The sequence below is a fragment of the Equus przewalskii genome, chromosome 15 (assembly GCF_037783145.1).
Source record: "Equus przewalskii isolate Varuska chromosome 15, EquPr2, whole genome shotgun sequence".
In the NCBI taxonomy this organism is placed as follows: Eukaryota; Metazoa; Chordata; class Mammalia; order Perissodactyla; family Equidae; genus Equus; species Equus przewalskii.
The window spans coordinates 78,149,088-78,265,766 of record NC_091845.1 but is presented as its reverse complement, the minus strand read 5'-3'; the positions used below and the strand labels follow the sequence as shown (position 1 = coordinate 78,265,766).

Genomic DNA, 116,679 nt, shown 5'->3' with positions numbered 1-116,679 from the left:
AGATTATTTCATATTCCGGTGTCCCCTGCCCTAAGCAGAGAGGAGAGGGCCCCCGCCCCGCCGCCAGACGTGCCTGTCTGTGGGAGCTTATGTTGGGCACGGTACCCGCCTTTCCAGGCTGCATTTCCTTGACAACTCGTCCGTGATGTAAAAGTGGCATCACACTGCTGATGTCATACATTTATTCGCATGTAATTCGAGTGTAACCAACACTTAACCATTGGAGAAGCACGGTTTTAGGACCTCCTCTACGTCGCAGTCCTTCCAGTGGCTTCTTGTTCGTCTTCACATTTATAAATTTGATTTTAAAAGATGAGTTTTAGGCAGAGGCTAACTGAAGCGCACTAAGTGCTCCTTCCTTGAGGTTTTTTTTTTTCAATCAAGCTTTTATTTAAAGCAGCTTGCACCTTTAAAAGCTGGGGGGGGGGGGGAGGTGGGAGGGACTGGAAATTTTGTCTCCTGAGTAGTTCTTATTGCTTCCCACAACCAACTCTACAAAAATCTAAATTGTGCCCTCAGTGCCCTAGCTTTTTAATACATATATTTACTTCGGAGTATCTTATATTTGTGGGAAATACTTCCTATGCTGTTCACGTTTTGTTCCATCCTTGTCCCTGCCAACACTGACTCCCAAATTGCCTAAATACACCTTTCTCACCAAAGCCCGCTTTAGCTCTTCTCTAAAGGGGCCTCAGGTAGATGATAAGATTGCGCAGCTTTCCAAACATTTTCATGTGTTTACTTCAAAATAGATATCTCTTGAATCATTGTAGTTTTCTCTTTCTTTAGTAGCCCATAAATCGCTCGTATTCTGTAATGCTTAATACAGTTCCAATACAGTTTGTGTATTTGGTGGACTTTCAACATTACTCATTATAAATTTTTGGCCAGTGAACACGGTGGTGCCTATTTGTGTTAGCTTGTGTGTGTGCTTACACGCTCTTTGCAGTCCAGTACAATTTTTACGTAGAGGCAGAACAACTCTAACCCTGGCCCATCCACCAGTTCCGGATGTGTGAGGGTGAAAATTCAGACGGCTCAGAACTATAGAAACCACTTCAATGTGAAGCCTTTTCCAAGCTTCTGGGTTTAGGTGATTCCTTATCCGTAGGACTCCCACAGGGGCTGGATTAATTTCTTAGACTCAGGGGAATTCCAACCGATTTGAATGGATAATCCTAGGAGGCATTCCAAAGTATTGGAGGGCTTTTCCTCCTTCCAAGGAAGCCAGTGTTGCAACTGCACCCTGTTCCTCCGACGTCTTTTGAATCATCTCAGATGCAGAATATTCTCTCTTGCCTCTCTGGTACATTCTTCATCCAGCATAAATTGGGGTATCTTAACATCCCCAATGTGATGTTTCTTTTGCATCTGTGATATGAAGATGAATGATAAGAGTCATGGTGAACAATGGCATGCACGATTCAGAAGCAGCACATGACTCAGAGCAGCTCACCAACTGCAGGTGCAGACGAGAAGAGCCATCACAACTCCAGTTGGAGAAGAGAAAATCCAGATTCGGATCGAGTCCTAGAAGTACAACAGACCGTTTCTATGTCTCCAAACTCTCTACCTCTCCCTCATTATTCTTGGGCCACATTTGCCTACTTCTTTTCCTAAAATACCTGCAAGACTCTTCCTGCCTCAGAGCCTTTGCACTTGTCCCCCTGCTGAACCCTTATCACATAGCTCCTCCTCATCATTCCTATCTCAGTACGAGTATCACTTATTTAGAGAGACCGTCCCTGACCACCCAAACTAAAAATAATCTTCATCGCAGTTCCCAAGTCAGTCTCTATCACATTACCCTGTTTTATTTCTCCTACTGCATTATCACTATCTAAAATTCCTATTTGTTTATCGTCTGTCGCTCTCTACTACAATATAAGATTCATGAGGTCAGGAAACTTTGTATTTTTCTCAACCAAATCTCGAGTGTCTAGCATCATACCTGGATCATACATTCACTCAGTTTATTACAGCACAAACTAAATTTGTAGTAATCATGCATTTGGTCTTTACTAAAATTCTTCATACTAAAGAACCACAGAACCACCTTCAGTCCTCCAAAAATAATCTAATAAAAATTTTTTGTTTTACTAATTAGTTTAGGAATTGTTCTTCTCTAGAAAATAAGCTTACGATAGATTAATTTTCAAGGTTGTATATTTTTCTTTAAATGAAATAAATCCTGACGCATTTGTACATACACAGAATTTTTATTAAATGTGATCTGTGAGAAAAAGAACACTCTAAAGTGCCAAATTTCATGTAAATCACATAATTTAGTAAATATAATGGGGAAAAAATCAAAAGGGGAAACATGATTTAAATAATCTCACAAAAGAGCAAGAACATATCTTAATCTTCATATAAGAAAACAATCGTCAAAATATAAAAGGAAAGAAAATCTCTTTTGTAGAAGAATGTATTTGAAAATTCCACCTGTTGATGATTTCATTTAAAAAATTCTACACATGAACAGTCTCACTCTTACGAATACGTATGTTTTAATACATGGTAGAAAGGAAATTCAGACTACTCATCACACTGAGATAAAGTGACAGCATTTTTGTTGCACGGCAGTATTGCTCACTGGCACTAACAGCGGAGGATAGAGGAAATAGATTCCTGAATTCAGTTACTAGAATTAGTTTACTGCTAAAAATTCAGACAAAATTAGGTCTGAAGCTTAGCTATGCCCAAGTAACACAAGCATTAACCAAACATTGCCAATTTGTAGAAGGCTGTGGGAAAAACGTGAAATTATGCTGAATATTAGCTTTGTGTTACTTTCTACTAAAGATATTCAGTGGGCATAGTCTAAATTATTTAGGGCTTCAGTATAGATCAAAATTAACATGTGTAATATAAAGCTAACAGTATAGTGTCAACATGTTTTGAGATGCTCTAACCAATGTTTGACTATAAATATTTGGAAGAAGTCAGTTGAAAAATAACTATATGCACATCCAAAATGAGTATGTCTGAAAGGAATCTTTATGGACCAGATATTTACAAACTGAAAAGTGTTATACACATAATGGGGGCACAGTAAATACTTAATGGTTGGCTGACTGACCAATTATACATATCATTTAAGGAAACCTGAGTAGTGCAGGTGCAAAATATATATACACACACAGATATCTCTTTATTAATATCCTAGCAACATATATGCACTGCATGTCATAGTTAAAACTGTATTGCCAAAGTAGCATATGGAAAGTATCAATGCAGTCAAAATTAAGTTTTAAGTAAAAAGCTCCTGCTACTTTTACAAGAGAATGACTAGGGGATTTATTAAGAGTTAGCTGTCATATATAAAAAAATTTAATGTTACTGAATACCTGTCACTTAAAAATTGTAGACAATATAGAAATTTACAGAAAAAGTTTTAGACCACTTCACATAGTCGAAGGGAAAAAACAAAAAGATTAAAGTAGATTATGACTTTGAATACATTTATGATCAAAATTAACACACACAAAAAAATTTAAACACATTTCACAGCAGCACTTTCAAAAATTTTTTTGTATTGATTTTTTTTAACCATGAAGAATGAATTAGTCTTGTTTTAATGAGACTTTCAGAAAACAAAAATAATTTAATCATGAAATATCAGCTTGATAATGAACATATTCTATTAGTATCCACTGGTAAATTAGTTCTGTTATCCAAAAAGGTCGACAAATTCTAACTAGTAGGGACAGGATATTGAATTCATTAATGAATTATATAGCTATTTTGAGCATACAAATAATCTCTGGTTTTATACCCACTACATTTCAGAATTCTGTAAACTGTGAGGCATTCAATGTGTTTAATGTGGCAGAAAATCATATTAAATGTTTCATTATTTTAATCTGTTCAGTCCTTTTCCCATTAAGCACGCAAACACGGTCATAACCATCTTTGGTTTCACTTCCACGAGGTCATCAGGTAAGGCATATATCCGGGCACCGATCTTCCGAGCAACTGAAATGGCGTATCTTGAAAAGACAAGAGAAATATCTCGGTATTTGTTATCCACTGTGTCTTCACTTAATAAATTTTAACAAAAGAATGAAATATTTTGATAAGATCAAATTTGCAAGAAGGTTAAGTTTGTGAGTACCTTTCCCATAGAAGTGGTGCTTAAAAATGTGAATTTTAAGGACATAGTAACCTTACCTGTAAGGATTTAAGAAAATTAAAGAGCCATTATGTTCCATTATAAACCATAAAGGCTTACTTAGCATTGTTCATCTTGTCCTCATCAGAAAGGGTTTCTCTCTTGACCATTTCTTGACGAACTGCATTTGGTGCAATGGCATCTATTAAATCTAGGACAGGTAAACTAGTGCTAATAGATTTGTCCTGGAAAATCAAGAATAGATGAACATTCATAAACACCTTACGTTTAATTTCCATAAATGTCAGACTCTTCTGGTCATAACCATATAACTGAAAGCAATTTATAAATTTTCTTTATACTTAATATTCAGCTTCTCTGCAACCAGCACACATCACAAACCATTTAAAATACACTTTTCCTTCCATCTTTATAGAGCTTACAGTGTAGAGTTCTCACCATATCTGAACAAGGTTTGTGGACGTGACGATCCCTAAAGTATGCTAACTGCAGCATCCATTCTGTACGAAATAAACACTTTTGGAAGGGAACAGGAGATGAATTTTAAAATAATAGTTTTACAAGTTCTAGTAATATTGTATTTCTTAGACCATGGATTCCTAAGCCTTCACTTAATATTTTTCACAAAGAAAAATGAAAATAATAATGGAAAGGAACTAACATTTACAAAGGCATTATTCTTGTTGCTTTGCATGTTCAGCTTGTTTAATCCTCGTAATAGCCTGGTAATAAAGAAATTTTTAATCTCTCTTTTAAAGATGAAGAACATGAAGCTATGTCATAGAGCTCAAGCGACTTGTTCACACATCCAGTGAGTAGAGACTAGTATGGAACCCATGACTCTAATTCCCAAGGTTCTCTTCATTTTTGAAGTTACCTCCAAGGCGAACTAAAAATGAACAATTTCTAGTGGATAGAGCATTGCAGTTGAAGTCAGAAATCCTGGTCTGAACTGATTTTACCACTTATCAGTACTTGAACAAATTATTCGTTCCGTCTCTCAGCTTGAAGAGTGGGCACTGTTGCTGGCCTACCCAGAATCCACTCACTCCTTACTACTTTCTCCATCTAACAGAACCCCCACTTTTGCTCTCTATCCATACTTCCCCTCACAAGGACATGTGCTCAGGGAAAGCTGACCCCATCCACAGCTCCAGGAGTGACCCTGAATTAGTCTAGGCCAGGAATTCTCAATGGCTGGTGGGGTAATAAACTTATTCTTTTATGTATGAAGTATACGGTGCATAAGACATACAGTAATATCTATGGCATTAAAATTTCATGGGGGAGAAGCATTTAGGAAGAAAATGTTTAAAAAGACTCCCTAGGGGAACAATAATGAGGGAAAGGTTGAAAAACACTAGTCTAAACCAAATAGAGGAATCACATGTGATTACTACTATGATTTAATTTGGGCTCAATTTAATTTAATGTGAGGCCCTCACTATTCAGGAAGAGCTATGGGAAGCCAGCAACCCCTCCCTCCTGGATGTGAATGAGAAGATAAAATCTCTGGTCCAACCAGCAGCTGTCCTATGACCAAGAGGAGAAACCAGCTTTAGGGTGAAGTTGGCACTTTGGATGGCAAAGCAGAGATGGACAGAAACCTGAGTCCTGAATGACCTTCAATTACTGGCTCAACCAGCCCTGGAGCCTACCCTGCTCTGGATTTCTGTTATTGCCCTGGATCTTTCCTTTTGGTTTAAATCACTTTAAATTGGGTTTCTGTTACCTGAAGTCAAAATCACCCTTTGCTAATCACTACAGTGGGAATGTTACAGGATTCTTGAGAATACTGAGATAAAATAGGCCAAAACATCTAGTACAGTTCTTAGCCAAATGTGTTTCTTAATAAATGTTTGATAAAACAATTGGAAGCCATGTGAAGAAGTGTAACAGGCTGCCTTTTTGGGCCATTGATCTATGAAATACTACATTTATTAATTTTTGAAAATTTACATTCTTCATTTTCAGGAATGTTCATTTTATGAAACAAAGTTTTTGAGGGGAGTAAGATTGAGCGCTCTCACTGCTGCAGCCCAGGTTCATCTCCTGGTCAGGGAACCACACTACCAGTGTGTCAGTCATCACATTGTGGCAGCTGCAGCTGTGAGGCTGAAAGCTATGCCACTGGGATTTCAAATACCAGCAGGGTCACCCATGGTGGACAGGTGTCAGCAGAGCTTCCAGACTAGGACAGACGAGGAGGAAGGACCTGGCCACCCACTTCTAAAGAAACTGGGCATGAAAACCCTATGTATAGCAGTGGTGCGCCATCTGGTACAGTGCCAGAGGACGAGAGGATGGCACAAAGACCATGGGGGTTCTGCTGTGCTGTGCACAGGGTCGCTGGGAGTCGGAATCAACTCCAGGGCACTAATGACAAAGAAGGAGAGGAGTAAACGTAATTAGGGTCTTTCAGTCTATCTGGTGCTAGTAATCCGGATCTGGTTTTTGGTATCCTCTGTATTCCTGGAAAATTCTCAAACCTGTTTTCTCAGTATGTAGTCTGCAGACCACCTGCATGAATAATCCCCTGAGGTGCTTGTTAAAAGCACAGATTTATCCCTCCACTCAAATTAATGAGTCAGGTTATCTGTGGATGGGGCTAGGAATCTACATTTTTAATACGCTTTCTAGATGACACTAATGTACACCATTATACTTTCTAAAATTAAACTGAACATTTGTCATTCTATAACAAATTTCAAATTTCTATGTACTTACTTTTCACATATTTCTTTTTTTTATTTCTTTTTTTTTTTAAAGATTGGCACCTGAGCTAACATCTGTTGCCAATCTTCTTTTTTTTTTTTTTTCCTCTTCTTCTCCCCAAAGCCCCCCAGTACATAGTTGTATATTCTAGTTGTGACTGTCTCTGATTGTGCTATGTAGGATGCTGCCTCAGCATGGCCTGATAAGCGGTGCCATGTCCACGCCCAAGATCCAAACCCACGAAACCCTGGGCCACGAAAGTGGAGCGCACAAACTTAACCACTCAGCCACTGGGCCGCCCTGTCATATAATATTTCTATGATGATTCAAAACCAGACAAGTGGCTTAATTGTGCTATAGAGAGTTTTTTTTAAGTTTGGGAAAAATTGTTCATTCTTGTCCCAGCTTTATTGAGGTATAGTTGACAAATAAAATACTAAGATATTTAAAGTGTACATCTTGATGATTTGATATACCTACACATTGTGAAAGGATTCTTCTCATCTAGTTAATTAACGCATTCATCACCTCACATATTTATATATATATATACATATTTTATTTTTGGTGAAAACATTTAAGTTCTACTCTCTTAGCAAATTTCAATTATACACTATAAAGTTAACTATGGTCACCATGTTAACATTAGATCCTCAGACCTTATTCATCTTATAGCTGAAAGTTTATACTCTTGTGTGGTATTAAATATTTCTTGACTTAGATTTAGGAAACAAGGATTTTTCCACCTATTTCCTTGTGATTCACCTTGGGCAAAACTTTTACTGAGTTGAATGAAAAATTAAGTTTCTAAAGATTACATCAGATCCCTTATCTTCCTATTTCCAAGAAAATTAGCCTATCATTCAACTCCTTTTACTGTCAGTGAAAGACATTTTACTTTTGTAAAGGGGGCAGGGGGTATAGTAAAACCCTTATTTAGTATATAAATACATTTCATCATTTTTCCTTTCACTTTCCTTAAGTTAATCATAAAGAAATTACTTAAGCAAAAATAATTTCTAGAATCTTAAATGACAACTAGCTAGAGTTTGGCTTGATTTTCAAGATAATGAATTGTACCATCTCTTTCTCTTAACTTGATACACGTTACTGTTAGAACATTCCATTCCATTGCTCTTCATGTCATTTTTGAAAGTAAAAGTGGAAAAACAGTGATGTGGCCACTAGAGTTCCCTAAAAAGCTCCACAGGAACCTCTCCACATATGATGCCCTTATATTATATATTGGCAGTACCAATAGTGTAGTAAGACCCATTTACTGAGCCCTTAATTTGTGCCAGGTACTACTGAGCTCTTTACATTTGTTAACTTAGTTTGACAGAAGAGAGATATTAATATCTCCATTTTAAATATGGGGAAATAGAGGCATAGATAAGTTAATAACTTGCCCAAGGTCTCACAGATACTAAATGGTGAACCAAGTAAATTCAGTTTTATTCATAAGCGATGTAGCCCAGCTGTTGGTATAAACTGCTAAGGTTTCTGTAAAACACATGCCCTTCTCATGTGCTCCCTACTCCCCTGAGCTTATTTCTGGAGTACTGCTGACACCCCATACTGTGATTACTGTTTTCTTATTACCTCCTTCCCTGAACAGTGAGCTCTTTGAGGGCATCATGTAGCACAGTGACTAGCAAAGCACCCGACACAGGGTAAGCTTTGAACACTAATGGAATGAATGAGCAGTATGTCACACAGCTAATAAGTGGCTGAGCTGAAGTCAAACACAGGGCCATACAACTCCATAGCTGGCTTTCAACCTGCAGGTAGACAGACCTGGATGTGAAATCCAGCTATTCTGCTTAATAACTGTATGACAGTGGACAAGTTATTTAGCTTCTCTAATGCTCACCTTTTTGCTTATAAGAGTTACTGAGATAATTAAAAGAAACAATAATGTGTAAAGTGCTTAGCATAGTGACACACAGGACTCAATAAATCATAATTACTATGATTATTGTTATTGGTTGATATCTTATCTTTTTATCTTCTTGGTGAGGGAAAATACTTTGCAACTAAAAAGGGTATATTTGTCTTTTCTGAAATTTCTGAGTATAGCACTGCCTTGATCATGATTAATAGGTTCTAACTAGTACCACTTACTATAGCTTTCAAATATAATGCCTTCTACAGTTGGAAAAAACCTCCCCACCTCAACTATTTTTTTGGCATTCACTGCCACATTTTTTAACTATTTATAGTCTCTTTAAAGATTTTATTATCAAGTACCTCCTTGATGTCAAGCCCTACTACAGTATACTTCTGCCTCCTCCGTTCTAGGTAAAACCATACTCTCAAGTCTGCTGTTCTCTGCAAGCTCTCTCCCTCACAGGCTTTGTGTCTCCCCTTTTTCCAACTTTCTCTCTGGTTCAACTGATCACCAAGTCTGTATTCCCAGATTTAATATCTCCTTTCCTCCAACTCCCCATTTCCTGAAAATTACCTCAAATTCAACAAGCTCAAAACTGAATTCATTGCCTTCTCTGGAACGCAGCTGCATCTCATGACATCTCCACTTGTGTGTTATCGTTTGTTTTCCAATTCCCCAGGCCCCAAACATCAAGTTTTAACTCTTCTCTCTTCTCCTGTGCTTCTCTAAAGCAAGAAGCCAAATCCTACCTGTTCTTTTGCAATAGCAAGTCACTATCCATTTTTTTCCCCAACTTATTAATCATTTTATTGAGTTCACAGTGGTTTATAACACTGTGTAAATTTCAGGTGTACATTATTATATTTCAGCTTCTGTATAGACTGCATCGTGTCCACCACCAATAGTCTAGTTTTTATCCGTCCCCATACATATAAGGAGAACAGACTGGTGGTTACCAGAGGGGAAGGGGGTGGGGGAGGGTGAAAGGGGTAAAGGGGCACATACGTATAGCAACTATCCATTCTTAACATTCCCAGTGCCCACCCCCAGCTCCGTCCAGATCCTTATCACTTCAAACCTGCGTTCTGCCTCAGCTTCTTATGGACTGTCCTTGCATTTAAACCATTCTTCTTCCAACCCATCCTGCTCACCACGTTCCAAACAGTAGTCCTAAAATAGTCACTTTTCTTACATTACTCCCTTTTATCAATACCCTTTATTACGGCCAGATTCCTCTAGAATTTTGACCCAGCCTCTATCTTGCACTACATCCCTTAGGAACCATCCTCTCTAGCCAAACTTTCTCCTAACCTCCTCAGACTTGCCTTTATTCAAGATGCACCCATTCTAGCTTGTTATCCCCTCTTGTTCTCCACCAGTTCAAACCCCTCCTCCATCTGTGATGCTCAAATCAAATCCAGTTTTCTCCATCCACTCTTCACTGACCATGCATTTGGAAATAATCAATTAGACTTACTCACAATATTAGTTGTATTACTTCTTTGGATTTTATTATTTACTCTGCACTAGTTACCTTCTCAGTTATACAAATTTTGTCTTTCAAATAAACGGTAAATGCTCTGAGGGTCAAATTAGTTTCTGATATTCTATATCTTTCTCTTTACCTCGAAATGTTGCTTAATAGTAAGAACTCAATAAAAACTTATTAATTTGTTTCTAAATATTTTCTTGTATTTGATTTCATTATAGACAGGCTTATTATTTTTCGTAAATTAATGTACAAATGCATATAATTTCAGTGTAACAATTTTAAAGAGTAACTTCCAATTAGATAATTTTATATATCCCCTTTCCTGTTTTACATTTTTAAGTTGTATTCTATGTCTAAAATATATAAAGACAAATCATAGACTAAAAAAACCTTTTTTTTAATAAACAAAAACTCAATGTCATTAGTTCCTTCCAAGATGGAAAAGAAAAAAATACTCTTGAAGTAGGACTCAGGCAGCATCTCTGCCAACATCCAACTGTCCTGTTAAAACTAATTTGGGGCTCAGTGTTTGGTAAAGATGAGAAGACTGAATTTGTCAATTTCTGACATTTCTTCTGCTCTACACTTTAGAGCAAAGGCAAAGAAGAGAATAAAGATGGGTGAATAACTCTTAGGAGAGCTTAGGGTTTCATCTGTTTGCACTCTTATTTTACTGAAAAATTACAAATTGCTGATTTTTCACATATCATAATAAAATCACAAACACAAGGCTCACTGAATGAATGTGTACAAGCAGACATGCTTATTTGTAGCTAACATCAGCTTGCATGCAAAAGCAAAACACAATGGAAATGCATGAAAATTAGTGGGTATGTATGTGCAGATTACATTTTGAGTGCTTTATGAATCATCCACAAATGCTGGAAGTGAGTGTTATGCGCCATTATGAAGCCAGAGGACAAGATATTTTTTTCCTACCAGTTTTCTCAATTCCCACTTGAATCGGTTTGGCTGGCTCTGTTATGCCTTGGAAATGATGTCAATACAATTCTGAGACTGCTGCTACGGAGCACAAAACATTATAGGTCCTATATAAACAAAGGCTTTTTATATTTCTTTTCACTTGACAATTGGATTTTTTGGCTCTACTCTATTTCTTTTTTAAGATTAGCTTACCAGAGTCTGATAATATTAATCTGCATTTATACTCAATAGGACAACCAATAAAAATATAAGAATTCAAACTGAATATTCTTGGTTTATGCATGCCAAATAATTAGTATGCTTAAGCTCATAAATGGTGTATTTCTGAGACATAACATTAATTCTGAACCTAAACCGATGTAATTCCCAATAAAAATTGCTTCCTAAACTTAATATCTTACCAAAAAAATTTTTAAATAGCTTTTGATTACCTTGAAGCTGGAAATAAAAGTATTTTTGTTTGCACTTTTAAGAGTCTCATTGACCCATCTAATAATGATGTCGTCATTTACTTTTTCACCCTCTCCAAGATCTGATAACACATTCAATGTGTACCTGTAACAGAAAAGATGCATATTTGAGACTGAAAGGGATGACATTTGCTCTCACATCATTTATATCAATATTTAAATAAATATCTAAGAAATATTTTCAGTCCTAATAAGTATTTCTAATTTTAGTCTGATATTTGCACTTACTTACATTCCAAAGTTACAATGCTCAGTAACCAGAAACAAAAACTATGATGGTATTAAAAAAATTAAAACAACTTCTAACAAAGCAGTTTTTAAGAGGCATTAATAAGAGTGTGTTTCTAGAAACTGATCCACTTTTAAAATAAAGTATAATTTACAAAAAATATATCAAGTAAATCATTTAAAAATTAATATATTTTGCAGTGTGTATTTCTTCTGTGTTTATCTTTCAAAAATAGCTAAAATTTTAGTTCAAATGATTCGTTGAAGGAAAAGTAAGAATTCAAACTAAATATTTTTTGTTTATGCATGCCAAATAATTAGTAAGCTCATAAGCTGTTTCTGAGATATAACATGAATGTAATTCCGAACCTAAACCAATGTAATTCCCAATAAAAATTCCATCCTAATCTTACTTTATCAGAAAAAATTTTTAAATAGCTTATAAGCATATCAGCCTTTACCTTCTCATCAGCTGCCATAACAATGCCAGGGTAAGTGTTGAATTCCCTTCATTTAGGTCTTGTCCACCAATGCCAACCAAGGAGAATTTGGCCTTATCCTTCCCAAGTTCCACTGCATAGTTACAGTTTTCAATCTGTAGAAAATAAGTAAAAGTTTTGGTATAAAAACAAATTTTTTAAAATATTTCTTTCAATATGCCAGCCTAGTTCAGGCATCTGAAAAATAATTACAATGACACCTTAAATTTATATGACGGAATTTCATAATAACCCAGTGCAATTAAGGAAATAATTATTCCCATTTTATAGTTGAAGATATCAAAGCACTGAGGGGTTAATCTAAATAAAGAACTGGCTAGAAAGTTTTAAGATCCTCTCACCCTAAAAGCCTTGACTGTCCAAAATTACACAGTTTATTAGTGGCAAATCCGTGACTAAAAAACTAGGTTTCCTGCATTCCATGACTAGAGGTAATAAACATTGTCTTTTCTAAATTCAAAATTAAAGAATAGAGAAGAAATTGTTTCCTTAAGAATCTAACTTCATCTCCCATATCCTTTATCCAGATCTCACTCATCCTCTAAAATTCAGCTTCTAGCTCACTTTCTTCAATAAAGACTTAAGCTTAACAGTACCCGCTGATAATGACCGATCCCTTGTTGAACTCCCAATAATGCTTATTGGGTAATGCTTATGCACCGTCTTCTACTTACACTTTCTTTTGCCAACCATAGCATGAGCTCCTTTTAAAGGGCAAAAACTATAAAGTGTACAAATCTGTATCACACTCTCCCACCCCTGGCCCAGGACCTGTCAGTGCCCTGCCTACAGTAAGAATCTGATGAAAGAACACCAACCAAATTACTTACCTACCTACCTACTTCTTTTTAGTGGTGTAAGTCCAGTTAAGTCCTTTCTCTGGTAAATTTGTTTGTCTACTCTGGCCTCTATAGAGGTTTATTATCTCCAGTCAGCTAATACTGTACTTCGAATTTCAGGGTGTAAATACATATATAAATTCTTATGTATGTAAGTCTTTTTTTCTCTAGTGAAATTGTAAGCTTTCACAATCTTGTAATATCACCAGTAGTAAGAAGTGCTTACTAGATACTTTTTGGAATAAAGTAAACATTTAGTTAAGAAAAACAGTATAACTAGTTTCTCTTGATTTTCTTTCCCAAGTTAGTTAAGGCTTCATTACAAAACAATGTAACTGAGATACACAGATATATTTTTTCCTAAGAGTAAGAAAATATTTCCAGGAAAGGTGAGAAAGGGATCACACAATAACAAAATTTACACAAATAAAGGGATATTGTTCTTTAAAGAATCCAAATTCCCAAAGGTCAGTTTGTTACAAATAAAAATGCAAGATCATCCTTTGAACCTGCTGTAACATCTGCCTGGTTCTCTTAATAAGTTAAATACAATCTTTGATATGTATTCATTTTTTAAAAACACAAGGAGACAATATTCCAAAATTCTTTTTCCTAGTAGTCATATTATATTATAGATTTCGTCTGCCTAATAGAAATATCTGCTATAGAAATGCACAGAGCGGAAAAAATGGAATAGAGTCCTAATTTTTGGAAAACAGCATCCGAACTCTGATTATGTAACAGTGTTAACAGGAGAGATCAAAACCAGCATATTTTCCACTGACGCTCATTTCAACAGGAGCATTTTCTAGCAAACTGTAATAATCACTTATGCGTAAAATTTGTTTCAATGTGTAAAATTGTTCCATCTGTTTATAATTAGACCAAAATTCCTGAGGGGAATAATGATGAGAAAGGAGCTCAGAGCAGTCTAGAGGCCTAAGATGTTGATATGACCAGCAAGGAAAAGGAAACTGGAAATGGATGCTAGCATAAGGGAAAAGACGTGTTCTATTTTTTGGCAACAGTTGGTTCCAAATTTGTCAAAACACTTCTAAGATCTGGAGAAGTACCAAACTAGAGAAAGAATGAGAAATTAGGTTCCTAGAGGTAAGCCATGTTTATAGTAGTACTTAACATTCTAAAACTGGATCTGCGCCCTGAGGACGTAAATATAGAAAGTTAAGAGAGTTGGGCCAAGAACTGAGCCTAGGGAATTCCTAGAGTTGTTGGGCTAGAAGATGAAGAGCCTATGAAAGTTAAGAATGAGCACACAGAAAGCAAGAACAAAACTGGAGAGTGCCGTCTCACAGAGGTAATGGAAGAAATGATTACCAGGCACTTCAAACGCTTTGGACAAAAGCGAAGCTTAGGTCATTTGGAAAATGAGAAAAATTACATAATAGGATACGGGGCTCCGGATGAAAAGAAATACCGAAGAAATAATGAAGACAAGACTCTAAGTGGTGCAGCTTTACGAACTTTACAAATGAAGCAGTGATGTCTGCTGACGAATGCCCAACGTCCAGAAACTAAGTCCCTGAGATACTGTGTCATGAAGGTCCTGCTTCTTCATTTTTTAAACAACTTGAATTTATTTCAGGCCTTATGTTTCATTCTATAAACAGCTAGTATTTGTTGAAAGGAAGCATTCTACGTATGATTCATTTGTGACATCTTATAATTAACATTAAAAATTCCAGGTATAATGAGTGATTCAATTTCTGTTTTCCTGTTAGATTGTGCATCTGAAGTTTTGATTTTAAAAAGTTACATGAAATTAGTTAACAAAATTTTCAGAATTCTACTTGCATGAGAAGAATTATAGGCAAATCAAATAAAATCTAAAATGTACCTAGTCCAATTGCTAGAAATACTGACAAATATAAATATAAATCTCTTGCAATTACACGACCCATTTAACTACTTTTAATATTATGATGTATTTCCTTTTTGTCTTTCTTTTGAAAAATTATAAAGCCTATAAATACATATTCATTCTAGAGGTCTGGAGGAAGAACAAAAGTCTTTCTTGAATGCATGTCTGTGTGTGTGTGTATTTTAAACAAATTAGACTCATATGTATACATGCAATTTTGTATCCTGCTCATTTCTATGTCACTATTACTAAAACACTAAAAATGCTATTTCTTAATGGTACATTTTATTTCATCTTATGGACGTATCATATGTGAAAGCTTTATTGAACAACTAAGTTGTTTTCTCTTTTTTTGCTCTACAAACATTACTATGATGAGCATTTTTGTATACAAGTTCATGTCTTTCTGACTATTCCATCAGGATACATAAGAAGTGAAATTATTAAGTCAAAAGACTTTTGAAGATTACTAATATGTATTACCAAACTGATTCCACAAAGTTTACACAAACGAACACTACTTCTAACACTGGATGCAGTACAATTCCGTTGTTTCCTATTTTAAATTGTTTTTCTTTATTGTGGGTGAAAAATTTTTCATATGTGTATTATCTACCGTTATTTCTTTTTCTGTGAATTGTTCACTTTCGCATTTTGCTATTACAATTTTAGCAATAGCAATCGAGTTTTAGTAATTGATTTGTATGAACTATTTATATGTTAAGCGTATTAACCATTTGTCATATTCATTGCAAATATGTTTCCAAGTTTATTATTTTTATTGTTTGCTTTTTAATTTTATGGTGTTTATTTTTTCATACAGAAGTTTTAAATTTATATGCAATCTACTATATCAATTTTTTCCTTTGTAATTTCGTTATCATTCTAAGAGTAATCAATCATTCACTTCTATTTTCTTAAAGTTTTATTTATTACATTTAACCCTTCAAGTCTTTACCTTTAATCTGTTTGGAATTTATTTTAGTGGATGATATATAGTGAAGATCACTTTTTTCCCTAACAAAATAGTTAATCAGTGAGCCAGCCCTGACGGCCTGGTGGTTAAAGTTTGGCACACACTGCTTCAGCCGCCTGGGTTTGGTTCCCAGGCCCAGAGCCACACCACTCGTCCGTCAGTAGCCATGCTGTGGGTCAGCTCACATAGAAGAACTGGAAGGACTCACAAGTAGAATATACAACTATGTACTGGGGCTTCGGGGAGGACAAAAAAAAAAAGAGAGGAAGACTGGCAACGGATGTTAGCTCAGGGTGAATCTTTCCCAGGGGGAAAAAAAAAAACTTAATCAGTTGTTCTAACATCATTTTTTGGATGATCCTTCCTTTTCCTGCCAATTAGCAAGCACCTTCTCATATATTAAGTTCTTCTATTTTAGGATAGGTTTCTAGGTTACTCTATTCATTCCATGCTTAGTTATGTATTAAACCATTTCAATTACTTTAGCTTTATAATAAATTTTTATATATTTTCTAACAGTTCCTCCCTCAATAGTCTTGGAAAACGTTCTTATTGAATTAGGCCTGTTTGTTCCTCCAATGGAAGTTTAGAATCACTTTATAAATCTCCTTTCCCAACACACTCATACATATGCCCACATATACACAAAAGGAGAGTTATTGGAACGCTAACTGGAATTATTTTCCACCTCTTAATTTGTGAAACTTAATATCATTATAATATTTAGTCTTTCTATCCAGGAGTGTGGTCCTATTTGCATTTATTCAACTAGAGATAGTTTTTAAATGATGAAAATGCAGGTCAATTTCATAACACCATACTGATAAGTTAAGGCAATTTGAGTCCATTAATTTATATACATTTTTAAACTATTCACATCATTTTAAATGAAAGAATAAAGTTAAATGAAAGTATAAAAATTTAAAAGTCCAACACACTTTCCCTGTAGAAAGCAAATAATCCTGATACAGAAGGCAGAAAAGCAAAGCAAAACACAGAGCAAAACTTGAATATTCAAGTGGCAATTCAGCAGAACAAACATGAACACCAAGGACAGCACAGGTCCCCTGTTTGAGGAAGGAGAAGATGGAGACAAATACTTCTCTTTACCATTCTTTTTTTTTTTTAAGATTGGCACCTGAGCTAATATCTGTCACCAATCTTCTTTTTTTTCCCCTTCCCTTCTTCTTCTCCCCAAAGCCCCCCAGTACATAGTTGTATATTCTGGTTGTAAGTGCCTCTGGTTGTGCTATGTGGGATGTCACCTCAGCATGGCCTGATGAGCAGTGCCATGTCCGAGCCCAGGATCCGAACTGGCAAAACCTCAGGCCACTGAAGCGGAGCTCGCCAACTGAACCACTTGGCCACGGGGCCGGCTCCTCTTTACCATTCTTCTGCCAGATATTCTCCCACCAACTGTAATCAAGTCACTGCCCTGCTCACAAACATTTAATGGCTTCCCACTGCGTAAAGTTTAAAACCCAAACAATTTAATCTGACATTCAAGGCTCTCAACATCTGGCTCCAATCCAAATTTTTAGTGTTCACATTCACTTCTTACCTATCAGAATCCTCTGCTATAGCCAAACTATTCTCCCCCATTCCCAGAAACACATTTTATACCTTCCCATCACTATCCCTTTTCCTGACCCTCAGCCCCCTCTCCAGCCCCCTTCTGATAAAATCCTATCCACTTCTCAAACGCTAACTCGAATACCACCTCCTGCATGAAGCTTCTCAAGATAAGTGCAGCCTGTGGCCTTTTCTTCTGTCTAACTCATAACATTCACCTTTGCAGGCGCTGTACTGTATTGCAGATGTTGGCACACATCTTGGCCCTCTCATTTCTTTCGGGCATCCTGAAGACCAACTCCATGCCATGAACTATTTTATATCCTGCACTGCACTGTACAGCTAGTGGCTAATCAATAAGTATCTGTTGAAAAATATTAATGAATAACCAGTGAAGATTTGGCAAGTTCTGGTGGTTATGAAATAGGAATGCATTTATGACGCATCTCAAGAACACTAAGTACTACAACTTGAGAAAGACAAAAGCAGTTATAGAAAGGGTCTGACTGGGGAGACTGCCTTCATCTTTCCAAACACTTATTCAAGCACACTTGTAAACAGGCTATTAAGCTTAACACATTTTGGTTTCAATCAGAACTGTCGGGAGAGATCACACTTTACTAAGCTTTAGGGAACTCTAAATCCTCTGTTTTCTATCAGAACAGAAATAACATATCCATGGTCATTATTTCATTCACCTTCTTCATGTTTCCTCCAAGAGCAGGATAAGGAGGTTTGTTGACTTGGCTCCAGTTGACTGGCACGCGGATCATTTCATAGAGCTGAAAGATCACTAATGCATCTGTAAGGTCACTAAAACAGAGAGAAAAGAAGATGAAGGACCCATTTGACCCAGACCTCCTAATCTAGGAATCTAGCCAAAATTTTTTCATAAATGTTTACAAAGATATATGTACAGACATTCATTGCCACAGTATTTATAAATTTGGAGACAACTTCAATGCCTGGCAGTAGGGGCTGTTTTTAAACTATCCGCACCGTGGACTCCCAGGCCACCATGAGGTGGATCTCGATGTACTGACATAAAAAGCTTTACCAGACATATTAAGTTTAAATAAGCAAGTGGTAGAACACTGCATACATTTATTACTATTAAATTTATTTTGAAAAATAAGAGTATTGTGTGCTATGGACTGTAAATAGCGATTACCTCTGGGCAGGAAAACAAGGAATATGGGAGGGGTAAAGGAGGAATTATCATGTTTAATTTTACTCTACATACTTACAGACTTTCTGAAACTTATACAGTGAGAATGAGTTCATGTATTACTTATGTATGATTTTTAAAACTTTAAAAAAATAGTTACATAAAAATCTCAATAGCTGCTCAGTAGGCAGCTGTTCATGTTAAACAATGAGTGTTAAGAGGCAGGAATTTATGAGCAAGCAGGATGATGGAAGTAATACCACTACTTTGGAAGGCAGCTATGCTCACCACTACACCACCAACGCACACTACTACTACTCTGGATTCAGAAATACATTCTTCTGAGATGATGAAAGTATGTCTATTGAGTCTGTTTCCAATTCTTTACTCTAAGGACATAAAGTAACAGCAATTGATTTTAAAATTGCTAGCTCTGTGCTGTATTGCGTGGCTTTTCTCCCTCAACAGCTCGTTTGCTGAGTTATGTTTTGCTAAGGTTCATATTCAAGTTACTGTGCATCTGCGCACACACCACATGGCAGTGGAGGGGCTGGGCCCTGTGCTGAGTGATGAAAGAAAACATCTATTATGAAGGTAATTAAGAGCAGATGAGGTCATCTATAAGCACATGGGGAATTTTATATTAAAAAACAACTAAAGTATTGGATAGCTTCTGGAATCTCATCTGTTGCATGAAATTTTCTTTTTTACTTTAAATGAATTCACTATTATTTCTATGGATTATGGTATTACTCATGTTTTGTGAATAGGGAAACTGAGGCCCAGAGAGTTTAAATGATTTCCAGAGAATTCAAGATGTGATCCAGAACAAACCTGTCATAGAAAAATTCTAGAATAGTTTTTAAAATATATTTAATAACTTGTTTAAAGGACAGAATTTTCGGTTAAAATCAACCTAAAGATTGATAATGCTTTGTTTTGGTATATATATGGTTTGGTAGGTGAGGAGAAACCACTTAGGGGCGGGTTTAGGAATATGATCCAGACGCACATTCACAGACACATGGTTCTGGTACCAACTAGACCTCTGGCTATTGATTTTTTTCTATATCTGATGGTTCTCGTTAAGGTTATGTTACTTTTGAGGATTTTCTGAATCCCCTTTCCCAAGAAAACATGACATAAGCGTAGAAGCCCTGTGCTAGCATTTCTAGATCTACAGAACTAGAAATAATCTTTAACTGAAACACTGGGTCAATTCTCCACCGTCAACCATAGAAAACTCTAGTGTTCTTGACATTTATGAAGAAGTTACTATGAGTCTCCACAAATCTTAATCCTCTAGTGTTAAATTTACTTTTTAACGAAAAAAGAAATACATGCACATTATAAAAAACCCCAAAAAACTCTAAGTTACTAGAATTAAAAATAAAACTCTCCTCATTACCCTCCACTCCTACTTCCCAGGCTGCATACAGTTTTGGTATTCGTCCCTCCAGATGTTTTTTAAAAAATCATATACCAGTATGTATACATTCAATTTTAAAATAAAAATGGGATCCTACTATATCTATGATTATTTTCTCTCAATTTATATTATAGACATTCTTTCAAATTAGTCCATAAAGATCTAACCCCTTCCTCACCTCCAGCATTTGAGTCTTTTACTGCCCTGCTGTTATAATAAGAGTTCCAGTCTAGATGATGTGTGTCTCTTGTGATCTAGCTGGAATTTACGCCCTTAAACAATTATCAAACCATAATAAGGCAATCCTGCTTTTAGATTTTTAAGGATATTTTGAATGTACACCAAGAAGCAGAAATTACTGCACCATAAATCCTCAGTTAGCCAGTGAACTTTGTCTTTTGTGGCGTTACTCTTCAGTTCATATTTAAATAATTTAGTTAATGTTCATTAAGGAGTTTCCTTGGTGTGTAACCTACTAATAGATTTAGTTAATTAGACCGTTTTCCTAAAAAATATACAATTAGCTGAAATTGAGCTCTTTTGCATTTTAAACTCAGGCTGGTAGATCCTGGAATACAGAGAGAAGGAAGGTTTTCTCTCATCCACACCTAGAGAGACACATTCTCAGCACTACCAGAGAGAACAGGAAATGATTCAGTAAACTATTAGACACACCAATGTTAACAATGTGTTGTCATTTTTTTTTGGTGAGGAAGATGGGCCCTTAGCTAACATCTGTTGCCAATCTTCCTCTTTTGCTTAAGGAAGATTGCCCTTGAGCTAACATCTGTGCCCATCTTCCTCTATTTTTCGTATGTGGGACACTACCACAGCACAGCTGGACAAGTGGGGTGTGGGTCCGTGCCTGGGATCCAAACCTACGAACCCCAGGCCTCCAAAGTGGAGTGTGCAAACTTAACCATTATACCACCGGGCTGGCCCTGAGTTGTCATTTTTAAACATGAAAGAATAAGATAAATTATGACAATTACTCAGGGAAAGCAAGTTATTTCTATAAATTAGAAAAAATATACACAACAAATTATGGGATAATTGAGGTTTTGGGCAAAAATATATTAAAGAATGTGAATTATAATGAAAAATATTGATATAAGAACAATTTAAAAATATTACTGTTCTAATCTGTTAAAGTTGAAATAATTTATTTTCCTGATCAATAATTTTAAAAGAGTAAGATGGATTATCTCTACCGAAGTGTTCATATTATCAAAAATTATAAGTAATTTTATCATATTCCTATCCTTTTAAATAATTCTTTACTTTTCTTTTAAAATCCATTATTGCCAATCCCCAGCATTCTGAAACTTTAAAGCTTGGCTAAGATTCTTGTGCTTTTCAGAAAATATTCTCATGTAAACATACTTACAGTTTGAAACTTGAAAAGTTGGACCCTGGCCATAAAGCTAAAACACAAGAAAATATTTACCTGTATAAATGATTAATGTATGGGTTGACCCCCAAGGAATTCATCCAGTTCCGAAAGGTCCTCTCTTCCTTGCTCTCTCCTAGAGGAGACACAAGCTCACACTGATGACTCAAGACACATGGAATCAAGAACTATATTTTAAGCCATTCTGGCAGGTACAAACAGGCCATACATACTTTGCCATGGTTCCTGTGATACTGCAATCCTTTTAGGGGGAAAAATTCTAATTGCCAAAGTCCCTTTTTTCCCTCTGTTTAGAAAGCCTCCATTTGCTCTAAATTTCTCCACCTAAGAGTCCTTTATTGGATGTCTATGAACTACTGAGCCATGGGTTTCTCCGTCCAGAAGAGTAACAGATAAACTTATGTGGTCATATCTTTAGTTATGATTACACACAAAAGGGGTACGCTAAAATTAATAAAACAAAATCTTCAGCAGTCAGGGTAGTATTAGCAAGTTAAACAGAAACAGGAAAGCTGCACCTTCCCCAGTGCGGTGTTTCTAAAGCTGCATAGATTATGGTTTTACGCAGAAAAGTTTCTGGGCACACAGACCTACATTTTAATTACACCAAACAGTCATGAAGGGGGGAGGGGATTACAGGTAATATAAAAACAAGCAATGAGGGGATATAACTATTTTATAGACTTCCTGAATTATTTTAGATTGTCACTACTAAAAATACATAAGTGACACAGCTCCCACGCAGGGTGCTAAGGGAAAGACACATTTCCTCATGCTAAGTCCCTAGAGCTCAAAGATCACCTCAAGAAGAAACTCCTGCAGGCACTGTTCTTTAACCTGTGACCTAACCTTCCCGAGCGTTCCCTTCACAGCAGTGCTTACACCATCTAGAAGGAAAACGTGGGCTCCGGTTGCCACAAAGTGGGCAGAGAGAGACGTGAGCGCTCCTTGCCATGTCTGCCTTCTAGTCATCGTCTGGATTGCAAACAGTCCTAAGTGACTCTCTATAATATTATTGTTTGTTTTTCAGTAAAGTTAGGGGATAACAGAATGGCCCAGCCTACATCTCATCACCGGACTCCTGAAAACTGAAACATTTACACCTCTCATCACTTCTAAACCACAGACAAGTTCAAGTCACTCTCTAGACTTTGGTTCATGTGGGATTCCCAGGACAATGTGGCATATAAATCTGTAACCACCTGAGCTTCAGGGGCCCATCCTGCAGAGCCATCCCTGCGGTCATCTTCAGACTAAGTGCCACAGACAGCATAAACCTGCACACCCGGAATAGAAGCTAAAACCTTGAAAAATCTAAAGGATTCTGTTTTTTGTGCCAACTCTTCAGGAAATAATCTGCCCAGCGAATTTTCATGTGGTTTCAATGCCATTATGTAACAGCTTTCCCAGAATCTACTTTAATTCTTGCTCTATTAAATTATATAGCCATATATTTCTTGCCTAAATTTTATTCCCTCTGGTCTGCAGAAAAGGTAACTGATCAGGCTGTTGCATCTGCCACTACCACTTTATAATACATATATAACCTACAGAAGAACCTTTTTCAAAAGAACGAAGTTAAACTAAATATTCCTAGAAACCATGCTTGCCTTGTTTGTAGGAGTTATTAAACAGGAGCAAATTAAATATCTGAACTTTCTCTGAAGTGTAATAAATAAGAGCAGACTACAATCAACAGCTTGATGCATGTGATTTGGATTTAGCTTTTAGTGGTTTCTCTAATGACAATGTTATTTTGCCATATATATAATTTTTTTTCCAGTAGTTAGAGAATTTTTACATTATTTCCATCTACGAAAATCTAACGTTTTAAAATTACAAACACTGAGAGTGTAACAATAGTTTAGTTTTTAATTAAAATAATATCCAAATTCTGCTGAACCTGATAATATAGTGAAAAATATTTTAAAAGACACTAAACTTGTATTTTGATTGAGTTTTGAAACTATTATAAGCTTCAGAGGTTCTTATTTCTTCCTACTGTTCTCAACTAATTATAGCATTATTTTACTTTTTGATGCTTGGAAAGTAAAATAGGTTTTTTTAAGTGAGCATTTATTTATCTAAAACCATTTCAAGTTGTCTTGGTAAATAAATGCTCAAAGCCAGAAGCACTGTGCATTTGTGCAAAAGCCATGGTAAAGCATTAGAAAAACATATGTATTCCAGATTGGAAATGCTGTCTGGATTGCAGACAATTAAAGCAATCTTAGAAGTAAAATCTTAATTGCTGATATAAAAGATAGAAAAAACTATAAGACATTCTTTTCATTTTCAGGGCCAAATTGACATCTGCAATTGATAAAAGTGTCAGAAAAAATAACAAATATATTAAAAGTAGGCTACTAAGAAGAAGAAAAGGAACCAACGTTTAGTGAGTGAGTACATTTAACACTAATGTGCTGATGTACTAAGTGTTTGTCTCTTCCCGACCTGACCATTACTGAGCACATACTGCATGCATACTCTTTCATTCATGAGGTCCTTTTAACTGGCTCTATAATTCTTCCAAATAAGTATTATTAGTCCTGTTTCATATATGGGAAAACCAAGGCTCACAGAAGTCCCTCAGATATTAAATGATGTAACTATGATTTGAAGAAAGTCTAATTCTGTGGCCTATGTATTTTCTATCATCACAAATGAATCTCTCTCTATGGTCTTTCTATATGTAGCCTACATATTTGGCTCAATTTAATATGAAGGTTTAATATTTAATTGGGCTTTTAATTTTAATTCCATACAGATAAAATTCTTTGCTAATGAGGACATACTAATATATGAATATGGGATGTGAGAAGGTCAAGCTTCAAATTTCATAAGGATCTATAAAAACAAATTTACAGAGGAAAAAATTCCAATGACAAAGTCAAACACATTTTTGGCAGATGTATCAGGATATACATATGTTCTAAATGAAGATGATTGATAAATATTTCTCACAGTAACTTCTTATACCTAGTAAATACTCATGGAAATATTTAGCAATCCTAGTCACACTGAAAAATTCCAAAAGCATGCTGAAGACTAGCAAAAGAATTCAAACGTGACAAAGGAGAACAAGCAAGTTGGAAAAGATATCTAGCAAGAATTTGGTGACTATAAAAAGCAGATCATTTTTAATATGCCACTGTAAACAATGTCTTCTACTATAAGACACAGAGGGATTTTGAAATTTTCCAGACTGATAAAAACTTAGAAGTCTTCCATTTTATTTAAGTTTTTTAAAGTTCTAATCTCTCCCCCTAAATTTCTCTGCTGAAAAAGCTACACTTTTATCCATCTTCCCTCTCAGTTACATACCTATGTAGAGAATACCATCCTTATTTGATTTTACTGGACCCCAGGAAGAGTAAACTGAATTAATCATATTCCTCAAAGAACTCATTTGTTAAATCTGAAACTTCTTTCATTAATCAAAAAACTGTAATTATAAAGTGACAAGGACACTACACTCTGGTTGTAGCAAAGAGAAAAAGATCATGAAACTGATTTCTCGTTCTGTCTCACACTGGGGAGGAAGGGAGGACGGTGGGTGATGTGAGAGAACGAACATTGCAGCATCAAATCCCCCCACCAGGAAGCATCTCTGCTTAAGGGCTACTTTCTCCAAACCAGGGCAACTAGCGAGAATATTTTACCATCAGCCCCTACCTCTGACAACCGCCACCACTGCTGCCACTGTTTTTACTTTCTGTCCTGATTCTAAGGTGGGTTTTGGCATGCATGTGAGTGAGAGTGTGAGAATGGGAGAAGATAAGAAGAGAGACTGGGATACAGAGAGAAGGAGAAAGAACTAAATATTGAGAATATTTTTGTCATTATGACGCTTCATCTATCCTAAGCTTCAATAATATCCAGTAAATGTAACATAGCTAAATAATATACAATAATCTGTGTCAGAGAACCTAAATAGACCCTTTCAAAGATTAGCTGCGATAAAAATAAGTTTGTTTATTCACAGGAGAGGGATAAAGGCACTACATCAAATCATGAAATCCAATCATCAAACCTGATTTCTCATGTGTTTATAACTACAATCTCCCATCATTAGGGAAGGCAAATTAGGTGGCGAGTTTACATAATCAAGCCTTGCACTGCTATTCTAATTAAGTTTCATTTGTGTTTCTTGGTTGTCATTCATTCTTCAGGCATATTAAGACAGAAAAAACACAGCATGAACAATGCAAAAAATAAATATCAACTCAGAAAGAACAAATGGTACTGATAAAAAGAACATTCAGAATGAATACATTTATAGAGTATAGAAAAGTACTAAATACAGTACCTACATTAGGAGGGGTCAAATCTGCATTTCACGAAGCAAAACAGGAAAGTATTATAAATTATGAGACAGATAACAATAGCCCACACACAACAAGACAAGTAATGAATATTGTAAATTTTTTCATGTACACTAAAAACATTAAAAAGAGAACAATACTGGAGTCAAACTGCAGCTTTCAATGGAGGAAATAAGCTACAAATAATTATTTTTTCCAATAGATAATTCATTGTCCATATTGGTGGTGGAGTTATGTTATGCAGCTATTTAAGAAAATATTTTAAATGTATGACAGTTTTCACTAACCTCTTATGGAGAAGCGAGACAAGTAAGATTTACCCCAGCATTCTCTTTTAACCAAAACCAATAACCACTTTCTTTAATGTGAACATTTTCACGGATGCACATGCCAACACACAGTAAATTGCATCTCCCACCGCAATCCCCTTCCTCTGACAGTGAAGTAGCATAATAGCACAAGAAGATACATACAGTGAATCAGTTAAAGGCAGAAAGAACATACCTTCCAACAGATTCATATCGATGTCATTATTATCAGGCTTGTGTAGGCATGGGTAGGTGTTAAACAGGTTAGCTACAAAAGCTAAATTAAGTTTAGGATTGCCTGAAACCACATCAGCAGGAGTCACAAACTGTCTGCAGCCCAGTTTATCTGCTTCCTGAAGCATAAATTCAGCACGCTTCATGTCATTTCTCTCCTAACCAATGAAAGAAAATAAAAATAGTCAAGGTTAAACTTTTGATTGGCATGCTTTTTTTATTGATCTACATATTTATAAGCAATTACTTTTTCGGCAATATATCAAACAGTGGCTCAAAATAAGAACAGAATTTGCAAGAATTCCAACTCAATTTCCCATTTAAAAAAATATCAGTAAGAACAAGTTTATGAGTTTTCTTGATGGGATCAGAGTAATATTTCACCCTCATCGCTGAAATACATACTCAACAAAACTCTCAAATATTATATCAGTAAGCTCCTCCCGGTCAAATTGGAGGTAACCTGGTTAAGGACACATATTAGAGTGCCTTCTGGCTAAGAGGCTGAATTGCCTCACTCATTCTACCCTGAATGCTATTTCCAGTAGACTCTTTTCTCAATGAAAAACAAGTTGGGATACATAAAAAAATATTAAAATCAGAAGGAACAGTACTTTCCACAGTTGCAAAACCCTAGAAACAAACCAAATGCTTATCAACAGGAGAGTAGATGAATAAACTGTTATATTCACACAATGACATACAACAATATGAGCGACTCTTATCAATATATCAAAATAAGTACTAGAAGTTTAAATAAGACATGATAAACTTTATATGAAATTAAAAAGTAAAATTAAAAAGTTAATTTTGTAAGGAATGTATTTGGTTGAAAGAAAACTATGTAAAAAGAAAAGCAAAAGAACACTGAACAGGGGCTGGCCCGGTGGCCGAGTGGTTAAGTTTGCGCGCTCCGCTGCAGGCGGCCCAGTGTTTCCTTAGTTCGAATCCTGGGCGCGGACATGGCACTGCTCATCAGACCACGCTGAGGCAGCGTCCCACATGCCACAACTAGAAGAACCCACAACGAAGAATACACAACTATGTACTGGGGGGCTTTGGGGAGGAAAAGGAAAAAATAAAATCTTTAAAAAAAAAAAAAAAAAAAAAAAAAAGAACACTGAACATAAGACTCAAGATGGTTATTATTGGACTAAGGTGAGGCAGAGAGATGAGATGCAGAAGCAGCGCACAGTGAATTAACACCAAGGTCTTAGTAAGACTGAGGGACTAAGGGTCCATACGGGTTTGTTAGTTTCCAAAACAAACAAAGAAACAACTCCAAGCAAGAATAAATAAAAAGAGGGAGATAAATGGACCCGTGATGAGAGTATATCATGATCAAGGATTATGACTTATCTAATTCTGTGTGTCAGAGATGCAAAGAAGTAAAAATGTAAGTGAAATCAGAGAAAGGAATAGGTTCAATGCTATTAAACAACAATAAAAAGTTCCTAAGGTAGACATCAACAAATCACAATATGTGGCCCTTATTTAAATCTTAATTCAAATAAGCTATAAAAAAACGTGACATTTATGAGGCAATTGGCAACGTCAACATTGACTATATATTTTGATGATGTTATGGATTACTGTTAATTTTTCTAGGTATGATAAGGTATTATGGTTATATTTTTAAAGTGTCTTTTAGAAATACATATTGAAATATTTACCACTGAAATGATATGATGTCTAGGATTTGCTTCAAAACAATCTGGGAGAGGAGGGAAATAGGTAGGTGATAAATGAAAAAACATTGACCATGAGCTGATAATTGCTGACCTTTGGGGATGAACAGATGGTAGTTCAGTATACTAAGTCTGCTCACTTTTGCATATGGTTGAAATTTTCCACAAGTTTTTTTAAGTTCCTAATTTTCTAACTCAAAATAATTTGCAAATTTTGCATAGCTTAGCAAAAGTAAGTTTCTTACATTTCTTTTTAATAATGTGAAATATAATTAATTAGCAATGACTCAAGTTGTCTTTAAAACTAAATATTATGGATATTGCACTTTAAGTACTTAAAAGATTTTCATAAACTATAGTCTGACCAGATTTTAATGTTTAGCTACAACCATCCCTGATATTTACAGCTTATGCTAAAAGAAGGGGCTTCCTAGGAAATGTGTGAGATGGGTCAGCATCTGTACCTGTCCTTCCTACACCATCAATACTCAGAATTGCCACCTTTTATTTTGTGTATTTTGAAACGTAAGTTGGAAGAACTGATAACCAATTGCTTCGCCATCTAATAACGGCTTGTTGTTCCCTTCTCTAGTACACAGTGACAGTCACAAAAGCGTCCTGGTGAGTTCCAGTTATGTTGCACCAGGGAAAAGTCCACATACAATTCACTCCACATATACGCAAGGTCAGAATTACGCAATGCCCTTTCTTCAGTCATGACAGCCAGCTGGCTTAGCATGGAGATTTGGAGCCTAAGGCAGGAAAACACTTCTGAAGAGTAAAGGCCAAGCTTTAATGAAGGGCTGAGGACTCCACCAGGGAATGCTGCTTGGAGAGAACTGCTCTCTCAATTCTAAATTTGACTGTGCTCACTCGTTGAATTCAGAGAGACAGAAAGTAGAACTGTGCTTACCAGGTCACGGGAGAGGGGAATGGGAGTTATCGTTTAATAGATAGAGATTTCACTATGGGACGATGAAAAAGTTCTAGCGATGGCTAGAAGTGATGGCTGTAAACAATGCAAATGTACTTAATGCCACTAAACTGTACACTTAAAAATGGTTAAAATGGTAAATTTTGTTATATATATTTTACCAAACAAAAAAAATTTTAAATTAAAAACTGTACTCACATTAAATCCTGAAAGGTCAATGTCAATGGCAGGTTCACCAACCTGGTCACCTTTAGGTGCAATCTGATTAAGCAGATGAAAATAGGCTCTTGAATCCTTCAAGGAAAGAAATGAAATAGAATTTTTAAAATGAATAAAGTCATCATTGGATTAGGAAAAAAGTGCTCAAACTGAAGAAACACCCTCATCTCAAAGAATGAAGTAATAGTTCAGTAACTTCTTACTTATAGCTTCCTGAATGCACGATGCTGTCTCACATGTCAGAGCTTCTAGCAACACTTCCCTACACCTGGAATACTCTTCTTCACCTTTTTCATTTGTTTACACTCCCAAGCACCAGCATCAATTAAGATTAGGGCCAAATATAATCTTTGGAAGCCTACTCTGGTTTCTCCAGATGAATTAAGGGCCCTCCTCTATATTGCACAGCACCCCATGCCCACCTCTATAAATAAGCTGTGAGCACATGGTGTTAAATCATCCAATGAAGTCTTCTTCAGAGATGGCTATCATAATTTTTCCCTGTACATACATGTAGCTCCTCCCAGGGAAAGGCAGAATCTGTTTTCCCTCCCCTTTAACTTAGATGGGCCTTGTGACTTGCTTTGACCAATAGAATGTAGTGAAAGTGATGTTCTGGGGGCTTCCAAGCCCAAGCCCTAAGAGCTTCTGCTTCTTCCCTCTTTAAGTTAGCCTCCACACGAGAAGTCCAATTATCCGAGACTATCATGCTGTGAGGAAGCTCAAGCTAGCCAGGTGGAAAGGCCTCCAGGAGAAGCAATGAGGCACTAGACATGTGAGTGGTGCCCTTGAGCACCTTCCAGACCAGCCCCATTAACAGCTGAAGGCAAATGAGTTAGCGATCCCAACCACAACTATGCAAAGCAAAACCACCCAGCCAGGCTGCCTTAACCCACAGAATCATGAGAAACAATAAATTATTATTTTAGCTAGTAAGTTTTGAGTGGCTTGTTATATAGCAATAGACAACTAAAATATCCATCTACTAGATGTTTATCTCCCTGTGTAACTGGTAAGCTTCTCAAGAGCTAGGTCTTGGGGACCGGCCTCGTAGCCCAGTGGTTAAGTTTGTGTGCTCTGCTTCAGTGGCCTAAGGTTATGCTGGTTCGGATCCTGGGTGCAGACCCAGCACCACTCATTAAGCCATGCTGAGGCAGCGTCATACGTAGCAGAACTAGAAGGACCTGCAACCGGAATATACAAGTATGTACTGGGGGACTTTGGGGAGAAGAGGAGGAAAAAAAAAACCCAAAAATATTGGCAACAGATGTTAGCTCAGGGTCAATTTAAAAAAAAAAAAAAAGAGCTGCATGTTAAAAAAAAAAAAAGAGCTAGGTCTTTGTATCCCCCATGTCCAGCATAATGCCCCATAGGAGGGGTTTAATAAATACTTGATGAACTGAATTTTAAAATAAGAGAGCCTCCCAAAATAAAAATTTAAACTGAGCATATAGACATGAAAGCAGAGAAATACAATGTCACTTCAAAGAGAGAGCCCGTCATCTAGGCCATTATGACAAAAACATAACATGCTGAAGTGTCAATATATATCTAAAGAGAAAATTCGAATTGATGCCAATACTGAATGGTCTGGGGGAAAAAAAAGTATTGAGAAGTAGTCGTCACAGGGACCCAAGCTGGCAATGTCCGTGTAGGCAGTGACCATGAGAGAGCTGTTAGGCAGACTGAATGTTCAGTTGCCTTGACGAGGCTCTCCCAGTAGGGAGGAAGTGTTTCAAGCTACTTCCGTAGAGAGACGTACATGACGATCTCCTTTTGTCTTCTGATTCCCTGTGCCCTCAGATAATCTGGCTTCCTGTTAGCTGGTTATTGGCAAAGTGGGAGAAACAATGTTGGACTGGTCAGGCCCACAAAGATCTCTAGTCCAGCAAACAGATGTATTTCTCAGTTCAAATTAACAGATTGACATCATCGTTATAATTTAGCCTATCTGTGGGAAAGAATGCCTTAACCTGCTAAGGCTAGAATCTCCTTCCTCTCACAGCCAGCTGTATTTCTTATTAAAAGACAAAATAAACCAGCTTTTTTTAAATAGAAGATTTTGTGACTATAATTGAGGGATACACCGCAGAAAGAGAAATGCAAAAATTTCATTCACCGGGTCCTTGTGAATTAAACTTAATTCAAATTTAAGTCAGAACCTCTTTTGTTTTTTTAATATTCTACATCCAGATTTTATGTCACAAATTTGAACATGAAAATATAAACCTTAATGTCTTGGCTGAAGTTGTTGATGGTAGGCCATCCCGCATTGGTCAGATGGTAGTTCACCCATCGCAGCAGTAATTCCTCCGGAGAAAGCTTCATCAGCTCTTCGAGGTCCTCGCCTTCTTTTAGCAATGCAATCAGAGCTGAGAGGAAAACATTTTCGAAATATAAGTTCTTTCCACAGTAAGTATATGTCAATGAAACGTAACTAGTTTTGATCATCTTACCTTCATTCCTGGAAATCTCAATATCAGCAAAAAGACCAACTTTGATGATCTGCCAGAGAAGTCCCAAGACCAAGTGAGGCTTTCCTTCTTTGAGATCCTGCGCACCAATGTTGACCACTGTACAACCAATGGCTGAGGCAGAATTCAGGGCCAGGTTTAAATTTTCCTGAATTGCCACAAAGAAAACTGCATGTCAGGAAGTACTTTCTAAAGTCTTATCAACAAGTTGTGGCCGTAAATAAGAAACAATGAATTGTGAAATTTCAGATTTTTAAACACAAGTACTATTTATACAAGCAAAATACCACTACTCAAAAAAAAATCCCACAGTTTTAACTACCACCTCTATATGCCAATGACTTTGGAACGCCTATCCACAGCCCAACTTCCCCCCAGGCCCCACTCTAGCTCTACACCTATATACTCACTTGGTTATGCCCACTTGGATGTTTCACAAGTACCTCAAACTCAACATGTCCAAACCTGACGCAATTTCTCTGTCATGTTTCCCTGGTCTTCCTCTAATCCCCCTCTTAGAACTGGCTTTTCCCTATTTATTTCCTGTCTTGGTTGAGAGGACCAATCTTAATTCTTGCCTTCTTTCTTCCTAAGTCAGAAATCTGAGCAGAATCTTTGTTTTTCCTTGCCTCCCACATCCAGTCACCAATTTCTGTCGATTCCACCTTCTAAATACCTCTGGAAACTGTCAGTGGCTTTCTTCAAGTTTCTTAACTCCTTCCTAACACCTATCTTCAGACTTACTCTACAATCCACCTTCCATAATACTCTGCTATCAGTGATCTTGGTAAAATATACACATGACGGTGCTCCCTAGCTTTAAAACCCTTCAAATGTTCCCTGACACTCCCACTATGTCCCCTTACTCACTCTGTTCCAGCTACATAGAGCCTTCGAACTGGCTGTTCCCTCTGCTGCAACATGCTTTCCCCCAACACCCACAATTCCTTTAAGACTTCCCAAAGGCACCTAATCTGTGAAGCCGCCTCTGACCACCCTACACAAAATGGCAAGCATTACCATGACCTCTGCTCCCTCATTAGTCCCTATGTGACTCCTCATCCTTCTCTGACACATACTTACATGTTTATTATTAAATCTCCCCCAATTAGACTATGAGCTCTATGACAGAGGTTTTTGATATGTTTGGGGCTGTTTCTCCAGTACTTAGCACATAGTATATACTCAATAAATATTTATTGAATAAGTGGATGAATCAGTCAGAGTTTTTGAAGGCATGGAGGGAAAGCAGAGGGGCAAGTCCAAATCCTTAGTATGGCAATCAAATACCTTTATGATTTGACTCTTACCTTATCTCTCAACATTTCACACATATGGTCTATGCTTCAGCCAAGGTAACAGGGCCTTTACATGTGCTTTTCCCTTGGCCTATAATGTTCCTATTCCTCCAGGTCATATGCTCATTCCTCAAATATCATCTCTTCTATAAAGATTTCCCCAAATCATCTCCCCCAATAAGATTAGTCCCTCCCCTCCCTATACTTTCACAGTGCCTTGCTTACACACAAAAGGAAAAGGGAAAGAGGGAAATTATTAATGTTATCTTTATATAATGTCACATTATACAAATATGTTTTAATGACATATTCTTATAGAAATTTCAGTACTACCGGTTGATTAGTGTTGGGCTACTGTTTTTTTTTATTTCTATAATGCTCCTATTTGGAAGCACTTCTGTAGAATACAATGTGCAATTAGGTTTTAATTCCAGATAATTTTTAAACTAACTATTAAAATGGAAGCAGTTCATTAAAGGCTTTCAGGCATCAAAGGACAGTATCAAAAGAATGATAAGGCATCCACTGAATGGGAGAAAATATTTGCAAACCATATACCCAATAACGGACTGATATCTAGGATATATACAGAACTCCTACAACTCAACAAAAGACCAAACAACCTGATTAAAATATGGGCCAAGGAGATGAATAGATATTTCTCTAAAGAAGATAAATAAATGGACAATAAGCACATGAAAAGATGCCCAACATAACTAATTATTAAGGAAATGTCAATTAAACAAATAATGAGATACCACTTCAAAGCCATTAGGATGTCTATTATTAAAAAGAAAGAAAGAAGTGGTGGAGGATGTGGAGAAAGTGGAACCCTTGTGCATTGCTAGTAGGAATGTAAAATGGTTCAGTTTCTATGGAAAAAGGTATGGTAATTCCTCAAAAAATTAAACATAGAATTACCTTATAATCTTGCAATTCCACTTCCAGGTATATACTCAAAAGAAGTATAAGCTGGGACTCAAACAGATATTTGTACACCCATGTTCATAGCAGCATTATTTCACAATAGCCAAAAAGCAGAAACAACCCAAGCATCCATCCACAAAGATGAATGGATACACAAAATGTGGTATAAACATACAATAGAATATTACACAGCCTTGAAAAGTAAGGGAATTCTGACACATGCTACAACATGATGAACCTTGAAGACATCATGCTAAGAAAAATAAGCCGATCACAAAAAAACAATTATCGTAGATTCCACTTATTTGAGGTATCTAGAGTAGCCAAATTCATCGAGACAGAAAGTACAATGGTGACAGGCAGGGGATGGCGGGAAGAAGGAAATGAGGAGTTACTGTTCAATGGGTATAGAGTTTCAGTTCAGGAAAATGAGAAGCGTTCTGGAGATGAGCGGTGCTGATGAATGCACAGCAATGTGAAAGTACTTAATGCCACAGAACTGTACATTTAAAAATGGTTAAAATGGTAAATTTTATGTTATGCATATTTTACCACAATTTTAAAAAAAGGTAAAAAAAAGACCCAGCCAACTTGAAGTAGCTCTCTATGGCCAAATATGGGACAATTTGAACACCAAAATAATTAAGCACGGTAATGAGTTAAGCCACAGAAAAGGTAGGAATTCCTGAGTCCGTATCAGTAACAGAGAGAGAGGTGAGGGGCGAGAGGGACAAGGGGAAGAGAAGAGGTCTCTTGGTTACAGGAGAATGCCAAGGAAATGACTGGTAAATGTGGAGGGTGTGCTAGAGTTGAAAAGACATCAGTTTTCAACCATCACAGTAAGGACTAGATTATGAAAGAACTATAAATGCATATTAAATCCAGGGAGAAATTCTGTTAAGGAGTAGGATATTTGCATCGTCTTCAAGTGTCTCCCCACAGACTGTTTATTAGTTGTGAGGGAGAAAAAGAAAACAGTAATTACACAGTAGAAAAACTGGATAATATTTTGACCTGATAATAAAAATTAACATCAACTAGGAGGGACAAATAGATACCTTGTGCCTCTAAGTATATAAATTTATAAACTTGATAACTATACAGTGGTAATAGAATATTCCTGTTCTTGGTAAATATATGCTAAGGAATTCATGGGTAAAGGGTCATAGGTATGTAACTTATTCTCAAATGGTTTAGAAAAAAAGTGTACATGCAGGCACACACACATGCACACGCGAGAGAGAATGTGCGTGCATCCATACAAATGTGGATAAACGATCAACAGTAGGTGAATCTAGGTAAAGGGTAGATGAGTATTTTTGTACAGTTTTTAGTTTTGCAACTTTTTGTAAGTTTGAAATTATTTTCAAATAAAATAAGGGTAACTCAAATTTTTTTTTACCCAAATATGCCATTAATTTTAATCTAAGGGCTTAGCTGAAGGCAAAATTTCTTTAAAAATACCAACTTGTCCTTTAGTTGTCATCTATTAATGCTATATCAGTGATCAGAAATACAAATAGAAAGAACAACAAAACAACAACAAAAAAGAGTTTAGAACAACATAAGGCAGAAAAGTGGAAAAGACACTGAATTAGAAAAGTTTAGGGTGACCTTAGCTGTTAGCTTTTTTTTTATTTCTTCCTCAAATTTCTTCCCTAGAAATAACAAATGCATCCTATATACTGAGGATTTTTTTCCCATCATCTTTTGGAAAAACACAGTGGCCTGTTTGCTGCTGGGCCTTGTTTTTGTGGCCATTTAATGGTGACAAATAATCTATGCAGTCAGACTTTTAAATCACCAAAAATAACAAGATGTAGTTTTAACAGCCAGGGGATTTGCCGTGAACTGTGTTTGATTTGCTTTTGGGAGACATGAGAGACTGTCTTTTCCTTTTTTAACTCTCCCTCAATACAAGGATTAGTCAATGTGTGGATGGGGCCCCTGCGCCCACAGTTTGTTTAAAATTTTAGGTTTTATGATTACTAGTCAGAAGCTACACAAAGGTTTACAAGGCACAGTGAATATTTCGGTGGCTTCCTCTTGCAGCATGCTGAAGTGATTTATCTTGCTGGGCTCCAAGTAAATGGCTATATCTCTTGAGAACCAGTCTAGGGTAATTAAAGCAAGCATTTGGAAACATTATTTTTGTGGACGTATTAAGCAATATTCATTTAATTATAGTTTTTCCAAAGAAGGAAGAACCAGGCAATATTTTGATATCTTTATAACCTCATAATTCACTGCAAATAAACATGAAAAATATGAAATCATCAGTATATTTCAAATAGTTTATGGAAATCTTAGAAGATTTTTTTTTTTTGAGGAAGATTAGCCCTGAGCTAACTACTGCCAGTCCTCCTCTTTTTTTTGCTGAGGAAGCCTGGCCCTGAGCTAACATCCGTGCCCATCTTCCTCCACTTTATATGTGGGACGCCTACCACAGCATGGCGTGCCAAGCAGTGCCATGTCCGCACCCGGGATCCGAACCGGTGAACTCCGGGCCGCCGAGAAGCGGAATGCGCGCACTTAACCGCTGCGCCACGGGGCCGACCCCTTAGAAGATTTTTAACATCATCAGATGCGTTTAAGTTACCTTAAATCAAATCAATATAACTTTCAAGAGACAGCCTCAGCAAATTTAGTCTTGATCAGTAATATTTTTCTATCTCCTCTTCCAAGAGCATATAGGATGCTCTTGTTCCGGTTGTGATTCCCCAGAATGCATCAGCAGGGGAAAAAACTAGACTGAAAATCATTCCTATAATGGTATTAATCTCACAGTGACCCCTTGCATATGCACTGACATCACGGCAGTGTGGCCAAAAGAAGTATGTAAATTCATTATAACTAGTGAGAACCAAAACCTTCTGCTACTACCCTGAGCCTGGACACTCACAAGGAAACCACACCTTACTACCTACATTAACACGACTCTGCTATTCCTCTGTCTTCACTGGCATGACTTACTGTTCCTCTGTCTTCATTAGCATGACTTTATTCTCCCAGGAGAAGAAGGCAAAAGGTCTGATTGTTCATGGCAGCCACTACTTGAAAGACCCATCAGCTCTTCAGTGGAAAACATCCATGGACACTTTATGCTCTAAGATTCTTTGACTCCCTCACCTTGAAATCCTCTCCTTTCCACCAATCCTGATTGTTGCATCATGATCCATACCCAATCGTAATCAGTTTTTGCTCTCCCCTACACTGAAAGATCCGCGTTAAACCACAATTCCAAATCTCAAATTCTGACCTCACTTTCCCACCTCCAAGCCACTGCCAGGGCTTTGAGGGGGTGTTTTCTCTTACTGCAGTAAGCAGTAAACCTCAGCTTTGTCTTATCAGCAGGTTGTGTTGGTGATATATGGGGAAGCATCCTTTGACAATCATTTTACTAAAAATGTTGGCTTTACAAGTACAGCAAATGACTTATAAGAAAGTAGCTAAAAAAAATGGATTGAAAGTAAGAGGCTGAAATGCACTTCTTCAGATAAATGGTAGTTTCTAATGGGTAGATACAACATTACTGCCCTAGTAGCACGTAGGGGATGGGATGACCACTAATGTCTAAAGGCAATGCTAAACACCTTAAGAACAAGAAGCAACAGGAGATTGCTCTCCAAGTCTTAACAGAGACAACTACCCTGAGTGCTCAACCTTCCTGCCTGAAGACCCGTGTTGGTGGGGACAGACAAAGACAATGGGAACCTCCAACAACTGGGACAGGAGAGAGGTGTTGTTCCTCCTTGTGTTTCAGTGTCCTAACCTGTAAAACATATCTTGCCTTCTAGAGATATTAGAAAAAGACACAGCAGTTGAACTTGGATTAGCCATCTATTCTCTCCCATCTTTTTTGTGCATCAATGAACCATCTGTGCCTAAGACACAGCCCACTTTATCAGGCAGAAAAATTTACACTGCTGTTTTAGACAGCTTCTCATGTCCCTTCTATTTTGATTAATTAACTATCCAGCTCTTGACTACCAGTCTCAGATAGGTACTGCAAGTTTTAATTCATACCACTTTGCAAATTTTCATTTCCCTTAATGTTTCAATCCCAGATGAGTTCACTTTTGTTAATGGTTTTTAGAGGGCTGTGCTAGCCACTTATTGGGTCAGGAAGAATAAAGGCCTAGTTTGTTATTCAGATTTCATCCTTATTTTACATATCATCACTTTTACTCCATTTGGAATAGCCAAATGAGATTTATGTTTTCCCTCCTTAAACTGTAATTTTATGTAAGGTGAAATTAAGGTGATAAATATGTGTGAACATTTACACATGTGGAAGTATAAAGTAAATACATATATACTATGTATGTGTGAGTATATTAATCACACAAGATTTTTTACACATTATAATGAACAGATTCAACTTCCTGTACCCCATATACCCAATCTCCTATATACAGGAAACTCTTGTGTTAGTTTTCTGACTTTTAGGTCCCTAAATCACTACCACCTGTTTTTCAGAGTCTTATTTGTATAATTAATTTTTGTTTCAATAACACTAAACAAGCGAGATAATGCAGCTCAGTAACACACTGAGTAGAAGGGGAGAGATGAGAAAGTCTCCAAGATCATACACTAGTCCTGCTCTTAACTACTTGATCTTGCTTCCAGTTACTGTATGTCATTTTCGTCTTTTCATATTTCTCTTCTTCCCATAATCATGATACTTCATAAACCTATCATCATGAGGTGAAAAACTACATTATCACAATCTTTACAATCTGTTACAAATGAATTAGGCTTCTTCGGGATAAAGTTTCATGGGAAACTTAGTTTTCTGGCAGATCTATTCCCAGAGCTCTAAAATTACTGAACAAGACAGATTTAATATCCACAGTAACACCTGGCCCCTTCCAGAGGCCTGTCTGTTCTCCTTCTACATGAGTACACTCTTTCAAGCATTCCAGAGACCTGGACTACGACTTTCTACTCATACTGGAAGAACACTCTCTCTAAAAACAGAACTGTAAAGGAGGTAGTCCCTCAGACCCATCCTACAGCTACCACAAAATAGTTACACAATAGTTATATTTTCTTTACTGCACTGCATACAAGTATTAAAACTAAGAACAAACAAATTTATGCAAAAGTAAGAAATGCTGTATTTGAGATTCAGTGCCATAAAAACACCATGTGTAAGCTCTCAGCACCCCATCTTCCTCATCTGAAAATCACAGTATCTTCCTTATTTAAGGCTGCTGGAGGAGTCAAAGGGATAATTCATGTAGTGTGTTTAGAACAATGACTGGCACCTAGTAAGTCCAGAGTAAATAGTGGTATCCACTCATTGATCTAAAGATTTTGAGGGAAAAAGTGTGGTGACTATAAATTCCTGGACTTTAACAAGATCTGAATGGAGAAGCTGACTGCAAAACAGTTTAGTACAAAAAGAATGGCTCAAAATTTTGTGAAATGGTCAAACTATACAGTATTCCTATTTCAATCAACAAATAAGAACGCTTGCATCAAGCAAATATTCATTAATTAAAATAACTCAATAATTACAATATAACCTGAATACTATTATCTTAAGAAGTTCATCCAGAGTGCTTTGAATCTTAATTTCATTCATCACAAAACACAGCTGAATTTTTATTTATAAACATCTAGTTTTTATAGGAAACCGAAATTATGCTAAATCAAAGGTTTTTCCTGGGCCTAAACATCCATTAATAAAGGCCCTACATTTTATAGCACAGTAACACGATTACTAGCAAAGGGCAAATACTCACAGAAATAGTGAAAGGGGTGAGCTTTTTCTTATTAATGGCTCTTTCATCAATTGTATCTGGTTCCGATAAGTTGATCATTTTGCTAAACAGAAAACGGAAATAATTTAGTTTAAGACTCCCAAAAAATGCTGTTTATTTTTGCAAGTAGATCAAATAGTTAAATTTTGAAAAGTAATAATCCATTTCTTTAAAATATTATACTGTAATTCATGTCAGGGACTTAATTTTAAAAATGTAAGAAATATTCCCTAACCTAAAACAAATCCGTCACTCACTGCAATAGTAATTTTAGCATTTCCTCCTCATTTTTTTTAAAGTCTTGAATTTTCTTTATGTGAGTCTTTATTTCATGTACGATCAACATTCAGCAGGCTGAAATATGAACAAAGAAATTCTCAAGAAGCCAAGTTTCATAAAGTGATATCAACACTGGTAAAATTACTGCTTTCACAGAAAGATAAACAGACAGAGACTTGGTCTTTCTAAAATTTCAATAATTCAAACAGGGCTGGCCCTGTGGCCTAGTGGTTAAGTTCGACATGCTCCACCTTCAGCAGCCCGGGTTCACAGGTTCAGATCCTGGGCGCAGACCTACCACTCGTCAGCCATGCTGTGGCAGCAACCCAAATAAATTTTGTCTCCATATTTTATATTTTAAAATAAAGATAGGAAAATACCCATTCAATGCATAATAGGAATTCCCTCTGAAGGTGAGAGGAAGAGATCAGAATTGTAGGTGGAGGTCAAGGTATATTTTATAAGTAATGTCCTACAAATTAATATCCTGTATTCTTGAGTAGGTTTTTTTTTTTTTAAGTAAAAACACAGAAAAAGGCCTGAAGGAAATGTGCCAGAATGTAAACAATAGCTAATTTTGGGTGATAAGAATATTTGTGACGGTTATGTTCTTCTTTGTAAGTTTTCTGTATTTCAATAAACTCCAAAAAAAAAGACACCTGCTTTATACAAAGAAGTCTGCTGGGACAACAGCACACATAACAAAGACAAGGGCATGGCCTGTGAGCATCTACAATCAAGGCACAGAAACAGGCTGCAGAGCCAAGGACACAACAAGCCTGAATTAAAACATGAATTTCACTGAAGCACACATGAGGTGTCTCTTTCTTTTACATTTCCTCACGTTCCTGTCCCAGTCAATAATCAATACTCCCCTACTGGGAAGTGAAAAAAGAAACCCTGTGAACATTTAAAAATACATCAGAAGAATAACTCAACAGTTTCCTGGCCTTAGCTGAAATAGATGAAAAAGGCATCAGAAAAATAAGAGATTGCATTTGAATGAAAACTTTGGAAAACATATAGTACTTAATTTTCTATGCAAGATAAATTCTTCAAGACCTACGCAGCTACTTGTTAACTAACTCCAAAAGACAATGGATTCGCTGACTTGTCGTCTTCATTGAACGCTCATCAATGGAGACAGTAAGAACACAGCTCCATTAACCCAGTGCTCAACTCACCAAAGAAGGATGCCATCTGCAAGTGACTTGAAAAGACTGCCATCGTTGGGATTCATGGGGATGAGATGCTGACAATCAGGGTCATCCTCCAGGGCTTTGTTTATCCAGTTGACGAAAGCCACTTTTTCTTCCTCTGAAAACAGGAAATCTTAATCAGCAAACCTCAATTCACAAAATTAATTCCGCTACAAAAACAGACTTTTTACTTTTTGTTCAAAAATAATAAATGCTAATCATTAAAACTCTACTAAAACACCAATGGGTTTAAGAGGGTTTAAGGAGAAAGGGGAATTCACTCCACTTTTTCATTTGTTATATTAGAGGAGAGTAAGACATATAGCTTAACTGAGCACAATTAAATATTTGGTTTGAGTCTAAAAATCTTTCCAAATATATATTGCTTCTGAGAGCTAATGAATCAGAAGCCAACCATCAGAGGTCAGATTACACACACACACACACCGGGGGAAAAAATACAAGAAACAGCCACAGTAATAAATTCCACCACTACCACGCCCCCACTGCAAAATTCACTGAGTTATGATTTGGGGTTTAAAACAGAAACACTGATTTCAAGCAAGAGTTATTCAAATGAATAAAATAGCTCCATTTTAGTGGAATTTCTACTATGAGAAAATTGACACAAATCTAGATACCATCTGCATCCTCCACTTCTCAACACACGGCTTCTAGTGTGGGTACATTGACCTTCAGGCAGAAAATGTTGTCAGGCTATGCAGTGGGGAAAATAGGAAGGAACTTAAAGGAAAAATGTTCTACTGCTTTATTATTATCCTGTAAATATGAATATCCTTTAACAAAATAAACCCTCAAAGAAAATAATTCCCATTTCCATCACAGGGTAGCACATAGTGAGCTGACTTCCCCATTACTGCCCCAGTTCCTAGAACTAGGTAATTTTCCTAAGGGCATATTTGGCAAGTACCCCAAAATCTAATCCATCACACACACACACACACACAATCAATAAAGACACAAACATTTACTAATATTTCTCTTTTGTATATATCATAATCCATCTTATCTTCTTGCCTCGCCATACGTACCCCTTCAGGGACTTAGAATCCAGGAATTTAAAGATCACTAAGATACTGTACCTCCCACTGAGGAATTTTTAGTGTAATAATAAAACAGATATACAAAGAATGTGACATAAAGGAAATAAACACACCACAAAAGAGACATATGCAACGTTTCAAAGAATTCAAAGAAAAATAATCACTTCCAGCTGAGGTGATTAAGAAAAGGCTTTACAGGGGCCAGCTCGGTGGCACAGTGGTTAAGTTCGCACACTCTGCTTCAGTAGCTCAGGGTTCATGGGTTCAGATCCTGGACGCGGACCTAGCACCACTTGTCAAGCCATGCTGTGGCAGCATTCCACGTAAAATAGAGGAAGATTAGCACAGATGTTAGCTCAGCGACATCTTCCTCAAGTAAAGAGAGGAAGATTGGCAATGGATGTTAGCTCAGGGCCAATCTTCCTCAAAAATAAAGAAAAGAAAAGGCTTTATGGAGAAGGTACTATTTGAAAGACAGATTTTTAATAGCTGAAGATGGGCAAGGAAAGGGAGGATGTTACAGGTACAGGAACCAGGAATGAGATACCACTTCACAACCAGTAGGATGGCTGTAAGAAACAAAATGGACAATAACAAGTGCTGGTGAGAACGTAAAGAAATTGGAAACTTCAAACTTTGTTCACGGGATGTAAAATGGTAAAGCCACTTAAACAGTTTGGCAGTTTTAAAAAATGTTAAACATAGAGTTACCAAAAGACCCAGCAATTCCACTCCTAGGTATTTACCCTAAGAGAATTCAAAGCATACGTCCACCCAAAAATGTGTACACGAATGTTCACACAGCATTATTCATAATAGCCAAAAGTGGAAACAACTCAAATGTCTACCAATTGATGAAAGGATAAAGAAAATGTGACATTATCCATAGAATGGAATATTATTCAGCAATAAAAAGGAATGAAGTACAATGGATGCCACAACATGGATGACCCTTGAAAATGTTACGCCAATGAAGAAGAGTTTGTCAAGGAAAAGGCCACCAATGTATGATTCCATTTATATGAAATTTCCAGAATAGGCAAATCTATAGAAATGAAAAGTAGATTAATGGTTGTCAGAGGCTGGGGGAAGGGAGAAACGGGAAGTCATTGCTAATGAGCATGGAGTCTCTCTTTGGGGTAAAGTGTTCTTACATTAGATAGTGGTGGTGACTGTACAACTCTGTGAATAAACTAAAAACTACTGAGTTGTACACTTTAAAGAAAAGGGTGAATTTCATGGTATCTCAATTACATCTCAATAAAGCTTTTCTTTTTTTAAAAGCCATTAAATGTTCTATGTCTTGTTCTAGATAATAGTTACATGGGTACATTCATCTGTAAAAAATCATCAAGCCATATACTTAAGAATAGTGCAGGGGGCCGGCCCCATGGCAGAGTGGTTAAGCTCAAGCGCTCCGCTTTGGCAGCCCGGGGTTTCACCAGTTCAGATCCTGCGGGCGGACATGGCACCGCTCATCAAGCCATACTGAGGCAGCATCCCACATGCTACGACTAGAGGGACCCACAGCTAAAAATACACAACTATGTACCGGGGGGCTTTGGGAAGAAAAAGGAAAAATAAAATCTTAAAAAAAAAGACTAGTGCACTTTACTATGTACATCTTACCCCTCAATAAACAAGTGAACAAAAAAATCTATGGTAACAGACATCAGAAAAGTGGTGACCTCTGGGGAGGAAAAGGTACTGCTAGAGGCAGGAGGGAAACACTCAAGGTGATAGAAATGTTATATATTGATCTGGTTGGCAGCTACATGGATGTAGCTACAAGACGTATACACACGTAAAAATTCATTAAGCTGTACACTTAAGATTACAACACTTTGCTAAATGCATATTTTACCTCAATAAAAAGTTTTTTTAAAAATGAAGAAGCCATTTCATCAGAACAGGCAGAAATGGAGTTCAGGAGCGAATATTTTTCAAAAAAATGGAAGTAGCAGTTACAGACCACTGTCTTTACCACTGCACTTCCCTGGTGTGAAAAGATTAGAAAAAATACTCAATGGGGAGGAGAAGTGTGAGTATATTGTTAGAGGAAAATCCAGTTAGAACGGAAGAGAATCAAGAAGATAATTAACAGATTCAGATCTCAAAGCAAGAAAGAGGGAAAAAAGTCACAACGAGTTTTTGCCAAAATTTAAAAAGCATAGCTCTAATTGTGTTAATATGAACAAAAGGAAGTTGGCCAAAGGTTCTTAGACATCTTGACCGTGAGAAGCTACCTTCATATGAGGCAAGACATCTCAAGAGTTAACGTGACTCTGGAATTCCCACTGGGCAACAATCCAGTGATTCTATCAAATCAAGCAAATCAGGTGCTGTGCTCTCTAGTCACTTGGTTGCCTGATAAAGGATGTACCAGGAATCTCAGCTCTCGGAAAATGGAAGGGAAAAGTCCTTGCACTAGACCTCTCCACCATTCCTAGAGCAGGTGTACAAGTAAACTCACATCACCAGTCAGGATGAAAACTCCATTCCAAGGTCATGATTAAACACATTCAACGCTAAAATAGAAATGACTTCTATTTTGTTGTTTCTAATCTCCTTGTTGTACACTGTGCCTGACATATAGTAGAAATTTGTTAACTTCAATGATTCTAGGATTTTTCATTCTGACGTCTCTGAAATTGAGACATATTTCAAATCTGATGGCATTTTATAATTTAGTCTGATTTTCCCTCGGTGGCACATAAAACAATGGTGTGAATTACAATGAATGGTATCTTCGATGTGATGAAATATAGGTCTTGTTGAATGAATCAGTGACTGAACGATTATATTTGGAGTGGGAAGTTACCTGAATAAGAATGCTGTGTGCCCTCACTGGAAATGGACGAAGTTCCGCCAATAGCAGTAATCCCCTCCCTCTTGTTAATTATTTTTCGGAATGTTTTGCTGATGTCTTTGCTTTTCAACTCTTGCATTAGCTGGAATGGGATATAAGTAGAATTGAGTCTTGATCAGATAATCATAAAAAAACCTTGCAAAATGAAAGACAGTTATTTAGACTCCTTTATTTGGAATGACACCAAAATAAATAACAATCAGGGGTTCTCACACTCATTGCTTTTGTACACAGATAACTCTTGTCATTTTACCAATAAGACAAAATGGACAAATGTTTGTGCCCCAACCACTAAAAGAAACTTTGTTATAATTAAGCTTAAACTGAACACATTGATATTCTTCTTCTAGACTTACCATGATCTTTTGTACCGACAACAGAAGAATAACTAACTACAAGATAAAGATTTTTAAACACCCTAATGAAGGTATTTTCCTGTTTGAACATTTCAAATGTACACATGTTAAAGCAAATAAGTCAGCTCTTAGAGGAAATAACGTGGGCTTAGAGAAACACCCTCTCCCAATCCCTCTCTCCCTGGACTCTCCAGAGACCGGCTGGACTGAATGCAATCAGTTCTCCACACAGCAGCCTGATCACGTCACTGCACGCTCTATTCTTCCCACTTCACTGGCTTCCTATTGCTCTTAGGATAAAACAAAAATCCCACGGGACCCTGCATGCCCTGACCCCAACTTTCTACTCCAGCCACATTCTGTACCCTTACCGTCCTGAGAGCCCCAGCCACAGTGACCTTTTCTTCAGTTGCTTGGGAGTATCTGCCATCGCTAAAGCCACAAAGCCTCTACACGTGCCGTCACCTCTGCCTGCCTCTCACACTACTAGTTTCCCCCACCCCAGCCCCTTTAATCTGTTTAACATCTTTCTTCAGATCAAAGCTCGGTCTTCAAACTTCTGGGACACCTTCCCCGAGTCCCAGGGTTCTCTAACCTCCCCACCAAGTTCAATGTCTTCTGCTAACTCTCAAGGGACCTGGACTGCTCTGTCATAGCAATTATCACAGTTATCTTTTATCCATTTGTGTGATTCTGTCTTCCCCACCACATGTAAACCATGAAAGCAGAGGTGACATCTCTTCATTCATCACATTATTCACAGTGCCTAGCACAGTTCCAGGCAAGAAAGGAGCTCAAATATTTGCTTAATGAATAAAGAATGCAAAACCACGCAATTTATATTTCATAAATATTTATTCAATTACATTAATGGTTATATTTTCTTATGAAAAATACAGTCATGGTGGTATTGACGGGAGGAAGTAACAGCCCGTGCTCAACTGCCAGGTGGCAATGGCAACTTAGCCAAGTCATCTTTCTTGGACTTAGGGGTTTGAAATACATGATATTCAAGAGTGAGTTCTACAATCTATTTTTCTTTTATTGGTTGAGTCATATATTATTTTTCATCTTGCTCAGTTCCCTGAGCCTTGAGGTAGTTTAATAATGAAATGATGCTACCAGAGCTGGCATCAAAATTCACCCGGTGGCATTTGCTGAAACTGAAGATGTAACTTATCAAAAGGAAACAACCAGTTTCTAAGAGGTATATCTTCCATACCTTAGCTATTTCAGTTATAAAAAATATTGCATTTCTTAAGGCCAACTACTAAGATATTAAAATATTTTGCACACACAGATAGTCAATAAGCATTGAACTTAACTATAGTTTTATTAAGAAAAGAACAGTTATTGTCTAAACCTGACTTCCATTCCGACAATTTGAAAATTTTTCCCTTTGTTTTATGAACCATTTGTGGTAATTGTTGCTGTTATCATAATCATCATTTTAAAGCAGCACTTTTTCTGCTCTCTGCAGCCAGATTTAACCAAAGAGAGCAATGACATTACTAAAATTCTGCTCAAAGCAAAACAATCAATAGTCGGGAGAAGATTAAATTACTTACTGACACGAACTCTTCGAAACTGATTTTGCCATCTTTGTTGTGGTCAGCAACTGCTAGAATTTTCTCCACAATCTCGCGCACCTTGTAGCCAGGCAGCGGAAGGTTTGCTTCCTTAAACAGATCTTGAAGTTCATAGTCACTGACATACCCGCTATTGTCAATGTCTGTAGAGATAGATTATGAGCAGTTAAATATCATTGGTACTCTTCATAGGAGGTTTACACTCAGAAGGTCCTTTGGGAGATTCCAGGCAGGTGAAACCTTTCAGGTTTGTTTCACAATCTCCTGCACCCGAACTCTACAATGTATGCTATACAATTGATCAAAAAATTCGTACTTAATGGACTTTAACCTGATAGATTTAGGGCTACCATACTTATTTTTAGTGCATAGTATGGACATTGCTCTGAGAGATGAAAAACTCAGGTTTAGCACATGACTAAGTTTCAGAGAACAAAGCATGGGGAAATCTCAGCTATCCAGAAGAAATACGGCAGCAATGGTGATGAGGCAACACCCACCCGGACTTTAATTTCTTCACGCAATTTACAACATGGATATGCTCGTCCCACGTTCCATATAAAATATGTGCATCACGTAACATACACAAGGTATTTCTGTTCTGCATTTCACTTGGTGGCAGTTCTGTTTCATTTGTCAATAATTCATTGCTTCTTCATTATGTATTTATGATACCATTATGTAGGCTGAATCATGTCTGATGTCATTTTGAGATTAAATGTTCAAGAAATAATTTCACGCCTATATTTGAACTTTGGGAAATAGGTTTCCAGGTGTTTTCACCTCATCACTGAGATGCCTGTCCTTCCATGGGTTTTCCGTAGAGACTGGATATGGATTCTTGACACAGAACAAAGGCGACACAAACACTTCTGCCCGGTGTTGGCAACAGACCTCTGGGCTGTTTGGTTAGTTGCCTGGATGCACCCTGTACAGGTTCTCTTTGTTCATCTGGCAACAGCTGCTTTGTTTCCTATATTTCTTTTTCACTGTAACTGAACTAATGTTAAAGACAGAAACTTTTCTTCTGAACTCTTGTACACAAGTTTTAAAATTAATACTGTTCAGAACAATGGAAAACTTCTGAACTAGAATCTACCAATCATGAAAATATTGCGACAATCTCAAAAATCAACTAGAAAACTAAATGTGCTTGACATTATAATAATAATATTGCTTCCTTTGAATTTACAGCAAAATCTCATCATTAATAGTACATCTTCAGTTCAGAACTGTTTCTCATAATTCTGAAATAGACAAATAGATTAGGCTAGCTTACTTCTATTCCAGCACTGTGGTGGGGAGTATTGTAAAATAAATGAAATTGAGGAAAAGTTTACCTGCTGACCATCACGTTAAACTAACAAGAAGAGTTAAGAGTTAGGGCTCTGATGATGGATAGATCTGTGCGTTTAAATCCTAGCTCCACCCCTATGATCTCTGTGGTTTGGGTGTGAGGTGACAAGAAATAACAGAGACCATTTAATGGGCACGTATCCTGTGCCAAGTGATTTGTTAAGAACTTGACTTACCTTATCTCATGAAATCCTTACCACAACTTTGAGGTAGTTAATAACATTATTCTAATTTTTAGGATGAGGAAATCAAGGCTTAGGTTAAATAACCATAAAGATCACAGTTTAAAAAGAAACAAAACTTTCCTACAACTCAACAACAAAAAATCCAGTCACTTTAATAAACAGCCAAAGGACTTGAACAGACATTCCTCCAAAGAAGATATACAAATGGCCAACAAGCACAAGCTCAATATCACTGATCATTAGGGAAATGCAAATCAAAACCACAATGGGATACCAATTCACACTCAGGAGAATGGCTATAATAAAAAATAAATAAATAAATAACAAGTGTTGGCAAGGATATGAGGAAATTGGAACCCTTATGAATTGCTGGTGAGAATGCAAAATGGTGCAGCGGAAATGGAAAACAGTACAGCGGTTCCGCAAAAAATTAAACAAAGAATTACCATATAACCCAGCAATCCCACTTCTGAGTATATACACAAAATAACTGAAAGCAGAGACTTGAACAAAGATTTTTACATCCATGTTCATAGCAGCATTACCCACAACAGCCAAAAAGTAGAAACAACTCAAATGTCCATCGACAGACAAATGGATAAACACAATGTGGTACAGACATACAATGGAATGTTATTCAGCCTTAAAAAGAAAGGAAGTTCTAACACACGCTACAACACGGATGAACCTCAAGGACATTATACTAAGTGAAATAAGCCAGGCACCAAAAAAACACTATTGTATGATTCCACTTATATAAGGTACCTAGAATAGCCAAATTCATCGAGACAGAAAATAGAACGGTGGTAGCCAGGGGCAGAGAGTGGGGGGGGAGTAGATGGGAATTGGTGTTTAATAGGTATAGAGTTTCAGTTTGAGGAGATGACAAAGTTCTGGAGCTAGACAGTGGTGATGGTTGTACTACAATGTGAATGTACTTAATGCCACTCAACTGTACACTTAAAAATGGTTAAAAAGGTAGATTTTATATTATGTATATTTTACCACAATTCAAAAATGAAACAGGACAAATATTTTTAACCCCTCACTTCCCCCTAGAGACCCAAAAATATCCCACCTAGTAAGGTTGGAGGGGCATATCCCTCCGCCTCTGAGAAAAGTTGTACACGTTAGCAGAGGGATTAGTAAATTCATGAGTAGCAATTTATCTTTAATAAATTTAATAAGGCAAGTACGTATTCTGCTAATGTTAGCACTTCCCTCAGAGCAAATTACCTTGCTATCAGAATTGTTCCATCAATGAATTATTTATTCAAAACATCATTAAATAAATATTACAAGATTCTATGTCCCTGAGTCATAAAGATTAAAGTTGGTGTGCTGAACAAAGAAATAGATTACTAATTCATTCATTTTCCTAAGACCTAGGTACCGTTTTTATTTATGTGACCAAATTGTACCTGCAAAACAACAGAAATGCCAAACTAGGAGATACATTTCTATTACTTCCTGTTTCAATGCTCGAAATGAGTAGAACATTCCAATAATTGCCCAATTTTTGTCTTGAAAAGACTCTGAGCACTGTATACAATACTGTATACATTCATTAGTAAAAATAATTTTTTAGAAATCATATCATATTCATGTGATACCATAATGACAAATACACCACCCCCAAAACAAAGAAAAGACCAAGATGAAGGCGTTTGCTGTGAACCTAATTCAGCCTCCACGTAGGCTGTGTTCTAAAGGTCTGAGTTACTCTAGGGGAGGCTGTGCAGGGAGAAGAGGAAGGGCCCTGAGAGGCGTGGAATTCACTTTATTTCACAGCAATGATTTGTAAGTCTTAAGATTCCTGAGAGCTTTACTTTTTTATTTATTTATTTTTTGGAGAGCTTTATTTTTGAAACTTAAACTTTTATTCTCTGTATTGGTCTCTAAAATTCATTCTGCGATGCATTTCATCCACACTGATTTTAGTCATTATCCACTACGTTTGTGAGAAATCTAGGCACAAGACCAACTGTGAGCATCCTCTCCTCCCTGGTCTACTCTCTGACTGTTTTTCACGGGGTACCCTCCTGCACAAGCAAGGGCGCCTCCTGAGGAAGGGGCAAGGCCGATGCCATTGGGGACCAACCTCTATTCACCGTGCTTGCCTTTCCAAAGGCTCACCTTTCACTTGCACACATTTGCAGACTAGAACAAAAGAGGGTATTTATATTCTCCTTGTTTGCCACAAGTTTCCTAAGAAGAAAATGCAGAAGAATAGAAACCCAACAGAGTACGAGGGGATTTTTTGGGAAGAAAAATACAAAGTTGTCAAAACAATAATGTCATAAAGACAAAATATTGAATGGCTTCAAAAAGTAACAGAAGAAAAATAAGACATATGGCCTTTAAGAACAACACTAAGATTTTTTAAAATTATGCATGAGAGAGAAGGAAAATAAGACATATGGACTTGAAAAACAGTATCAAAATTTAAAAATATTCTGCGTGAAGTCAGAAAGTGTTATAGTTAATGACAAACACATGAAGGCCAGAATTCAGTTTATAGACAAGGAAGTGTGTCTACGTTTTTTTCTCTGTAATGAGGATATCATGTTAAGCATATTCAGTTACACTGTCATTCATTAACCTGGGATTATTCTCTGCAAAGAAATGATCAAGGAATTCAAAGTCCAATTCTAGAAATTCAAGCCAGTCTTATTTTATCTTTCAGAAAGAAAGAAAGAATCCAGTGAAACCTAGATTGGAAAAAAAAAAAAAGGAACAAATCTGGGGGTAAATGCGTGGTGGTAGAGGCAATAAAAGGTGCTGTTCCATTCCTGGAAGTCTGATATCAAGCAGAACAGTAACATCGTATTTCGTTTTTCTCAAGTATACCTATTTTATTGAATGCTTCTTGTAATTCTTCCAGCTCCTCCCGAGAAATGGTAGTGGTGCTGTTTTCCATCTTTGGACAGGAAAGACTACCTTCAGGTCTTTAAATCTAGAAAAAGCAATGTAATAAAAAGAACATTAGCCTTTAGGAAGCATTGATCTCAGCAACACGGAGTACACAGGCAGTGAAATATCCAGCAGAAATCCCCCAAGAGGTCTCACCAACAAAGAACAAACAGTAATAGACCCCCAGTACTGCCCTGTGACAGCACAGGTCGGCCAGACAGTAACAGACTCAGAAGGGGAAGAAGTGCTGTTTTCACACCCTGTTCTTGTAAGAGGTGTAGACATTTCTTAACAGCCTGCGTAATTTTCATTTACATTCTACCCCACCTCTTTAGTGAAATAAGCATTTCAAGTCTGAGAAGAGTATAGCACTTATAAATATAAAGGATGTAGTCAGAAAGTAAAACTTTAAGGTATGAATAATGTCCACAAAAAGAATAAAGTAAGTTAGAATCGGATCATGTTGGGATGGAGTTTGTGGCTTTACTGTTGAGCTTTACGACATTTAACAATGGCCACCTCCTTTCCCTTTTCCTGTGCGACGTTATTCCCAGATCCGTGGGGCCCTTCTTATTCCAAGCATGTGAGACAAACTGAAAAGAAAAACTTACGTAAAACCAGGTTGTAACAAAAGTAAACAGGTGGTATTCACTGTAGAAAGTAACTGGTAACAAGTGCTCAAAACAGAAAATTTAAATTATCCATAATCCTACAATCCAGAAATACCAACCAGTATCCTTCTGTTATCCGTATCTTTCTGGTCTACTTTTCAAGCACACCTGTACCTTTTCCATGGGTGCAAAATGTGGTATACTATAATTTTTTTGTACCAATACATTGTATGTTTCCATGTTCTTTATCAACATCATATTTAATAGCCCCATATTAATACATCATAACTTATTTGGTAAATCCCTTGTTTCAGGGTATTTGCATTGCTTCCAATTTTGCATTATAAATGATGCTGCAATGAACATCCTTGTAGATAAATCTCTGTACATATCCATGTTGATTTCTGTAAGATAAGTATCTCAAGGTGGAATTACTTACATTTTTAAGGCTTCTGATCTGGAGCAGGGCAACTCTTATTTTTAAAATCACTTAGTGGTTTGGCTAAAGCTGAAAATGAATACAAACTGTGTTGTATTCCTCCTACATACACTTCACTACATTAGAGAGTTAATATGTATTTCAGAAAATAAGTGAAAATGAGTGTTTTATAAGACAAGAACTGAAGCTAAGTAGGAAATTCTTTTTTTAAACACTTACATAGGAGGTTCTACATCATCCCTGAACGTTTCTAGCTTTTAAGGGAAGCACATCATTTTTGAAATAATCTATTAAGATTTTTTACTAATCATTTAAAAATCATATTAAATTGTAAGAAGCGCTCTAAGACTATAGGTCATTTGTCGTTTGTGATCTGTATACCAACTTGTTTAGGACTTTTGATGTTCTTTCACAATGACAGTTTTTTATCTCTTACAGTTATTCTGGGGCCTGGTTCTAACTAAATGTGTAATTACATCTTTTGGTTTTAAAAATATATATACCATTGAACTCAATCCCATTCACAATCGCAACGAAAAGAATAAAATACCTTGGGATAAACTTAACCAAGGAAGTGAAAGATTTATACAATGAAAACTACAAGACTTTCTTGAAAGAAATTGACGACAACATGAAGAGACGGAAAGACATTCCATGCACATGGATTGGAAGAATAAACATAGTTAAAATGTCCATACTACCTAAAGCAATCTACAGATTCAACACTATCCCAATCAGAATCCCAAGGACATTCTTTACAGAAATTGAACAAAGAATCCTAAAATTCATATGGGGCAGCAAAAGACTGCAAATCGCTAAAGCAATCCTGAGTAAGAAAAACAAAGCTGGGGGCATCACAATCCCCAATTTCAAAACATACTACAAAGCTACAGTGATCAAAACAGCATGGTACTGGTACAAAAACAGGTGCACAGATCAATGGAACAGAACTGAAAGTCCAGACATAAAACCACACATCTATGGACAGCTAATCTTTGACAAAGGAGCTGAGGGCCTACAATGGAGAAAAGAAAGTCTCTTCAACAAATGGTGCTGGGAAAACTGGACAGCCACATGCAAAAGAATGAAAATCGACCATTCTTTTTTACCATTCACAAAAATAAACTCAAAATGGATCAAAGACCTAAAGATTAGGCCTGAAACAATAAGTCTTCTAGAAGAGAATATAGGCAGTACACTCTTTGACATCAGTCTCAAAAGAATCTTTTCGGACACTATAACTCCTCAGATGAGGGAATCAATAGAAAGAATAAACAAATGGGACTTCATCAGACTAAAGAGCTTCTTCAAGGCAAGGGAAAACAGGATTGAAACAAAAAAACAGCCCACTAATTGGGAAAAAATATTTACAAGCTACTTATCCGACAAAGGATTAATATCCATAATATACAAAGAACTCACACAGCTTAACAACAAAAAAACAAACAATCCGATCAAAAAACGGGCAGAGGACATGAACAGACATTTCTCCAAAGAAGATATAAGTATGGCCAATAGACACATGAAAAGATGCTCATCATCACTAATCATTAGGGAAATGCAAATCAAAACTACACTAAGATATCACCTTACACCCGTTAGATTGGCAAAAATATCCAAAACCAAAAGTGACAAATGTTGGAGAGGTTGTGGAGAAAAAGGAACCCTCATACACTGTTGGTGGGAATGCACACTAGTGCAGCCACTATGGAAAACAGTATGGAGATTCCTCAAAAAGTTAAAAATAGAAATACCCTATGACCCAGCCATCCCACTACTGGGTATCTATCCTAAGAACCTGAAATCAGCAATCCCAAGAATCCCATGCACCCCCATGTTCATCAGAGCATTATTTACAATAGCCAAGACGTGGAACCAACCTAAATGCCCAGAAACTGATGACTGGATAAAGAAGATACAGTATACATACACAATGGAATACTACTCAGCCATAAAAAAGGACCAAGTTGTTCCATTCACATCAACATGGATGGACCTTGAGGGTATTATGTTAAGCTAAATAAGCCAGACAGAGAAAGACGAACTCTATATGACCCCACTTATAGGTGGAAGTTAACATATAGACATGGAGAACCGATCGGTGGTTACCAGGGAAAAGGGGGTGTGGGGGGAGGGCACAAAGGGTGAAGTGGTGTACCCACAACATTACTAACAATAATGTACAACTGAAATCTCACAAGGTTGTAATCTAGTATAATCTTAATAAAAAAAATATATATATATACCATTACCCACTATTACTTATACACTGCTTAAAAAAATTTTTTTTGAAGAGCTCAAGTCAGTGGAGTAAGAAAAAGGGGTAAATGGAATTCATCTTGTTCCTCAGATGCAGTTTCTTACATGTTAGCATTAAATATTCACATTGTACTGAATTCTCACTTTTAGCATCTTTTACTGTATTGTGTTGAATGAAATTACACAGTCCTTTTAGGATTTTTAAGCATAATCCTCCACGTCTGCAAAATGCTAATTCTGTGGTGGCTGGCTTTGAGTCTCTGTGGTTTCGGTCACCCTGCATATCCTTTCCCATATTCAAACTGGCTTCTAGCCCTTGCCTCAAATTTTAAAAATAGTGGTCCAATTTTAGCATTGCATTCTACAGAAAGGCTGCAAATTAACGGTCCTTGTGTTGACCTTGCATTTGAAATGATAATATACCTGGGGTTCTATTCTTTGCTCATGCCTGTTCAAATCTGTCATTTGTTAATTGCATAAAATATTTTTATTCTCACAAAATCAGGCAAAACCAGCACATAAACTTACTGAAAAAGCAATTTACCCATAAAATATTATGTTTCTTATTTTTAAAGCTCTGTTTTTTAATAAATATAAAGAAGCTGAGTTTCAAGTCCTTTGGCATTTAAATGAAACAAACAGAAAAATACAGAACAATCTTCAAGATATTTTCTTAAAAGAAAGAAGGTGCAGAAGAGCAATATGGTGGGGAAGGGGCGCTCTATCAGTCGTATGTTTATAAAACGTTTCCAGAAGGATACAAGGTAACAGCGACTGCCTCTCATCGGGGAAATGCGGGATTGGAGGCGGAGTGGGAAAGGGGCTTACTTTTCATTACATACTTTTTTTTCTCCATTTTTTTAAACTATAAACCTACCAAAACCAAAAATAACTGAAAAACAACAGAGGCAATTGCAGTAAAACATTGAAAAAAATAAAATAAATACCAGTGGTCTGGAGGTACACATTGAATACTGATAGATAATAAGATTAATATATACAGTACCTATATCTAGATGTTACAATTTTAAATAAGAGCACCTATATTTCCTTACAAAGTAAAATACTATGATTAAAATAGTAAAATAATTTACAGCTTCCCACAAAGGCATGAAGATTTAGCAGTAGAGGAGGTAACGGAACCTCTTTTACAAATATAGACTCATGCATAAATATGTAGTATCGATATTTTTCCAAATATTTGTAAAATTATGAAAATGTTAGGATTCTTCAAAGACCAGGGACAGTATATGATGTACCTTATCAGGGATTCTTACATAGCAAAAGAAAGTTCTTGGGAGCAACATCTACTGTTGGCTAAGAAAAGACAGTTGTTTGATTTGACAGATCAAAGACTGTTCTAGTTATATGATCCCCAAATAAACTGCTTATCATGATGTTTTTCAATGAAAAGAAAAATGCTTCCGCTACAAAAATACAGCACTGACTTTTAAAAAATTTATGGAAGAGAATGTTTATCATCAATTAAAATTTCAAGACAGTATGTAATATTTTAGAAGAAAGGCCCACCAACCCTCTAACTAGGGGTTATAAGGTTTCTTTTTCTTACTAGCCCCACACTTAGATAATTAATGTGCCATGCACTGTCCTAAGTGCCTTGTGTCCATTCTCATTTATTCCTCACCACTCCATGAGGTAGGTCCCGTCCCCATTTTGGCAACTGAGAAGGGAATGCTTCATGAAACTGAGTAACCTACTCAAGGTCTCAAAGCGAAAATCAGAACTAAGCTGTGGCAGATCCCGACTCCGTCTCAGGGTTCTGTCTCAGGTCATTCTAGGCCAGGATGCTCTGCAGTCTCCCAATACATTCTGATATCAAGCCACATAAACATCTAAATATGTATTTGCCTAATAATTATATAATAATTTACATAATACATGAAGCAGAGATTATACATTTGAGAAATAAGAGATGGCGTTTTAAAAGAAATCAGCCCCTGTAAAATTCTTTGCAAAGTTTCAAGGAAAAAATTCTAGCTAGATCAGCTCATATTTATCAAGCACATAACTTGAGTCATGAAACACTCTAGAATACACCAATACTAGAATTCACTTTGCAGTTTTAGAAATGAAGAACACATCACTTAACCAGCACCAAACACTTGGCCCTGAGGCACACATTCCTGGATGCCTGAGACAGCTCAGATGGGCTAGTTTTCCAAAGTCAGCCGTTAAAGAGGCAGGCCAGAGGTGGCCAGGATCACTGACCAGAGACCCACTAACACGGTCGGTTATGCTAAATTCTGTAGATAAATATAGCTCCCTGTGAATTTTGACATGTGCTCTATATTTCTGCAATAATTCCAACACTGCTTTCCTCCCCGACTTTTTTTTTTTTTTTTTTTTTTTTTAGCGCATATCATTTTAAGTGGAACCTTCTTTGACCAGTTAAGGCCTTTTTTCCCCCTCTCCTAATCCTCAAGTGTACCCTGACACAACCAAATATATATTTGGAAAGTTAAGGAAGTATATTCTAAAAATGAACTTCTCAATTCAGATGAAATTGGATCCGATCTTTCATCCTCCCTCAAATTTCTAACTTCCTTGAGCCTTTAAAAGCTTTACCAAAATTAGTCTAAGCAGCCCTTTATGACTGGCAGGATCTACAGGCCTCCTCAGAACAGTTTCAGAGAAAAAGGCATTAGGAACAAGCCTGAGACCATGCCTTTCTACCAGGCCTAAAGCTGCCAGCTGGGAGGGACCAAAGCTGTCTCCACCGGCACCTTGTGGCTTCCTGGCTCTTCTGCTCTCCCTCCCCCGACAGCGGCCCTCGCCTGAGTCACTGGAGACTGAGTGGAGGCAGCCACTGATCCAGGTCAGGCAGCCTTCCCCCTGGGCCCATCCTCCACAATTCCCTTCTTCCCTCACTCCCTCTTCTCCAGTAATAGAAAAAATAACGGCAAACATTTCCTGAGGGCTTTCACTGGGCCCGCATTGTGCTAACCTGCTCACACACAGGAGCTCACTAGGCTTTTATCTGCTCTTCTACTGATGGAATGAGCATCCCTTCAAGTGTAAACTTGAGGCCTACAGAGATTAGGTCACCTGCCCAAGGAAGAGAGCAAAATAAGATTCAAGATCAAATCTGTTTCCAGGGCCCAAGCTCTCAATTCTACATGCAGTTCAATTAACATCCCTATTCCCACATGGCCAGCATCAGAGCAGTTTCAAAGAAAGGACTGATGACTACTTCACACTTCAGTATGAATGACTAACACACCCTTAAAGCGTTCAGTATTCCACTCATATTTATATTTTAAGGGCAAATGCCTGTTTTCTTTGGTAGAATGATGGATAAATACATTATTGTTTAATCAAGAGACTATACATCGGTAAAATAAATGAACTACATCTGTTTCTCAAAACACAGTAAATAGAAAAAGCAAACTGCTAAAAGAGACATACAGTATACTATTTACTGTAAATTACAAAAACACAAAATACTATATTTTTTATGCTGCCATACATATGTAGTAAAGCTTGAAAACACATGGAAAAGACACAAAAAATTCAGAATAGTGTTTGTCTACAGAGAGGGAGGCGGGGCACAGATGGGGGCTGGAGCTGGATCTATTGTTTTTTTTTAAAAGATCGATTTGAAGCATTTTTGGCAAAATTTTAACATCTGTTCCATCTGAGCAGTAAGTACATGGATACCAATTATATTGTTTCTGTACTTTTCAGTATTTTTTGTTTTAAGTAATTCATAATATAAACATTCTTTTATTCTTTTTTTTTTAGGAAGATTAGCCCTGGGCTAACATCTGCTGCCAATCCTCCTCTTTTTGCTGAGGAAGACTGGCCCTGAGCTAACATCCATGCCCATCTTCCTCCACTTTATATGTGGGACGCCTATCACAGGATGGCTTTTGCCAAGCAGTGCCATGTCCGCACCTGGGATCTGAACCGGTGAACCCTGAGCCGCCGAAGTGGAACGTGTGAACTTAACCACTGCACCACTGGGCCGGCCCCAAAATTCTTTTATTCTTAAAGAGAAAAAGGATACTTCTTAATCCAAAGCAATGCACCACTAATTAAAGAAACTCAAGATAGTAGAAATAATAAATAAAATAATAAAGATGATATAAGAATATGCTTTGAACAGGAATTTCCCACAGCCCCTCAAGGTTTGCAGAAATGTTTTTAAAGTACTTCAATCTTGAACAATCAAAACAGTTAATATTGTTGTGGCAGAATAATTTATTGAGATATCAAATTGTGTTTATTCTTCATCCTCCCTCCCAGTTAAAGCAATAACTACCTCCTGTCTTAGGGATTCTAGCAGCACAGAAAGCAAAACCAGCCTGGAATCTGTGGTTTGCTCAGTTTGGGTAGAAGCACAAACTTTCTTAGGGCTTACTCAGGCTGGGTGTCCCAGGAATGGGGTGGCAGGAGGAGGGCACCTCTGAGAAGCCGCTAGATGAGGGAGACAGAGAGGGAGAGATTATCCCAATGGGGACGGAGGGCAATCTGTGAATGCCAGCAAGGGAGACCGCTGCCCCAGGGGTGGCAGAGATGAGGGACAGGCAAGGTGAGGCAGAACCTCCGCTGGAGGGATCCAAGGACCGAGCCAACAGGTGTTTCCCAGGTAGCCATTGAGGACCGATGACCAAGGAGAGAAGAGCTTTCTCAAGCCTTAGTTCTGCACTGGACCTCAGGACAACAGAGGCTGAGGGGTAGACTCCAGCTGCCCAGGAAAGACTCGACGGTATCTGGGAAAGATGAGGCGTCTCAGTCAAAATAAAGCTGCTCTAAAGAACATAAAGAAGTACCTGACTTTTATGGGAAAAGCTGTGATATTGTTTCTCTGGAGAACTGACTAGGATCAGAGTTTCCAGAGAATTTCCATATCTCGTGTCCTCCTCCCCTTCTTCACAGACTATTCTCATATCTCCCACCACAACTGTCCTCTTTTCCTGTTACTTCCTATTTTCAGTTCTCCAATATAAGTTTAAAGATTGCAAGGCCACTGGAATAAATCACTATGTGCCCACTCTACATACCAGCCTGGACTGCCCTTTGAACAGAGCAAGTTATTAAATGGGTACGATATAATTCAAAATTTGCCTGAGCATCCTTCTGTACTGACAGAATTGAGCTCAGCTTTTTCACTCACTTTACAAGAGGCAGCTAGGCCAGGTAACTTTTCCCAAAAAATGATCTATTTGATTGCCAAGAGCCTGGATTTTCCAAACCCCAAACTATTTAGCAAAGGTAATTGTTATAAAGATTTAACTTTATTCTCAAATAAGAAAAACAACTTCCTAAGTGCCTGCACAATCCGAGAGGCCATAATTAGGCGCCATTTTGAAGAGGGAGATGACGTATAACACACCTGGGATGAAGTGACACTTGGTTCCAATCTGACTCATTTGTGACCTCTTAAAGGGAGGCCTGTCCCTGGCCGCCATTCCCTGCGTGTCCTTGACTCCCTCCCACCTGTGTTGGACAGGATCGCCTCCGTCTTTACCTTGGCTCTTAGGCACCATTCAGCACACATACATTAATTTATTCTTGATTATGTGTTGCCGTGTAATAGTCATATTTTGCTATTTTATTCTCAGTCGCCTTCCTAACGTCACTGCTTGCTCTTTGGAGGTAAAAGATACACATTTTCTTCTTTTTATGTTTCCTTATTGCATTATGTATGTGGGGAAAGTTTAGTAAAATTTATTAACAGTGATATTTCTCTTCACAGGGGAGGGACAGTACTGGGTAAAAAAAAAAAAGGAGCAAACAAAACAACGGTCTGTGGCAAATGGGCCACCAACAGATGCGTGAAGAGATTAAGAGAAAGTTTCCACACCTTACAACCAGTTCTCTTCATTCACTATTCATTCAGCAAGTTAGTGAGCGCCTGTTCACTATGCCAAGTTTTAGGGGCACAAAGACTAATTTGATGACATTCAAATTTTTGAATCCACAGGGCTACAGCTGGTGTTTTTTCTAAAACTTTCAAAATAATTTTTGTCAACTTTTTCCTAATCCTTTCACAAAGGAGTAAATACTATGGCCTCGGTTCTTCCCTAGATGAATGTTTTAAGAGCTGATGCTCTTGTGCAAACACCACATACATAAACAAGGAAACCTACTGGCAAAGCAGAGAAGCAGAGAGGACTCACCTCCCTTCCCCGCCTCACTGCATGGGCCACCACCACGGTCATCTCTATGAGCAGCCCCACTTCCGGTCATCATACTCCTGTGCATTTGTACACCTGGGCACTGACTTGGGGGTTGGTTTTTTGAGCATTCAGTGGCTGCTAGAGTTGCCAGCAAAGCCTTTCTACATCTATTTACCTAACAGCCCCAATACATAGCCCTAGTAACAGAGTTTAAATTGATTCATCAAGTATTCAACAAATACGTACTATTTGACTGGACTAAGCATGGAGATTTAAAGATGAATAATTAGTCTCTTCTAGAACTACACTCAACATAACGCTGACCAGGTTCAACTATAAATGCCTGAGAAGTTTAATTAAAACTGATTTTTTGGTAAGTGATATAAAGTAATCTTAGGATTATTTCTCTTTGATAAAGAAATTAGAATCATCCCTAATTCATTTGCTGTTTAAATCTGGATTTAAAGAAAGCTCTTTGTATACTATATCTCATTTATTCTATGGGTCGTTCAGTATATATCATATATGATTCTGGGTTGGAAGTTTCTGGGCTAATTGTAGCCAAGACAACTGCAGCATATGGGATGGCAATATGAGAAAGAAGCTAAAGTGTGTGTGTGTGCGCGCGCATATGTATGCACACAAGCACATGCATACTTACGCATTTAAGAGAAAACAAGAATAAGAGAGACAGAGACCAAAGACTTTTGAAGAAAACAGAAGCAGAAGTTTTTGGAAAAGCATTTAGCATGTGAAGGGTTCACGGCGTGGCAAAACTCTTCATCAAAGCAAAGTGCAAGTTGTAGGAGAGCATGACCCAAACCAGAATACCAACATAAAAGCATGTGGTGAGTCAACAAGTATTTTGAGTTCAGAAATGGACCCACACACACAAAAAAATTATATAGAAGGACTTAGAAAGAATAACTCTCCCAAGGAAAGACAACATATTGAAATGGCAGCTGTTGGCACAACTCTGTCCTTTGCTACACTTTGTGTGCGGGATTCAGTCACCCAACCACAGAGGTTCAAATGTTATCTGACTTGTGCAAGTGAACAAATGGGTATGAAGAGTTAGAGTTGCTTACTGAATGGTAAAATCAGCATGTAAAAAAAAAGCGTTCCTTCTCACAAGGCCCTTACTCCAGAGCTCTCCCCATGACCCCTGACTAACACCAAATAGGTGCCTATTCAGTTTTGAAACCCAAACACTTAAAGTTGTAAGTGCAGAGGTGATGAAGGGATGGCCCAGGCAGAGAGGGGCAACGTGTAAAGCTTGCCTCCCATTCTGTGCCCTCAGCTCCACTCAGACGAGTGCACTGATGGATCCACCACACTTCCAATGGTCCCGGCACGGTTCCTCCACTGCAGCCTGTCCAAGGGGTAGGAAAGTCTTCGCCCCTTTGTTAGCCAAGCCAAGGTTTGTAATTTTTTTTAGTTTAGAAATAGGAAATTGCATTAAATATATACATAAACGACATAAAGCAGAGTTTATTGATCAAAGCTTAGGTGAAGAGTATCTATAGAAGACTCTGACTGGAACCATCTGGAGGTATGGAAGAAAGGGGAGGATTTAGTCCTCAGTGCCTTCCTGAAGCCTCAGACTCTCTCTAAACTCAACATTAAATGAATATAGCTAACTTGAAGAGGAGCAAATTACAATCTATGAAGTGGGAATCAGTTCTTCTCAGGACCTGCTGATCAATGATGCCACATGGCCTCAAGCTCATCAACACTCCCATTGCATAGCCCATGAAAATTCTTCCTGGTCCCTGAAGTCCTGGATGAGCAAAGAGGCCCCGATATCTGACTCCCCAGCCTTCATCCTTTCTTTTCCTGATGTGTCCATGATGTCAGCGGGGCTCTGAAAGGGGAAGCCACTGCTGGATTCCAATGGACCACTGTCAAAAGGAACCAGGCCCAAGGTTGCCAAATCTTCTGATTTTAAAAGGGAAGACAGAAATCCATATTTTTATCTGAAATTTTATTTTTAAATTTGGCAAACAATTTGAATTATCACAGAGTACCATGTGTGTGAGACTAGAATTCTGTTCCATTAATTTTGGTTCCTCACCTCCCTGATTCTAAATTACTTCCCTTGGCCTCCCAAGAGGCCTTGGTGGAACTGCTGTGAGTTTCTTTAGAAACACTCCCGTCAAATCAGCTCATTCTAAGGGCCAAAAGAAAACATTTTGTCTCTTAATGTGTCAAAACAAAACCCAACCTCAGTCATGCAGCACTCACCACATCCCTGATCTCAATGAGGGGCATTTCCAAGTGTCAGCTCCTCAGAGAGAAGGGGGGCCAGCAGGTCAGGAGGCGTTAACACAGATTCCTAGCTCAGGTAACTGGATCTGCCCACCATCCCGGGATCTTTTTCTTCTCATTCATTATTTATGCTCCATCTACTCTCCCCCGCCTCAGTCCACTTTAGGACTGTTCTGGCTCTCTGAGAAAATTCAGCACACAAGTGTTACCCAGGGAAGGTTGCAACATCCTCACCACCTCAAGTATAATTTCCTCAACAAGTTTTGTTTTCTTCTCTAGCAACTATTTCCCTTCTTCTGGTAACAGGACTAATTTTAGTTGTGGCGTTCCACTCGTTCCCTATGATCCATCTGTGCCATTTGAGTGAAGCTCCAGGTCCAAAGCAATCAGCACATCATATTCTCTGCCCTCCGTGATTCGGTTTAGGAAGAGGGATATAACCCAATTGGAGTCAACAAGACATAAGAAGGCTTTTGTGGAACTTTCTGTAATGAGACTCTCACACACGCCCCTGGGTCAGTATTCATGAGGAAAGAGAGGCTGGAGCAGCTGCAGCCATCTTGCCTCCAGAAGGAGAGGACTCTGGGCTGAGAATGAAACCAAAACCAACATGGCAGAAAGCAGGGCCAATGGGTGAAGAGAAAACACGACCAGGCAGGCTTGAGTCCTGAAGTCCACTGTGCTAAAGCCTTTATACTTTTTTGATTACTTGAAACAATATTTTTTAAAAGCCAGTTAAACTGGGTTTCTATTGCTTGCAACAGAGTCCAAACTAATACACCAAGAGCAATACCAGACATAATTTAGAAAAAGAAAACGGAAGGGGGTGGGGGTCAATTCCTCAAAGGATAAGGAGTATTTTGACATCCTGAATTGGGAAAGAAAATTAACCATAATCATATTTTCTGAAGAAGTTTACACCTAGATAGGAAGCATTATTTTTGTCATAATTTATATTTTATCGTCACCACAGCTAATCCCAGAAATTAAGAGAAGCAGTGAACTACAGGTACTCCCACGGCAATCAGCAGTGATGGAGATGACGTTCACAGCCTCAAGGCCTCCGGGCCTACACCTTCTTTGTATCTTTTTTCCCTTCCCTTTATCCAGAAAGATTCTTCCCATTTCTCTCTTAACCATCTCTAGCTACAGGTGACAAACTGAGTAGTAATATATTATGAGAAATGGCAGGTCTCTCTGGTTTGAGGAAGGGCAGGACAATCTAGCTGCAATAATAAATATTCAAAGTCAACAAATCATTAAAATCAGGAAATTACTAATGCACTGCAGGTAGAAAGAAAAAAAAGTAATGTATCCAATCCCTGAGAGTAAAAAAACGATAATTCCAAGATGTTTGCAGGTTTATCCAAGAGCCCACAAAAGACAGGCACCCCCAAGCATCAAGTCCCTGTAAGTTAGTTCAATTTCCAAAGGGGTACTCGTCCCAGACTTCAGTAGGTCCCCTACTATAACTGGCTGTGTGTTGCAGTAATGTGCTTCCACAGTACAAAGGGAACAAGAAAGAGGCATGGCAGACAGGAATTCAGGAATGAATGAGGTTGAAAAAACAAAACTCTCCATCCATTCTTGTAATAGCATTTTCACACATGATCAGATATCTAAGGCACTACGGCTTCTCAAAGAAAATTGGCCTGAAATAAACTTTAAGTAGGAACATTAGAAATGATAGATTTCTTAGCCACATGCAAAAGATTGAAAATCGACCATTCTTTTTCACCACACACCAAAATAAACTCAAAATGGATCAAAGACCTAAAGATTAGGCCTGAGACAATAAATCTTTTGGAAGAGAATATAGGCAGTACACTCTTTGACATCAGTTTCAAAAGAATCTTTTCGGACACTGTAACTCCTCAGTTGAGGGAAACAATGGAAAGAATAAACAAATGGGACTTCATCAGACTAAAGAGCTTCTTCAAGGCAAGGGAAAACAGGATTGAAACAAAAAAACAGCTCACTAATTGGGAAAAAATATTTACAAGCCACTTATCCGACAAAGGGTTAATCTCCATAATATACAAAGAACTCACACTGCTTAACAACAAAAAAACAAACAACCCGATCAAAAAATGGGCAGAGGACATGAACAGACATTTCTCAAAAGAAGATATGAATATGGCCAATAGACACATGAAAAGATGTTCATCATCGCTAATCATCAGGGAAATGCAAATCAAAACTACACTAAGATATCACCTTACCCCCGTTAGATTGGCAAAAACATCCAAAACCAAGAACGACAAATGTTGGAGAGGTTGTGGAGAAAGAGGAACCCTCATACACTGTTGGTGGGAATGGAAACTGGTACAGCCACTATGGAAAACAGTATGGAGATTTCTCAAAAAGTTAAAAATAGAAATACCCTATGACCCAGCCATCCCATTACTGGGTATCTATCCTAAGAACCTGATATCAGATATCTCAAGAGTCCGTTGCACCCCTATGTTCATCGCAGCATTATTTACAATAGCCAAGATGTGGAACCAGCCTACATGCCCAGAAACTGATGACTGGATAAAGAAGATGTGGTATATATACACAATGGAATACTACTCAGCCATAAAAAAAGACGAAATTGGCCCATTCACAACAACGTGGATGGACCTCGAGGGCATTATGTTAAGCGAAATAAGTCAGTCAGAGAAAGACGAACTCTATATGACTCCACTCATAGGTGGAAATTAGTATATTGAGAAGGAGATCTGATCGGTGGTTACCAGGGAAAAGGGGGGGTGGGGGGAGGGTACGGAGGGGGAAGTGGTGTACCCACAACATGACTAACAAAAATGTACAACTGAAATCTCACAAGGTTGTAATCTATCATAACATTAATAAAAAAAATAATAATAAATAAATAAATAAATTGCAAGGAGAAAAAAAAAAGAAATGATAGATTTCTTTATCAAATCTATTTGCTGCTTTTATTGTTGTTTCGGACTTCCAGTTCACAATAATTTCATGAGATGTCACTATACCGCTGATCAAAGTTACCCAAGCTGCCTAATTATTCTCTATTTCTAAATTCTAGAGGAAGAAAACATTCCAAAAGCTGATGTCTCCCACAAGTAAATTTTCTCTTGTCTTTTTTTATCCTTTAAACTATCTTGAAACAATTTCCTTCACCAGATTATGGCCTCCACAATTTCAGCTAAACCTATGCCTCCAGACTCTACTCCTTCCCTGTTAACAATTCCTGTTTCCCCCTACACCCAGAGAAAGGCCTTCTCTTTCTCCTGAGGCCTCTTCCTGATTGCCTCATAACTTTTCTTCACGTTATTTCCTGTCCCTAGTAACTCCATTCTCCCACATCCAAATCTTCACCTGCTCTCAAAGCACAGCTTAAATTCCATCATGAATTTCCTCATTGCTCTCATTTCATTTCAGCACGTTTATTGAGAACATCTAAGGTGCTAGGTGTTGTACCAAGTGTTCGAGACAATCAAATGGTGACTAACAGGCAAACCTGGCTCTCAATTTACAATCACAGATGACAGTAATGGCAAACAAATGAGCCTCCTTCACCCACTGCAGACATCACTCACCAGTCACAGCTCTTTCCCACTGAGCCTTGAGTTGCCTCAGTATCCCCTTCTCAACATGGCCCCCCACTAGAGGGCCAGATCTCAAAATGAGCTGGACTATCACCTCCAGAACCACAATACAAGCTAGAATGAAATAAGCAGGAAAGGAAGAATCTTCTGACTGGAAGATTCAAGGCAGACTTTACAGAGGAGGTACCATTTGAGCTGGACCTTGAAAAAGGAACAGGCAGAGAGAGAAGGATGCAAGTCCCAGCTAAGGGAGAAAATTCCTACTGGTCTCCCCACAGAGCACTCAGTCTGACAAAATGGAGTTCTTAACTAAGTATCTATACTGTATTATAGCATCCAATCACCTTGTAATTTTTAATTATAGAAGAAATGTAAGATATACCATTCCCTCAAGAAATTTTAAAATTTCAAGGGGTGATAAGATCATGCAATACAACAAACACTTAGTTAAAAACTCCACGTTTAATCTCTTGGTGACAATGATGGTGAGTGATCTTATTCAAAAAGTGTCACCCATTTGAAAGTCTTTAATTTTTCTGTTAGTCCTTTTGCCTATTAGTAATTTCCATCTTTGATATACGAAAAATAACCCCTGGCTTCTCCAAAGACTGCATGCCACACCTTGGATTTGGAGCAGGCCAATGCTGGCCAGCCTAAAGACTCTTCCTTTTTCCATTCAAATAGGTCAACAATTCACTTCTTATGCACCTCAGAAAACAAGTGATATTCTCACTCGAAGCCATATTTTCTAAGGAAAAATTTTTTATGACTTCCCAGACTCTTGGCTTCATCTGTGACCCCTTACCTACAGACAATGGAAACATTTAATCTACCTACTTGGTATTTGTGCCAGTTAAGGCATTTTCATTGTAAGCAACAAAAACTGACTCCAGCAAAATCTGCCAAAAAAGGAATGCACTGGAAGGGCACTGGGGGTTGGCTCAAAGAATCAAGGGAGGGCTGAACAAGCAGGCTCTGGAAGGACTGGTGCCAGGCAGCTCTAAGGAGCTTCACAGTGGAAACCATGAGGTGCCACTTGAGCGTGCTGTCTCCAGATGCCTCAACAACCACCATCTGTGGCTGACGGCCTAATATCCAGGATGTCAGCAGAGCTCAGGCCACAGGCTCATCCCTGTGGTCAGGGGATACCAGCAAGCCAAGATCTAAGGTTGTAGAGAATCTCTTTGCCCTAGGTTCACCTGCCTCCTGCACAGGCCTATGTTTGCATGAAACAAAGACAAAAGTTTTGTCTGACTCCCAAGCAAATGCAAGCATGGCAGCCTAACAGTCTTCTCCTGACCTGAACTCATCTCACCCAGTCAAAAGCAGCTGACGGTCATATAAACAAGACTCAGAAAATCTCCACCCGAAAAACACAAAACACAGCACCACAGTGGCAGTACAAATAAGCTAAGGGGGACTTCTCTTACCCCGTTAACAATAATGAACATTCATGGGTGCTCACCGTAGGTCAAGCGCTGTTCTAAGTGGTACATACATGGTCTCCTTTAATCCTCACAGCAACTCTGTGAGGTTGGTAATATTACAAATTCCCATTTTACAGCTAAAGAAATGGAGACCAAAACTTCACAAGTGGCAGAGCAGAGTTCCAAGCCGAGGGAGTTTGCCAAGTCCTGACCTTTAATTATATACTGCCTTCATAGTGGTGGTCTCCATACATCCCTTTCCATCCCTGTATCTCAAGTTAGACACCCTGTGACCATTTCCTGTTAGAAGCTGCCTGAGAACCTGACTTTCCAGTACAGAACAGTTAGGGTGAAGTGTGACACAGTGTGATCTGTCTTCACAGAAACTCGGGGAATCGATGGAAGGATTTAAATGAGATTTGTGAGAATGACTGGAATTATTTTACATCACTTTTTTTTTTTTTGCCTCTCCAAAAGTACCTTGTTCCTGTTTTTTATGTATTATTTAGTCACAGGAAATGATACATTAGGGAGATAACTGCCCAGATTGTAACTGCCTATAATGCCAAACATCTCACTCACAACGAATGCCTCAACACCAACACCAAAGAGCTGTCAGAGGACCGGAAGCCGTGAGCCATCTCCAAGTGCTCTGGAATAACCTGGGCATTACTTCCTAGTTTATAACCCCCTTTTCCCCATTTCCAGCCAAGAATTTCTATGTAATGATTCACAGCAATGCAGACATTCTGGTCCAACTTGTGTCCAAGTGAGCAGAGGAGTCCCACCCAGGGCGCTTCCGAGTCAGGGTTTGAACGTTAACCTCCAAAACACACATTGGTTTAAACTTGAAGTTTTTCACTTTTTATGCAGATAAATTAAAAGTGTTTTCAGGAGTTGAAACTCTGAGGTACTTTATTTTACAACCTACAGAATCCAACTCTGACCCTCTTTAATAACTGGCAAAGGAAGGAATTACCATATACAGGAGTGTTTTTTCAATGATCATAGAAAACCTTCCTAAAATCTTGAGTTTCTATAAATTATGGATAAAAATCATTAGTATCAAAAAATGATATTTTTAAACAATTGCAAAGAATGCCTTATAACAAAGAAGTAACAACTATCAAACTATTGCCACAGTTTTCTTAGAGAGTAAAACCAGTTAACAAATCTCTAGTTTTATCATTCTTTTAACAGTCTGCATGCTATCTCTGAAGGATTCTACCAGCCAAACATAACAGGTTAGAGTTTTTTCCTACTCACAAGAGATGGATGCCCTCTTACCACAACTAGACATTTGCCCCAAAACTGTGAGTATCTGTACCTTTTGCTATTGGAGCACAAAAAGAAGCAGTATACACTACCAGCTCTGGAAATTTTCTCTCTCTAGAATCTTGGGATCAATAACAGCACTTTATGTTTATCTAGCATTTTATACTTCCCAAGGCAGGTCCACTCCGTTACCTCATTATTAGACATAGGTATCCCAATAAAGAAATTAAGACACAATGAAGCTTAATGATTTATAACATTTATAAAATCCAGTCCACACTTCTCACTCTACAGATGAGAGAACTGGTATCTAGACTAAGGGGCAAAATGATACACTCAGAGTTCCAGAACATGTCTTTGACAATGCTGGGTAAGAGTATTTACATCAAAAGAGAACTCAAAGTAAAAACCACTAAAGAAAAACATAGTCAAAATTAAGACACACAGGCATTGATGTTTATATGCCATGGATTATAGAGCTTTAGAAATAAAAGAAGAAATTAACATAAGCAAAACTACTGTAGGAGATGGTAACTGGTGACAGCTTAATTAGTCAAAAGCAAATAAGGAACCAGAAAATTTGAATAAAATTAACGTTGTAAAGGTATAAAATTTCTACAGCTCTCAGATTATATTCCTTATTTTCCTGAATTAAATCAAAGTAAGCTCAAAATGATCACTTGAGAAGACCAACATTAGTTATTACATAGATCCTGCTCCTCTCTCTGAGCTATACCAGGAGCCCAGAGCTTATATGAGAAGAGGAACAATGGGGAAGACTCCTTTTGTCATCAGTGAACAAAACAGATGCTTCCCCATCCCAGCCCATGTCAATCTTCTGGCCCCAGAAATGAAGTGGGAAATCAGCAAGGGCAGGTCCACATTCCCATCTCAAGGCACAGGATTTGAAACCTCAGGCCCTGAACACAGCAGAAAGCTGGAAGTGGGACATAAAGCCAGAAACCAAGAAGGGTCAAGCGTCTCTGTAAAAAGGGACGCTCATCATGGACCATGGAGAGTAAAAAGGCACCTATGAGAAATCAGACCCCAAATTGAACCTGGGTGTGAGTGTGGGGCCTGAATTCACATCACCCCACTGCAGGAACCCAAGAAACCAATGAAACCATATGGATCTGGCAGAGGCAGAAGTCAAACTGCCCCATACGAAGACCTCCACCATCTAGTTTACACTGAATTCCAACTGAAGAAAATGCTCTGAAGATGAGCTCACAGACAAAAATTACAAATCATATAAGAACCCATCACCAAGGAAGTCAGTAAGAGAGTTCCAAACTGGGAATCAGGAAAGAGATTTTTGAAATAAGTATGTCTGAAATGTTCAGAGATAAAAGAAGGAATTCATTCATAAGTAAAAAACAGGACATTAAAAAAGAAAAGAAAGTATATTTAAAAAAATGAATAGGAGGTACTACACATAAAAATGATAACAGGAGCTATTTTGGGGGTGAGGGTGGTGAGATTATGGATGATTTAATTTTTTCTATATAGTTGTATATCTTTCACAATGACCATATATTACCTTTATAACACACAAGAGATGAAGAAAAAAAGTGAAGATTCCCATTTCGCCATTCCTACATGACACTTAAAAATGATTTTGAAAAATGGAAGGGATAAACCTTGATGTATGAGAATAAATCCAAAGGGGTATCTAAGAGAATCCCTCTACAAACTAGCCAAACCCACATCATCGGACACATCCCCGCCCACACCACACGCTCCAGTCATACTGGGCGATCAACAGATCCTGCGCATGTTAGTGCTTCCTTAATACCAACCTCCACACACGTCTTGTCCTAGAATTACCTTCATCCTCTCCTCACCCTGCAAATGCCAGGATTCCAGATCCAGGTCAAACACCATTCCCCCATGAGGTCTTCCTCAACTCCCTCAGACCAAGCAGCTGTGTCCCTCAGTAACAACGCCAAAGAAAGTCATTCAACACTCTGCTTAATGCCATTCTGCACACCGTATCTTGTGTCCATCCTCCTTCCATCAAGGACTATGCATTTTGGAATATAGGAAACACCTTTTCTCGGATCATCTCTGAATACTGAGTGTGCAATACATTGCCTACCCATAGATGATGTTTGATAACAATTTGTTGTATGAATGCAAGTGAAGAAAATCATTAAAACCCTACCAAACATAAGCTCAGGGGAATCACCTGAACAGTGTAGTTTTTCTCCCTCAGTCTCAGAGAAGTGAATTAAATTCATCTACCCACTGTTTGCTTACATTCTCTTGAACAATTGCCATCAAAAATACTGTTGGCCTGGGCCAGCCCTGTGGCCTAGTGGTTGAGTTCAGTGAGCTCAGCATCAGTGGGCCAGGTTCAGTTCCTGGGCATGGACCTACACTACTCGTTGGTGGCCATGCTGTGGCAGCAACCCACATACAAAATAGAGGAAGACTGGCAGAGAGGTTCGCTCAGGGAAAATTTTCCCCAGCAAAAAAAAAAGAAAAAAAACTATTGGCAGAGTCTTTCATTTTTCGGGCCTTGTATTGTTTCCTATCTCTGACGTACCATGTTATGTAATACAATCATTTTATCTTCCCCATGCTATAAAATTCTCCCAGCTAATTTTAATCAATACCTTACATCATTTTCAATGAGTAGTCTGTAGCACACATGTTTTTTCTAGGCTTCCTTGGGCACTGGAAATACATATAGAAAGAATAACATAAAATGACTCAATTCCATTACAGATAAGTAGATTATGACTGCTCAGTGTTCAAAAATATATTGAGATATAAAAGAAATATTAGATTTATACTCTGTATTCAAAAAGTTTAAATTCATTCAGCCAATATTTACTGAGGACCAACCAGACACTTAGCCCAACACCAAGTGCGGTGAAGGGCATCAAGATGTTTTAAACCTGGTCCAGGCATTCCAGGAACTTACAGACTAGTTGGGGGATGTAAGAAACACAAACAGTAAGTTAAATAGCCATGTTAATGTTATGCGTGTAATCAATAACATTCAGCAAAAAAAAATGTTGAAAGACGTTAAGATCATCTGTAAGATGTTACAAGAGGTATCACAGGGTAGATGGTGTGGTCTGGACACAAAGAAGGAAGAGAGGAGGGAGAAGCTTCTGAATACAAACGACCCAGAAAGTGTTCCAGGGAGAAGAGGGAACTGGGGAGAGACAAAGTGTTATCTCAAGCATAACGGGTGAAATTGCTGAATGGTCACTTTCTGTTTTATAACCCCCCTACTCCACACCCTCCACTATTCAACTACTAAACCAGGAGGATTTGAAGGGGAGTCAGGGTCTGAATGAAGGGGCACTGCAGAGACCACAGACCAAGTAGGAATGCAGACATCAGCAGGGGACTAGACAGGAACTGTGTCTCAGCAGAAGCCACCATCAGAGCAACAGCCCTGAACTAAATTCCTCACCCTCACACCCATGCCATGAAATGATGAGATTTCCGAAACTGAGTTCAGCCTTAAAGGACTGAGTTCTACCCTGTATGACTAGAAAAGTTTTCCACTATGTGGGTACTGATGATAGAAACTACGTTGTTGTAGAAAAATAAAGACGTTTCCTACATGCCTAAATTTTGAGGCCTGAGAATTCAACCTTGCTACAGAGGTTTAAAAAATCAAATACAGGGGCACGCCTGGTGGCATAGTGGTTAAGTTCGTGTGCTCTGCTTTGGCAGCCTGGGGTTTGCAGGTTCGGATCCTGGGCGCAGACCTACACATCACTCAAGCCATGCTGTAGCAGCATCTCACATACAAAACAGAGGAAGACTGGCAAGGATGTTAGCTCAGGGACAATCTTCCTCAAAGGAAAAAAAAAAAAAAAGAGGAAGATTGGCAACAGATGTTGGCTCAGGGCCAAACTCCCTCATTCCAAAAGAAAAAAAAACAAATATAATACTGCGTGCTCTATCATTACATTCCAAAATGAGCCTCAAAGACACAGATGATATGGCTAGAGTTTAACACATATACTCAACACCACACCCAGACAGTCTTTTTAAAGCAGGCATGGTTCTGCCAGCCCTGAAATATCACTGTGTCCCTAAGTTCCAAAGACATTGCTCACAGCCCAGTTAAGTATGCCATGGGTTGTGGTCGATACCAACCCCTCCAGTCAGCATTTCTGCCCTAACCCAGAGCAGCAGCCCCAGCCTTCCATCTCAGCACCCTGTGCCTCTTGCCTTCCACTGAGCTTTGAAACCTGACAATTCCAGGATGCACTGCCGGCTTTACATCTCACCAGCTGCGCAATCTTGGGTATCTCACCTCTCTGGACCTCACCTGTAGTGCTGGAAGTAATAATACCCACCTCATAGGGTTGTCAGGATCAGATGGGAGAGCCTATGCAAAAGGTCAGGCACTAATTTATTGCCTCTTCCAGGGAATTATAAGCTTAAAACTACTTTCCTAATCGTAGACTAAAAAGCTCTATTCTCTTTAAAGGAATTTCAGAATCTCAGGTGAAGCGGGAAGACAGGGAGGACGGTTGAGGGAGAGAGGTGTCCTGGCCTCCTATATTCACACTGGATAGACTAATTGTATCCAACCAGATATTCTGATGAGGCTGGCCAGCCTCTCTGGGAACGGTGACAGCAGGAGGGTGAGGGAGGGAAAAAGAATGGAGAAAGACAGAGTTTGTGCATTTAAAACAGCTCCGTATGTTATATACCTAGAGATGTCTGGAATTATGTTTACCTATGGATAAAAAGTAACAGCACAGTGATAGGATTTTGGATAACCTTTAACTTTCTCTTTTGTTGTTCTTTTGTATTTAATTCTATATACTGAGCACATACACACATGAAAACTACAGTTAACTTTTTGGACTACACTTACATAGGCTTTTCATATGTTTTTTAAATATAATTTACATACAAAACTATTTACTTTTAAATATTGCGTTGTAAGTCTTTCCCCAAGATATTACAACTTTTCATGAACATATTTTCTAAACTATACAATTATTTTTAACAGCTTTAAGGTATAATTTACATACACTAAACTGCACATATTTAAAGCACAAAATTTGAAAAGTTTTGACACACTATACACACCTGAAACCATCTCTATAATCAAGACAGTGAACATAACACCCCCATGAGTTTCCTCAGCCTCCTTTGTAATGCCTCACTCCCCTCTCTCCCTGTTCCCAGGCAACCACTAATGGGGTTTAATGTCACTATAGATTAGTTTGCATTTTCTAGAGTTTTCCATAAATAGAATCAGGCATACATACTCTTTTCTTCTGGCTTCTTTTACTCAGCATAAATATTTTTAGATTTATCTACGGTGTTGTGTGTTTTAATATTTCACTCCTTTATATTGTTGAGTAGTAGTCCTTTGTATGGACAAATCACAAAGACATCTAGTTTGTTTTACAGATTTTGGCAATTAGAGAAGGGTGCTATGAACATATGTATAAAAGTCTGCATGTGGACATATGCTTTCATTTTTCTTTAGTAAATGTTCATTCCGTAGTTTTCTTGTAATTTCTTTGTTTGGTTTTGGCATCAGAATAGTTTTGGCCTCATTAATGAGTTGGGAAGGATTCCTTCCTATCTGCCTGGGGCAGTTCGTACAGAATTGATATTATTTGTTCCTTAAATTAGAAGCCATCTAGGGTTGGAGTTTTCTTTGTGGGGTTTTTAACTACAAATTCAATTTCATTAATAGATATAGAGCTATTTAAGTTATCTATTTCTTCTTGAGTAAGTTTTGGAATTTGTCTGTTTCATCTAAGTCATCAAATGTATTGGCATGAAGTTGTTCAAAATATCTCATCTTCCTCCTAATATCTGTAGAGTCTGTAGTGGTGTCATATCTCTCACTCCTTATATTGATGTGTGTCTTCTTTTTTTTCCCTAATCAGTCCAGCAAGATGTTTATCAATTTTATTGATCATCTCAAAAACTAGCTTTTGGTTTCATTAATTTTCCTCTGTGGTTTTTCTGTTTTCTGTCTCAGTGATCTCTGCTCTGATCATTTTATTTCTTTATTCTGCGTTTGGGTTTACTTTGCTCTTCTTTTTCTAGCTTCTTAAGGAAGAAAGTGAAGTCACTGATTTGAGATCTTTCTTCTTTCCAAATACGGCCATTTGGTGAAGTTCCCATAAGCATTGCTTTAGGGGCATCCCGCACATTTTGATACGCCATGTTTTCATTTTCATTCACCTCAAAATACTTAATTCTCCTTTTAATTTCTTCTTTCATCCCTGGGAATTAAGAATAATTTGCAAATGTTTATAAACCTCTCTAATTTGATTTGTAATTTAATTCCACTGTGGTGAGAGAACACACTTCATTTGACTTGAATCCTTTTAAATTTATGAAGACTTGCTTTACGGCCCAGCATATGATCTACTTTGGTAAACATTCTGTGTGTACTTTAAAAGAAAGTGTATTCTGCTGCTGTTGGGTGACGCGTTCTACAAATACCGATGAGGTCAAGCAGGATGGCAGTGCTGTTTAAGCCCTCCATATCCTTAGCGAGTTTCTGCCTACCGCTTCTGTTTAATTGACATCTTGAACTACAATTTTGGATCGATTTCTCACTGCAGTTCTTCACTTATTTTGAAGATCTGCTATTAGGTAAATAAATATGAACTGACCCCTTTATCATTATGAAATGAACTGACCCCTTTATCATTATGAAATGAACTGACCCCTTTATCATTATGAAATGAACTGACCCCTTTATCATTATGAAATAATGCACTGACCCCTTTATCATTATGAAATAATGAACTGACCCCTTTATCATTATGAAATGAACTGACCCCTTTATCATTATGAAATGAACTGACCCCTTTATCATTATGAAATGAACTGACCCCTTTATCATTATGAAATAATGCACTGACCCCTTTATCATTATGAAATAATGAACTGACCCCTTTATCATTATGAAATGAACTGACCCCTTTATCATTATGAAATAATGCACTGACCCCTTTATCATTATGAAATAATGAACTGACCCCTTTATCATTATGAAATGAACTGACCCCTTTATCATTATGAAATAATGAACTGACCCCTTTATCATTATGAAATAATGAACTGACCCCTTTATCATTATGAAATACTGAACTGACCCCTTTATCATTATGAAATACTGAACTGACCCCTTTATCATTATGAAATAATGAACTGACCCCTTTATCATTATGAAATAATGAACTGACCCCTTTATCATTATGAAATGAACTGACCCCTTTATCATTATGAAATGAACTGACCCCTTTATCATTATGAAATAATGAACTGACCCCTTTATCATTATGAAATGAACTGACCCCTTTATCATTATGAAATAATGAACTGACCCCTTTATCATTATGAAATAATGAACTGACCCCTTTATCATTATGAAATAATGAACTGACCCCTTTATCATTATGAAATAATGAACTGACCCCTTTATCATTATGAAATAATGAACTGACCCCTTTATCATTATGAAATAATGAACTGACCCCTTTATCATTATGAAATAATGAACTGACCCCTTTATCATTATGAAATAATGAACTGACCCCTTTATCATTATGAAATAATGAACTGACCCCTTTATCATTATGAAATGAACTGACCCCTTTATCATTATGAAATGAACTGACCCCTTTATCATTATGAAATAATGAACTGACCCCTTTATCATTATGAAATAATGAACTGACCCCTTTATCATTATGAAATAATGAACTGACCCCTTTATCATTATGAAATGAACTGACCCCTTTATCATTATGAAATAATGAACTGACCCCTTTATCATTATGAAATAATGAACTGACCCCTTTATCATTATGAAATACTGAACTGACCCCTTTATCATTATGAAATAATGAACTGACCCCTTTATCATTATGAAATAATGAACTGACCCCTTTATCATTATGAAATAATGAACTGACCCCTTTATCATTATGAAATAATGAACTGACCCCTTTATCATTATGAAATAATGAACTGACCCCTTTATCATTATAGAAATGAACTGACCCCTTTATCATTATGAAATAATGAACTGACCCCTTTATCATTATGAAATAATGAACTGACCCCTTTATCATTATGAAATAATGAACTGACCCCTTTATCATTATGAAATAATGAACTGACCCCTTTATCATTATGAAATGAACTGACCCCTTTATCATTATGAAATAATGAACTGACCCCTTTATCATTATGAAATAATGAACTGACCCCTTTATCATTATGAAATAATGAACTGACCCCTTTATCATTATGAAATAATGAACTGACCCCTTTATCATTATGAAATAATGAACTGACCCCTTTATCATTATGAAATAATGAACTGACCCCTTTATCATTATGAAATAATGAACTGACCCCTTTATCATTATGAAATAATGAACTGACCCCTTTATCATTATGAAATGAACTGACCCCTTTATCATTATGAAATAATGAACTGACCCCTTTATCATTATGAAATAATGAACTGACCCCTTTATCATTATGAAATAATGAACTGACCCCTTTATCATTATGAAATAATGAACTGACCCCTTTATCATTATGAAATAATGAACTGACCCCTTTATCATTATGAAATAATGAACTGACCCCTTTATCATTATGAAATAATGAACTGACCCCTTTATCATTATGAAATACTGAACTGACCCCTTTATCATTATGAAATGAACTGACCCCTTTATCATTATGAAATAATGAACTGACCCCTTTATCATTATGAAATAATGAACTGACCCCTTTATCATTATGAAATAATGAACTGACCCCTTTATCATTATGAAATAATGAACTGACCCCTTTATCATTATGAAATAATGAACTGACCCCTTTATCATTATGAAATAATGAACTGACCCCTTTATCATTATGAAATAATGAACTGACCCCTTTATCATTATGAAATAATGAACTGACCCCTTTATCATTATGAAATAATGCACTGACCCCTTTATCATTATGAAATAATGAACTGACCCCTTTATCATTATGAAATAATGAACTGACCCCTTTATCATTATGAAATAATGAACTGACCCCTTTATCATTATGAAATAATGCACTGACCCCTTTATCATTATGAAATAATGAACTGACCCCTTTATCATTATGAAATGAACTGACCCCTTTATCATTATGAAATAATGAACTGACCCCTTTATCATTATGAAATAATGAACTGACCCCTTTATCATTATGAAATAATGAACTGACCCCTTTATCATTATGAAATAATGAACTGACCCCTTTATCATTATGAAATAATGAACTGACCCCTTTATCATTATGAAATAATGAACTGACCCCTTTATCATTATGAAATGAACTGACCCCTTTATCATTATGAAATAATGAACTGACCCCTTTATCATTATGAAATAATGAACTGACCCCTTTATCATTATGAAATGAACTGACCCCTTTATCATTATGAAATAATGAACTGACCCCTTTATCATTATGAAATAATGAACTGACCCCTTTATCATTATGAAATAATGAACTGACCCCTTTATCATTATGAAATAATGAACTGACCCCTTTATCATTATGAAATAATGAACTGACCCCTTTATCATTATGAAATAATGAACTGACCCCTTTATCATTATGAAATAATGAACTGACCCCTTTATCATTATGAAATAATGAACTGACCCCTTTATCATTATGAAATAATGAACTGACCCCTTTATCATTATGAAATGAACTGACCCCTTTATCATTATGAAATAATGAACTGACCCCTTTATCATTATGAAATAATGAACTGACCCCTTTATCATTATGAAATAATGAACTGACCCCTTTATCATTATGAAATAATGAACTGACCCCTTTATCATTATGAAATAATGAACTGACCCCTTTATCATTATGAAATAATGAACTGACCCCTTTATCATTATGAAATAATGAACTGACCCCTTTATCATTATGAAATAATGAACTGACCCCTTTATCATTATGAAATAATGAACTGACCCCTTTATCATTATGAAATAATGAACTGACCCCTTTATCATTATGAAATAATGAACTGACCCCTTTATCATTATGAAATGACCTTCTTTATTCCCATAAATGGTCTTTCCTCTGAAATCTACTTCATCTGATGTCAATATAGCCAGAGCTCAGCTTTCTTTTGATTAGCATTACCATTATTTTAACCTATGTCTTTACATTTAAAATGTGTTTCTTCAAGGCAACGTATAACTGGGTCTTGCGTTTTTACCCAATCTATCTCTCCTTTTTAATTGGGGTGTTTAGACCATGCATCTTTAATGTGATTATTGATATGGATAACTTTAAGACTCTCGTCTTGCTATCGTCCCATCTGTTCTTTGTTTCCTTCCTTTCTCTTTTTCTATCTTCTTTTGGATTACTCAAATATTATTCATAATTCCATGTTATCTCCTTTCTTGGCTTAACTCTGTTACTTTAGCGGTTGCTTTAGGGTTTATACCATACAGCTTTAACTTATCACAGCTTATCTTCAAGTGATATTATACCATTTCACATATAGTATAAGAATGTTACAATGGTATACTTCCATTTTTCCCCTCTTGTCCTTTATGCTATTTTTGTTATATATTTTATGTATGTTATAAACCCCATACTACATTTTACTATTTTTATTTAAACAATTCTCTTTTAAAGAGATTTAAATAATAAGAAAATCTTACATGCTTACTTATATAGTACTATTTCTGCCGCCCTTCACTCCTTTGTACAGATTTATATTTTCATAAGGGATCATTTTCTTTCTTTCTGAAGGACTTCCTGTAACATTTCTTGTAGTGTAGGTCTGCTGGTGATGAATTTTTTCACTTTTTACCTGTATAAAAAGTCCTTATTTCATCTTAGTTCTTGGAGGATTTTTTTGCTGGGTGTGGAATTCTAGGTTGACAGTCTTTCTTTCAGTACTTTAATGCTGTTCCTCCACTGTCTTATGTGCGTTGTTTTCAACAAGAAATTTACATCATCTTTGTCTTTCCTCCTCTGTATGTAATATGTCTTTTTCCTTTGGCTTCTTTTAAGATGTTATCCTTATCATTGGTTTTGAGCAATTTAACTACAATGTGCTGTGAACTAGTTTTCCTCATGTATCTTTTGTTTGGGTTAATTGAGCTTCTTGGATCTGTGGGTTTATACTTTTTATCAAATTTGGAAATGTTCTAACCATGATTTCTTCAAATATTTTTTCCGTTTCCCTTCCTTTCAGGGACTCTAAGTAAATGTATATGAAGTCACTTGAGGTTGTCCCATAAATCAGTGACGATATTTTTAATTTTTTTTGTAACTCTTTTCTGTTTCATTTTGGATGGTTTCTATCGCTATGTCTTCAAGATCGCTATTGTTTTCTTCAGTAATGTCTAATGTGCCCTTAAACCCACCAGTGTATTGTTGATCTCAGATGTTATAGTTTTTACCTCTAGAAGTTCACTTTGGGGGACCAGCCTCAGGGCCAAGTGGTTAAGTTCGCATGCTCTGCTTCAGTGGCCCAGGGTTTGCCAATTCATATCCTGGGCATGAACCTACATACCACTCATCAAGCCATGCTGTGGCAGCATCCCACATAGAAGAACTAGAATGACCTACAACCAGGATATACCAGTATGCACTGGGCTTTGGGGAGGAAAAAAAAAAGAAGAGATTGGCAACAGATGTTAGCTCAGGGCCAATCTTTCTCGCCAAAAAAAAAAGAAAAAGAAGTAGTAGTTCATTTTGGGTCTTTTAAAATATTTTCTATGTCTCCATTTAACTCATTTAAGCATATGGCATACAGCTGTAATAATTGTTTTAATGCCACTGTCTGAGAATTCTAATATCTGTGTCAGTTCTTGGTCATTTTTGGTTTATAGATTTTCCCCTTTCATTATGGGTCATATTTTCTTGCTTCTTTGCATGCCAGGCAATTTTTGATCGAATGACAGACACTGTAAAGTTTACTTTGTTGGGTAATTGATATTTTTGCATTCCTATAATTATTTGTTTTACTATGATAAAAATACATAACATTACATTTACCACACTAACCAATTTTAAGTTTACAACTCAGTAGTGTTAAGTATATTTGCATTACTGCACAACAGATATCTAGAATTTTTTCATCTTGCAAAACGGAAACTCTATATCCAAACTCTAGCATTCCCTTCCCCCAGTCCTTGGCAACCATCTTTCTACTTTCTGTTTCTATGATTTTGACTACGTTAAATATTTCATATGAGGGGCCGGTCTGGTGGCGCAGTGGTTAAGTGCGCACGTTCCACTTCTTGGCGGCCCAGGGTTTGCCGGTTTGGATCCCGGGTGCGGACATGGCACCGCTTGGCAAAAGCTATGCTGTGGTAGGCATTCCACGTATAAAGCAGAGGAAGATGGGCATGGATGTTAGTTCAGCGCCAGGCTTCCTCAGCAAAAAGAGGAGGATTGGCAGTAGTTAGCTCAGGGCTAAACTTCCTCAAAAAAAAAAAAAATTTCATATGAGTTGAATCATACAGTCCTTTTGTGACTGGCTTATTTCACTTAACATAATGTCCTTGAGGTTCATCCCCGTTGTAGCATGTAACAGGATTTCTTTCCCCTTTTAAGGTGTATCATATTTCCTTGTATCTATATACCACATTTTTTTAATCCATTCATCTGCTGATGGACATTCGGATTTTTTCCACCTTTTGACTACTGTGAATAATGCTTCAATGAACATGGGTATGCAAACATCTCTTTGACGTTCTGCTTTAAATTATTTTCAATATATCCTCAGAAGTGGGAATGCTGGATCAAACGGTAATTCTATTTTTATTTTTTGAGGAATCGTACTATTTTCCATAATGGCTGCACCATTTTACATTCCCACTAGCAGTGCACAAGGATTCCAATTTCACCACATCCTCACCAACATTTCTTATTTTCTGCCCCTTTGATATTGGGCTTCCTAATGAGCGTGAGGTGATATCTCATTGTGGCTTTGATTTGCATTTCTCTTATGAGTAATGATTTGAGCATCTTTTCATATGCTTGTTGGCCATCTGCAGATCTTCAGAGAAGTGTTGATTCAAGTCGTTTGCCCATTTTTTGATTGGGTTATTCACGGGGTTTTTTGTTGAGTGGTAGATGTTCCTTATATATTCTGGATATTAACCTCTTATCAGCTATATCAGCAAATATTTTCTCCCATTCTGCAGGTTGCCTTTTCATTCTGTTGATTGTTTCCTATGATGAACAGAAGTTTTTAAGTTCAATGTAGTCTCATCTGTCTACTTTTGCTTTGGTTGTCTGTGCTTTTGGCATCACATCCAAGAAATCATTGCCAAAAGCATTGTCCTGATGCTCTTCCCCTTGTTTTTTTCTAGGAATTTTACAGTTTTAGGTCTTTGATCCATTTTAAGTTAATTTTTGCATATGGTATAAAGGAAGGATTCAACTTCATTCTTTTGCATGTGGATATCCAGTTTTCCCAATGCCATCTGTTGAACAGGCTGTCTTTTTCTCATTGTGTAGTCTTGGGATCCTTGTCAAAAACCATTTGGCCAAAAACACAAGGGTTTATTTCTGGGCTGTCTACTCTGTTCCATTGATCTATATGTCGGTACGATATCATCTTGATTATTGTTACTTTGTAGTACGTTTTGAAATCAGGAGGTGTGAGGCCTCTAACTTTGTCCTTTTTCAAGACTGTTTTGGCTCCTTGGTATCCCTTGAAATTCCGTATAAATCTTGGACTTTTTTTCCATTTCTGCAAAAAATGCCCTACCACTATTCTTGATCTTTGTTCTCAGATGCAGTTAAATCACTTGGAAAGAGTTTGATCCTTTCGGATCTTCATTTTGAGTTTTGTTAGGCAGGACCAGCGGAGAGTTTAGTCTAAGGATGCAGTCCTCAACAGGAGATGATTATGCTCACAGAGGATATCTGGTAACGTCTAGAGACATTTCTGACTATCGTGACTGAGGAGGTATTACTGGCATCTAGTGTGTTGAGGTCAGAGATGCTATTAAACATGCTACTATGCACAGGAGATCCCCTCACAGCAAAGAGTTATCCAGTCCAAACCTTCTACAGAGCCGAGACTGAGAAACCATGCTTTAAGGGTTAATTATTCTCCACTATTGAGTCAAGATGATTCTGAGTACTCTAACCAATACCCTGTAAATTATTACTTTTTTTTCCAGTCCGGCTGATGGGAACAGGCACTATTCCTGGCTCCATGTGCATTCCAAGCATTTTTCTTTTTAATCCATTCAGGTGGTTCTTGCCCAGGCCTCCGGGGAGTTTCCTGGCACACATGCACTGATCAGAACTCTGCTGACTACTTGAGGGGGACCCTCCGCAGATCTGTGGAGTTCCCTCTTTCCTGTGTGTGTGCTGTGAGCTCTGGCTGCCTTTGTCTCCCTATATTCTCATCTCGAAGGCCTTCTATACTCATCATCCCCTCCCTGAGTTGCAGCCACGACACTCTCTCAAGGCTGTAAATGAAGTAATTGTAGGACTCACGCTGTTTACGTCCTGTGTCTTAAAGATCACTGTCCTTTTCTGTCTGATTTTGAGTGTTTTTTGTTTTTTTTTTTAAGATTTTATTTTTTTCCTTTTTCTCCCCAAAGCCCCCCGGTACGTAGTTGTATATTCTTCGTTGTGGGTCCTTCTAGTTGTAGCATGTGGGACGCTGCCTCAGCGTGGTTTGATGAGCAGTGCCATGTCCGCGCCGAGGATTCGAACCAACGAAACACTGGGCCGCCTGCAGCGGAGCGCGCGAACTTAACCACTCGGCCACGGGGCCAGCCCCTGATTTTGAGTGTTTTTAAAAATTATTTCATATATTATGTCCAGTTTGTCTTTTTTTTTTTGGTTGTTTCAGGCAGGAGGGTAAATTCAGTCCCTGGTACTCCATCTTGGACAGAAGCAAAAGACTAAACCATACATTTAAATTTTTTATGTTTATAAATTAGAAAGTATTTCATGCTCCATATAAAAATCTAAAACAACTCCAGTACTTGGGAGGTATCCTTATGGACTATTTTAATTTACAAATACTCATGTATATACACAGCTGGACACATGTATGATTTTTTTAATAGAGTTATACCATCAATTTTAAACATTACCTTAACAGCTACATAAAATGGGAAAAGCAAATGAAAACAATGACCTAATACCTTAAACCCATCAGGTTACCAAAAATGAAACTGATGGTAACACCAAGTGCTGGAGAGGATATAAGGAATCAGAAGCTCTTATTGCCAACATTGCTTTCTAAAGTGGTGTATCTGGATGAGGTAAAGATACGCATATTCTATGACCCACAATTCTACTTCCAGGAATTTATCCCAGAGAAACTCTTGTACAAACATACCAAAATACAGCATTGTTTATAGTATCGATAAATTGGAAACAACCTGAATTCCATCATCAGGCGACTAGATAATTATAGAATATTCATTTAGTGAAACATTACACAACAGTTAAAATAAAGTAGATATCTGTATTAAAATGAGAAAATCTTAGAAATACATGTTAATGAGAAAAGTACATAGCAGGTATCATTTGTGAAAATTTTAAAGCATTTAAAATAGTACTTTGTATTATTGATGGAAAAATACAGAAAGATGAATGGGAAGACTAATATACGCCAACTTCAGGACTGTTGGCAAGGGAAGGATGAAAATGGGGGAAGGCCTTCAGTCACATCTCTAATGTTTTACTTCTTACAGAAAATAGAGAACTGATGCATAAAACAAATGGCAAATTGCTGAGATTTCTTAAATCTGGGTAGAGAAAACGTGAGTGTATATTATTTTCACTATTTTTTTGCATGTTTCATTATTTCATAGTAAAAATATGAAAGGAAATTTAAATATTACATTATCGCACATCCTAAACCGTATACACTGCTCCTTCTTTCTATAAAGCATTTTACTTAACCATCCTCTTCATTTGGTTTTAAGAAAATACAGCAGAAAACCTGTTTTTAAAGCAAATTATGTAGCAACTCTCCTAAGTTAACATTTCAATTTGGGAATACAGAGGAAAAGTTCAAGTACGGCAGGATTCATTCTCAGGCTTAAATAAAGCGCTCCTAGAATGAAAGGTTAAATGACGAATCAGGGCTAAAACAGACGTGCCTGGACACAGGAATGCAACCACGGAATTAATAGTACAATTTTTTTTAAAGTTGATACTATCTACCATATGAAGAGAATCTACTATGTGCCAGGCACTTTATATAAATTATCTCTAATCCTTAAAACAACCCGAAAAGTAGTATTTACATCTATTTTTACTGATAAAGAAACTCAAGCTCACTAAGGTTAAGTAACTTGCCCAGCATCACTCAGCGGGTTAGCACTGGTGTCATATAATTCAAACGATGGTGTCAAGGTCCATGTTTCCACTACTCCACAGGAGGGTGGGCCCAGGAAGGTGCTCTGGACCTGCCACAAGGGAATTTAATGATTCTGCTTACAGAGTGAGTCTGAGCCAACCCAACTTTTGAAATCTTACAAAATTTTACTTTAGTTAATTTCAGTATCTTAAAATAACATTAATTGGCTGATCCAATGTTTTCGGTTTGTGTGTTTTAATGTGGTGGATTTTTCCTGTAAGTCTGACTATTCAGGGGAAATTCACTAGAGATTTTATTCTTAGTCAATAGTAATTACCTTAACTTTGTGAAAAAAACAAGTTTGAGGGGCTGGCCCCGTGGCCGAGTTCGCGCACTCCGCTGCAGGCGGCCCAGTGTTTCATTGGTTCGAATCCTGGGCGCGGACACGGCACTGCTCATCAGACCACGCTGAGGCAGCGTCCCACATGCCACAACTAGAAGGACCCACAACGAAGAATATACAACTACGTACCGGGGGGCTTTGGGGAGAAAAAGGAAAAAAATAAAATCTTTAAAAAAAAAACAAGTTTGAAACTGATTCTTCATGACCTAAAACCAAAGACTAAGGAAGACCACCGTGATATTGTAAGGAAAATGCGCCATTATCAAGAGAAGTAAGTCTCACACTTAAGTGCTTTCAATAGCTTTATATAGCACTTTCACATATATTATTGCATTTGACTCTCACATCAATCCAGTGAGTTAAGCAGAACTGAAAATAATAATACATATGTGTGTGTGTGTATATATATATATATGCACCATAATAGTAGTATCTGTTTCCTCATATTATTTTATTCCTATTTTACACATGAGGAAACAGACTCAGAGAGGTCAACCTACATAGCCTAGGCCATCCGCTGGTAGATGTCAAAGCTGGTACTATTTTCAGTGTGCCTGAGTCCCAGTCCCATGTTCCTCTCAATAAACCACACTGACTCTTGAATGTCCAAGAGCAATGAAGACATGAAATAGATTTTCAAGGAAACCAAGGAATCATCTTTCCACGTGATATTCAAGGAAGAGATCTGAGCCTCTTTTATGTAGACATTGAAATTAGATGACCTACTATAGAGGTTTAAAAAACAATTCTCTATGTGGTTCTTTTTACTTTATCAATTCTAATGTAACCCCCAATTCTCCCTTTTTTCTAAGAAGTAAAATATTATTTATTATATTCAACAAGAATTATCACTCACAAGCAAGACCATGTCACGAGTACATAAGTTAGTAGGACTAAAGCATGGCGTTTTCAAGGGTATGGTATTAATTATTGCTAATACTACTACTGATATTCATAATAAGGTCACTAAATGTTGTAGAGAGCTGAAAACATATAGAAAAGTGATGAAAATCAAGTTAGAAAGTAAACATAAATTTAGATGAATAGGTTATATTTGAAATTCCTATATTTCCCCTATGGCTTGATTCTTAAAGGTCTTTTGATTTTTAGCCTTTTTGATAAAAAGCTATGGGCCCTCCCCCCAGAAGAATGCACACAGATCTGAATTTTGCATGTCACTTCAGGGAGTTTATGGTTGCACACCTCACCCTCAAGCCCACCTGGACCTTCTAGGGGTCTACAGGCTCCAGGTTATAAACTCCAGCCCCAAGTTTTCCGAAAAGTTCCCTTGGAAAGAAAATATTTTAAAATAATTTCTTGGAGAACATGTTCTCAAGAGCGTTCTTCAACATTTTCCATGAAAAGCAATCAGTTGGCCAGCAAGGCTTGCTGGTCTAAAACTGAGCAATAAATACCTATGCCTCACGAAAGGCAAACATGTGCACATAAAACCATGATTCATGTCTGAAAAATGTACAGAATTGTATGTATACAGGAAAAAGAGGAAGTACAGACTTCAAAATGGGTCTGACAAAAATCTTCCTCAAGGGGCAATGTTTAAGCTGGGTGGGCCTTGGAAAGTAAGGAGACTTTTAAAGTTGTGGTTTGGGTGTAACAGATATTTCTAAAATCGTAACTTACAAAGCATATTCTAATATGTCACTCATATTTCTGAAAATTATTCCTTATAGAAACAACCTCCTAGCAGTGAGAAGTTAGTTACTCGTGAGGATGAGTTAATAGGCATGCACTAGTCAGAAAGATAAAAGGAAACTAAATGAGGTAAAACCCCAGATAAAAACCTTAAAAGTCATCCAGTCCAACCCCGTTTACAGATGAGAAAACTCAGGCCACACCCCATGTCCTGAGAGACCACAGTGACCAGGGACAATGTTCTCCACCAGGGTGCAGGAAGTAAATATCATGAAGAAATACTAGGGGATGAGATTAGATTTACAAATGATTAACATACGTATTTTCACTAGCATCCTAACTTGGTCCTTATGACTGATGATCTCACGTCACAAATAGCTGAAGGGATACCCCAGGAGAGGAGTGGACATTCCAGGAAGCAGAGGGGGACAGTGGGCCGTCACGCCTTCATTCACTTCCAGCATTTCTGACGCCCTGCAGTTTGTGTACTCCTGGTTGAGCAGACTGATGGATTATATAACCTAGCTGATATCAAACCTATCTTCACTAAACGGCCAAGTAGCTTTAAAAGATGCCTGCAAAGAAATAGGGTCTTGAAACTACACTAGTCATATTAGCACAAGAAAATGGAGGAGCTGACAGCTCTACTCCTAACAGGAATCTTCACCAGCTACACGAGAAAATAAAACAGGCAAATGTGACCACAAGTTGGACAAAGAATTCAAAATTATCAAGACTGTGTAAAATACAGCTTTACACTGCCATTGACAATAAACAGGACCCTGTGTACATATTGTACCATGAGATATTAGTTAAGGATATTATACAATCCTTCTAACCAACACATTTTTAAAAATCATCTTATTCTTTCAAATTTATTTTTATATATGCTTTACTGTATGTAACATATACATTAAGTAGCACTTGAATAAAAAATAAATTTGAGGAATATACCTTGGAAATGGTGTATACACACAAAATGCTTTTACTGATGGGAGCAGAGCAATGAAAAACGCCTGGAGGCCACTGCTCCAGGAAGAAGGCTCCACTTCCCACCTGTGCTGGAACAGGGACAGCGGCCATTCGCCCCACTATTTGTTACTACCAGTTAATGCCAGCATCTCTTCCATTCTGCAAGACTGAGAACTTGATTGGAAACATTTGGAAGGAAAGAGAGAAAAGGCACCCTAAAAATCTCAATTCGAATAGACAGATGTAGTCAGAAAAGGCCAGGAAACTCTCATAATTCTTAAAGCAATTCAGGCCCAGGCACACCGAGCGTTAGAGATTAAAATCGGCACTTAGAAGAAACAACAGGCAGTCAGGCACTCAAGTGGAATACATTCAGGAGTTCAAGATGTGTGTGCTTGCAGTGCACACCTAACCATCCTGTCCATTCTCCACGGGTTCCTATTACTGGGGTCCGCTTTAGCCATAGGACCTTTTACAGCACTGGCGGTAAGTCAGCATGAACGTGGACTTTTTTAATGGCTAGATAAGGCCACGCCATTAGTAACATTTGTAGCTATGGAACGTAACATAATAAGGGTAATCAAATATCATGCTTTGGGTAGTAAGCTGATCTAAACTGAGGATCATAAAGGAATGTTATCCCCCTCATCCACAAGCACACAATTGAGCATTTGGCTGGTTCATTACGAAAGGGTGGCACCAGGGCACAGCCTTTGTTGGACTCTGGACTTAATTCAAGAAGGGGAATTCTGGTTCCTAAGCAAGCCATAAAGGATTTAAGAACTATGTGAAATTTGTCCATGGTTCTCACTTTCCAGAGTTAATTGCTCATGATGTGTTCATTTCTCTACAAGGAGCCACAGACCCAGTAACTCTATTCTATGACACGTACAAAGACATTTAAACGATTGACTGCTTCACAAAGCTGAGCAGATAAGTCTTAACTTTCTACTTAGGTTTGAGAGCTCAGGTCACTGCACAAAGGAAACATGCTTAACTTTTTAAAAGCTGGCCTCTTTTAAGAAAACTCAAGAGTCTTTAATTCTTTGGCACTAAGCTCTATGCAAACTGCCAGCAGTATCGGTATCCAGGTTTCCTCGACATGCATCATTCAAGACCTTCTCAGCTTTACACAGGCTAGCAACCACTCATTTTCTGCTTTACGAAGAAAAGAGCTAAAGTCAGGCTGTGACAGCTTCCAGGACTGTGCAGGGTACAGACAGAGGGTTCTCCAGCCAACTTCAGGAACCATGAAAATACTCCAAGTGAAAGGCAACATGCTTATTTGTACATTGTTTATAGGGAAAGGAAACCGTCTTTCTGAAAGCCTTCCAACTTTTCCCAAATTCAATGAAACAGTGAAAAAAGCTTTGAAGCAAGAGCACTTTCTCTAGTACATTTGATATTTAAAAATGTAGAAAAACAAAAATGATGACAAAGAATTTATTTCAAATTAGGTATTTTCTTCAGACTCCAAACGCGTGGATACAATCTTACCACATCCCTGGCACTGGCCATACCCTCTCTTCCCATATCTATGGAATCCCTTTAGGAAAAAGAGGAGTTTTGCTTACCCATGATTAAACTACAGACTGGAAGAGCTGTCTCATCAGACCAAAAGAATACAGCTTCAAAGCAATAATACATATACATCCTAGATAGCACAGAGAAAGTATATTCCGTCACTCTAGCATTTTCCTAAGAATCTACATACATTTCTAAAGGGAAAATTAAAGCCAAATCAAAAATTATGGATTTTTTAAATCCAATCCTGAATAAAGCATGACAGTCCTTTCTTACCTCACAAGCATCGCTTAAGGAAAAAATAGTTTTCGGAACAAAAAAAATTGAGAGAATTAAGAATTATGTGACCTTCACACTATGGTTACTATTTGCATTGATGATGCAAAGCCACCTAGAACCCCAAAGCAAGAATGCACTAAAAAAACAAACAAAAAACCATAAAGGGTTTATCTCAATTTAACAATCATATAAAAAAGCAGCTCTAGAATCCGAGGTCATACTATTGCTATTAACATAAGAGGAAAATTTGCATACCTGCTTCTGTTGGTCTTATCACCTGAGATTTGGAGGTCCAAGAAAACAATTCAGAAGATTTAAAATTCAGTCTTTCTATCTGCAAATAATCCTCTGCCAAAGTCAGCGTTTGACCAAGAAAATGAACAACTCTACACTGAAGGGTTCTGCCTACTACTACAGATTTAATCTCAGAACTTGGTCTCAAGTAGAAAGGCCAATTTGCAACATGGGTGTGGTTTGCAACTATAAAAAAATCAAGGGCAAAAATGTAGATGTCATCACCATTTCTGTTTGATTATGACTGTGGTGCTTAAAATATACCAGGCTATTCACTTCACCCTTTAGATCCCGCTCAAGCTATGGAATGGGACTGCCCTATGAAGTCTTATGTTATTTTTATAAATATTCCTTTGCTACTTTAATTTTGAAATGGCAATTTTGTTTTCACTATGTGAAAAAATTATTAAGCAATCAAGTATACATTGAGAGTCCCGGAAAGAATCAGGAAATTGTATTAAACTTAAAAACAAAAACACTCTACATCCTACTACTTTTTTTTTTTTTTTTCAGTCACTGGACTAATTTCAAGCAAATGTACAAAATGACCTTTGAATAGAAATGGGAAATATCATATGGAATTAATTAAAGAATGTTAAAGACTGAAAGTGACTCAAGGGTTACAGTCCAATTCTACTTTTTGAGTGAGGCAAGACTAGGTTCACTTATAAAATCTATGATCCAATCCATTCTCACCAAATGGTTAATTCTCTGAAGAGGAAGTCTGAAACACCTTTTATGATAGCTCCATAAAAGTAAAGAATGGCTGTTATAAAACTGCTTCACAAAGTGAAAGAAAAAGCTCAGGATCTGTATGTTATGAGCCAGTTATAAAAAAAAAAGTATATATTGTATGATTCCATTTGTATGAAATTCTAGTAAATGCAAACTAATCTATGGTGACAGAAAGCAGATAAATGGTTGCCCGGAACAGGGGTGGTAGGAGGGATACAAAGGGGCACAAGGAAACTTTTGGGGGTAATGAAAGTGTTCTGCATCTTGATTGTGGAGAGGATTTTGTGGGTGTATACATCTGTCAGAACATGTCGAATTGCCTGCTCTAAATGAATACAGTCTGTTACACCCCAATGATTGTCAACAATACACTCTTACGTATTTCAGTATTTTAAAGGCATCTATATTGAAGAAGGTTTAGTCTTGCTCTATATGGCCATAGGATGGCAGAACTAGGACCATTAGGCAGAAACACCAGTAGAAAATTTCTGCATCAATATTTAAGCATTCATGTTGGTAACTAAGGTGGTTTCCAATGTTTTACTTTTAGAAATAATGCTTCAACATCCTTGAACACAGAAAAAGAATGGAGAATGAGGGACTTTACAGCCCTGAATCCAACTTCTCTAATATTTCACCCATTCCATTTTGTTACAAGCAATTTCACTTTCCACTCTGCTGGGAGGTGTTGTGGCAGACAGATAAAATGGGCAGTATGGTGTCTGCCACCTTTGCTGACAATAGCTTCCTCTTCAGTACCTACCATGAAGCTCAACCAAAATTCCAGAGAGAATATATTGATTTGATCTCAATAAAAACTATGTAGAAAAGTGATGTGTCACTGCTCAGGGCCAAGTGCATGGTACAGTTTTAACAATTTGTGAATATTCAAGGCACAAATATTGTTTGAACCACTACAGGATTCAACAAATATTGGAAATAATAATCTGACTCAAAGCTGTTTACATAACTCAAACTATTTGATGAAGCAAGAACATTTAGAAAAGAATTTACTGTTCCATGTTTAAAGGCACCTTCAGGGCAGAAGCCACTTTTTTCTCTTTTTTTTTAAGTTTTTTATTTTTTCCCTTTTTCTCCCCAAAGGCCCCCAGCACACAGTTGCATATCTTAGTTGGAGGTCCTTCTAGTTGTGGCATGTGGGACATTGCCTCAGCATGGCTTGATGAGCAGTGCCATGTCCACGCCCAGGATCTGAACCAGCGAAACCCTGGGCCACCGCAGTGGAGCATGTGAACTTACCCACTCAGCCACGGAGACGGCCCCAGGAGCCACATTTTTTTAAATCTCTGTAAATCCATGTATATTTCCTTGGCAATTTGTTTATAAGAAGTATTTTCACAATATAATAATTACTTTCTATATCTTAAAAATAGTCCATTTTTCAAATTTCTAAACCATCAGGGTAGCAATTTCCGTTGAGAGTAGCAGCAAGTGGAAGGAAGCAGGAGGGTTTCTAGGGTGCTGGTAGTAATTCTGGATTCTTGATATAGGTGATTTCATAGGAGTATCAATTTTGTGAAAATTCATCAAGTTATACACTCATGATTTTTCCATTTTTCTGCATGTATAGTAAATGTCAACTAAAGGCTCAAAAATGGACAAAAAACAAAAAGCCCACTGTCTTGCCCCAATATACTGCTAGGTAACCTGACAGAATATGAATTGACCTAGCCATTAAAAGACAAATTGGAAACCTCATCTCTAACAATCCCAGTTCTATTCACTTAAATTAGACATTCTTAGCAATCTCCTTTTGTTAACAACATGAATAAATATACATATCTTGCAGAACTTTGGTGTATACACAATACAAACACAATCACGTAAGTTCAGTACTGCAAATCAATTCAATAAGTAGTTTTGAGTACCTACTATGTCCAAGATGCTGCAGGGGCTTCTTTAATTCTGTACAGATTTATGGAAGAAAACATCAGAGAGAGGAACTCAAAAATGGCCTTTGAAAGACTGGAAGATGACATGTATTCTTTTTACCATCTTAATTCAGCTACTGGGAAAAATGAGTACATGCCGTACAGTAGCAACTTGGAAAATGTTTCACAGAAGGAGTAGGTGTCAAAACTTGTTGTGAATGTGCATTATTATAGATAATGGGCAGAGAGAGAGAAGGGCAGCCCAGGCAGTTGGAAGGGCATGAACGAAGGTGTAAAAGCACAAGGGCATATGGCATGGAATGAGCAACTGAAGGAAACACCCTGGCTGAATGAGTGTGCCCATTTCACATCGTAATATTTTTTTCTGAATCTAAATTACCAGAGAAGCAGACACAATGTGAATTACCTCCCTTTGCAACACACAGAGACAAGTGTTGCTGCAGCTCCGCCTGATGACACAAAAGTCCCAAAACATCTTTTCTAAAACTACTTGTTTTGGAACCTGGCCCTGAGATGATTTCAATTTAGAAAAATATCCAGTTAAATCACATTTTCTCATACACATCAACATTAATGCCTGGAGCCTTGCTGGCGGTGATAACCACTGCTGTCTCATTTTCCAACAAAAGCAGACAATGTATCTGTGGCAGGCAGAATAACTGCCCCCAAATATACCCTTGCCCTCACCCCCAGAACCCATGAATATGTTACCTCACATGGCAAATGGGACTTCACAGATGTAATTAAGGGTATGCACGTTGGGACGCTACCCTGGATAAATCTCGACAGGCCCAATCTAACACATGAATTCCTTAAGAGCACAGAACCTTTGCCTGATGGACAAGAGAGATGAACTAGGAGGAGGAGGAGGAGAGACTGAAGTGTGAAAGGGGCTGGATCCACTTTTGTCAGCTTTAAAGATGGAGGAAAGTGGTCATGAACCATGAAATGCAGGTGACGGAGTGTTCTGGGCAAGTCACTTAAGTCCTCTGTACCTCAGTTTCCTCATCTGTATAGAGGGAATGACAAGATCTACCTACCCCTGGGGTTGTTATGCAGATTCAGGAGTTCTTGGAACATAGGAACTATTCAGTTACTCTGATTGTTAACACCACCATAATTCCATTTTTGGATGAAGTCAGAGCAAAACACTTTTAAGTAGAGACACTTTGAATTCTTTAGTGTTCTTCATTCCTGTAACCGTGTCTGGAAAGATTAAATATTTAACAGAAATAAGCTTCCACTCTGGACTGCATGGAATTGAGTGTTTATAAGAGGTTGTGTTGCGGGAAAATGAATAAAAGCAACCATAGAATCCAAACCTCTTTGAGGTTCTATGTACCCGAGGAGACACAGTTTTGTTCTAAACCTCTAAAAAGGTTGGCTGAAGCAAAAGAGATTTTTCCCAAGCACAAGCATTCAGGAAATCTCTCTCTTCTTTCACCTTAGAATATGAAATGCCACCCACATGCCTGCTGAGATCAGTTCTTGCCATCTCTCAAGTTCTTCAGTGGCTAACCAGGCATCCATCCCAATCTGAAGACTGCTGAACAAAACCGAAGCAGCTGCTCAAGGTTACAAAGCAAGTTAAATAATCTCAACTGGCAGGTGAATACGAAGGACATAAAAAATCATGTCACTGAACAATATCCACAATTCAGTAACATGAAACTGAATAGACACAACTAGGAAGCAAACAGCACAGCGGCCCTGAGTCCGTGCTGATGACAGATGATCACAGTCAAATGGCCTGTAGTTGGCGTCACAACTAGAGAAATAAATCAGAGACCAGAAGTTTAATAAAATACAAAACATATGTAAAGAATGGTGTTGGAAGAAATATCCATTTCATTATTTTCTTTCTGTATCTTTTAGTGTTCCTCCTCTCTCTGCCTGTATTCATTCCTTCATCGTTCCTTCTCCTTTCCTTCACCCTTTATAGAAAAGATAAACATTAACAGATGAGAAAAGGGGCATTTAAAAAAAGTCTTTGTTAGCACCTGCTGGTCCCTCCCAGACTATGTGGGGGAGATGAGTGGGGTGGGGGGTGGCGGGGCGGGGGTTATCTCCTGGGGGAAACCCATTCTCCTACCTTATGTTTCCACAAGAGTCTATTGTTAAAGCAGCACCCTGGCCTCTTTCTCTACAGACTGTTGTCTCACTCTCCTCCAAAGAAGGGGAACTGATTTATCTCACAGGTGAGAGGGAAAGTGCCTTGGGTCCACTGAACCTCATTCCTTTACTGCAACGATTCTCAAACTTTTAACTGCAACAGAATCACAAGGAGGGCTCATTAAAACAGACTTTTAGGCCCCACCTCTCAGAGTCTCTGATTCCGTTTGTCTAGGCTGAAGACCACAAATCTGCATTTCTAACAAGTTCTGGACTAATGCTGATACTGCTTGTCTGGGACCACGCTTTGAGAACCACTGCTACACTGGATGGTGTTCAACGTCACTGTCCTCAGATGGCTTGCCCCTTCCCTCCTTAGCAGTGGCTTGTCCTCAGGACTCAAGCTCTCCTCTTCCTCCATATGGTAAGCACCCCAGAGGCAACTGTCCAGCAGGTCTGCCTAAGACGGGGGCTGGGAAGGGTAGAAGTTAAAATTCTGGAAGGAAAAGTATGAGGAAGACCATTTGGCCACAGGCCCAGGCTGCAATCCTGTCCAGGAATAAAGTTGATAATTTGAACTTTGCGAGGCCACTACCTATTTCTCAATCAGCTCAGAGAATAAAGAGAAGAAAAGTATGAATAATCAGGCCCATCATCCCAGGAGCGTCCAGGATAATGATAGAGAGAACGATAGAGGATATCATTAGGAATTCCCAAAGTCTCTGGCCTCATTCTGGAAGCAGAGTGACCCTGTCTTGTCTAACCCATAATGCTGAAGCCAGATGACATCAACTGTGCGTACTAAATAATGTTCCTGCTCCTGAGGAAGATTCAGTTATCACCTAAGTGGTGTAAAAGGAGAGAAGAAGATACAGGCCCTTCAGGAGATTTAGCCTAGATTACGTCTCTGGGTCAACCATCAACAACTGTCCAGACCAGGTTGGCTGGCTCAACAGCTCCCTCCCCATCCACAGCTAAGTAAAGCTCTGGGCTGTTCTTCAGCACCCCGGGCACCTCTTGACCACCCCTTGACCACCCCTTCTACCCCTGCTTTCCATCCTTGGGTCTGGCAACTCTGCTTCTGTGCCATGTTCTGTTCACCTGCCCAGATCCTGCAGATGATGCTTTTGAGTCTCAATTCTCAGCTGACACCCTGGCTTCAAGCTGTGCAGTGGAGCCAGTCCTGCTCTGCCTCTGTCAGTCCCACTCAACTCCTGGAGCCCTTAACAGGGTTCAACATCCCAAGCCCCTCTTGCTCCACGAGAGAAATATGGATAGCAAAGGTTTTCTTTAAGAAGAGCAGCAAAATTAAAACATAATCTCTCAGAAAAGAGAAAAAGAGAGATGAGGATGAAGCCCAGCTAGAGCCTCCATACTCCGGAGACATGCATCTCAGGCTCCTGTAACTTCTTCACCAAACTAAGAGGCTCTCCTGGCTGCCAAAGGGACAAAATGGCACCCGGGGGCCAAATCCTGCCTGGACACATGTCTTCTCTGGCTCATTAAGTGTTTAAGTCACAATCCTTACGATCCCCTGCCGTCCTCATTCTCCCACTGCCTCTCTTCCACAGAGCACACACGAACGAACAGTAGTTAAGCACAAGCTCTATCGCCTGCCATTGTTAGTTTCCTGAGATATTTGTGAACTCAAATTATAGCATCGTGCTGTTGAGAGAAAGAAACACACTTATTTTTTTCTCCTCAGCTGGTGGTTGCTCCCATTCTCAGTCATGAAGCCATAATTGTAGGAATCATGAACAAAAGGACAAGTGCTTATCCCAAAGCGGCCCAGACTTGTGAAGGGTGAGGGGGGAGAGGATAAAGGGACTCAAAAGGGCAATGCTTTTTCAACATCTCTAGTTCCTTAAAAGAGGATGACTCACAAAAGAAACACATATCCTGTGTTGTTACAGGACAAAAATTCCATAATCAGAAGTTACCAAATGTAAAATTTTATGGCACACTTCATTTTAAATTACGCATAAGGCAAAAAAAAGTTCTCTGTTTTTGGAAAGACTCTGTTACCTGACAGCCCTTTCCATTTAGCAATAAGCTAGACTACTGCAAAACTGAGAGGAGAATCATTACCTAATTAGGAAATGATCACCATGCAATAAAAGCGTACAAAGATCTTTCCTTGTCTCGAATCAGTCTGGTCTGTGCACGTATAATGCACTAGTTGAAAGTCCTGCCATGCCACTGCCTAATGACTAAAGGGTCACAGCCAGAGACTCGCCCCAGAGTGGCACAAGTTTGGGTACCTTTTGAATTCCTGGTCTTTGCCCATAAGATTAGATTAGTGAGTCGGTGTCAAGGTAAATATTTGATTTTCAAAATTCTTTTCTCTGTCTCACAACTCTCCTTCTGAGGCCGGCACTTAAAGGCCGGCACTTAAACGGGAAAATAAAATGTATTACAACTTACTTCTCTCTTCTTCTCAGAGACTTCCAATTACATAGTTGCTTCTTAGGAAAAATAATTTTTTAATCTTTACTCACCACTTCTATTTTCTTACATTGCAATAAGAAAGACACAGTTGAACTACTTTAGTGCACATATTTTAGTGCCTAGGAAGGCATAATATATCATTAGGAGCCCTGGCTCTGGAGTCAGAATTCTTGGGAATATAAACTCTTCCTCTTACTAACTATATCATGTTGGGTGAATCATTCTGAGTCTTAGCTTTCAAAGCCAAAAAATGAAGATGAAGATAATAATACCAACTTCATAGAGTTTTTGGAAGGATTAATTAAACACCAAAGGACTTAGAAAAGAGCCCGATATATAGTAAGTGTCCAACAGATGTTACCATTTTAAATATTGGTGATTCGTGATTTTCATAAAATCAGTGGTCCTCAATAGTTATATACATGTGTGCACACTTGTATATTATGTATTTTGTATAATTTACAAATTTGTATATTGTATGTTAAAATTTCTATATTATGCAAAATACATAATTTGCTAAAATGGCATTCACCAACAACTGATGGAAGAGTTGTTTATTGAATAAAGGCCTGGATGAAGTTAACTATATTTAAACACTGAACTTGAACAATTTAAGTAATCCTTAAGGCAGTTCACCATCTATATGTGAGAATAAAACCACACAGAGCTGGTTCTAGCGCAGGGGTCAACGCTCTCAGCATCCAGGCCAAATCTGGTCCACTGCCTGCCTGCATACAACCTGTGAACCAAGAATGGTTTTCCTATTTTTAAACAGTTGAAAAAAACCAAAAAAATAATGGTTTGTGACATGTAAAAATTATAAGAAATTAACATTTTAGTGCCCGTAAATAAAATTTATTGGAACACAGCCATGCTCGCTCATTTACATATTGTCTACAGCTGCTTTCATGCTGCAAGTGCAGAGGCAGAGTTGTGACTGAGACCATACGGCCCACAAAGCCTAAAATATTTATTATCTGACCCCTTACAAAAAAAAGTTTATCAACCCTTGGTCTAGACTGTCGTTTCTATGAGGGCAGAGACTGCTGGGGCCTAGTTCAGTGCCTGGCCCAAAACTGTGTTCAGTAAATATTTGATGAATGAATATGGCATCAATGTAAAGAGCCTGAGGTGGGGCTCCTCATTTGTGCTAAAGATAGTGGTTCTCAAACAGAGAACAAAAGGACTACTCTAGTCTACACAGCCTAGCAAGGGTCCCTGTTACCCTGGAACTCCAACCGTGGAATTTAGGACACAGTGAAGAGGACAAGGAAAGGGCAGATCATAAGGACAAACTAAAGAGGAGTTCTGCGTTTACTAGTAGTATACTTTTAAGAAAAAATGGCATCACAAAAACACAAGAGAATCAGTCTGGGAAAAAAAACATTTATATACAAAAATATATATATACCCTGTGGCTTTGGCTCACCACAAACTTATTCCTAAATATGGCTGCTAAAAAAGTTTGGCAAAGTCTTAAATTGCATATATATAAGTATGAATCCAAATCACAGTAAATACTAGGTCTCACTGTAATCTGTGCTAGTTAGACAACACCCAGAGTGCCACCTGCCACCCGGGGGGCCTCGTTTGTAAGGCAGTCTACTGATAATCTGATTTCTAGAGGAGAGCTACCTGCACGGCCACGGGTCTAAGCTAGGCACCATTTCAAACAAGGCACGCTGATGGAACTCGAGTATTCACAAATTTCCACGATGGAGATGAAATCATAGTCCTCAACCTGAATTAACTCAACCCATGTAAAACACTTAGGAGAATGTCTCAATAAATACAAGCTTTGATCATCAGAGCCACCCCCTGAAGAATTATGATGTAAAAGAAATTTGATTGTTATTCCTTTAAAAGATGCAGCCATATCTACAAATGGATATCAAATTGCAGAACAAGCCTCACAGAAATCACTACAAATTTTATTAGTTTATAGCAAAACTCACATAATTTATTATCAGGTAATTATCACTAAATATTTCAGCACACTTTTCTAGCTTTACTGGAGATTTTTTCAAACTGACCAGTTCTCTTGCACTAAAGAAGGCGCAGCAAAGACATTTATTGTTCTCTGAATATTCACGCCCTTCCCCTCACTTACAGTTCCTTGCCGTAAGCAGGGTCATGTGATCAGTTCTAGCCAAAGGGCTGTGAGTAGAAATTATCTGTGTCACTCTAGGCCAAAAAAATTCAGAGCCATTATGTGATCCCCTGGCCTCCCTTCCTTTGCTGAGACAATCTGGAAGTCCCAGGTTAAACTAGCAAAATCACAAAAGTCACAGGAGCCTGGATGTCTCGGTCACTGCACAGAGAACGGCTGCCCTGGAGACAGCCAATGCACGCTCACATTTATGTGAGCAGAAATCAATGGAGATTTCAGGGTTAATTTGTTCCTGCAACATAGCCTACTCTATCTTGACTCACACATAAAGTCTGAGCAGAAAAAAAACTTTGTATCCATCTATGGTCAACCAACATCGGCCATTTATACAAGGATTAGCTGATTAAGTAGGGAAATTTTCCAACTCTTCCTCAGACAGGTATCTGGGCAACTTTTATTTCATTTCAAGTGCATCCACAGACTACCACCATATCTACTCCTATTCAAAGATAAGTATTTAAAACCAAATCCTCTATGCCAATCATTTATGGACAAAACTTCAGATCTTACTGAGATGTACACTGAGCGACATACCCTGAGTGACGTAACCACTGATAAATCTTAGCTATGTTGTTCCTCAACATGGCTTTTCCTGCTTTATGACCCCCCAGCTTCAATTTCAGGTGACAATGTGGAAATGGAGTGACTACTCCACAGACAGACAAGATGGAATAGTGCCCCGGGCAAAGCTGGCTCAGTTCTCCTTGGTTAGCAGTCAACAAGAATGTCGTTAATTGGACTGACTGATTTTGGTGGGCCTTGAACACACAGAGATGTTATCTGCTCCTGCTGGCAGTAAAAATATCCAGTAAGATAAGGACTCAAGCCTGTGTCCTTCATTACATCCCTGATTTAAAACCACTGGAAACTCTGGAGCCTGACCTGGTGAACAGCAGGGTATAAACCTCCATAGCCCTAGGTTCAAATCTCAGCTCAGCTACTGACAGCTGTGTGAGTCAGGCCAAATGACACAGCCTCTCTGAGCCTCCATTCTCTGCCTCCTTCACACAGCATCTGTTATTACTGGAATTGATGTAGATGGAAATGCTCACTATACATTGGACCCTTGCTACCTCAGAACCATGGAATTCTTCTTCAAGTCAATCTGAATTTCTACTAACTTCATGTTTTATTACAAGCAAAACTACATTCTCAGGTACATTTAAAGCAGTAAAAAATATACCTTCGATTTTACCCTTAGACTGGATGCTGCCTGATGTCAGTGACAAAAATAAATTCTACTACTTAATTTGATCATCTTCCAATGTGATCAAGTCCTTCTAGGAAAACACATCTTGAGTCAAATTTCTGTTCATTTTTCAGAGGCAACTGAATTTTTTAAGTTTCTAAGAATTTTCTATTAACCATACTTCTGCTGATTTCCAATTCTGACTATGTATTTTCATACTCCAAAACCTAAGGTAGAATAAAGTAACCTTTGGCTCTTGTTTCATTTAACTGCAGGAAAAACAGATAGCCAAGCTTCTAGCAGATTAGCGTATTAATATACATTTCTGGGGCCGGCCTTGTGGCCGAGCAGTTAAGTTCACGCACTCTGCTTCAGCGGCCCAGGGTTTCACAGTTCGGATCCTGGGTGTGGACCTAGCACCACTCATCAAGCCGTGCTGAGGTGGCATCCCACAAAGCAGAGGCAGAAGGATCTACAACTAGGATATACAACTACGTACTGGGGGGCTTTGGGGAGAAGAAGAAGAAGAAAAAGGAGAAGATTGGCAACAGATGTGAGCTCAGATGCCAATCTTTAAAAACAAAATCCAAGACCCAGGAAAAAGTATTTTTAGGTGTCTTTCCAAGACAGTATGAACTACTGATTGGTGCATTGTAAGACGCGGGGTTCCTCCTCATCTGGTGTGTTTGGGAGGGAACCAGCAGTCAAGGTAAACCCGAGATAAGCCTATGACTCAACAACGCCTACAGAATAAAGTTCACATCCTGCAATCTCATACTCAAAATGTTCCACAACCTTCCCCAAATGCCTGTCCAGTCTTATCTCCCTGTACTTCCCAGAGTGGCCAGAGCACTGGCCCCTGGCTGAACCTGCACTTCCCTCTTGCACTTCCATTGTGAGGTTCAGTTGCCCTCTGTCTGGAATGCCTCTCCCGATTACTCCCTCCCCCCGCTGAGCCTCTGCCCATCCTTCACGCCTAATTCAAACGCCCCTTCCTCCATTATTTTCTTTATGTAGACATATGCTCCCTCATCTCAGAGGGCTTAGGAAGAGGCACAAACATCAGAAGAGAGCATAAATCCTCATCCCCTCAACCCTGCCCCGCCTGCCCTGATTGTTACAATGGAAAGTGAACCTTCTTTCTCAGCCCTACCACTTTTGGTTTCTATCATTCTTACTGCACCGAGCACCAGCTGCCCTGCTGGAGCCACGAACTCAGGCATCTTAACCCTCCTACAGGACTGCCTGTTTTCTGAGGGCAGGGATGCAACCTTCTGCAATAGCGTAAGTCCTACCTGCAAGCTATTCCAAAAATACTTGCTGATAGAAGTTTACCATTACATCCAGATTAACAAAATAAAACCCACATGCATCCCCCTTTAGTATACGAGTCATTTTAGCTGACGTTGGCTGTTCAGCTTTCCACGAGTGGAATGGCCATTCTGGCTGAACGGCAGTTATTTTTAAATGTGGAAGATGAGAAAATGACTGGTTTCTTGGAAGAACTGGGGGGAGTGGGGAGGAACTTACAGGGGTAAGCAAGGGGCACAAGGCAGCAACCACTAGGTAAATGAGACTAATTCAAAAATAAAATAGGGGCCGGCCCCATGGCCGAGTGGTTAAGTTCCCACGCTCTGCTTCGGTGGCCCAGGGTTTCACCAGTTTGGATCCTGGGCACGGACATGGCACCGCTCATCAAGCCACACTGAGGCGGCATCCCACATGCCACAGCTAGTAGGACCCACAACTAGAATATACAACTATGTACTGGGAGGACTCGGGGAGAAAAAGCAGGGAAAAAAAACGATTGGCAACAGTTGTTAGCTCAGGTGCCAATCTTTAAAAATTAATTAATTTAAAAAAACGTGAAACATCAATTTCGTGAAGGTAGTAAAGTTTCAGAAGAAAATTTTTTTCTAGCTCATCTCACACATTCTCTACCCTGGCCCAGTGGTCTCGGAATGTGGTTCCCAGATCATTATCCTAGCATCACCTGGGAACTGGCTGAAATGAAATTCTCCTGTCTCACTCCAGACCTGAAGAATGAGAAACTCTGGAGCTGGGACCCAGCAATCTGTTTTTTAACAAGCTCTCCAGGTGATCCTTAGGCGAGCTCAGGTTTTAGGACACATTAAAGTACCTAAAGTTTCCTGAACAGACCGGCTCTTCCCTGTCTCCACGCTTTTGCTCGTGCTGCCCCTTCCCCATGGAATGCTTTTTCCTTTATCTATTCTCTGTAGATTGAACTCATGCTTTCCTTTCAAAGCTCAACTCAAAAGTCTTGACACCTTCCTCAACTCATTGAACAGAATTAACTGCTCTTGATTTGGGCTCTCCCAAAGCTTCATTCTGTCCTTCCTCCTGGTACTAACTCGTGTCACAGACTGTCCCTGTGTCTGCCTCCTCCATCTAACTGAGAAACCGCGTGTACAAGGGCCATGTCTCACTCAGAGCCCTGCCCCTAGTCCAGCCCCCTTTATTTAATCACCTCACTTTTATTTTGTAGAAGAGAGAGAAAATTATTCTGCAACAAGTCTCTGATTAACAATGAGAAGGATACTGAGAGGCATCCATCCCTCTCTCCACAGTGGAGATTAATAAATATCACTTTCGAGTGAGATCTAAAGATTAGAGGGCAGTTGTTGAAGCCACCTTTAGCAAGAGAGAACTCACTTAAAGAGCTCCATGGTCATGGCTTAGCCCTAAAACACATTTAGGATTCTATAAAAACCAAATACAAATTTCACAGAGAAATTATTCCCTCTGGTCAGTAAAAGAAGAAAACATGGGTTGATTGGGAAAGGACTAGATTTGAGGCTAGACTGAAGTTCCAGGAGGACAGGCACCCTCTGTCTGTCTAGGCCATCCCTATGGTCCTAATGCTGAGCCTTGACATTTTGTCAAATGTTGAAATTAGAAGACACAGATATGAGTTCCATCTCTGCCACTTCCGAGCCAGGTAACCTCAAGCAAGCAACTAATTCCCAAAGTCTTGGCCACTTATCAGTAAAAAGAAGCCAAGTCAGAAAATTATTATAACTACCAATAAATAGCTGACCTCCTTAGTTTATAGTTTACTAATTGCTTTCACATTCACTGTCTTGTTTAATCATCAAACCTGCAGCTGAAGATAAGGCCTCCCTTCTCATGGGGTCAGAAACAGAATCACAGACTTTGACTTCCCATCCATGGCCCTGATCATAGGCCAAACTGATTTCAGATATCAAAACTTTAAATTACCCTAATGAGTTCATTTTGATTGACAACTAAACATTCAGAGATTCTCAGATTACCATTTTCCACTGATGGTGATCTTGCGCTTAACTTGGACTATTTCAGGATAAGAAAAGAGATCAAGCAAATTGCTTTTATTGTTGTTTTTCCAACAATAATTCACTTGGATGACAACTTTTGCTAAAAAACATCACTGGGCTTTTGCGAGCTGTGTTTCAAGGCTGGCACCTCACTGAGCTAGTAACACTTCAACTCTGCAAGAACTGGGCCACTCTTGGAAACACTCCCTGGACCAAAAGAGTGTCTCAATGAACCTCAACCTGAGGAGAGAGGAAGGAAAAGAGAGACCACCAGGAGAGAATGCTGAGAGAGCCCTCAGCTGAAAGAATGCAGGCATCTTCGAGAATTTCCGGTTTGTTCCCAAAGGTTATAAATACTAATTTGATATCGAGCTAAAGGTTCAATTACGTACTAACTTGATATTGTCTTTCCACCAAATTATTGATGAGTAGCATTAAAACCCTAAGCAAAGACTCATTTATCAAACCTCAAAATTCTAGTTTGCATTGATTTTTATCTATAAACAGTACACAGTGAGTATAGATCATCAAGGACAAAAAAAACCCAATATAGCCATAAAAGGTGGCATTTAAGATGACAAAGTGAAATGAGACAAAAAGTCTATTTGTGCCTTTGATCATTCACCATAAATGAGTTGGCCCTGAACCCAGTTTTATTTCAGCAATTTAATCTAGATTCTGAGCACCCGCTATGGGAACAAGGTGTGAATGCAGACAGTGCTATTTAAGGCCTTCAAATTGCTTGATCAACATCAGTTTTCAGTCATGGACTGTCATGCATCACTTTGGATTTTACAATTGTGATTTGTGGGAAGAGGTTTACCCTTTTACTCATGGAGTGCAGCGGGCCCCACATGGGAATTCATTGTTGGGAGGAAGGTTTAGAAAAGGAGACCTTGGTCCGAGGCGTGATTAACAGGACTGATCCTTCTCTACACATTCGCCAATGTTTTAAAATCAAATTCAATCCGAATTCTATTTTGACAGCTCTGCTAAAATCTCTTGGTTTCTTGGTTCTTCAACAAATTGAAGGGGCTTTCATCATTTTTTATTAAGAATGTGTTATTTCCTGGGACTGGATCTTTAAACAATTCATCAAGTATGTCAATAATAAAGTAAATCTGGTTTCCTCTAATACTTTGAGTTTCTCCTGTTATCCCTTCCTGAAAACCTTTTGCTTTTTATCATGAAGAAGACCCCTACAAATCTTCTTCCACCTGACTAAGGCATCCATCCACCTTACTATCAAAAAAGACAGTTTCTCGGGGAGTGGCGCAGCAGTTAAGTTCGCACTTCTACTTTGGCGGCCTGGGATTCGCCGGTTGAGATCCCGGGTGCAGACCTATGCACTGCTTGTCAAGCCATGCTGTGGCAGGTGTCCCACATAAAAGAGAGGAAGATGGGCACAGATGTTAGCTCAGGGCCAGTCTTCCTCAGCAAAAAGAAGAGGATTGGCGGCAGATGTTAGCTCAGGGCTGATCTTCCTCAAAAAAAAAAAAAAAAAGCAGTTTCTCATGTTTTCTTTGTGGTCAGCTTGAATCTTCTGAAGGAGGAGGAATGTCTGTGTGCAGTGAGTTATCATCCAAATATTGTTGTAGTTTTACAGCTCTGAATCACTCAAAAGAGTAAATCATAAAAATTTAGTTTATTAGAAAGTCTAAAGTCCTCACGATTGGACTTTAATGAACAAACTACCTCTCCTAGAAAATCAAGTTTTCCGATGAAACAAGTGTTTTAAATAAACAAAAGACTCTCCTAATCATCACTAACTCTCATCCTTTCTGTGCCCACAGTATTATCAAAAAGCAACTTGCTTTTACAGAAGCCAAGCTATATGTTTCTCGCCAAAAAAGGCAAATAGGCACTTTCAGACACAGTAGTACTGAAAATATCTAAGATGATCAAAGTTGACATAGCCTCACATCTCATGTGATTTTATATGTCAGCAAAATTTCCAGCAATCAAAACTGTATAATCATTTTATAACCAATAAACCTGTATGCAGCACAAAGGCCTCTCTTTCTCCCTGATTTTCATCACCATCCAGAAGAAAACCTTGATTCGGATCTCTGTTCAGTGAGAGAGCTGTGTGACACGATGAGTCCTTGGAGACTGAGACAAGTGATGGGTGGAGGCCAGAAGCAGGCAGCCTCTCCTGTCATATCCAGAGCTCAGGCTCTGGGAAAGCACAGAACCAACTCAGGAGAAGTTGAAGCGGAAGAAGGAAGAGGAAAGAGGGCTCAGATGGCACAGAGAGGGAAGAACGTGCTCAGCTGGAGTCCACTTTGAGACTCCCATGACAGAGTACCTAGGTTCATCAAGGGGGGCTGGGGAGAGGGGGACGACAGCCTTTTCTCACCAGCAAACCTGAGGCCTGCCAGTCCTGCCTCTAAATGACTCGTCTCTGACCTGGGGCCTTCCCTGAAGTAGCTACACCCAACTCCAACTGCAACAAGTCCACACTGACTTTGGACTCCCTGATCTTGAGGATCCCAGGAGAATGTGTTCAGGCCTGGACTCTCCCCGGGGTTTGACCACAGTTCAAAGGCCTGAGATCAGGGTAAGGGTCAGGACCAACAGATATTCCAGGAGCTTCCAGCCGTGGAACCTGCCACCCCAGGGGAAAAAATCCTTCAAGTCCTTAGGCTCATTCGTACACGAGAGGACTTCGAACCCCGCCCCCAACTTCAGAGGCACCTTCTGGATCATTGCCAACTCACCTCCATCACCCCAGCTCCACTCCCAAAAGATGGTGGAAGCAGGATAGAAATAGCTTTAGGGTGCACCCAGAAAAAGAGCTGCTGTCTCTGCCTCCAGGAATGCTCCGAGGATGAAAAGGAGATAAACATTAAATGAAAGAATTTAAAAAACAAAAAAGAGAAAGATTCATCACTGTTGTTTTGTTTCTCATATTAAAGTCTGGCTCATAGAATGTTAGGAGTTTCACCAGCTGAAATCTGCGGCCATTCTAAGCAATCTGTTAGGGTTACCATAGAAAAAGCTTTGAATTTTGTCAAGATATTTAAGTTATTTGAGCTCTCAGTAAGGCAGGCCTGGGAACAAAGTTCAGCTCAGCCACTTGCCAACTCTGTGACCTCAGAAATGCGATTTTATCTAAGCCTCAGTTTTCTCATCTATAAAATGGGAATTATAATTGCACCAATCTCATAGGATGGTTTGTAAAGATTAAATGAGATATTGCTTGTAAAGTGTTTAGGACAGTGTCAGGTCCATGGAAAGCATTCTGTAATACTATAGTTACTAATATTACTATTTTGAGAAAGTTACCTAATACAGTCATTTTACACAAGGTTGTAGTATATGATTCTAGATTTTAATATTTGGGCATTTTTTAAGTGTATAAGATACTAACTTAAATGTAACACCTGATTTTTGCGTTTGGCTGTCCAATCAATTTTGACTGTCATTATGAAAGAAAGGTAATCCCTCTATACCTGGCCAAGTCTTCCCTTCCCTCTGTCACCATCTCTCAAGCTCTGTCTCTCCCCTCAACTGCTCTCTCTTCTTTACACTTTTATAAGAACAAGGTCACCGCCAGTTGAAGCCAGTGATCAAGTACAGTGTGAACGTCAATGGAAAGGATGTACCACACAAGAGCTCCCTCAATGCTGTCTGCAGCTCCAAGGAAAGGATATGTTTTGATTTGCAAAATGGCTATTTGCAACATCTGTTCCAGGTAAACAAATATTCCAAACCACCTCCTGAACCAGGATTTTGGGTTCAGAAGCATTGCCTTCTGTCTTGTTTTTCCTGGTAGAGAGTCTCACCACAATTCTCTCTCTCTCTCAGCCTTATACCCCCATGTTCCTGGGTCATAAACACCACAGCCATCGCTCACCACCTCCTGGGAGTGTAGAATGTCTCTCCCAAATCCACTCTCAGTAGGAGGACTTTGGGTCCACCCGTTTGTGTCTTCTGCCCTGACAAGCTAAGCTGCCACGTCCTTTCCAGACTCCCCCTCAACTCCACAGTGTGCAGATTCCCACGACTGCAGCCTCACTCCTCCTCACTCAATACACTCACGCTTGAATTGGCCGGTCATCTCATGTCATCTCTTCCAATGACACAGTCATCCTCCCATGGCCCACCAAGTTCCTCCCTTTAGATTGATCTCTGAGGGCTTCTGATCCATAGAACACCTCAAACTGGAGTGTTCTTCTGCCAACTTATTAATCTTGGAGCCAACAACCTTGAAAAGTAAGGGTTAACGAAACCAGCTTAGGGCTATTAGGGAGGAAACTTGAGCAGAGGCTCTGGTTCCACCATTAACTAGCTTAGTCAACCATACCTCAGCTCCTCCGCTATAGAATGAGGGAATGGTCTGGATAAAATCATACCTCATAGCTCTAAGATCCTGAATGTCCACCCTCCCCATGCCAAAATACACTTGTTTGTTTATTCATGCCAATAACTACTGAGAGTCCAATACTGCATAGCAACATGCCCGACACTGTGAGGGGTTAAAGATTATTCTCCAAAGAGCTCATCATCTAGAATGAGAAATAAGACAATCACATCAATAACTATAAGAAAGAGAAAGAGATGTCATAATTGGAGGTGCTTCTAAGATAAAAAGAACATCACAAGCCCATTAGCAACACCTCAAGCCTGAAATAAAGTAATTTTCAACGTCTATTCTTCTCTCCATCGAGTCTTCCACCAAATGACTTTTCCTTTACATCATTCCTTAAATCTGTGCTCTGCACTCTGAGTCACATATGCTTATATGCAGGCCCTGGGCAACTCTCCCCTTGTATGATTTTACCTCTGTTCCTAGCACTCCCCTCACTGATCGGTGATCTCTCATCAACGTATGAGAATCACCCATCAGGCTGGTCTGACTTGGCTCTGTAGCCTCCTCCATATTACAGAACATCCACATTGAACCCCTTTACAAAACTGTCCATACTTCACTTCCTCCCTCCCATACACAGTGGCTGAGAACGTACTTTGTGCTTAGTGCTGGCTGGGATGTCTAAGTCACAGGCTTTAGCCTCCAAGAGCTTACATACTGGTCAGGAAGTTGGGACATACGCTAAAACAGCACTCGGGACCCTAAAGGCGAAGGGGCTACTAGCAGCACCGACAACAGCAATAAATGCTAGAGGGTTCAGAGGCGGGACAGCTACTTTCCGGCTGTAGTAATCAAAGAAGGCTTCTAGGAAGCGGTCACACCTGAGCTACACCCTGCAGCAATGGCAGGACTTCAACAAGGGAGGCAAACAGGCCTCTGGGCCAAGGGCCAAACATGAGTGAGGCAAGGAAGCTGGGTGGATTCAAGACCAGCAAACTGTTAGGTGGCGAGTGGGTGAGAAGGCACTTTCTGAAAGGAGTTCACAAGGTACTAGAAGCTTAGCAGAAATAACTAATTTTCTGCTTAAGTCAGACTACGTAGCATAAGGAGATAGACGAGAAAAAGAAAGTTTAATAATCTAACCAAACTGTGAGGAGAGTTACCAGCAGGGGGATAGGAAAAAGCCATGAAAAATCAGAAAACCTGGTCCCAGGCCCAGCTTTGCCAAGGAGGGGCTCCCAGGCCATAGCAAGTCATTTAACCTGGTTCGTCTCGGTTTTCTCATTTGTAAACTGAAGCAGCTGACCTGGCTGACATCGAAGGTCTCTACAGTCCAAACCCAAACCAATTGTATATTATTTCTGCCATTAAAACATTCATCATGGGGGGTGGAGAGAAAGGCGGGTATCCATATTTCCTTTCCGCATAGGTTTCTCTACTAAACTTAAAATTTCTTTTTCCTAAACTTAATTCTATGTCTATGCCTCCCACATCATACATTTAACATTTTACCTAAATAATGTTCAGTGTGTGCCCCGACCTAAAATTTTTTTTTATGGCTCACAGGTTATCCAAGAAGTCTGTGCAGCACAGCCTCAGCCTGCACAAGTTATCCAGATATCATAACCCCAGGCTAAAATTCTTCTGGACGAGCCATTAAAAGTGACGGGGTCGAGAAAGGGGAAAATTCTGTTACTCATCTAAAAGACTGCTTCCTTTTAGTAGCACCAAATGAAGTTATTTCAGGCAATAACAGTAATGCAGAAAAGTATCAGGAAAAAATATCTTGAACTTTAGAAAGTCTCTACTTGAAAATGAAGCTCAAACGCGGCAAGTTTTTGGCACCGAAATTCTCTGAAAGTTGACAGCTTTGATGCCGCATCCAGAGGCCCCCTGCTCCAGGAAAGACACCAAAACAGAAACCACGGATGTGATTTCACTCCAGCTCTATTGATCCTGTGCACCAAAAGGCCAAAGGCAAATAAACCAGTCACAGAATTCAAGAGAAACAGGCTGGATCAGAAAGCCTCACCAGTGGCCACTCAAAGTTTAAAAGAAAGAGAGGAAAACAACAAAGTTAACAAAAGGCTAAGTTCACGCCGGGCGTCACAATGCCGTGCCCGGGCTTACTGTGTAAGCGGCATAAAGACGCGATGTAACACCTGCGCGCACCACGAGCCGCCCGAACCCCGGAGTCGGCGGGCGCGGGAGCCGTCTCGCGAGCGAGGGCAAACCCAGACTCCCTCTGAGTCGCAGCCGAAAGACTAAAGCTTTGTTTTCTGCCCATCGGCGCAGCCTTCCCCTCGGCCCCCGGCGCGCCCCGTACCTGCCGCGCCCGTCCCGCCTTCGCCGCAGCTCGCGCTCGGGATCCCAGCAGCCGCAGGTCCGCTCTGCGGCTACCCCGCCGCGCCCGCCCAGCTGCCGCGCTCGCGCCACTACGCATGCCCGGCCGGCACCTGCGCCAGCCAGCTCGGACTCCACTTGCCGGGTTTTGGCTGCGGCTCCCAGGGGAAAGGACCTGAGGCCAGGAGCCTGGGTTCTGCCCCAGCGGGACAGAGGAGTTGCAGGTGTTGGAGAGCCGAGGGGCAGAGGTGGATGGGCCTTGCGGTAACGTAGTTCCTACTGCCCACATTTACCCTGACGTACGCTCCTCCAAGCCTAAAGATGACCACCTGCACTCTTGGCATGAGCTTAGCACAGTGGTTCTCAAACTTGAGCGTGGATCAGAGTCACCTGGAGGGCTTGTTAAAACACAGATCCCACACTCAGAGTTGCAGATTCGGTAGGTCTAGAGTGAGGCCCGACAATTTGCATTTCTAATATTTTCTCAGAGGAAACTGGTGCTAGTAGTTCCAGTACCACACTGGATTTGCAAACCGCTGGTCAAGAGAAAAGATATTTGGTATTAAAGGAGGAAAGTTTTCTCTCCTTCTCCCCCTCCCCCTTTTGGGATTTCACATAGCACTTCCTCTTCATTTAACAGCCACACCTGCTTAATAAATAAATAAATAAATAAATAACTACAGCTCACACTCAAACAAAGATTGAATGTTTCCTGTAGCTTGTGCAAGTAAATGGAATGCAGGCTCAAGTGTTCTCATATACTTTACACGTGGTATACTCTGTAGTTCCCATCCCTCCAGCACTGTCTAGGCAACAGGAGGGGTCCCTATTTTGCCACCCCTTTAACTCAAAGTCCTGTGTGCCCCCTTAGAGCTTAGCACAGTACTGGGTACAAAATAGGAAACCAAGAAATCCTGAGATGGTATCAGTAGGGCTGGAGAGACGGAGAAGAAAGAAGGAAGTTGAAATTATTTTAAGAATCCAAAGGAATTGATCAGCAATTAAATATGGAAGTAGGCCAGCCAAGGCTGGAGAGGATAAGGATTTCTCCTTGCCTTCCACCTAGGGAAATCAGTGGATTTAACATCCTTATCTGAAACCATATTTACAGAAGGGGTTGAGTATGGAAGTTCTCACAGAATGTTTCTTAAAAAGTTAAACACACATCTGCCAGATAACCCAGCCATTCCATTCGAAGGTATTACCCAAGAGAAATTAAAACGTATGTTCACACATAGATTTGAGTATGAATGTTCATAGCAGTTTTCTTTCACAACAGCCCCAACCAGAAGGAATCCGAATGTCCATCAACAGGTGAATGCATAAACAAATTGTGGTACAGCTATACAATAGAATACTACTAAGCAAAAAAAAGAAAAGAAAAGAATTGCACATGTGGGCTTCAGCATGGATAAATATCAAAATCATTATGCTGAATGGAAGAAGCCAGGGACAAATGTATGACTCCGTTTATATGAGGTCCAAGCTAACATATAGTGACAAAAAGCAAATCAGTAATTGCCTGGAGCCAGGGGTGGAGGGAGGGATGGACTCTACAGGGGCAGTAAAAATCTTGTGGAAATCTTGTCTTGATAGTAGTGGAGATTTCACAGGAGTATACACCTGTCAAAACTAAATCATGCACTTTAAATTTACGAAATTTATTTTACATAAATTATTCCCCAATAAAGTTAAGAAAAAGTTTAATCAAATACTCCTATGAGCTCTTTATTTAGTGGGAATATTGACCAAGATAAGTTCATGAGGAAGCGTAGACTCTAAATATGGTGTAACCTGATTTGGAGGGAGGAAGGAAAAAAAAAATCACCCTCTATAGAGGAAGCTAAAAATAATCAGTATAAAATGTTTGGAACAACCCATCTCTAAAAGTAACGAACCCCAAGATGTGATTTGTAAATGTATCACTGATAAAACTAAAGTATTTCCCAAAAGTATCTCCCAAATATAAAACAGTAAACAGTGTATACCATCAGAAATGCACAACCAGTGCATAATAATTATAAAGAAAAGTGTTATCTGCTGAACTGATTGAACCACTACCAATGAGCAATAAGGTTTTCAAACTGTGTTTCTGGGAGCCTCGGGTGTCATGGAGATGATAAATAAGCAGGACTCAGGGTCAAGGGCCCCAGTCCAGCCAGCACACTATTATTTCCATATTGGGGTATCCTCGGAGATTTTATTTGATAAAAGAGTTCCACTGACAATCAAAAGAGCAACAGTTTGAAAGCAATAGAAGCAATGGCATCAGGTAGGAAGAATTCACAGAGAAAAGATGCTGTATTCGGTGGGCACAAGTATTCAGGTCATCAAAAATATACACTTTAGTTATAGTAACCATATGTTCCAGTTTTCCCAGAAGAGTCCCAATTTTAAATATTAATCCTATGAATTTATGTCCAATCATGTGTCCTAATTATTGGTTGAAAAAAATAAAATCACCAACTTAATCTGAAATAGGGATAATTTTCTGGCTCTTCTACAGCTTGTATAAAATATTAGTAATATAATATTATTAGTAATAATAAATATTAATAACAACATAGCTAAGGGTTATTGAGCTCCTACTATGTACCAATAATTGTTTTAAGCACTTTACAATGTTTTCTCATTGAATATCCATGACAACCCTACTAAATTATCCTCATTTTATAGGTGAGAAAACTGAGGCACAAAATATTATTTTTCTCCTAATAACATAACTAAATGAAGGCTAAATAAAAGCTAAACTGGGGGGCTGGCCCCGTGGCCGAGTGGTTAAGTTCGCGCGCTCCGCTGCAGGCGGCCCAGTGTTTCGTTGGTTCGGATCCTGGGCGCGGACATGGCACTGCTCATCAAACCACGCTGAGGCAGCGTCCCACATACCACAACTAGAAGAACCCACAACGAAGAATATACAACTATGTACCGGGGGCTTTGGGGAGAAAAAGGAAAAAATAAAATCTTTTAAAAAAAAAAAAAAAGCTAAATTGGGGCTGGCCCTGTGGCATAGTGGTTGGGTTCAGCATGCTCTGCTTGGGTGGCCCAGGTTCATGGGCTTAGATTCCAGGCATGGACCTAACACAACTTGTTGGCCATTCTGTGCCAGTGACCCACATACAAAATAGAGGAAGACTGGCACAAATATTAGCTCAGGGCTAATCTTCCTCAGCCAAAAAAAAAAGGAATATTGGCAACAGATGTTAGCCCAGGGCAAATCTTCCTCAGCAAAAAATAAAATAAAAATAAAATAAAAGCTAAGTTGAAAACTGTATTTTGTATAAAAACAATTCTTGCTGATTTCACTTCCCAAGGATCCTTCTGGATTGTTAATTTATTTTCCCAGGCTCATTGGTACTGGAAAAGGGGCCAAAAAGAGCATAACTCTAGTGACCACCACCATCATCATCTTCATCATCATCTCAAATGTCTATTCTATGTTTTCTGTGTGCTAGCTGCTGTACCAAGAGTTTCATGTTATTTCATTTAGTGCTCATAAGGACAAAAGTGGAGATTCAGAAATATTAAATAACAGAAAGAGTAAATGGATGGTGGAGTGAGAATTTCAACTCAAGTCCAATGCAAAGTTATAATATATCCCATACTCTAAATTAAAAAAACGCGCACTGTTGCTTATAAAGTTGGTCCCTGTGAATCTGGTTAGTGTTAGTTCCCCGGAACCTGATGGTTTCTAAAATGCTTATAACCACAATACCCAACTATCACCCAGCCCCTGATCCTAATTCGGAAATCAGCTGCTACCTATTGGCACCAATTTTACTTCCCATTTCAGGAAAAATAGGTGCATTTTGAATGACACTGGATAACAATAGGAAGTATGGTGGGAACATATTTAGTTTATTTGGCCTTTTTTTCCAGAATAAAGGGAATAGAGAAGAAAAATATAGGTGAAAAAGGCTAAGATTCAGTTCAATTCTGGCTTTTTTTGGTTTTTTTACATCATTTGGAGGAGAAAGGAATAATCTGAGGAATCAGAAGACTGAAAATAATGCAAAAAAACTCTCTCTTTCTCACAAACACACACATACAAACACAGAATTTAAGAAAGATGGGATCAAAACAGCTAACCAAGCACGCACACCTACACCCGACTTACCACATAGAATCCCATGAAATGATAGAGAAGATACCTTTTATAGCAAAAAGTATCCTACAAAACAAGAAAAATTGCCATCAACAAAACAGAAATGTTGGGGAAAGACAATACAGATAAGATGGCATCTCAGAAGAACAAAATGGAAAGAAAGTTCAGCTCAAATCCTACAGAGGAGGGAGCTAAGGCAAAGGAAGGAGCAGTTTAGGAGAGGCTGTGCAAGCTCAAAGTTAACAGATCAAGAACGGAGAAGAGGGCACTAAGGTGCTGGTCAGCAGGAGTAATTGGAGAAAGAGAGCAGCTAGGCCAGTCAACAACTTTCTCCTCCCCAACTGGTTCTAAATTGTAGCCCAGCTAGCTACAAACTTTCAGGAAGAACACCTGTCTCCCACATCTTGAGGATGAGCTGCCAATGCATCCTTGCCTTGAGAGTGCTGTTCCTTACCCGAAGTTGGCAGAGGACAGCTGCAGTTATCATAAAGGCAAAGTGAAGAGAGATTCTAAAATACAAAATTGAACAGATAACGAAACATTATTACACCTTTGGGGAAAAAAAATCACCCTGAGAGACGCAGCATTTTTACCACTAATATTAAAGAAAAAAGAACTAGAGAATAATCAGAAGAAGCCTTTTGAAAAGTATAATTAATATCTTCAGAGAAACATGAGAAGATGTCACATGTACGGAAGTCTAGTTATTTGGGAATTTAAAATTTTGATGACTGAGATAAAAAACTAAATGGATGGTCTAGGTTTCAGAATAGACACAGATGATGAGCAATTATGAACTGGAAGATTAAGCTGAACAATTTTCCCAGAGTGAAGTCAGCGTAACAGGCATTGGGGAAAAAATGGCTTTAGGACATAGATGGATGATCTGGGGCAGCTTACGTTCTCCAACCTCCCCCCACACTTTGCTCATCCTTA

At 38.4% G+C, this 116,679-nt stretch overlaps 1 protein-coding gene across 4 annotated transcripts; it reads right to left on the bottom strand.

The window, feature by feature from the left end:
* Nucleotides 1–2,199: 2,199 nt before the first annotated feature.
* On the bottom strand, nucleotides 2,200–111,791 carry PLS1 (plastin 1). Of its 4 annotated transcripts, none has more exons than XM_008507734.2 (16): nucleotides 111,622–111,791; nucleotides 51,573–51,678; nucleotides 47,161–47,324; nucleotides 45,189–45,318; nucleotides 41,289–41,421; nucleotides 39,808–39,889; nucleotides 31,815–31,980; nucleotides 31,588–31,730; nucleotides 29,338–29,433; nucleotides 26,480–26,675; nucleotides 21,687–21,765; nucleotides 18,341–18,455; nucleotides 12,338–12,471; nucleotides 11,610–11,733; nucleotides 4,235–4,359; nucleotides 2,200–3,992 (listed from the first exon to the last, which is right to left on the bottom strand). In XM_008507734.2, the coding sequence occupies exons 2-16, from the start codon at nucleotides 51,640–51,642 to the stop codon at nucleotides 3,857–3,859; spliced, it is 1,893 nt and encodes a 630-aa protein (XP_008505956.1). In that variant the 5' UTR covers nucleotides 51,643–51,678; nucleotides 111,622–111,791; the 3' UTR covers nucleotides 2,200–3,856. The 4 variants fall into 4 exon arrangements, with proteins under 4 accessions (XP_008505956.1, XP_070432363.1, XP_070432365.1 ...); XM_070576262.1 differs by lacking the exon at nucleotides 111,622–111,791 and adding an exon at nucleotides 91,061–91,245; XM_070576264.1 differs by lacking the exons at nucleotides 2,200–3,992; nucleotides 4,235–4,359 and adding an exon at nucleotides 11,148–11,256 and having other exon boundaries at nucleotides 111,622–111,737.
* Between the last annotated feature and the right edge of the window lie 4,888 nt (nucleotides 111,792–116,679).

Excerpts from the sequence above, each read along its gene's own strand:
- PLS1 (XM_008507734.2), bottom strand. The coding sequence starts at position 51,642 with ATGGAAAACAGCACCACTACCATTTCTCGGGAGGAGCTGGAAGAATTA. Across the intron at positions 47,325-51,572 it reads AGAAGCATTCAATAAAATAG|ACATTGACAATAGCGGGTAT; the intron begins GTATACTTGAGA and ends CTATCTCTACAG. Across the intron at positions 11,734-12,337 it reads TTATGGCAGCTGATGAGAAG|GTACACATTGAATGTGTTAT; the intron begins GTAAAGGCTGAT and ends TTTCTGTTACAG.